The 139009-nt window shown below is 40.1% G+C and overlaps 16 protein-coding genes across 23 annotated transcripts in view; 13 read left to right on the plus strand and 3 right to left on the minus strand.

Moving 5' to 3' along the window:
- The window catches only part of hcfc1a (host cell factor C1a), a 13310-nt gene extending 12558 nt beyond the window's left edge, over positions 1 to 752 (minus strand). The window contains exon 1 of one of the 2 annotated variants that reach the window (XM_068315901.1): positions 623 to 752. The gene's annotated coding sequence lies outside the window, so the exon portion shown is untranslated. Of the gene's footprint in view, positions 1 to 403; positions 522 to 622 lie in introns of those variants that run through there. The other variant, XM_068315902.1, reaches the window with a different exon arrangement.
- Positions 753 to 5205: 4453 nt separating this feature from the next.
- LOC137595946 (blue-sensitive opsin-like) lies at positions 5206 to 7237 on the plus strand. Its single transcript, XM_068316325.1, has 6 exons — positions 5206 to 5224; positions 5310 to 5704; positions 5812 to 5980; positions 6058 to 6223; positions 6386 to 6625; positions 7023 to 7237. Exons 2-6 carry the CDS (start codon positions 5326 to 5328, stop codon positions 7122 to 7124), a joined length of 1056 nt encoding a protein of 351 aa, XP_068172426.1. The 5' UTR covers positions 5206 to 5224; positions 5310 to 5325; the 3' UTR covers positions 7125 to 7237.
- Positions 7238 to 8243: 1006 nt separating this feature from the next.
- On the plus strand, positions 8244 to 10698 carry LOC137596035 (blue-sensitive opsin). The gene is made up of 5 exons (XM_068316455.1): positions 8244 to 8735; positions 8937 to 9105; positions 9311 to 9476; positions 9563 to 9802; positions 10137 to 10698. The coding sequence occupies exons 1-5, from the start codon at positions 8357 to 8359 to the stop codon at positions 10239 to 10241; spliced, it is 1059 nt and encodes a 352-aa protein (XP_068172556.1). The 5' UTR covers positions 8244 to 8356; the 3' UTR covers positions 10242 to 10698.
- A 2516-nt stretch (positions 10699 to 13214) lies between these two features.
- Positions 13215 to 15385, plus strand: LOC137595792 (red-sensitive opsin). The gene is made up of 6 exons (XM_068316103.1): positions 13215 to 13342; positions 13987 to 14283; positions 14370 to 14538; positions 14609 to 14774; positions 14858 to 15097; positions 15172 to 15385. Exons 1-6 carry the CDS (start codon positions 13240 to 13242, stop codon positions 15268 to 15270), a joined length of 1074 nt encoding a protein of 357 aa, XP_068172204.1. The 5' UTR covers positions 13215 to 13239; the 3' UTR covers positions 15271 to 15385.
- A 475-nt stretch (positions 15386 to 15860) lies between these two features.
- gnl3l (G protein nucleolar 3 like) lies at positions 15861 to 20860 on the plus strand. 2 transcript variants are annotated; one of them, XM_068315506.1, is made up of 15 exons: positions 15861 to 15932; positions 16014 to 16057; positions 17180 to 17290; positions 17389 to 17505; positions 17602 to 17685; positions 18039 to 18174; positions 18284 to 18387; positions 18501 to 18645; positions 18741 to 18828; positions 18906 to 19083; positions 19174 to 19316; positions 19393 to 19529; positions 20158 to 20297; positions 20388 to 20562; positions 20762 to 20860. In XM_068315506.1, the coding sequence occupies exons 1-15, from the start codon at positions 15920 to 15922 to the stop codon at positions 20812 to 20814; spliced, it is 1668 nt and encodes a 555-aa protein (XP_068171607.1). In that variant the 5' UTR covers positions 15861 to 15919; the 3' UTR covers positions 20815 to 20860. The 2 variants fall into 2 exon arrangements, with proteins under 2 accessions (XP_068171607.1, XP_068171608.1); XM_068315507.1 differs by lacking the exons at positions 15861 to 15932; positions 16014 to 16057 and adding an exon at positions 16519 to 17078.
- A 1158-nt stretch (positions 20861 to 22018) lies between these two features.
- LOC137595754 (zinc finger BED domain-containing protein 4-like) lies at positions 22019 to 24521 on the minus strand. Its single transcript, XM_068316020.1, has 2 exons — positions 24406 to 24521; positions 22019 to 24266 (listed from the first exon to the last, which is right to left on the minus strand). The coding sequence occupies exon 2, from the start codon at positions 24264 to 24266 to the stop codon at positions 22419 to 22421; it is 1848 nt and encodes a 615-aa protein (XP_068172121.1). The 5' UTR covers positions 24406 to 24521; the 3' UTR covers positions 22019 to 22418.
- A 456-nt stretch (positions 24522 to 24977) lies between these two features.
- tfe3b (transcription factor binding to IGHM enhancer 3b) lies at positions 24978 to 33414 on the plus strand. Its single transcript, XM_068315562.1, has 9 exons — positions 24978 to 25328; positions 28354 to 28579; positions 28683 to 28907; positions 29419 to 29514; positions 30182 to 30293; positions 30393 to 30449; positions 30659 to 30734; positions 30864 to 31011; positions 31331 to 33414. The coding sequence occupies exons 2-9, from the start codon at positions 28388 to 28390 to the stop codon at positions 31793 to 31795; spliced, it is 1371 nt and encodes a 456-aa protein (XP_068171663.1). The 5' UTR covers positions 24978 to 25328; positions 28354 to 28387; the 3' UTR covers positions 31796 to 33414.
- A 2236-nt stretch (positions 33415 to 35650) lies between these two features.
- cxxc1b (CXXC finger protein 1b) lies at positions 35651 to 41096 on the plus strand. The gene is made up of 14 exons (XM_068315520.1): positions 35651 to 35783; positions 37172 to 37287; positions 37551 to 37651; positions 37762 to 37898; positions 38059 to 38214; positions 38384 to 38530; positions 38662 to 38772; positions 38858 to 39036; positions 39210 to 39417; positions 39796 to 39906; positions 40007 to 40056; positions 40142 to 40238; positions 40380 to 40532; positions 40689 to 41096. The coding sequence occupies exons 1-14, from the start codon at positions 35781 to 35783 to the stop codon at positions 40833 to 40835; spliced, it is 1716 nt and encodes a 571-aa protein (XP_068171621.1). The 5' UTR covers positions 35651 to 35780; the 3' UTR covers positions 40836 to 41096.
- A 1584-nt stretch (positions 41097 to 42680) lies between these two features.
- mbd1b (methyl-CpG binding domain protein 1b) lies at positions 42681 to 51158 on the plus strand. Of its 2 annotated transcripts, XM_068315110.1 has the most exons (17): positions 42681 to 42816; positions 43443 to 43526; positions 43926 to 44310; positions 44854 to 44991; positions 45211 to 45349; positions 46135 to 46424; positions 46535 to 46617; positions 46750 to 46793; positions 46906 to 47046; positions 47575 to 47649; positions 47839 to 47859; positions 47959 to 48051; positions 48367 to 48528; positions 48602 to 48778; positions 48991 to 49059; positions 49135 to 49227; positions 49314 to 51158. In XM_068315110.1, exons 2-17 carry the CDS (start codon positions 43520 to 43522, stop codon positions 49785 to 49787), a joined length of 2391 nt encoding a protein of 796 aa, XP_068171211.1. In that variant the 5' UTR covers positions 42681 to 42816; positions 43443 to 43519; the 3' UTR covers positions 49788 to 51158. The 2 variants fall into 2 exon arrangements, with proteins under 2 accessions (XP_068171211.1, XP_068171210.1); XM_068315109.1 differs by having other exon boundaries at positions 48991 to 49227.
- A 1403-nt stretch (positions 51159 to 52561) lies between these two features.
- Positions 52562 to 64950, plus strand: ccdc120b (coiled-coil domain containing 120b). The gene is made up of 10 exons (XM_068315696.1): positions 52562 to 52773; positions 59217 to 59316; positions 60309 to 60439; positions 60638 to 60739; positions 60834 to 60954; positions 61050 to 61109; positions 61999 to 62152; positions 62461 to 62562; positions 62808 to 63845; positions 64469 to 64950. Exons 2-10 carry the CDS (start codon positions 59268 to 59270, stop codon positions 64563 to 64565), a joined length of 1854 nt encoding a protein of 617 aa, XP_068171797.1. The 5' UTR covers positions 52562 to 52773; positions 59217 to 59267; the 3' UTR covers positions 64566 to 64950.
- A 2816-nt stretch (positions 64951 to 67766) lies between these two features.
- LOC137595162 (SRSF protein kinase 3-like) lies at positions 67767 to 74250 on the plus strand. The gene is made up of 15 exons (XM_068315050.1): positions 67767 to 67902; positions 68667 to 68951; positions 69024 to 69132; positions 69205 to 69292; positions 69778 to 69865; positions 69949 to 70055; positions 70191 to 70356; positions 70497 to 70522; positions 70640 to 70696; positions 71350 to 71695; positions 71797 to 71894; positions 73015 to 73122; positions 73209 to 73278; positions 73363 to 73455; positions 73549 to 74250. The coding sequence occupies exons 2-15, from the start codon at positions 68723 to 68725 to the stop codon at positions 73731 to 73733; spliced, it is 1770 nt and encodes a 589-aa protein (XP_068171151.1). The 5' UTR covers positions 67767 to 67902; positions 68667 to 68722; the 3' UTR covers positions 73734 to 74250.
- Positions 74251 to 74409: 159 nt separating this feature from the next.
- comtb (catechol-O-methyltransferase b) lies at positions 74410 to 77599 on the plus strand. The gene is made up of 7 exons (XM_068316072.1): positions 74410 to 74696; positions 74793 to 74832; positions 75812 to 75980; positions 76615 to 76732; positions 76834 to 77027; positions 77107 to 77238; positions 77326 to 77599. Exons 1-7 carry the CDS (start codon positions 74585 to 74587, stop codon positions 77503 to 77505), a joined length of 945 nt encoding a protein of 314 aa, XP_068172173.1. The 5' UTR covers positions 74410 to 74584; the 3' UTR covers positions 77506 to 77599.
- Positions 77600 to 78570: 971 nt separating this feature from the next.
- Positions 78571 to 91280, plus strand: grm6b (glutamate receptor, metabotropic 6b). Its single transcript, XM_068314981.1, has 11 exons — positions 78571 to 78761; positions 79826 to 80403; positions 83182 to 83398; positions 84785 to 84920; positions 85043 to 85197; positions 85393 to 85533; positions 85614 to 85814; positions 86654 to 86793; positions 88072 to 88695; positions 88771 to 89082; positions 90997 to 91280. Exons 2-11 carry the CDS (start codon positions 79882 to 79884, stop codon positions 91234 to 91236), a joined length of 2688 nt encoding a protein of 895 aa, XP_068171082.1. The 5' UTR covers positions 78571 to 78761; positions 79826 to 79881; the 3' UTR covers positions 91237 to 91280.
- A 31-nt stretch (positions 91281 to 91311) lies between these two features.
- Positions 91312 to 97757, minus strand: traip (TRAF-interacting protein). 3 transcript variants are annotated; one of them, XM_068314984.1, is made up of 15 exons: positions 96038 to 96440; positions 95873 to 95930; positions 95697 to 95780; positions 95446 to 95485; positions 95227 to 95378; positions 95012 to 95106; positions 94681 to 94794; positions 94471 to 94558; positions 94291 to 94380; positions 94116 to 94204; positions 93872 to 94027; positions 93713 to 93758; positions 93531 to 93635; positions 93398 to 93448; positions 91312 to 93035 (listed from the first exon to the last, which is right to left on the minus strand). In XM_068314984.1, the coding sequence occupies exons 1-15, from the start codon at positions 96133 to 96135 to the stop codon at positions 92928 to 92930; spliced, it is 1374 nt and encodes a 457-aa protein (XP_068171085.1). In that variant the 5' UTR covers positions 96136 to 96440; the 3' UTR covers positions 91312 to 92927. The 3 variants fall into 3 exon arrangements, with proteins under 3 accessions (XP_068171085.1, XP_068171087.1, XP_068171086.1); XM_068314986.1 differs by lacking the exon at positions 96038 to 96440 and adding an exon at positions 97625 to 97757 and having other exon boundaries at positions 91315 to 93035; XM_068314985.1 differs by having other exon boundaries at positions 91316 to 93035; positions 95227 to 95354.
- On the plus strand, positions 97140 to 102333 carry mon1a (MON1 secretory trafficking family member A). Of its 2 annotated transcripts, XM_068314982.1 has the most exons (6): positions 97140 to 97264; positions 97664 to 97815; positions 99266 to 99619; positions 99736 to 100501; positions 100642 to 100789; positions 101400 to 102330. In XM_068314982.1, the coding sequence occupies exons 2-6, from the start codon at positions 97692 to 97694 to the stop codon at positions 101538 to 101540; spliced, it is 1533 nt and encodes a 510-aa protein (XP_068171083.1). In that variant the 5' UTR covers positions 97140 to 97264; positions 97664 to 97691; the 3' UTR covers positions 101541 to 102330. The 2 variants fall into 2 exon arrangements, with proteins under 2 accessions (XP_068171083.1, XP_068171084.1); XM_068314983.1 differs by lacking the exon at positions 97140 to 97264 and having other exon boundaries at positions 97704 to 97840; positions 101400 to 102333.
- A 516-nt stretch (positions 102334 to 102849) lies between these two features.
- mst1rb (macrophage stimulating 1 receptor b) lies at positions 102850 to 117489 on the plus strand. Of its 2 annotated transcripts, XM_068316457.1 has the most exons (21): positions 102850 to 103174; positions 105370 to 106663; positions 109149 to 109325; positions 109416 to 109538; positions 110384 to 110554; positions 110649 to 110809; positions 111027 to 111162; positions 111292 to 111428; positions 111995 to 112174; positions 112315 to 112414; positions 112500 to 112718; positions 112857 to 113003; positions 113317 to 113470; positions 113655 to 113744; positions 113820 to 114035; positions 114128 to 114208; positions 114376 to 114557; positions 114687 to 114796; positions 114898 to 115063; positions 115269 to 115405; positions 116226 to 117489. In XM_068316457.1, the coding sequence occupies exons 2-21, from the start codon at positions 105458 to 105460 to the stop codon at positions 116455 to 116457; spliced, it is 4125 nt and encodes a 1374-aa protein (XP_068172558.1). In that variant the 5' UTR covers positions 102850 to 103174; positions 105370 to 105457; the 3' UTR covers positions 116458 to 117489. The 2 variants fall into 2 exon arrangements, with proteins under 2 accessions (XP_068172558.1, XP_068172559.1); XM_068316458.1 differs by lacking the exons at positions 114898 to 115063; positions 115269 to 115405; positions 116226 to 117489 and having other exon boundaries at positions 114376 to 114578.
- Positions 117490 to 139009: the final 21520 nt, after the last annotated feature.

Raw genomic sequence — 139009 nt, forward strand, 5'->3', positions numbered from 1 at the left:
AACGGAGACTTAACCCACATCTCAATCCGTTATCAAGAGTCGGCTATTTTCATGCTTCTCTGGGAGTCGCCATATTGTAGCTAACAAGCGTAGCATTTTCGGCAACCCTATAACGCAATTATTTACATGAGAAGTACTCAAACCTTCAAGTTATAACAGTGTATACAGCACTTATCCCCGTTCACGTCGAATATTTTACACCGATATAGGAGAAATCAAACAGTTGCAGTGTTCAAGTCGATTCTGACGTTAGCTACAGTCTGCTAGCACTAGCGGCTAGTTGCTCAACCTAATTTGCAAAGGCTAATAGCGTTAGCTGAATGGCTGGCATCTGTCAAACCGCCTCCAAATTTTACAATTAAATGCAATGTCATTCAGACTGACGTTCACGTGCACGTCTTACCTGATACCCGTGTAATTACAACAACACTCTAAAAATGCTAGTAAAATGAGCTAAACTGCATAAAGAGAGAGTTATAATGTTTCATGCCGTCTCTGGAAGCAGCCATCTTTTCGACAATCGGCCTGGGTATACAGATCCCACAAGAAAAATGGCCGGACGCTTTGCCACAACAAAACACAACAAAGCGAAAAAAACGCGATTTTTTCCAATTTTACTTACTTATTTCGATGCAGTAATTGCAAAAACACTGGTACGTGGTCTGATCTTGCGGCAGTAATCCAAATTCATTCGATTTGTGAAGAAGTATTTCCTCTCATGCCTGCCTGGAAGCTGCCATCTTCTTGACAACCAGAGGCGGAGGAAAATGGAAGAGAGTTGGCGTCACCCAAAGTAAACATGGCGACAGAGACCAGCTCGCTAGCCATTTCAGACAAAAACACACACGTAATTTTCATTTTTTGACTTTCCGAGGAAGCGAATGATGCTCGCTATAGTGATGTGCTTCAAGGAAGAATCGAAACCAATAAAAAGTTTATATTTCCAAGTTGATGGAAGGAGTTTTAGCAAATTAAAACAAGTTGTATTGTAGCACTAGGCTTATTGTCCCTTACTAAAGATGGCGACATCTGTGCTGGAGCAACATTTATTTTAACATCGCAGGAGATGCTGATGTTATTGCGCCATGAACTTACTTATATAATTCATTCACGTACAAAAAATTGTGCACGAGCATTAATTTAGACATTTACAATAAGACATTAAAGTTGCCACGCCCACACATTCACCATTAGTGCGCCCCCCACTGGCAGAGCTATTGCATTACAATAAAACATCAACCCGTGGTTTTCACTACAGTCTACAGTATGTCTAAGCACATCCCTTTGTTGGGTTCATACAGATTAATATTCATTATTGCTTTGGAAGATTGCTGTACTTTACTTTATTATATAAAGTTCTACTCAGAATATTTTAACACACAGCTTTTTTGGGGGCCTAATTCAAAGGAAAACAATTTACTGTAATTCCTGTAATTATACATTGCTGAGTGTCTATCCTAAAGATGAAGATCACATATTTGTTGCGGTTTGCCTGATTTTTTTGCAACTATTTTTTAGTCTGAAAACACAATTTTTATACAAGTATATTCATATAATTTTAAATATATATAATTTCACAGGTAAATGGACGATTCTACAAAGGTGTGTCTACACCAGTGTTATTTGGCTAGTACAACAACAGGAAAAAATCAACTGATTGTAATGAGCAGTATTGTAATGACCTTAGAACAAGATTCTAAGGGGAGAATTCTGGATTTAAAAAAAAACATTTCTAATCTTAATTATGCTGAAACTATTTGATGGATTCCCATGAAAATGAAGGAGAGTCTGCATGATTCTTGTGCCCTGCAACAAAGGGATCTATTTTGACGTTGTGGCAACAGACTGGAGACAAATTTGGCATCTAATTGAGATAGGAATTGGAGAAATGGAAGAAACTTACAAGACACAACAAAACTAATGTTAAATCTTTTTATAGAAGGGAAATTAGAATTAGAATTTTCCTTAAAAGCATAATGCTTTAAATAAAATGAGCAGATCAGACAGATAAATCCTTCTGATGAGAAATCATGTCTATGGTCATCATCATCATCATCATCATCATCATCATCATCATCATCATCATCATCATCATCATCATTACTGACTAGATATATCAATACATTTTCACTCCCAGCCCTTCTCATTTTGCTTGCTTAACTATTGTTGACTAGAGTCTGTTTGATCCTGAAGAACAACAGATAAATTTGTCTCAGTAAAGTAGGTCAATCCCTGTGTTGAATGAAGTCAACTGAACTTGTAGGAAAAGCTTGAAAACTTTTGCCTTTCATCCGGAATCCAGAAAGAGATTGAAGACCATCTGAGCCGAAACCTCTTCAAGTCGGTGAACTTTGTCCAACACAGAGACCTACCATGACCTGGATGACAATAATGCAGATAATTTGCTTCGTAAAGAGGCCATAATTAAAGTGACTGACGGATGCTTGTTGTCATCAGAGCGAGCAAGTGCAGCAGGTCGATAGAGCTCAGACAAACACCTTGACCTTCTTTACTTCTCTGAGCCGCCTGTAATGGTTTAAACGCTGTAAGAATCTTAGGCAACGGCTGGAGAACTGAACTTTGACAGCCTAAAGAGATCATGATGTAAAGCCTGACAAATGGAGAACATCAAGCATTATGGCAGCAGGAAGTTGAGGTTTTTGTATTTTCACCCAAGTTAAGCAACACAACGGATCATTTATCGTCTTTATTGTTATAGCATGTTCTGAAATACTGCATAAAGCTGTTGTCTTTCTGTTATTCAATATATAATACTGGAAACAAACTTAACACAGTTTTTGTCTTGTCTGCTGTTTGCTTGTCATCAAGTGAATTCATAGTTCTCTCAAAGGAATGAAGATATGTGTTATTCTCTGCATAATGATGTGCCTTTCAATATACAATATCTATATGACAAGACTATATGCTACAAAGCTATAAAGACCACAGCCTACTATAATCAGGAGACTATTGATCTTCAGTCCGTCAATATGCTGCTTTACATCTTTCCTGACACTTTTAATCATCACTTTATTCGATAAAGTTGTCAGTGCCTGTTCGTGTCTCCACTAAAGTTAGTAGTTTTCCTCCATGAAAAGAAAATCCTGCGATGTCCAATTCTGATATGGAGGAACTGTTCTGCTTTGTGTTGTGATCCACACTCAGCAAAGCATAATCCTTCCTTGATCCTAATACGATAACAAAGGTAAAGATCATCCATTCTAATGCTAACAGCAAGCAAGTTAGCCAAGAACAAGCTGAGTGTTTAGCTGACGTATTAGCTCTGATGACTGGATTATCTGGATCAAAGACGATATCCCTCCTTCCAGAATGGATCCAACTGAACCAGCTGAGACCAAACAAAAGTCATTTGTTTAGCTATGGTTGCGTGTATATTTATACCAGCATTCAGTATTTCTCTGTCCAAATGTGCTGTTTTGAGATTGATATAAGACCACACCAGATAATATTCTGAAATCTTGTATTGGCTTGGGTTTAGTCCACTGTGGAAATCTGTGTAAAAATGTTTGATATATATCTTGTAATAGAGCATTTGTTTATTCAATTATTATTGCTTTTTTTTTTTAAATGGTGCAAAATGAATCGAGCTTTATGATTCTGGTGTCCAACTCTTCTGATATGGACAGCATAACGTTTTTCAACTGCTTACTGGTATCTGGACCATCCAGCCTGCTCAGTCACATACTAATCAATGACTTTGTTCATGTTTGTATTTCATTCAGACACTGGTATCAGTGCACTCACCATCAAATACGAGAAGCTCCAGTCCCTGAACTCTATCCTTGTTAACGTGGCTGTGTCGAACCTTTTGGTGTCCTGGGTCAACACCTCTCCACTCTGCTGCCCTTTAGAAGCTAGATAATTTATTTTTGGATCACTAGCATGCAAGACATATGCACATGAACAACAAATACTAATGTGTTTAGTTATTTAAAACATATACATGCAATACTACAACTCAGTGAAAAGAAATAGATAATCTGCAAAGCGAAGACTTAAAAAATTAATGTGCATATGACATGGATATTGTAATGGAAGGTTTTGTCAATCGGGGGAACATGAAAGACTAGCCTTTTTAGTCCAATTTGGTGTTTGTATAGTGTTTATATAGTTTTTTCAAAATTCTGCTGCACAGGTGACTGACTGTCGTAATACATGCTTCAAAATTAAATTAAAACTCTTCTTCACTTGGAAAAATCAACATAGCAAAGATTTCTTACACGGTGAACACCTTCTGCAGTTTATGTCGCGTTTTCAATGTCTTATGCGTTCCGTAATCTCTTGGAAGGAGGCAAAATGCCAAAAGTTAACGCAAAGCCTGAGTTAAACCAGTAGAGTGGATTACAAGGAGCTTCAATCTATGAGATTAAAGGACTTAATATTATTAGGAACCAGATTAGCAGGCAAAGACATGCTGCATTCTTCTTTAGAAAACAGGGATTAAGATGATGTTGAGAACAATTGCTTATGCATATGGTGGTGGGATGTCTGTCTCGCAGTGCTTTATTATGTGACTCAGACTTGGGCACAAATATATGAGCATTTTAGGACCCCTAGCATCCCTGCAAACAATATTTCTATTCTGTATATTCCCACAGGTACATTGTATGAGCATTGATTCACATACATTCATGTATTTAACATGTCTTTTGGATTCAAATGCCTGCAGGTCATGTTTCCGCAAACAACTACATTTTGAGATTCTTATCACAAGACCAATGCGGTGAGGTTTTCAACAACAGGAAGTATGTAACTTCATAATTCAAAGTACTCATGTTCATTATTCAAAGAATCATGCTCAAGCTAAACATCAACCTATCGCAAATGTCAAGTATATCCCTTAAGCAAAAGTTAGACATGCATAAGCACATATTTCCTAACCAGTAGCTTGTGTACTTGTGTAAGTCTGGGTTTTCTTGTGACAATAGCATCTAACATTAAATTTGAATGTGGGGTTTTCCTGTGAACATGGGGCAGACGTTCTTATCCCATTACCTTAAATTGTAAGACCAATCCTTTCTGGCAGCAGCACTAAGGAAAAACCACTAAATGACTTATGCTAATTAATCAAACCCCAATAAATCTGTCTGTTACGTTTTTAATGGGGAATGAGCCACAACCTGGAGAGCTTTATAAAAGTCAGACCTGTGCTAAAACTCTCAATAGAGATAGTACAGACACAGACGAAACCGCTGTCACGTTTGTATGTCAAATATTCATTTTTATTTTTTTAACAACATTTATGTGATATAGGAAAGCAAGCATTCAGAACACTCCTGCTGTAACAGGTTTGATCAACAAACAATGAGGGCAAATCGTGGAATGGAGCTGCCAGAGGACTTCTGGATACCGATCGCTCTAGACACCAACAACATCACGTTGCTCAGTCCTTTCCTGGTTCCTCAGGACCATTTGGGTACCCTGGGTGTATTCTACTCAATGGCAGGTTTCATGTTCTTTTTATTTATAACTGGGACTGGAATTAACGGTCTCACCGTCGCATGCACCATTCAATACAAGAAGCTCCGTTCGCACCTTAACTACATCCTGGTGAACTTGGCCGTTGCCAATCTCCTTGTATCCTGCGTGGGCTCCTTCACTGCATGCTACTGCTTCTCATCCAGGTATTTCATCATGGGACCACTAGCATGCAAGATTGAAGGTTTCACGGCTACGCTTGGAGGTACAATTTTTCAATTTTGAGAAATTTGATTCTTTTTGAGTGTCTCTTTCTTTTACTGACATAATGATTTGAACACGGTTGTAGATTGAATGTTTCTGTCATTGCAGGGATGGTAAGCCTGTGGTCTTTAGCTGTGATAGCTTTTGAAAGATGGTTGGTCATCTGCAAGCCACTCGGTAACTTTGTTTTCAAGCCAGACCATGCTATAGCTTGCTGTGCAGTGACCTGGGTATTTGCACTGATTGCTTCAGTACCTCCACTTTTTGGGTGGAGCAGGTGAGCAACAGACACCAATTTTGAACTGGATATAATCCCCATGAGATATCCACTCACTCTTGCTTTTAAATCTCCAGGTATATCCCAGAAGGCCTGCAGTGCTCCTGTGGTCCAGACTGGTACACCACAAACAACAAATACAAAAACGAATCTTACGTGATATTCCTTTTCTGCTTTTGCTTTGCCGTTCCCTTTGCCACCATTGTGTTCTGCTACACTCAGCTGCTCATTACGCTGAAAATGGTGAGGCAAAAAAAACAAAAACTCCGAAATATCTGAACAACCTGAACAATTAAAATTTTGTGTAGTTTGTTTGCTTTACTGAAGTCTTTCTCGTTGTACTGTCATTGTCCATGTGATATAATGAGTTCAGGACGACATCAATTCACCTCTCTTGGTCAACAGGCAGCAAAGGCCCAGGCAGAGTCCGTGTCCACCCAGAAGGCAGAAAGGGAGGTGACCAGGATGGTGGTTGTCATGGTGTTCGGCTTCCTGGTGTGCTGGTTGCCATACACCTCCTTTGCCCTTTGGGTTGTGAATAACCGTGGTAAAGCATTCGACCTGAGGCTGGCCACCATACCCTCCTGCTTCTCCAAGGCCTCAACGGTCTACAACCCAATTATCTACGTCCTCTTCAATAAACAGGTTGTCAAATGTGAACTAATCCAAAAACCGGTGTATATATTGATTTGTTGCAGGGAAATGTGAGGGACAAATTGAGTAGGTCAGTCCACAAGGACTTGGGGTTCAAGTCCACCACGGACCAAAATATGGGGAGTGAACTGGTAGCTGGAGAGGTGTCAGTTAATTTGATCAAGATGGAGCAAGAAGTAAATTCAGCTGCTACATGAAGAAATATCCAAGTTTGCTTTTAAAAGACAATCCTACAAACAGATGCTGTTTGCAGATAAAGTCAAAGCCTGCACCAACTGAAGTCAGTGATATTACATTTTTCTTTCAGTTTTTTAAAGGACAGATTTTTTTACTTCATGTTGTTTGTGATTATTGTAGATGATTCAGCAACCTGTTTGTTTCCTTGTAGTTCCGCTCCTGTATGATGGCGATGCTGGGGATGGGCGGAGGTGAGGAGGAAACCTCAACGTCACAGTCAGTGACTGAAGTCTCAAAGGTTGGACCTGCTTAGACCAACCATCAACACAGACAGCTCCTGCCAGCTATGATTGTGAATGATTGTGTAAATAAATATAAATCTATGTGTGTATGCAAATTTAAGTTTAAGTAAGAAATCATGTATAAGCTGCAAATTAAAAAATAAGAAATACAAATATCTTGACAGAGTCTGTACTTTCTTGAAAATGACAAATTCACTGATTTACACAATGTTTGGTTACAAAGCTTTTGCTAATGAGAAATAATTGATAAATTAATGATGACTATAATCTCTTACTCTGAAGTTGATAGCAAAATTCCGGGAAAACTCGATATTAAAAAATTTCGTTTCATAACGGTTTACGCACAGCCAGCACTTTTTTCGTCATTTAATTTATAATTTATATTAACATCTATCAATAATGTATTGCTATTAATCAATTCATTAAAGGAACTGGATTGCTGGGGCTGATTATGATAGCATTAAATGTCAGTATATTAAATGACAGTATATAAATATATAGTATTTATATATACAGTATTGATTACTATTATCAATATATAGTAATTATTGTTTAAAAGATATTCATTAGTACATTCAGTCAATTTTGCTCATAATTTATATATACTGTATATATATATATATACATATATATATACACATATATACACACACACACACACACACACACACACACACACACACATATATATATGTATGTATATATATATATATATATGTGTGTGTGTGTGTGTGTGTGTGTGTGTGTGTGTGTGTGTGTGTATATATATATATATATATATATAAAAATATATATATATATATAAACATACACATACTTTCACTTATGCCGAGGAGGTTGTGTGACTGGTTCAGTTTGTTTGTTATGCATATAGATAATTCATAACAAATGAACAATAAATATAATAAATATAAATAATATATGTATTCAGTATGTATATTGTGTATATATTGTGTATTAAGGAGTGTGTGTGTGTGCGTGTGCGTGTGCGTGTGTGGGTGTGTGATTTGTGAACCAAAGCTTTACTATAAATCCTTCCCCTTGAGCCAATTAAGTTGAGCGTTAGTAAAATTCCAAGTTCCTATAAATGCAGCTTTAGCAGTCGATCAGAGAGAGACAGAGAGAGAAGAGAGAGAATTGCGTCCTTAATTAAGATTAGATGAAACCATTTTTTGTAGTCTTTGTGCATTAATACCACTTCCATATCTTTGTGTGAAGTACTTGAATTTTTATTCAATACAAAATGCGGGGCGTTCGTTTGACGGAGCTACCAGAAGACTTCTGGATCCCCATCCCTCTTGAAACCAACAACATCACATCCCTCAGTCCGTACCTGGTTCCCCAGGACCACTTAGGGAACACAGGGCTCTTTTATTCCCTGTCAGCGTTCATGTTCTTCCTCTTTGTGTTCGGCACAGGCATAAATATCCTCACTATCGCATGCACCATTCAATACAAAAAGCTGCGGTCTCATCTCAACTACATCCTGGTGAACTTAGCGGCTGCGAACCTGCTGGTCTCGTCGGTGGGCTCCTTCACCTGCTTCTACTGCTTTGCCTTCAGATACATGGTTCTCGGTCCGCTGGGGTGCAAGATTGAGGGATTTACAGCAACTGTTGGTGGTAAGGAGTTGAATGATCAGCATAAATTGTCTATAGTGCAAAATTCTACAATATTTTTCCATTGCCATGGCAAAAAAAGTTGAAGTCTGGTATGTAGGATAAAAATTTGATCATTAAAATAATTTTTTTATCCTCTACTACAAATACTCCGATTACCAGCTCTGTAGTATACATCTTTAATACCTTTCTGTCTTTTTGCAGGTATGGTAAGTCTGTGGTCTCTGGCTGTGATTGCGTTTGAGAGATGGCTGGTCGTCTGCAAGCCGCTCGGGAACTTCATCTTCAAGCCTAATCATGCTATTGCCTGTTGTGCTTTGACCTGGGTCTTTGCTCTGTTTGCTGCAGTTCCTCCTCTGGTCGGGTGGAGTAGGTCAGTAAACATCCAACACACAATGGTTCTATTTGTTTTAATAGTTGTTAATTCCTGATATTCTTCTAACTTTTGAGTCCTTCAGTGACCAACCTTTTTCATAGTATGATCTTCTAATGCATATTACAGGTTTTGTAGGATTTGAATAGAGAGAATTTAACATAAAATCGCCATACAAATACTGATTTAGCATCTGTCTCTATAGATACATCCCGGAGGGCTTGCAGTGCTCCTGTGGACCAGACTGGTACACAACCAACAACAAGTTTAACAACGAATCATATGTGATGTTCCTCTTCTGCTTCTGCTTTGCTGTCCCTTTCTCCACCATTGTTTTCTGCTACTCACAGCTGCTTTTCATGCTGAAATCGGTATGCATTATGATTAAAGTAGTCTGCTGGGTTTTAATAATATATCCAAGGCCAGTTGCTTAGCTACATCAACTTACCTCCAACAGGCTGCCAAGGCCCAAGCTGAGTCCGTGTCCACCCAGAAGGCAGAAAAAGAGGTGACCAGGATGGTGGTTGTCATGGTGCTGGGATTCCTAGTGTGCTATGTACCTTATGCCTCCTTTGCTCTTTGGGTCGTCAATCATCGTGGGGAAACTTTCGACCTGAGACTGGCTACCATACCCTCCTGCGTGTCCAAAGCCTCCACAGTCTACAACCCCGTTATTTACATCTTCCTCAATAAACAGGTTGATTCATTCACTCTTTGAAATCTTTGAAATGATATCTGAAAATTATTTCCGCTGAAGTTGTGCGCTGATCGCTGAGAAGGCCAGTAGAGCCCCCTAGTGGTCAAACTTACACAACTTTTAGCCATCCTCAGGGAACCTGTATTTTAATACTTCTAATTTTAAAGTTCATTAAAAATATATCAATGTATAATAAATAAAATAGCTAAAAAAATGAATATTTCACATATAATATAAGTATAATATAAGTAATTCCACTCACTCAAATGCAGTTGTACCTACAATACTGTAACCCAACGGATGTGTTCACTACTGTGTTGCTTTCCTCTCTCAGTTCCGATCGTGTATAAAGAAGATGCTGGGGATGACTGGAGATGATGAAGATGAGTCATCGTCAAGTCAATCAGTCACCGAAGTCTCCAAAGTTGGACCTTCTTAAGTTGTTCGATGTTAATTTTGATGACTTAGTGTAAATAGGAACTGAATGGACAAATGATAAGAGCAATATTATTTATTCTTACAGATGAAACGTTATATGCACAGAAAATGTAAAAAAAGGAGAAATAAATATATGATGTCAGTGATTGTGTGTCATCAACGAGCTCTTCATTTTACATATATGCAACTAAAGTACCGTCCCACAAGTAAAATGTCAGACTGTATCCTGCAAAAGAATGAACTGTTGCCGGATGAATGGGTTTATTTACAGGAGTGACATTTTGACATTCAAGCACATGAAGAAAAATCAATAAGCTCGCACAATAAAAGTTTATAAAAATGATGAGCCAAAACACCTCAGTATCAGCATCCGTCCTCTCGACAACATGCAACACAGCTACAGTCTCTTTGTGAGATAGTAAAGACAATTATATAAGACACATCTGTGTTGATAGAAATGAAATGTGTCCTTTATCACAAATAACACTTAAAATGGTGAAAAGCATTTTTTTTCTCCAAATACATTAACACAATACACTAAGAGGTTTAACTGAATAGGATTGCTGTCTTCTGTGCATACAGGTTCTGTGTTGGCAAAGATAGGAAGCATATGTGAATCATCTATACACCTAAAGGGGGGTCAGATCTTATCTGAATACAATGGATCTGTAATCCATTTATAATCTATTTCTAATCCATTTATATGTTTATGAGTAAAATATGTTTACGGGTAAAACAGCTATTTCAAACAAGAAAAAAGAAAAAAGTTTTCAGAACTGCAGTATTTATTTTTTTTAAAAATATCCACATGCAAATCTAACACTAGGAGGCCAGCAAACAAAAGTAGACGACGATCCCTCCACAACAGCTTGATCATTTACCGTCAGTAACCTTTCCTTCACATGGAGACCAGTCTCTACGGCAACTGCCATAACCAACAGCATCTGGTCTCGCTGCACGTGGAGATTCCCATTTGTAGTTGGGGGCAAATTGGAGACCTGCAATTCTTTCCAAACGTGAATTGTTCTGAACTAGCGGAATTCCAGACTTTCTCCAAATACTTTTCCAGGCTCACACTGAGTCAGGAAGCATAACAGATCAGTTTTGTAAAATCAATTTGCGTTGTTTTTGATCAGTAAGTACATACTACTTACAAATAAAAGGATGTAAATAAAGGTTTATGGTCTTCCTTCTGATGCATCCTCTTGTTGATGTGAAGCCGTCGCTTCATACGGAGTCTGCATCAAGTAGTAAAGTCAGCACACTGCGTCTAAGACATGGAGCCAGAATAAGTGGATTAAATAAATCACCATCTCACCATCTCTTTTGTTAACCCTTGCCTGATACTGAAATGAACTGCTGTTCTGAAGAGATTAAAGCGTTACTGAGTGAGTGTGTCAGTAGTAATTACTCTGAGTTAATCTGTTTTGTGGAAAAACCTCAGTTGTCCATATAATCTACTTTGGTGTTTTGGACGTGTCCAACCTTTAACAGCATTTCAAGGAATGTGTTCAGCACTAAGAAGGGTAAAACAACAGCCGTTATACATTAGTGCCTGAGAGTGGATGCAGACACATTACTGTGGTTATAGTTACAACTAAAATGATCTGACAATCCCATTTAATTCAATAAAGCTGCAACCAAAATCAAACTCATTGCCTTGTAGCCACAATTTGGAATTTCCTGGCTTTGCAGGCGCAAACAAAACAGATGAGATTATAATTTCTATTGTGCACTAGACAGAACATCAAAATTCTCTGGATTAGCAACAAATATACCATATTCTCTAGGATACTTGAAATCCATGTCAGTCCTTATGTCAGCTACACACTGGTGGTGTAAAGATCTATGGTCCTATTGCCATACAGAAGGTGGGGAGAAAAAACATGCTATGAAATTTAAGTGGTGTGTGTGGATTTTAATTTGAGTAAACACAAAGATGCACACACTCACAGAAATGAACAAAAAATTGTCTAGTTCAGTAAATTTGAAGATGCCTCAGACTGAAGCCCACCTGTTTCACCATGGTTTCACCCAGAGGTTACTCAGGGTCAGAGTCTGTTTGTGGCTGGTTTGGGTTTCTGGTGCAGCTACAGCAGCTGCAGATCATCCGTCTGTGAACTGCAGGCTTCAAAACATTCAAATTTTCCACTGGTTCTGACACCGCTACCCTACAAAACAGATTCTTTCTGTTTCTCATGGTGGTATTTAATTGTGCCACCCATCAGAAATCACTGTCCAACCTCCATCTTCTCCATTCCCAATGAGGATTAGATTAAATTAGATTAGATTAGATTAGATTAGATTCAATGTTATTGTCATTGCATATGTCGCAGGTACAAAGCAACAAAATGCAGAACATGGAACATGACGTGAAATAGGATCAAGAAAAAAAATCCAATGTTCTGACTTGAACTCTTTTTCGAAAGGATTAAAGGATTCTGACTTCCGCACAACAGTGACTGTTATTATTACAGATCTGCAGGTCACCATTTGTCCAATCTACTTTAAGACTTATGTCTTCCCCATGCCACACAGGGTTCACATGCATGCTTTTCCAGACCATAACATCATTCAAGATGTAAAACTGACTTCACCTGCAAAATTGTAGTATGTGAAAAAATAAAATAAGATAGAAAAAATGACTCCAGATTATTCAGAAATGGAATTCCTGGTATAAATCATGCAATTAGACAAAATCATTACAACTAAAAATATAAATAGCCCTTTAGTTCTATGTAATAATTTGATGTGCACTTATACTTGAGTGTGTGTTTACTTTAATCCGATTTTGCAGCACAGAATTCAGGGAAATCAAATGAGCTACAATCATTTTCATGTCAGACCAGGTTCTCACAGCTGATCTCTGATCATTTAGGCATTTTGAGTCTTATCCTAATACGCCTCAGCTTTAATCACAGTTGAATGTGTGAGTATAAAAGCTAAAGTCAGGTGAGGTGGCTGCAAACAACGGCTGGTGATCTCCTGCTGAGATCAGAATGGCAGAGCAATGGGGAAAACAGGTTTTTGCTGCCAGGCTGTACCACGAAGCCACGACGAGGGGATCCGCTTTCACGTACACAAACAGCAATCATACCAGAGGTACACTTTCATTTTATAATATTATTCTAGTGATTTACAGAAGTTTACGGCTATTATAATAATAAGTTTGGAAATCCATCTGTATTCTGTCAGATATTGATGTCTCACTTGTTAATGTGTTTATTCCACTTCTGATTTTTGTTTTATTGATTTTATCCACATTTTATTTTAGTATATCATACTTTAATAGATCAGGGAAGTTGACACTTCTGTCTGCAGTCGCAAACTAAAATTGGATTTCCATCCAATAAACGAGTCAAAATTATTTCAGACATGAAAAGTTCTATTATAATTTTTCCTGATGTTTTTAATAGTAGTTCTAGTAGTAGTAACTTTATTGATCCCTTAAAGTAGGTTCCGTCAGGGAAATTGACACAAAAAAAATTACCTCCTTGGTAATTTTTTATAAATGTGTGTGACAATCCTTTTTACAGTAAGGCTAGTTGAAAAAATACAGTATACACAGTATTTAAAACTAACTGCTAATAGACATTTGTCTAATTAAAAGGCAGATTACTCACTTTCAGTATAATTTTAAATGGTAGACATTTAACATTATATAAATAACCCTATGCTGTCTGCATTGGGAAAGTGCTCTTTTAATATCGATCAAAATGTGAAATTGTTTTGTTTTTTATTCACAGATCCCTTTGAGGGTCCTAATTACCACATTGCTCCTCGGTGGGCATATAACCTTGCAACAGTGTGGATGTTCATTGTGGTTGTCTTATCCATCTTCACCAATGGTATTGTACTGGTGGCTACAGCAAAGTTCAAGAAACTCCGTCACCCTCTAAACTGGATCTTGGTCAACCTTGCCATTGCTGATCTTGGTGAGACAGTCTTTGCCAGCACCATAAGTGTATGCAACCAGATTTTTGGTTACTTCATTCTGGGACACCCGATGTGCGTCTTTGAGGGCTATGTTGTCTCAGTTTGTGGTGAGCAGGCATTTTTTATTCTCCTTGATTGATTGCTCTCTTAACTCGGCTGTGAATTAAATTCAGTCTCCTGCTTCCTCGCGCAGGCATCACCGCTCTCTGGTCCTTGTCCATCATCTCCTGGGAGAGATGGGTAGTGGTGTGCAAACCTTTCGGAAACATCAAGTTTGATGACAAATGGGCCACAGCTGGAATAGTGTTCTCCTGGGTCTGGGCGGCTGTGTGGTGTTCTCCCCCTCTCTTTGGATGGAGCAGGTATATATTGATGATTGTCTTACAATAGAACTGTCGTTTGAAACATAAATTAACCGTCTCTTTGCATCAGGTACTGGCCTCATGGACTGAAGACTTCTTGTGGACCTGATGTGTTCAGTGGAAGTGAGGACCCTGGGGTTCAGTCCTACATGATTGTTCTCATGATAACATGTTGTTTTATCCCTCTGTCCATCATCATCCTCTGCTACTTTGCAGTGTGGTGGGCGATCCGTGCTGTAAGTTTTCTCAGTTGTAGATTTATATCAGGTGGATCAGAGCTTTTGCAGAGTCTCTCCCTTCACTGATTTATCAACCTCAGGTTGCCCTGCAGCAGAAGGAATCAGAATCAACCCAGAAAGCTGAGAAGGATGTCTGCAGAATGGTTGTAGTTATGATCCTGGCATACTGTCTCTGTTGGGGACCTTATACCATATTTGCCTGCTTTGCTGCGGCTAACCCTGGCTATGCCTTTCATCCTCTTGCTGCTGCCATGCCCGCATATTTTGCCAAGAGCGCCACAATCTACAACCCAGTTATTTATGTCTTCATGAACCGACAGGTAGGCACAACTGACCCTTTGAACCCATAGCCAACATCCGATGTACATTTTCAAATTTTTTTCCCCTCCATCAGTTCCGCATATGCATCATGAAACTCTTTGGCAAAGAAGAGGAGGATCCATCTGAAGTATCTGCATCAAAGACAGAGGTCTCCTCTGTGGCTCCTGCTTAAATGTCTATCTTCTTGCTTTTAAAAGGAAAAGTTGTGATTTGTACAGTGTCTTTGGTAAATATAGCCATCTGGCAAAAGAAAATGTAAAAAAACAACAACCCATAAATAAAGTAAATTATGCAACAACAACCCTGGTTGTTTTCATGGAACAGCACATGACCATAGAGCACCCAGAGATCACAAACACCCAGGCCGGCAATGACATTTGGAAGGATTTGAGGAGATTTATCTCAATTGTTGATAATGCGCTTTGAATATTGCTGAAGTTACAAGCCAGAATAATGAAAATTCCTTACCTTACATCGTAAAAAATCTTTTAAAACAATTTCAAACATCAGACACCGGTCCATATCATCATCTAAATGCATTCACCTTGGGAAATGCTATCGTCCATTGTCAAAATTCCATGCAAATGTTGCGTATTTCTTTTAAAAACAAACTAAAATCAGGCAAACTAAACCAATCGCATGCATACCCTCCTTGGAGAATGTGTGTAAAATTAAAAAGACTCCCATTCGGCAGGGGGCGCTTATTAGCTTTTCACCAACTGCTAGTAAACACCGAAGAAAAAGGTGTTGCGGCGCTCTTTGTGCGCATGCGCAACCTTCCGTTCCACACGTGAAGTTACAGACACAACCTGGGAGAAGTCATGTCGAAAGCTAGTACGTATTTCACTGGCGTTGGCTAAATAAATACAGTCAGTAACTAACTTTGGATGATTTGAAATGGATTCTCTCTTACAGAGCAAAAACGATCCAAACGGCTCGGCTTCCTGGGAAAATCAAAGGTATGCGTGAAGCTATTAGCTATGTTAATATGTATGTATGTACAGTTTTATGTATGTATGACCCCCCCCCCCATCTGCTTCCTCAATCAGGTCTATGTAATCTACTGTAATCTAAAGTGACCTGAAGCTAACTCTTAGTGCTGATGCTACGATTCAAACCTCGCTTGACAGCCTGGACTGAGCCCAAATTAACAACCGTTTAAGTGTTGTTCAGCCATTGCTATCAATAAAATATTGATAGTCTGGTATCTGGACTAACCATGATTGTTTTTAGTGGAATACAAATATACGCACTTTCATTTTAACTTCTTGTTATACCAATTCTAATGTTTGGACAGCTAATTCTTATGTTGGACGGTTGTAATATACAATATTTTACAGAGATGAGTAAAGCATTTAAAATGAGCATTAATTACATCGGTTAACATCGTCATGATGGACTTGTTGTGCTTTTATTGCCAAACATTCCTTTCATAGGTCTGGGTTTGTTATTTTGTGATTTGGATGACTGGAATTGGGCTTGTATCTGATTCCTGATATTGTGGTGACTGTGAACAGCCACATCAGAATTCAGGTGGTTTTTCTCTCTCTAGAATACTCACTTACTGTAAGATTCTCAAAATAATAATAATCCACACTTTATTAATCCCTCGTGGGGAAATTCATACATACTGTATATGTGTTAATTACAACATGTGGTTACAGGTTACAGGCCCCTGAAACATGCACAGCAAACTAGGGGCCTGTAGGCATGCAATTAGTAATACAGTATAGAAACATGTAGAGGTACAAGGGAGGCGGAGTGACGAGTCACGTGAGGAAATCGCGCCCCAATGAGCATCTTGTAGGGGGGACGGCGCCTTGCTCAAGGGCACCTGGGCAGTGACTGGGAGGTGAGCCGACACCTCCCACCGTCAGCTCACACTCCGATGGATGTCGTGGCGGGAGCGGGACTCGAACCACCGTTGGCTGGGCGATCCGTCTTCAAGACGAGTGTGGGCGGCAGTGGCTCATGAGCAAAGTATCAAAGATTTGTTGATGAACTGAATTGTTGCTTTTGTAGACTACATAATAAATTGATGTATTTTAATGCAGAATATTGGGCATGTTTTGTGTGTGCAGACTACAGATGGACGAAAGGGTGATACTTCAGGGAGGACAAAGCATTCAGAGCAATCACCTTTGCAGAATGCCAAAGCCCACAGAAATCCAGACGAAATCAGGAAGCAAAGGGTGAACATTGGAAAACAAATACATATACTTACATATGAGGTTACATTGATAAGTTTTCAAGGTTAACCAGTCGCTCAATTTGCCCCTGTCCTAATTAGCTTCAGCTCCTCCAGGAGAAGCAGAAAGTCTCTCGAGAACTACAGCTGATGAAGAGGAGGAATTTGCAAAACTTTCAGAACGACATCCTACAGCGACAAAAAGAATTTGAACAGAAGGTAATCATCAATTACATATTAACTAAAAGTGTAAAAAACTACATATTATACAAAGTTCCATGAATTAAATGAGGTTTTTTTCTTGTCTGTTCACAGGAGATGGAGATGCAAAGTTTAGACAAGCATGTTAATTTTGAAAATGAGAATTCGAGAAAAGCGTATTACAGAGAATTTAAAAAGGTCTGTACCTCCTACACACGCACACACACAAAACACCCACATTCAAACACACACACACATCACTTTTGATACTAAATAGCTAAATGTCACAATTTTAGAGGCATATTCACAAAATGATCACTCTGAAAGTTCAGTGGTTTTATTCATTAGCTGATGAAAGACATCTGCTGTTGAACATTTGATTAAATTAAATCTAGCAGTTACCAGTGCATTCTCCATCAAAGACATCCAGCCATATACAGTACATATACAGTATACATCAATAGCTGTAGCTATTCAGCGTTTTGAATCATGCTGTATGGTAGAAATGTTATACAACAGGGTGAGGTGGTTTTACAAACACTCTCTTGTAGGTAATTGAATCATCAGATGTGATTTTGGAGGTTTTGGATGCACGCGACCCTCTTGGCTGCAGATGTCCTCAGGTGGAGCAGGCAGTCATTCAAAGCGGAACAAGCAAGAAGATAGTATTAGTACTTAATAAAATTGGTAAGTTACTGAAATATAAATACATAATTTTAGGAGCTGTTTGCATTTCAAAGTGTTTATTTTGTAAAATATTCTAAGCTTAACTGAGATAGTTTATCTTTCATAACAGATTTGGTCTCAAAGGAAATTGTGGAAAAGTGGATTAAGTATCTTCGTAATGAGTTCCCTACTGTAGCTTTCAAAGCATCTACCCAGCAACAGAACAAGAACTTGGTATGTAGTTAAATAATGTATATGTACATATGAAATGCAAATCAAGATTTGATTGTTACTGTAGAACTAATTCACATAAATTAACATTTTCTTCCATCTCTTGTCGTTGACAGAAGCGCAGTAATGTCCCAGTGACACAAGCCACCACAGAGCTCCTCACTAGCAGTGCTTGCGTTGGTGCAGATTGCTTGATGAAGCTACTCGGCAATTATTGCCGCAACTTAGACATAAAGACAGCCATCACTGTAGGTGTTGTAGGTGAGCTCCACATCAAGATACTTGTTTTTTTCTGTGTTGAACTTGATTTTATCAAAACTAAATATTTGGTCAATCTTTTTTTTTTTTTTGGATAGGATTTCCTAATGTTGGGAAGAGCAGTTTGATCAACAGTTTGAAACGTGCTCGTGCGTGTAGCGTTGGAGCCACTCCTGGTGTCACCAAGTAAGTACAACTGACGTCAATCTTTCACGGTTGTGAATTCTTATCTGTGTTATACTGATGAGACGGATGGATTTCAGGTGCCTTCAGGAGGTACATTTGGACAAACACATTAAGCTTCTGGATTGCCCTGGTATTGTCATGGCAACTTCAACAACTGATGCTACAATGATTCTTCGTAACTGTGTGAAAATCGAGCAGCTTGTAGATCCGCTTCCACCTGTTGAAGCCATCCTTCGACGTTGCAACAAAACACAGGTAAGTGATGTCACCTTTATAACCACCGGTGGATTTAAAAAATAAAACTAATAGCCAATTAATGAGATAATGATTTATCTTGATCTACAGATCATGGATCACTACAAAGTTTCAGACTTTCACACAGCTGCGGAGTTCTTGTCACTACTTGCGAAGCGTCAAGGCAAGCTAAGAAAAGGTGGCCTGCCTGACACTGACAAAGCAGCAAAGGGTGTGTTGCTGGATTGGACAGGGTGAGTAAAAATATAATTTTCCTGGTTTGACAAATAACAGTCAACCACTTTTATTAGAACATGTTCTTTTATTTAGAGGAAAAATCAGCTACTTCACGCACCCCCCTGAGACACACAGTCTGCCGACACACATAAGCGCTGAGATTGTGACGGAGATGGGGAAAGCTTTCGACTGGGATGAGCTGGAAAAAGGCAATCAGGAGGTTCTTGCAGGTAAAAAACAAAAGATTTCACTAGCTCAACCTTTTCATTTAGCTTCAGTGGTAGTAAGAAGCAGTGTTCCAAATACTTGACACAGTCAAATGTCTGGAACTTGATTATTTTATTTGATGAATTTCTTTGGCACAAAGGAATTTATCAAATAAAAACTTCTTACTTCAACTTCTTTTCAACTTCATTCTCATGCCACTGATCCACAGACCAATAACCACAGCAGCATTCCAAAACTAGTGAAGCTTGTGGAGATAGTTTTGAGAATGCTGGAGCTGGCTTTTTTTGTTAGCAATGTCTTTGAGTTGAGGTATGGAGCTCTTAAGTAAATTTAAGATTTCATATAAAAAACAAATTTTTTTGTTTGATTTATTTTTTGCAACAAGCTGAAAAAAATGGATGTTTTGTCAATAAACACATGTGCAATAGGGGATGAATAATTTAAATAACAAATTATTAAACCTCAGGACATCATCACAAGAAGAATCGGAACAAAAACCACCAGATTTAATTGAAAAAAATTTTTTTGGTTGTCCTAAGATTACCTTAGTTCAGTCATGTTATCTGGCTTCCGTAATTAAATAATCAGAGGAAGCAGAGGCTGACAGGAGGCATGTTCTTTGTGTTACAGAATCGTCTTGTCCCGATATCCAAATGGGATTCTGTATGGAAACCGCCGGATTGACGCATGGTGCCCAAGATGAACCATCTTTAGAAGAGTCAAAATTTAAAGATGAAACTGAGTCTATGGAGGATGAGCAGGACCCAGAGGTGTTACTGATAGCAGTTCTCACATCTAAAGGGAAATATCTTGTGCTTTTAAAGTATGGTTAATCTAACTTTCTTTTTCACTCTGAACAGTTTGGACCAATGACGGTAGAGATAAAATCTCAAAAGTCAAAGACAGACTCAAATGGAAGTGATGCTGCATCCAAGGCTCCAGGTTTAATGGACATCATGAACATAGACCCTCTACAGCAGGGCCAGGCGCTGCTGGCTGCCAGCAAGAAGAGGAAAAAGCAACAGAAAAGAGCTGGTTTGTTTGAATTATTCTCAGTCCAAATGTGTTTTTATTCCTGCAGGGATTCCTTTTTGATTAAACCATGAATCCAACTTTGGTGATGGTGAAAATGTTCGTCAGTATGTCACACGCTTTATAAGTTATGTGTTTTCTGTATATCTCATATAGGTTGATAATAATCATGCAAATAAAATTGACGTCTTTTTTTTTGCAGACAAAATTGCCACCAAACTCTCAGACACGTTGACAGCTGCAATGGATTTCTAATTTTCGTCCAGCAGATGAAATAATTTCAATAAAAATTTAATACTTATTTCCCAGATGTCATTTTGTGTATATTTGCAGTATTCTAACTGATGTGAAAGTATGTTGAAAACAACCAGCTGTATCTTTGATTCTTTATTTTTAAATATGATTCAGTGTGTCACTGTCTTTTTCAAGCACTGCTCTTCAAAAGTGTTGTACTAATAGCAGTACTTTTCCAAGTACAATTTTGGTGTGCATACTGTACACCAAGAAATAAATGCTTCCATTAATATGAGCTATCTGTATACAGTATGAAACTTAATAGAAAAGAATTAGTAGATTGACCATAATCAGTTGAATCGAGACTCATTCTGTGTGGTATTTTTCTCAGGTGAGGGTGTTTGGTGCATAGCTCAAAAACCATTGTTCCAGGTATGTTATATCCTCATAATGTGTTTTACCCAAAATATGGAAATTTCAAGCTCTTTGGAAAAAATATTTTTCCTGATGTAGTTAAAAATTAAATTAAAAGGGACGGTTAAATCATGTTTTTTCTGTAATTAACAATGTGTAGTAGGATCCATACTATATCACGCTTGTGTTCATACCAGGGCATTGAACAAGAATTTTTTTGCCAATCGGTTCGTTCGAACAGAAACTACTGTATTTAAATGTTTCCAGTTTGACATTCCACCCAAGAATTGTTGGAGAAAAAGCAAGTGACGAGTGCCTTCTTGAATAAAAATAATCAAAAGTTAATGAAGAAAGACAGATGTTACTGACATATTACTGAAATTTGTGTGGAGAAGGTTCTGCCAGCTTGGTGCTGTGTCCACAGTAGAATACAATATAAGAATTAAAGGCAAAGAAAACTTGAGTGAAAAGCAAAAGTTTAAAAAAATAAATAAAAAAAATCTTTATTTCTAAAACTTTTTTGAAAGTGACTACCAGGCTTTAAGATTTTGATAAAAGTTAAAAAAAAAAAAGTAAAATTATATATTAAGACAATTGTTATTATTAAAAACATTAAAGATAAGTTTTACTTTTTATATTGTACTATTGGCAAAACTGAATTCTTGTACACACTTCTACCCCACCCTACAATTAACAGTACCACAGCATTACACCTCTGCTTTATGCAAGTTGTACCACTGTAGTTGAAGGCTTATGCTTCCTACTTAGACACTACATGAAATAAGACACAAATAATTTCCACCATGTCATTTATTGCTAAACAAAATATATGCCGTTTCCACAGCTCAATATGAGAAAATAGCACACACTAACAGATCTACAGCTATATTGAACACACAGCCTAACAAATGGCTAGATACATTAACAAACAATTTCACATTGCACAGGCTGCAGCACCATCAACAACAAGAAAAATAAATTGTATCTTGTCAGTTTAACAAAAATTCAGGCTAAATCTGACATTATGAAAATAAATGTCCAAATTTGTCAAGTCCCATTCAGTCCATTGTAATAATCTACCTGTGCAGTTACAAAAAGTCAATTTTCACAATTTTTCTTGAAGCCTATGTAATTTGGCAATATGAAACAAAATGAAAGAAAAGGTTTAACAGGCTTCCTGGTGATCCCTCAAAGGCCTACTGTACTTTACATTACAATCCAAACCGATTATTCAAACGAATGAAAAGAATATCTTCCAGGATACGGTCATTCAATGACGACCTCAGCGGAGAAAAAATAAACTTCAGACACGAAACAGCGTGTTTCAAGCTGACCTGGGTGACAGGGAGTGCTATGACACTCATTGCAAGTTTCTGCATGTCTGGATTTGTTGCAGCCATGGATGCCCAGTAACGCAGGATGTTCTCATTACGCTTTAAACGTGGTTCTCTTGCATAAGCATCCAACACTGAGACAATGGGAATTTTGTCCCTTTGTACGACAGTGGTTTCTCTTTCTTTGGCCATCAGTAGCTGATCGATTTCATCATCATCTTCAGACGAGGATGATGGCGTGCGCTCAGCTCCGACTTCTACAGTTAAGTTTTGGATGACTTCCCAAGTCCGGCACAGGTGTATTTTAGCCATTTCACTTTGGTTCTCTGTCAGAAATAGCCTATACCTTGGATCAACAAATAAAGCAGCCACGAATGCATCATTTTCGAACAATGAATTCTGACGCCCTTTCATGCATTGGACCACTCGTTTGGCAAAAGGGCTTTCAATCTTTTGAGTATCCAACATGCACTTCAGCCACAAGCCATAAAAGTCACCTGCAGTAAGCTGTTCAGACTGAATGCACTGAGTGGTGATTTTTGCAGGTTTCAAAACATTGACTATATCTGAAATGGCCAGCCACTCTGATTCATTCAAATGCAGCTCATTGATTGTTGGTGACATGTAATCACAAAATGTTTTTAGCTCACAAAGTCTGTCAAGCATGTCATATGTGGAATGCCATCTCATTGGACAATCGATTACAGGCCTCTTATGGCCCATTCTTTTGAGAATGGCCAGAACATTTGCAGTGCACAACTTTTTGGCAACGCACCTCGCTGCAGATATAACGTCAGAGGCCAGTTTGTCTTTCAGTGCATCTTCCACTGCCAATTGTAAAGTATGTGCTGAACAGCGCACACTTCGCAACACACGTCCCTGGACCACAGAGTCAATTTCAACCAAAGGATCTACTTGATATTCATCAGAAGGTTCTGCGTCCACATCGCTCTCATCATCTTCATCAATACTCTCATTTGCTTGCGTGTCAGACAACGTCCTCACTGCTTTTTGCATGTTGGCACCGTTGTCCGCTGTAATTGAGTATATCTGTTTCAAGCTGACCTTATATTCGGTCAGTACCTCCTGTACAACTGAAGATATGTAGGAGCCCGTATGTCTTTCATTTAATTCTCTAACAGCCAGAGTTCTTAAAACAATGCACTCGCCACAAGCATATTGCACGTTTATGCCGAGAACAGAGCGATCTCTGCAGGTAGCAATGTCAATTTTGAGCATGAGAAGCCTACCATTGAGTTCATCTATTAGCTTTTTCCTTTCAATTTGGGCAAGATTTGCCACCTTTTCACGAATATTGGCTGAATTAATTGTGAAACCATTTCCAATGGCTTGCTGCAATGGGTCAATAATCTTTCTAAAGCCAGAGTCTTCCATTAAAGAAAATGGTCTGCCATTAACAGTTACCAGCTCCAAGCACGCATCTACTAGAACTTCAGGATTAATAGGAACACGGGCTACTTTCGGTTTCTTCACAACTTCTTCATCCAGAGTCTTTTGGCCTGTAGAAGCTGTTCTCTTTAGGCCGACCCCAGTGGACGAATTCTTGAAGATGTCTGGATGCCTTCGTTGAATGTGTCGCTGTAAATTGCCGCCATGATTTCCCTTAATTTCAGCTCCACAACCCTCGATGTTACAAATGGATTTGTTGGTAGCCGGGTCATACGAAAAATGCTGTCGCATGGGATTCTCACAATGTCTTCCCATCTAAATACAATGAGAAAATGTCCAAAATTAGAACAAAGCGCTGGCAGTACGGGGAACTCTGCTGTAAAAACGAATGCAGCAAATGAGTTAATGTCTTCATCAAACATTTTTTTTAAGATTGACATACTGGAGTGTTTACCTTGTTATGAATAAATGGTGAATGGGAGATTGCCTTTTTCTTTACTGCTGCTGATTGCCGCAACTTCTCTCCGCTCACATCACGCTTAAAGTGAATGACAGGAAGTAAAACACGAGGTCAGATTTTTTTTTTCAAGAACGAAAAAAAAAAAAACCCTGGTAAAAACCGGTTACAATTATTTTCTGTTCCGATTCTGTTCCGGAACGTCAAAAAATATAAAAAAAATTCGGTATCTTTTTCGTTCCTGCCAAAATATTGTGATATCCCCTGGGTTTTGTTGAGTCCGTTCGTGATTCTGTGGTTCATTGTTAAAGCTGGACGTTCATTAAAAGCTCTCAAAAGAAGTCTGGAGTTGTCATCCTTGTCCACATTTACAACACTGAGGGGTCGCTACAAGTACCAAACGTTTCCGCTTTTCGTTCCATTAACCGGTTCAAAACCTTGGTTTGTACATCCTCAAAACTCGTGTCACATTTAAATTGCTGCTGCAGTTTTATTTTACATCTGGACTACAGGCCGTCTATAACCCGGAAGCACCTCAGGGGTCAATAACTTCCGGGTAAGATGCGTGAGATGACCTCAGTCAGTCGGCCCGAGATAAACAACATTAAACAAGACAGCTGGCGACTGTGAAACGAGCTGCATTAACCGACTCAAAAATGGAAAAGAAACTCATCGGGGATTTATGGCTGTGATAACGTCAAATAACTATCGTATCGCAGCATGTTACTATCTTTTCTCAAAAGTAAATTATTTAGCTGGCGTAAGCTAGTGTTTCATCACTAGCGTTTTGGCAACTACAGACCACTAGCTAGCTAGCTAGCTAGCTAAGTTTCCACTTCCTACTTTTTATTTAACTTCATCATCATATACCACAGTTTTCAACAAACAAAGTCAGCCTGGTTCCAGTTGGAGAATTGTAGGTAAGTTAGCCAAATGGTAACTGTTTAGTTGCGTAAACATATCGACATTCATCGTGTTGATGCTCGGGCCCGTTAGCACCTCTTAGCTGTCAAGTGGACCCCGCCAACCGCAGCTGGTTAGGGATCGAAGACACTAGTCAACTACAGCTATAGTTACGATAGCGAACTGGTTGGTACACGTGTTTCAGTGGTTCATCTAAGATGATTCTACTCAGTTATTCAGTAAATCAGTAAATATTAAAGGTATGCTGTCACAACGCACAAGACATCGACCACTGTAAACACAGTCACACCTAAAGGTGCTGTCAACTCACTGTCGGTATGTAAACTAAATGAAGAAACTTTCTCACTGACACATTGATGTTTTCTAATCTTTTTTTTTTGGAGGGGGGGGTGAATATGGTATATTTAGACCTCCAACGAGGAGTGTGTCAGGACACTCGAAGACATGCAGAGTTGTGTCAGAACTATTGTGTAATACTGGGGTTTGGTTCGAAGTAGAGATCCAAGTCCATCCACTGTCGAAGATGTATTATTTGAGATACTGAATGTGGAGATAACAGCTTTAGGTGTGCTCTTCAGGTTTAAACTAGCCAAAAACCTTTGGAACATAATGATATCTTGGTAGTTTTTTTTATTCCAAAACGATGTCATGCAGTTTTTATAAGTTGTTCTCTCTCTCTTTGTGTGTGTGTTTGTGTGTGTGTGTGTATGTGTGTGTGTGTGTGTGTGTGTGTAGGCGTGGATCTTAGTTCATGATGTCATTAATTGTATTGGAAAAATACAATTAGTAGTTTATTTATGGAGCTTCATCCTGCTACTGATAAAGAATGAATCTAGATACAAGAATAATAGTTACAAAAGTGGGCTGTTGATCATCACCCGCCTGCTTTGAATGTCCTTTTTTGGGACAGACATAAAGACAAAAGGCTATGATTTGCAAAACCTTTTTAACCCAAATTTTATTGAATACAGTGGAAAGACAAAAAATGTTTCTGTGAATATTGATATACTTCAAGTTTTACAGACATATGAACAGTCTCTAGCAACACATTTGAAAAATGATTGAACAGAGGCATATATCCTTTTTCCCAACATAAAGCAGATGCACTTCCTTAATGTTCTCAATGGTAAATGTTTTCCAATTCTTGATATATGACTTGATAGGTTAAACAGTTTTGGGTCTTCACTGTTAGTTTGTGCATTTATGTTGGTAGAATGGTTACGCCATGCTAATCTACTCTGTAGCAACATGTAGAATATGACTTGGCTAAACCTGCATTTTACGAACCCACTAATCCCACCCCTGACAAAACACACCCTTTCAAAACCTACATTTTGTGCACAAGGAAGTATGGTAGGGCTGTTGGAGTCCAAAACACACCTGGGAACAAGGCAGTGGGGCGGCAGTGGCTCAGTGGTAGAGCGAACGTCTCCCAACAAGACATCAGCGGTTTGATTCCCGCTCCCGCCAGACATCTGACATCGGAGTGTGAGCTGACTGGAGGAGCTTTACATGATTTTTGTGTTACATGGAGGTGTGAGCTCACCTCCCGGCCACTGCCGAGGCTCCCTTGAGCAAGGCGCCGTCCCCTTACAAGTTGCTCAGTTGGGGTGCTACCTGAAGTGGCTGCCCTTCACTCTCTGCCTCCCCATGTTCTGTTGTGCTGTGATTACTAACTGCATGCTCGCTTGCCCCTTGTGTGTTGTGTGTTTCAGGGGCCTGCACAAATATACTGTATATCCTGCATGTAACACAAAAATCATGTAAAGAGTGAAAATAGTAATTTCCCCGTTAAGGGGATTAATAAAGTTCATCTTCTTCCTCTTAAAATGTAAATATTTTATCAACTATTACACATAAATAATAATAAAAGAATGAAGGATATCACCCTAATAGATGCATGAATACCAGATTCTACAGAGCAGATGTGCATTACAGATATGCCAGTTTTTGAGCTTTGCATTGGTAACAGTTTGAATGGGCCTTTTCTTTGGCAGCCCAGATGATACAACAGCCAAGATTTCTAAAACCGCAAGAAATGGGGACTTATCAGATTGCAGCACACATTTCCGTTGAGGGTTGGGTCAGAGAAGATGGTGTTTCTGGATTTTTGTTTTGGCCTGACTTTTATCGCACATAGTAGAGTCTTGAAAGGGGAACTATGTCCTTGTAATGTTTCTGGTTTTTAAAAGCTAAATTCCCCGTAACTGTTACCTAAAAGCAACGAGGATGTCTTTCCCACACTCATCCATACATACAAAATCTTATCTACATTGTAAACGTACTTAGCATTAAATTAATTTAGGATTTGAGAATGAAATTGTAAAATGATTTTATTATTTTAACACTATTCAAAGATATTTCCAAGCTGAATAAGGCAGACAGAAAGAGTTCGGTAGCAGAAGTGGTCAAAGGAATGGAAAGAGGAAGAGGAATCAGCACGAACAAATCGGGGAAATAAAACACTTTTTTTTCTTCAAGTGCGTATGTTTTTTAAACTCAAAAAATTCCTGCACAGTGCTTCACATTACCATATTGTGTGAAGGCTGCTAAAGTACACTTTATCCTGACTCCTGGGGGTTTATATGAAGTAACCTCACCAATGGAAACCTGTCAGTTCACATGAGAAACGGTTTGGAGAAGAGCTTGGTAAATCAATATTTAAAATTAATCATCTGAACCTGAAATGAACACAGTTGGGAGTCAATAGAATGATAGATGTTTCACAACCTGTTAATAATAGTAGCTTGGAAAGCATTTCCGTATTATTAGTCAAAGGTCACAGGCCTTCATTGTGGATGTGATATTGTGGAATTTACTAAGTTTTATTGATAGGATTTGTAAATCATTTAAATAATTTTAAGAATTTCTGTTGGAACCAAGGAAAAAACATCCGGACACGCCACCTAATCTTCATTAGGAGAGTACAGTAGTGGATTATTTGAAGGATTGAATTAGGTAATAACACGAAACAACACATGACTTAAGAACCTGCGCTCAGTAGCTCTCCTCTTTGTCCAGCTTCCTCCCCAGGTCTGGACACCTCTCTCCAGCGATGTCGTCACGTGTGTTGCTGCGACAGCAGCTTATGCGAGAGCAAGCCCAGGAGCAGGAGAGACGTGAAGCTCAGCAGCAGGCCTCTGCCTCTCAGCTCCGGGCCTCTGACTCCACTCCAGCCATCTCTGTCTCACTGCCCCCTAACGCTGCCCGGCCCCCTCCAGCACAAGTTCCTGTGGAGGTGCTGAAAGTAAGAGCACCTTGTTTGCCAGCTCACCCTTGTGTTCCATGAAGGCTGAGTTGGTCTGGATGTTCGTACCTAACAACTGTTGAACACATTTTTTAATGATCAGGTGCAGACCCATCTGGAGAATCCCACAAAGTACCACATACAGCAAGCACAGAGGCAGCAGGTGAAGCAGTACCTCTCCACCACCCTGGGCAACATGGCAGTCACTCAGACCATGGGCGTATCCCCGGTGCCACAGTCCACTTCTGCCCCTGAAGCTGCTCCTAATGTCAGCAGTGCTCCCAACAGCCCCATGGCTCTGCTTAACATCGGATCCAACAAAGAGGAAGTATGGGAAACGTCCCACTTTGATCTTAGTGGTTTAACGTGTTTCTGCAGGGTTCATTTTCTGTTAAACCAGATCAGATAACCGTGTCAACATTTTCCTCAAATTTAGAGAGTATTTTTAGGAGGTAATTTTCAAACCCTCTACTCACTTCTGGCTTAATTACTTTTTTGTTTGTTCTGTAATAGTGCAGCTAAAGGTCCCACTCTAATGATGCATGCCTTTTGTCATCAGAGCCTTCTTGTCCTGTTGTCACAATAACATGATAAATACTACACCCAGTGTTTAACCATGCAGGCACATCTCTTATTTGCACCTCTCTTTGAAATCAGACCTCTTTCACACTTTTACCATTTTTGGCTCACATGTTTTGTGTTGCCATTCAGTTTTCAAGGTATCATTAAGATGGTTTAGATTACAAAATCCTCTGTTTACAACTCCCATTAATGGCTTTCTCACATTTAGCCCATGAAGACTTTTCTCACCCATCTCCACTCTTATCTGCTTTGTTTAGATTGACGACGTGATCGATGACATCATAAGCCTTGAGTCCAGTTTTAATGACGACATCATTACATTGATTGACTCAGGTCTTCAGTTGCCTAGTACGGTATGAAAAACACTTTATTTATCCAATCATGAAGAGGTTCTGGTTCTGGTTTATGTTGAAGTTCACACATTGTAGTTTTACGTGCACAGCAGATATCAGGCAGGTTTTACTCCCTGACTTTAAACAAACGGCCTCTCGTGTGGAATTCTGAAGTCGTATCAGTAAATACACACTTTTGGCACTCACTTACTATTCATCACAAAAGTGCTGCCTGGGCGGGGCGTAACTATCGGAGCATAGAAGAAGTGAAACTCATTGCAGCTGCCAGGGTTGTGACTTGACAGACAGACACAAAGACCTTAACCAAATGTTCGGTTGCAAGGAAAAAAATGGGAATTATGGTGATGCTGCTGGAGGAAAAAAAAAAGAATCCTATTGAGGTAATTTGCTATACTTTGAAATGACGATGGGTTTTATATTTCACATTTATTATGCAACAATTTCATGAAATGGTTGGATTTTGTGCTTTAGCATTAATAGTGTAGATAAAAAGATGTACTGGTAGACAGTGTGTGTATCTTGTCGCGTGTCTCCTCTGCAATCTATAAGCGGCTTTCTTTCTGTTTTGGAGTTGAGGAACTGGTTTAATTTTTAAGCAGGAATGGGGAAGATTCATAACAATAGGGGAAAGTGTTTGAAGTTCCATAATAAGGTTTTATTCCTATAGCTCCCAGGAAACCTGTTGGATGTCTACCACAGTCCAGGAATGACAGCCCCCACTCTCACTGTCAGCAACTCTTGCCCTGCTGACCTTCCAAATATTAAAAGGGAAATAAATGGTAATGTAACTTAGCAACATTTTTTCTTGACTGCTTTATACTTAAGAGAACGTGTATTATTGTTAAAATGTTTGAAACCATATTTAATTTGTCCTTCAGAGTCAGATGCCAAAGCATTAATGAAAGAAAGGCAGAAGAAAGATAACCATAACCTCAGTAAGTGGAGCTTTTCTTGTGTAGACTCAGTCACAACATCCCAGCTGTACACCATGCTTTTTCTGTCCTTTGTGAAATTTTAAGAAATTCCACTCTGGACCTGTTCATGTCTGTGTGGATCCAGTAATTCTTCTTCCATGATATTGAATATTAAAGGTAAACTTAGTTTTGCTTTCCCTCTTTGCCTTGTCGCTCTTCCTTGTCTGCAGTTGAGAGGAGGCGGAGATTCAACATCAATGACCGTATAAAGGAACTGGGTACTCTGATACCCAAGGCAATCGACCCGTAAGTCTGATACTCCAGAATACTTATTATCCATTGATGAATTATTAAAATTATTGTCTTCTAATTCAGTACTGTGTCCTTTGTTTCACTTCTTCATTATATCTACAATATATTTCACAATGGTGACAGTGAGATGCGTTGGAATAAAGGCACCATTCTGAAGGCGTCTGTGGACTACATCAGGAAGTTACAGAAGGAGCAGCACAGAGCCAAGGATATCGAGTTGCGCCAAAAAAAGCTGGAGCAGGCAAATCACAGTCTGATGCTGCGCATCCAGGTCAGCATAAATATGTGGTTGTCATTACTCTTCTGTAAAGATTTTTTTTACTGCATTCTACCTGAAATTGGTATGCAACTAAGCCCACATTCATGCAAAGCTTGGTTGAAATTGACCTCAATTTTTGCCCGTCTCATGAGTGCAACATAAAGCCAGAGTGTGCCAGTAAAAGATGAATGAAACAGTTCTCTAATTCGAACAACTAATACATTCATAAAAAGAAACCCTAAAATATACTTCTTACTAAATAGAAATTACTTTTTATGTGCAAAAATGAAGCATAGTCATAGTCTTTGAATTATTATCCTAATATTCTCAGGAGCTGGAAATGCAGGCGCGTGTCCACGGCCTCTCCTCTCCCAGCGGCATCTCATCTGGTCTTAACACCGATCCCTCCCTGCTTCAGCAGCAAGCGGTCCCACAGAGCAGCCAGTCTTTGGCCCCCACTGCAGAAGGGGCAGCCTCCCAAAACCACCACAATCTGGCTGCGGCAGCTATCCGAGAGTCAATATCGGCCTCCTTCCTGTCCCCGCCCGCCTCAAATTCCCCTGCAGGTGTCACCATCAGCAGCCCCCTGGACCTTGGCAGTCTGAGCTTTACTGAGCTCGACAACACCTCTGCTTCAGCGCTCTACCCCGACATGGCTTTGGGAGACATTCTCATGGACGACGGGTGCGACCTGTCTTCAGACAGGGTGGCTGAGCCACTCTTCTCTCCTTTGTCACCAGGTGCCTCTAAAACCAGCAGTCGCAGCAGCAGCCTTGAAATGGATGAAGAATTGTGATGAGCACCAAGAGGTGGTCAAAGACTGCAGGAACAACAATGTCAGAGTCTATCCTTAAATAACACAAATCTATTTACAGTGCAGGGCTGAAGAGTTGAGAGAAAAATAATAAACAGGGTGATGAAGATGAGTAGAAATGTTCTTTCGTAACATTGTTTGCCAAACAGATTTAATTGTTATTGTTCCTGTTTGGAGATGAAGATTATGCCCATGTTTATAAATGCAATCTTATAATTGATTATTATATAAAGCCATGGACTTAGCATTAGGAAATACATTCTTAAATAGGTTTCTTCAGAGATTTAAGAGGGACATAATTTTTTAGAATGATGTACTCAAACAGGGATAAAGTTGTGGCTTTTATGCCAACAACCTTGGCATAAATTACTTTTTTTATTAAGAGATGTCAACACACATTTTGTTATCCAACTGACTGGAATCAGGGTTTGTTAATTGCAGCGATCATCCATGTTGAGCTTCTTCACCAGCAGCTAGAGAAGGGATCCTTGTAAAGTGAATTGGCACATTGTGAAATATTTACAGCATATTGTATATAAGAATATTTTATTTTGAGCAATTTTAATTGCACCTTATTTTATGACAGTCTATGCATTTTATGAGTTTTTGTCTGGTTTTATTACACACATTACACACATAATGCCCAGGTTGCATGTATTTGTAATAAACCTTAAAAGCAGTGGAAAATCACTTACTGCTGCAGCTAGTCAGCCAAAGCAGGACTTCTTCCAGATTAGCTAGAAATTACAAAGCAGCATTTTATTTTTTAAAAACTTATATTCACTCAGTGGAAATTAAAGACCATGTGAGAACTGCAGAACAATTTTATCCTGTTGCGATAGTACTGTCGATCAATACCTATTTTTTTGATACCTGAATAATGGTTTGATAAGCAGTTTCTCCTGGATAATATGTGTTGTTAGTTATTGTTTTTGTTTGTTAACCTTGGTAGTCACTGAGTGATTTTTACCAGTTAGCATGATCTTTTTTTAAATGATAAAAACAAATATAATAATATATTGTTGCTCATATGTAGTATGAATTCAAAAGGGTTTGACCTAGTTGTAGACCAACCGCTACCTTCACAGTTTGTTGTGTGGAACATGCAATGCAGTTATGAACAATAGCCACGGATGTTTGAAAGGTATTTAGTATGTCTGGTGCTTAACTCTTATGTACAGTTAATGAAGGCGGATGAAAGCACGTGTATACGTGTATTTTTTTTTTCTTCGACATTGACGCACTATTTTTTTTCCTTCAACACAATCTCCAAGTTACTGCCATACTTAAATGTTTTACTATTGTGTGGACTGTGATAACATACAAACAAAATGAGTGTCATAGAGAACTTACCTACTTAAAGCAAAAAGCAGTTCCACTCCACTGCTCCGCTGCTGACTGCATTGTTCTAGTCCCATAAGATTAAATAGAAATGATTACATTTTTCTTCTCAAACAAATTATTATCCACGTCTTACCCTCAGCTATAACTTATGGTAAAATGACTGTTAACTCTAAACTGGTAGCATTTGTGTCTTCTGTCCCTGCAAGTTGTTTTGAACAAGATTTGAACAAATAAAAGTTTCCCATTGTTAAAAATCAGATGTGGTCGTTTGCTGTCTGTATTAATGGAATAGCATTTGAGAAATTTCCATGGCAAGGTCCAGGCACTCTGTAGCATGAAGGCAGAGTTCACAGATGGAACAGTCGCACAAGCAGCAGTGAAGGTCCACACATCCACAGAAGTCACAGTGGTGGGTGATGTCCAGGAGGGGCTGCATGGTGCCAGGCCCACAGCTGCATAAGGATGAGCACAGTGACCAGATGCATTCACTACACCCCCTCGCTGACGCCAGCAAACAGTCCAGTGGGTGACAGAAGAGACAGGCCAGCAGAACGGCAGCACAAAGATCTACGAGGAAAAAACAAGAGAGGAGAGCTTTAATTCAAGCACAAAGTATATGAGGACACAGAGTAGTCCTATACTTACCATCACCACTTGGCCCGGTGTCAATAGAAGTGGTTTTGAGTTGGCTCTTGCTAATTGATGTGAATGCCTGACTCATATCATAAACCTCCATAGGGGAAGGCAGCAGGGCACAGAGAGGCTTTGGTTGATCTTTCTCCACCTGGCATGGGCTGCAGAACAATACTGCACTGGTCACTTCACCATTCGAGGTCCCAAGCAAGTTGGTTTCAGCAGAAGCTTCTGCATCAGACGTAAAAATGAAAACCACGACAACTGATTAAAGGGCAAGCAGCTGATGGTTTAAATATCTACACTTTCAGTTACCTATTTCACAAGGTAAAGCGCTCACAGAGATGTCAGCTGAAAACAGGTCAGTGTTCTCAGTGGGGTTCTGCTCTGTACGACTGGTAACTTCTTCCAAAGATCCTGCAAGATGAGAAAACGATGATTTTCTCCAAACATCTGCAGTTCATTAGTTTATTATCTTAAAACAAACCTATTTGACCTGCGATGAAATTGTTGGAAATAATGGGTGAACTGGAATCAGTGGACAGTAAGTGGAGAAACGTTGCTTTGCTGTTATTTCCATCCTCCATCTTTTTTAGTTATATCTCTTGAAAACCTGAAGAAGGGGACATAAGAAACAGACTAAAAACATGAGAGAAGCTGTTCAACTTTCCTATTTAAAACTAAGATAATTTGTGGTGGTTTGAAATAAATTCATCTTTTCAATATTTAAATTAAATAAAAATATTATCATCAAGTTAAACACTTGCATTTCTCTATACACAACACAGACAGATCAGTCGGATTTGTGGTTGAGGTTTTCATAGCTGTTAATGATGAGTGGACATCTTGGAAATGGCTGAGAAGTTAATCTATTATTTATCACTGTTTTGGAAACTTTTATCCTGTAACTGAATGTCAGATATCCTGACTGCTGTAAAAGATTTATACGATCTTGATTTTCCTCTTAATTAATAATTCATGTGCTCAGGTCACACTTAACTTATGTATGTTTGCAGGTGGAGTAGAGGAAACACATTTACCTCTTAAATGATTCATTAAAATTAAAAGTATCATTTTTAAACTGATTTTGAGCTAAGTCCATGCAATAATGAGTTACATCCAAGAATGACAGCAAAGGCTTTTTAAGACATTAGAAGAGTGACATAGTATACTGTAATGTATACTTGGATGTATGAATGAATCAAATAATTTATTTACATTCAATGAACTTAAATTAAGTCAATCTGATAAATGCCTTAAACACAGTAGCATTTATTGTATACAGAAGATTCTAGTAGGTCTAGCTTCAAGATAGTTTAGTAGGAAACATAATGTACTCACACTGCATGAATACTATACTGTATTCACACTTTTGAAGAAGGTGATCCAACATGCAGCCCTATCATGAAAAGCACATTCTTCAGTGAGCTGTCTTCATCAGAGGTGTACCTGCCTGCATCTGACATCTCTCTCTCTCTCTCTCTCTCTCTCTCTCTCTCTCTCTCTCTCTCTCTCTCCCCCTCCCTCCCTTGTGTGTGTGTATGTGTATTTGTGTGGGTTTTAAAGCTAGTGTTTTGGGTCGAGTCACAGTCAAATCGTCCAATCCAACCAGTAAATACTGTGCTGAAATAAGTGAGTGTGGCAACGTTAAATTTACATAACTTATAACTTTGCAGTAATTTGAGACATTTATTCAATTAAAATAATAATGAGAATACACATTTAAGTGGTAAGCAGCAAACCCACCCCTTTTATAAAGTGCAGTTCACAACAATTTCAAGGGGCGGCGATATTGCATCTCTTAGATGTTGATTTGTCACCAGCGAAGAAGAAGAACGACCAATGACAGACGTTCTTTTCCCGAGTGGTAACATATCGACGATTGAGACCGATGTAGAATTGTCAATGTTACCCTCTCACGACGCTTACAAGCTTAATGGTGATCGCTGTGTATTTTCAGAACGACTGAAGTCTTTATCTCCGTCTTATAATGGCAAGTACAAACAAATCATGACTTTGACATTTGAGGTTTAACAGTTTGACCGACTATCGCACATAGGTTGTAATTTCCGTAACTCTACAGCCGACATGACAGAAGCATGTTGAGACCCAAATTATGTTAGCTGAAAGTATACTTTACCTTAGTTTGGTCCTTGATATGCACAGAATAATTCTAACGATTCATTTTAATTCATAAATCTCCGTTTTTGTGAAAAAGCTACGTGAGCTAGATGACATAGCTTTATGCTAGTCAGTGGATACGGGAGCTAGGAGTTAGCTAGGTTTTCGTGTAAATACATTAGCTGGTCCAATTTCTTAGTGTTGGCCTGCTGGTTTGACTTCTGGTGAGCGAAAAGTCTTCAAATATTTTCTTTTTGTTTCTTCTTTCCGTTTCTTCAAGTTTTAACAGCGAAAGGTCACTCAAAATTGCACGTCATGAAATATCAAGTTAACTGCGCCATTTATAAACCGCGCTGTCATATTAATTTGTCAAGATTCCGAGTTTTGGGTTTTTTTTGGATAGTTCATGTTTGTTTGTTTTCTTAACCATGTAGGAACATGACAGTTAAGAGTAGAATTTGTTGTGATAGTAATTCTGTATTTACATCAACACCAGCCGCAATATTGGACAGGTGCAATTGAACACAATCTTTATAGTAAAAAATAGAATTTCTGTGAGCTCCAACGATGAAAATAAACATGGATTTGCGTTATGCTTTATTAATCATCTGGTTAGGGATCCGTATCCAACTCCCAATGTGATGTGATTGCATGTGATCCTGCGAGCCTGGTGATGTGGAAGAGTTGAGGTTATCATATATAGCATCACTGACAAAATAGAACAAAATTGACAAATTCAAATTGAAATAATAACAGTCTGCTGTTCAGTTCAGAGTGAAAAGTGTTGGAAAATAATCGACAACTCCAATTGTTTTCTCCACAGTAACAGCACTAAATCCATTTTATTTTGAACTGACTTCATTCAGATTTTTCAGTGCTCTGTCTGTTCTTAAAGTAATTTAACTAATATTTCATCAAATTCTGATGTTTACAACAATGTCAACTTCTTCATTCTCTGCAGGACAGGAGAATGAAGAAGTTGAAAATTAGTGTATATAGGAAGAAATCCTACCAGGCAGCTTTTAAGGAGTCAGAATATTTTGCCACAGTTAATGAACCTGGCTTTGTGGTAGGGAAATGCCCATCTCAGGTTACTGGGTGCATTTTCAATACCCAGCAGACTGCTAATGCTGAACTAAAATGTGTAACTGTTGTCTCGAAGTCATTTAGAAAGACATATGAAGCTGTTTCAGAAAAATGTCCTGCGGAATTAAAATCAGTTATAATTAACACCATTTGCTGTCCTTGTCCACGTTCTAGGACAGTGAAATGTCTGACATTGACCATCCCCCCTTACCCGAGACCAGCAGTGTGGAAGGGGAGAATGCACCACTGTACTGTATCTGCCGTAAACCAGACATAAACTGCTTCATGATGTAAGTTCAAAACAGCATGTTTTAATCAAATCAAATGTTCTTTATTTATCCTGTAGGAAACAGGGGTATCTAGCAGTGCGTTTTGTACAGTACAGTGAAATTAAAATAGAGTTAGAGTAAAGAGAAGAAAAAGAAGAAGAGTTAGAGTAAAGTGAACAGCTTTTGCATACTAAATAATATTGAAATCTGGCAATGGCAGTTCAGTCGTTTCAAAGATTCAATTTCTGTGAATGTGAACTTTATTTTGTTTTTCTCATTCACAGTGGCTGTGATAATTGTAATGAGTGGTTCCATGGCCACTGCATCAACATCACAGAGAAGACTGCAAAGGCAATCCGTGAATGGTACTGCATGAAATGCAGAGGTGATGGAAACAGTTTTCTACTGCCGCATTTTGTACTGCTATGCCAAAGATTAAGCATTTCACAAATCCTGAACACATAAGACATTTTGTGCTATTGTCGCTGCCAACAGACAGAAACCCTTCACTGGAAATAAAATATAGATCGAAGAAAACCCGAGAGAAGGAACCTGACTCTGACAGAACTGAAAAAAATTACAGCACTCCCAGCACTCCTGACTACAGGAGTGAAAGGCGGCGTGGATCTAAAGTAAGAAATTCTGATATCAAAATGTTTTAGGAGAATATCAATAAGATACTGGCTTGTGCCCTCTTGCGGCTTCTTGGATGCAGAAGCTGCTTACATTGAGCCATGTAAAAACTTGGTATACAATAGCTCTTCTTTTTGTTTTTTGTTTATTTTTGCTTAGGTAAAGCGTTCGGTCCGGATGTGTGGGGAATGTGAGCCCTGCAGAAGGACAGAGGACTGTGCTCAGTGTGACTTCTGCAAGGACATGAAGAAGTTTGGAGGCCCTAACAAAATCAGACAGAAATGCAGGTTTCGGCAATGTGAGGTTCGGGCCAGGGTAAGTTGGATATTTTTTTTTTATACATTAGTGTTCTAGTTTAGTAATGCAATGTGAGGTTCGGGCCAGGGTAAGTTGGATAATTTATTTTTTTTATACATTAGTGTTCTAGTTTAGTATAGAAAAATTAATATACCATGTCTGTCCTCTGCTTTTTTATTTTTGATAGAAAATGCTGCGTGTGAAGGATGAGGAATTTTCTTTGCACGAAAGGAGGGACAATTCCTATCACAGACGGAGACGATACTCTGAAGACTATGACAGCGAGGCGGAGCTCTACCAACAGTACAAGGCTGCAGGACTTGGCAGCAACATGGTAGTACAACATGTGACACCATAGTTTTGCACATAAAAAGGAAAACATGCTCATTTTAAATGCTTTTATTCTCAACTAAAAGGTTTGATCAGAACAAGTGTGAACCATTTGTTTATTCTGTTGTCACACAGGCATGGGGTAGTGATGATGATGATGATGAACCACTTTTCAGTCCCGTCATGCGTAAGAAAGCCGTGAAGGTGAAACATGTGAAGAGGCGAGAAAAGAAGTTTGATAAAAAGGTAACATTTGATTCCACATAATAATAATCGTTATTGGTTGAAGTGCAACTGGGTTTTAACATGCTTTCTTTTTGTAACTTTCCAGAAAGAGTCACGACGCCATAAACAGAAGCAGAAGCACAAAGACAGAAACAGATACAGTGAGAAGGGTGAGCTCCGAGATAACACAGGGCAGCGTCAGTGTCTGGGGCCGAACTGTGTGCAAGCAGCGAGAGCCAACTCCAAATACTGCTCTGAAGACTGTGGGATGAATTTAGCTGCCAAGTAAGACATTTTACACTACTCGTGTGTTAGTGTAGTTCATTTAGCATCAATTCTGTATTCCTGATGCCTGCTTAGAACAAAGACAACAAGTCAAGAGAATATAAATAGACTGGGGCTGCAGTCATCCATTATTTGTGTAAGCAATCAATTAATCCATTGATTATGATACACAGCCGGATCTATGAGATTCTCCCTCAGCGCATCCAGCAGTGGCAGCAGAGTCCCTGCATCGCCGAGGAGCATGGTAAGAAGCACCTAGAGCGAATCCGTCGGGAACAGCAGAATGCTCGGCTGCGCCTCACGGAGATGGAGCGACGCTTCCATGAACTGGAAACCATCATCGCCAAAGCTAAACAGCAGGCAGTGCAGCAAGACGAGGAGGTGAGGAGACCTCCATTGTAGAGCTGTGCTAAGTAACGTCATTAAGAATCTGAGAAACAATGCTCAATAGCAGTGATTACATTCCTGAAACTTTTGGTAATTTTTTTTTGTTACACTTGTATAATTAACTATCACTGGTTAGTCTAACAGGGGAATTTATCAGTGTCTCAGCACCTTGTTTACTGGATTGCATGTTACGTACTTCTAGGTTTTTTAGTCTATGGGGTTTTAAGATAAAAAAAAAATGTATTCAAATGTTTTTGCTGTAGCAAAAGTTTAGTTTTCATTACTTTTAAAAGAAAACAATGAGGCTAACTTTTTATTTGGCCCTATTGAAGAACAAAATTCTTTTCTGAAATGCTCTGGTTCTATTTGCAGGTGAATGAAGGTGATAGTGAGGACACCGACCTGCAGATTTTCTGTGTGTCTTGCAGTCATCCCATCAATCCCAAAGTTGCATTGAGACACATGGAGCGATGTTATGCAAAGGTGATTATTATGTACAATTCTGCTCCTAATCATTACTAACAATTAATTTCTAACACAAGCAAAACAAATTTTGTTCATACTTAATTTCTTTATCTCACAGTATGAGAGCCAGACTTCCTTCGGTTCCATGTATCCTACAAGAATAGAGGGGTGAGGGGGAAAAAAATGCACTCCAGGTTTATTGTCATTTTCCTAGGGTCAGTTAACAACTATTAAGTGGTTATTTTTTTCACAGAGCGACCCGACTTTTCTGCGATGTGTACAATCCCCAAAGCAAAACGTATTGCAAGAGGCTTCAAGTTTTGTGTCCAGAGCATTCCAGAGATCCTAAGGTCAGTCATTTAATCATCGTCCAATAAGACTTCTATAATTCGTAGTAAAAGGTTTTCAGGTTTTCTTTTTTTTCATGCTTGATAGCCACATACGTCTATGGGGTTTCATCCCATTTCTGTTTCCTTTTGTTTGGTCACTAGATCCCAGTGGACGAGGTGTGTGGGTGTCCTCTGGTGAAAAATGTATTTGAGCTGACAGGAGAATACTGCAGAGTCTCCAAAAGGAAATGCAACAAACATTACAACTGGGAAAAGCTCCGGAGAGCGGAGGTGGACTTGGAACGAGTCAGAGTGGTGAGTCAGACCTCATGGTGGTTGGTTTTAAAGGACATTGGAAATGGTCTGTTGATTGCCCTTCAAATCTTTTAATAGAAACTTTACTTTAAATCCATGTGTTTAGTTGTAACTATCCTGTATCTTAGATATTTCTCTTTTCCTTTTTAAATGCAGTGGTACAAACTGGACGAGCTGTTTGAACAGGAGCGGAATGTTCGAACCGCTATGACGAACAGGGCTGGCCTGCTCGCTCTGATGTTACATCAAACTATTCAGCATGACCCGTTGACGACAGATCTTCGTAGCAACAAGGATAGGTAGTTGGCCTAGTCTGCACCTGCTCTCCGATCTGTAGGTCACTGCTCACGACGTGAGATTTTAGTATGGTTTTGAACTTACTGAACAATATTAACCATGGTCATGGGATATAATGTTCTAAGAATAGATAATTATTTTAAAATCTTTGTATGATCATTAACTTTAATATGCAAAGGGATGTATTTTCCTGACTGATAGTTGAAATACAGGCCATTGAAATTTGTTGTATGATTTGCCTGAATAAACCTGACTTTTGCTCCATGGTAGATGTGTATGTCTGTAATGTATCTTATTTGTTGTCTCATATTGTTTTTATAAGGCATAAAATATTGTTTACTAATAACAACAAACTACGTGATTTAGGATAAAGGGTGGATAACGACCACAGTAATCTGCTCGAGTCATTCAGCTGACGAGAGAAGCGCAGCATTTGCTTTCTGGCCTGGCGCGCTCACCGTAGTTGTCGACGCGCGATGACGACACAGTTTATCGACGGAAATGACTCGCATTATCAAAGAGGATGAAGATGACATGAGAGAACTCACGCCCCGTCCGCTCACACTTCGTTTCACACAATCTGCAATCGGAAACGGTCCGTTTCTATGTTATGCCGTCACACATGTCTCTCCTTTCAGGGGTATTTTATAGTCATTCGTCTGTGCTTGAAAAACACTGGATAGTGGGGACCCATTGTCTTGGAGGAAGAAATGTGGCCGGAAAAAAATCCTGAATGATCGTGATCGGCGATCACTTAAACGTGTGGTGAGATCAAATCAGTAGTAGAACTCAGGGCTATGTTTAATAGTGAAAGTAAGAGCATTTCCACACGCACAATGCGAAGGGAACTCAAGGGGTTGGGACTGCACAGCTGTGTAGCCTTAAGAATACCACTGATCAGTGAAGCTAACCTGAAAAAAAAAAAGGCTTCAATTTGCTAGGGAGGATAAAGAGTGGACTCTGGAGCAATGGAAGAAGATCATGTGGTCTGATGAGTCCAGATTTACCCTGTTCCAGAGTGATGGGCGCATCAGGGTAAGAAGAGAGGCAGATGAAGTGATGCACCCATCATGCCTAGTGCCTACTGTACAAGCCTGTGGGGGCAGTGTTATGATCTGGGGTTGCTGCAGTTGGTCAGGTCTAGGTTCAGCAACATTATGTGCTCAAAGAATGAGGTCAGCTGACTACCTGAATATACTGAATGACCAGGTTATTCCATCAATGGATTTTCTTTTCCCTGATGGCACGAGCATATTCCAAGATGACAATGCCAGGATTGATCATCAAGACTTTTATAGATTGAAAAAACTAAGGAAAAAAGTAAAAGACATGATTGTAGAAGAGATGATTGTGGAGAACGGATAATTGGTTTTTTTCTGAATTTTGTCTGTTTTTTTAGTTTGATAAATATTAAAAGGTTAGATGCTTGTTCATATTGGATATCTTCTTTCAGTGAATCTCGTTTGGATTTTTTGTCAGCGTGACTATTCTGTAATTTGACTTTTATGAATAAACGTGATGTTAAAAATCAAATTAAACCTCTTTTATTTATATATAAATGTATAATATATAGATGAGTTTATTGGATATTTATAACATAAGTGGATATAAATGTGTTTAAAATCGACTGTAATACAGGTCTCATTTTTATGATATTTTTATCAGTTACACTATAGTGGCTTTATTATTTTTTGACTATCACCGATAAGTCTGAAATGACATAAATACGTTATAAAAGCAATTTTATTACGGTAATTACAAAGTTTATTATGGCGTCCGCTGTGGTGTCTGTGTGGGCGGGGCCAGAGCGTCCATGCATGGACGAGACGGATTTCATTCTTTCGTTCGCCCTCCTTTGTTTCAATGCCCCATGATCCTCCTCATGCTAACGACATGGGAGCTAATTACGCGGATTTTACATCGAGGTGTCAATGCGTGGCTGTTGAATTCAGACTGTCAAGCATTTAGAATAACGGGACATAAAAAGGTGTGTATGTTTTGTTGGATTTATAAGTGAGTAGCGCTACACAACTGTGGAGAGGATCAGCCAACATCGGGGATCCAAAGCTATCGGTGACAGGGTTCACAGCGTCTTTAGTTTGAACATTTATCCTTCAACAGACCTAACGTTAATTAACACGTTAGTTATATTCACAGCGCACTTGTAGTATTTGTGCTATAAAGCCAAAATATGCATTAAATGGAGACAGCATCTGCAAATCGGAACACTTGCAGCAATTGTAGTTAGCTAGTGTGGCTGACGTGGTGACGGAGCTAGCATTTGATTCACATCAGTGCTAGCTAACCGATCAGCTAGCTATATGTTAACTAATCAATAACCGAAGCGAGACGATCTACGTTGAGCAAATGGCGAGAGACCACCTCTCTGGCTGTATGGTCTGTTAAATCCTTTTATATGGCATGTTGTATCTGCTTGAATGCTCGCTAAATTGCCACCGCTAAGATAAACACGTTTAAACGGTGCGTCTCAATCACCTAACATTTCCGTCCAGTGACGTGGGGTTGTGTTAGCTGTACCTTTTGTGATTTTTAAAAAAAATATTTATTTCTTCGTGTTTCATCCCCTGTTTTAAACAACGTTCTGTTTCGCAGGGTACCAGTATCGTGGTGTCATGAAGGACTGATCTGCGTCAGCCAGCCATCAAGACTGTTGCCTGCCTAAGAGTTTGATGACAGGTGGCCATTTTTAAGGACAATATTAACGTATTTTCGGACTATAAATCGCACTTTTTTATGATTTGGCTGGTCTTGCTACTTATATTCAGATTCGATTCGTATATTAAAAAAATATCATTTCACTTATCATTTATTCTACAACAATCCTAACGTCTGAAGTCACATTATTTCGTTATTTTTCACACTGCCAGCCACGAGAGGGCGCTCTAGTCTTGTGTGCCAGTGTGTGCTCTTCCTGTTACTCCTGTTTTTCTGAAAAAAATTTAAAATATCAATTTACAAACACAACTAAAAAAGACGAAACACAAATAGTCACAAGTAGTCTGGAAAATACGGTAAAATACACAGGTTTAAATGGGACGCAAAATCGACTGTAGAGTATATCTTATTTATCTCCAGGAGAACACTTTGGAGAATTTCTGGACCAAACTGGTGCATCAATGAACGAAGAACCTCTTCAGAGCACGTTTCTGGGCAAGGAGCCTGTGGGAGAAGATGTGAATAAGAGCACAGGAGCTGAAAACATCTCTGGGAAACATCCAGACATACTTGATTCAAAGGAAAGCCCCTGCTCGGATCCAGTAGAGGTAAAATTAGAAGATGCCACGGAAGAGGGAAAAGCCCCTGGTGGTGATCCTCCAATTGACTGGTTTGAGCCTCTTGAGGACGACTACGATGATTATAGTCCTGGTAGAAATGATATAGATGAAGACAGTGTGGCAGGAGAAAGTGAAAGGAGTGAGAGCATTGTCGGCAGCGAGAAGGCGTCAAAAAAGTCCTTTCGGTAGGTTGAGTAACATTTTCATTTGATCTGTCATCGTCATAATGGTTCAGTATGTTCTCCTTCGCAATATAATCTGTTGGCAAGCATTATCATCTTTTCTGAAACTCAAACTTTATATAACCATGTATAAGTGAAGAGGCACATTATTTTTGTCAATGTGGAACTTTGATTGATTACATATTAGGAAATGCTGGACTGTTCAGAATGTCAGAGAATCTAGTTAAAAGGGACATTTAAAAGATGATGTCCACTAGCAAGGGAGATGCCTTTTTTTGCTATTTGCTCGGCTACAACATTGTGTGTTAATATGTTGTTGTTACATTTGTTATAACATTTGAACATGAATTCTGAAAAGCTGCTAATGAATGAAGCTTTGTTTTCAAGTGATGAATGAATCAACCAATTATCCAGCTTTGTCTTTTGTGTGCTAAAGAAAATGAAGCTGTAACAACACAGTTTTAGTTCCATTCGCATTTTCTTGGATGGAAACAGATATGGTTAATATATGTCTAACAAATAAACATCATCTTCTCTTAAAATTAGGGTCTCTTTTCCCCGCCGAAGGCGAAGACGCGATGAAGGATGGCTTGATTGTCCAGCACTCGGAGAGGGCTGGAAACGCAAAGAAGTTGTCCGACGTTCAGGATCTAGCATCGGACAGAAAGATATATACTACATGAGGTAAAAAAACCCCCAAATACGTTACATTTAATTACGGTAATTTCCAGTAGTTTTGATTATAGATAGAGGTAAATAATACAGATAAATAATTATAGTAATTGTTACCCATAACACTTGAATAAAAGATTTTGTTTTACTGACTAAAGAGGCAGAAGTCTGTATTTTCATGGTAGTCTTCCAACTCTTCATGTTGTTGTTTTTTTTCATGCTTCTTTGCAGTCCCAGAGGTGATCGAGTGAGAAGCAGGGTAGAACTGGTTGCACTCCTGGAAGGATTTCGTGACTTGTCAGCCTTTGACTTTAAGACTGGGAGGTTCTACGATGGTGACGCACCTGCAAGGGTTCGAAATAGAATAAAGGTATCACCTACTTTTACCACTCAAAACACTTGAAGAAGGAAGTAATAGAAAATGCTGTTCACTTCCTTTGTTGTGGACCATCAGCTCCCTGTTACCGTTTCATTTCATCATTTGCAAATCACTTTGTAATGTCTGTTTCAATATGAGCTCAGATTTTTGACACGGATGAACAATATTAAAGAGGAATTTGATTAATTCCTGGAATGTATGCTGCCTAATCTGTCTAGATTAGAGTGTAAATAGAGTAAATCTGTGATAGTTGATTTAGTTTTGTGGATTGTAACTGATTGGGAGGGAAATAAGTATTCCTGGTAATCAAAAGTCCCACACGTAACTTTATGGTTGATTACTTTGGTTGATTTTCATTAAGTTTCCGAGTTAACTTGAGCAATTGTTAACATCAAATACCAAAACATTCAGCATTAACATCAGTAAATACTTCCAGGCAGAAACCTAACCTGAAAACATTGGTTCCACATCATTTGGCTCCTGCAGGGGGACAACCTAACAAGATAAAAACAACACATAATAAAATAAAAAACAGGTACAGTTCATTTTGAGTTAAGTCTCAATTATACATTGGTTTTAAAAAAAACTGGGGAAAAAAATCAAGTTTACGTCATTTCACTTGACTTAATGTCTGTCCACCACAACTGCAGCACAATAGTCGGATATGGCAGCTCGCGTTTCTTTGTATCTTCAAATTTTTGTAATCGTAAGTCAAATATCAGTAAGTTGAGGACTACCTGTTTAACCTTATGATTGTTCCTTTTCTAATCCATTAGAGAAGAATAAAAGAGCGATCTTCCTCAGAGTCCAGCTGGGTAGACAGAGGCGAGGGGGCCGACACGCCGGATTCTATCCACGGGCTCACGCCGATTCAGGGGCCCAAATATCCCCCCTACAACCCTACAGGTGTCTCCTCACAGATTCCAGCGGGAACATCACCCCGAGGTTTTCGTAACGTAGGTCATCCAGTGGAAGATACGATTAGACTTCCTTTTCCCTCATCGTCTTCCAGGCTGCTCCCACTCCCCTCCATAAATGGAGAAATTGGGTCAGAAGACAGCTGTTTGTGAGTTGTTCTCACTTAAGTCAAAAAAGTTTTTTTTTAACCTTTATTATTAAAACGTCTGGTGTAATTAACAGAACAAACACATGAACGATTTTTACTTTTCCTTGCAGGATCTGTGCCAAATGCGGTGTTACCTTCACAGGAACGTGGTACGACAAACAAAGGAAGAGGCCCTGCTGTCCCACCTGTTGGGGTAGGTAATGACTGCAGGGTCATGAATGACTTAATGTCAGCAGCATAACGTTAGACACAGCAGACAACTGTGAAAATGTCAAATAAAGTGAACGTGATCATTTATTTACTGGACAATGTTTGTATCTTTCAGCGGCCTCAAAGACAAAAGAACATCCGATGATTCGTTTCAGAAAGGTAAAGGTCGACTTCTGTATTCACCACCACGAAGATTCACAAGTGAAAATGCGTGAGCATGCACAAAATTGCAGCGACTAACCTTGTTTTCTGTTGTCCTTGTAACCTCCAGTGGATTCCCTGTGGACAGTGTGTGGGATGCCACAACACGGTGAATTGTGGGCAGTGTGCGAACTGCAAGCATGGACTGCAGAGCCCAGAATCCCGCAAACGAATTTGCCGGAAGCGGAGATGTATATGTCCCATTCGCAAGGTGAAGCTGATCCGTACACAGCAGTTATTTTATTTGGAACTTGGTATGTAGAAATGGATATACGGTACAGTAATCCTTCGCTTGTTTGCGCTTCAAGGCGTACGGCTTCACTATATCGCTGATTTTTAGCTGTTAGTCATTTGATGCCGTATGCAAATGCTATTGGCTGACAGCATCCGAGACTCACGGAATGCAACGCACTTCCGTGAAACACAAAAGTGCTTTAAACAGTCGATAAGAGTGTGGGAAAAGGTAATACAGATATAAGGTGGTTTAATATTAGTATGGAGAGGGTTCAGAAACGCTTATATTACCGGAAATCGTTTCTCACGGGTGATCCTGGAACGCATCAACCGCGAGCAACAAGGGATTACTGTAATCAGATAAAAGCAGCTCGCTCATTCTTCCCCATCCACACTCCCAACTCTTAGCAGTTATACACGAACGATTAAATGCACTTTGATGGCCTGTGTTTTTTTTATTATGTCACTTTGCATCAATTCTTCTGTCCCCTATTTGTTCCATCAGGGAAGTGAAAGCTTCATGCAGCAGAATCTTTATGATGACATCAGTGAAATGTTTGATGACAGCCAGGGATTCAAGGTAATACAACAGAATGCACATATTTGCTTAGATGTCCCGGTGCTGTGCCTTGAAAACATTTGTATAGATTCATGCTTTCCTTTCAGACACCGCGATGTGTGTCATGATTCCACAACGGTTTCATTACAGACAAACCTGACACCGATTGAGTCACAGATTTTAATCTTTGACATCTGTTTTATTTTACAGAGTGAGGTTGCAGACTCACAGGTAAAAGTATAAAGCCAGATTTTATTTATAGACTTAATTCTCATCGTTCCTGTCGCCGTTTTCTTCTCCACTCTGAGCGATCTTATTTTATTCACACAGAACTTGGGTCTCAAAAACAGCGACACGGAGAACTTCTCAGTCAACGTGGATGTTGATGATGATGATGACGTGTCCACTGACGACGATGATGATGTGAGTTTTTCTAACCTCGTTACGAGATAGAAATGAAGGCATGACCACTTCATAACTACAGATTTGGGTAAATTAATTTCTTAGCATTGGCTCAACCCCTGCAGACACCTAGTTTGGTGCTGATTTTGCACAATTTCTGAGTTGAATTATGTTCAATGAAATTAAATGCTCTGTATGTAGCAAGGAAGTAAATTAAAACATTAACAATAATTTCCAATTTCCTCCTTGTATGAGAAAATAGGACATTATTAGGACAAGTAGGACAAACGCATATTTTTACATTTTAATTTTTTAATCTAATTTTCTTGTTTTCAGTGGCATAAGAAGCGAAAGCGACGGGCCTGTGGGGAATGTAAAGCCTGTCTCTGCAGGAAAGACTGCGGCACGTGTGACTTTTGTGTCGACAAACCTAAATTCGGAGGCAGCAACAAGAAGAGGCAGAAATGTCGACTACGCCAGTGTCAGAGACAGGCGATGGTGAGTCTTGATCAACGTAAAGCGCTCACTTGATGCTGTTAGATTGAAAATCTTCTGTGCTTACATTTTACAGAGACACTTGCTGCCCTTCCAGATGGGACAAGTTGAGTTCGGTCCTGAAGGCCCACTGCTGCCAGGACGGCCCAGACCTCACTACACGTACAGCCGGAAGCCACATTTCAAGAGACATAAAGGACAGCCTGGCTTGGACCTCACCGACAACGAAGACGATGACGTTCACTTAAAGGCCGTGAGTTCTCCAGCTTTTTTTTTTTTTTTTTGCAGCGTGTGTGTTTTTGAAACTTGGACACTGTTTTCAAAAGCTCATGTTAGCTGATTGAGAACTGACTAGTGGTTGGTTTCTGAAATGAATATTTTACTCCGATGTGCTTTTACCAGGAATAACTTGAATAATGTCTGTCCAAGACAAAAATTGTCAATTTCACTTTTTTTCTGCAACAGTTCAATCATTTGGATTTCGTACAGCGAAATGGAGTGCATGACGGCGACCCTCACAACAGTTCTGACATGGTAGGTTTACTTTGTTCCTATATAAATGAGAAGCAGGGCAGATCTGTGTTCATGTATTCACTCTTTTCAATCCAGGAACCGCTCAGATGGGATGCAGAGAAATCACAAACGGGCAGCGAGAGTCTGAAGCAAGCAGATGACGACGAAGAGGAAGAGGAGTTGCCCATGGTAAGTTTTAATTCCCAAATTGTTCATGTTATTAGTCTTAATATGCATACTTAATGAAACTAATTCCACTCCTCGTCTCTGTCCAGATCACGCAGATTTTCAGTTTGGCAGACGACTCACCCGTGAGCGGTCGGGACGTAGAAAACCAGCTCATGAAGCTGCTGCAGTCTTTACGCTCTTCAGTACTGCCGATCTTATGGTACGCGATAATGTTGGAGGGACCGCAGCTGCAGCTCATCCAGTGTTGTAAGAAGTCTCACATGACGGACACCATGGTGCTGATCGACCCGGGCTTCTGCTATCAGATCACGGTCCAGAAGCAGCCGCTGCTGCCCACCCACCTGCTGTACGACAAGTACCCAGGACCCTTAGCCACTGTGAACGAAGTGGTCAGTCTGCTTTTAGGCCTGGAGAAGTATGTGGTGTGTCAAGGACTACCGCCCAAGGGGCGCTTCATTGATCGAGAGCCGCTCATATTGGAGCGGGCGTCAACATGTGATTTTTTGGTCAAGAAGAAAGTGAGCATCTGCAGTAACTGCAGAGCGCTGCGACGACTTTAAGGCAGGGGGGAGAGTGAATAAGAGTTCTGTTTTACGGTGAAACTTTGCACCACTGTTCTTGTTTTTTGTTTTTTCTAAATTTACCTCCAGACTGTAGATGTTCGGTTTTAAAGAATCAAGGCGTTCCAGGACCTGTGAAATTACAATCCATCTTATATTCCTTTTCTGATGTTTTCTATTGTTTTGTTATTGCCAGGAATTAGTTTCTTTTATATTATCTTTAAGATGAAAATATTTAAATGTCGATATTATGTACTCGACACTGACTGAAAAATAAGCTAGTTTCCAATTTTGAATGAATGAGACCTTTTGTCTTGTTTATCTTGTTTAATTTGGTTTTAGCAGTTTTAAAAAAAAGTACTTACAAGTACTTTTTTAAACAGAAATTTGTTTAACTGTTAACTGGATTTTAATTCGAATGTTACGAATCCATACTATTACCTTAGTTACCTGCAAATTTGAAAGTGCTTTGGAGGAATTTATTATTCATTTGTTATTGTTGAAAAATAACTGTTACTCTGAAATAAAATATATTCAGAGAATAGAGGCATGTTTTTTTATACATATAGTTTTTCTGAAGGCAAGGTCTCATCTCATTGGTCTGTACTAGACCAATAAAAAAGCTCCACTGTCAATGATGGTACCCCAACACCTCAAAATTTATTTCCAACAGCCCTAATGAGGTCCAATGGGCATGTGAAAGGGTTAGGGTCAGACATTCCCGAGAAGTAGGCTCTTATATAACACAGTTACATGTAAAAACATATTTTTGATATGTTTCTCCCTTTAGTTCCACAGTTATAAAGCTTCAGTGGGAACAAAGCCTTTAAATTTAACCAAACCTGTGTTTTAAATTTCTGATGATGCTTCTACCTGTGGTCCACCAAGGTGTGAATGTTGGAAGTTACATCTAAAATTTATTTTGCTAAAAATATAGCTGTTTTTTTTGGCACCCAGTTCTTTAAACTTTTTTTTTAAATCAAGTTTTAAAATTGGTTGTACACCTGTAAGTTGGAGCAAACCCTGGGTTTTATGCGTTCATGCGTCAGCATGAAAATCCTCCACAGACTCGGGTGTAAATTCCGGCCGGCTGTGAAGGATGGGCCGCCATGCCACAGTATCACAGCTGGAGGCTGCGCCCGTCCACGTGGAAGAGGATTCCACCTTTAATCATAGAAAAATGATGGTTCATCATTTATTTTACTGATTAAGGTCATTGTTTAAGTAAATAAGGAGCAAAATACTGTTAATGGGTTGTCATTTTTATTTTGCACAAAAAGCAAATTTCTAGACAGAAGATCAGCATGTTTTTATTCTCCATGAGTGTGTTCTCTGCTGTTTTGACCATACAACAGTTTAACAAGGTTAGCGTACCGGAGAATGTTTTTTAAGCTATGCCTTCATAAAAATGTTGTAAAAATTATGTCTGATTTATTAAATTGAATTTTTTAAATATTATTAAAAAATAGTCCATTACATTAATAAATCCTTATTGTGGCATAGTGATACTCAAATACCAGGTTTTTTTCTGATGTATGGAAAGTGCTGTACAGCTCGACTAAAAGAATTACCTGTGCTTATGTGCATTACCACCTTTGTCCACGAGGTGGAGGTAGAGACAATTATATGGCTATTATGAAAAGTAAGTCTAAGAATGTCAGGAGACATTTTTTACATTTGTTAGCAGGTAGCGCTACCACCTTGACTGAATTCTGATGAATAAATGTGTGAGTGGGACTTTTGCCCAACATGCCAAGTTTGATTTGCATCGGATCATGGACTGTGGACATATTACAACTTATCGTTCCAGGATGAAACATGGAATTATTTAATTAAAACATGGATTATTAATGAAATTAGGTAGGCTGCCAGTGATGATCACTTGTTTTGATGATATTACCAAAGATAATGTCAATTCATCTAATCAAAACTGAAAAAAAAAAGTTTGGAAATGTATTTTCAAAGGAGCGTTTGGTTGACCTCACAGGTCTAACACATGTTTTTTATATTAAGACTTACAATACATCAATCCATCCTTTTTGTAGATGAAATGATTGCAATCTCAGCTGGGCTACATCCTGGATGAGGCGCCAGCTCATGACAGAACCAGATGAAGGACAAATAATGGAGAGAACCCACGCAGACGTGTGGTCCGTGACGTCACAACTACATATAGAAAGTTATTTTACAACCATTTAAACAATTGATTATCGAATGGACTCATGGATTGTGTATCAATTTTTATTAGAAACAGCAAAAGTTAGCAAAAAAACCCAAAAACAACATTATTGCTCTACAGCGCCACCTATGCAATCCAGAAGCTGTCACCATGATTTATCTCTACACTACAGGACAAATACAAATTAACATAACATATTGTACTTTGCTCATCCGGCCTATGGATAAAACTGGTTTTGACATATGAATGAGGAAAAACACCACCCCCCCTCTTTTTATACCCCAAATGTGAGGCGTCACTACTCCACATGGGGGGCAGGTGCCCCCCGATCACAGTGCGTCTAGCGACGCCCTTGATCACGCAGCCATTTATCCAAGTGGATCTGTGGCGTTACTATTATGCGTCATTCTACACGTGCCTATGCAACAACTGGATAACAATCCTGGCTGACTGGCGCACATTGACGGCACGTAAAACCTCCGGGAGGGGGGGCGTTACTGTGTGACAGCTGGATGTGGGTTCTCATCCGGCGCAGGAGGCGAACCTTTTCTTCCTTTCTCTCCAGCTGAGATGCGCAGGGCTGAGACACAGCGGAGGTCGAGAGGCTGCTGCTGAATCACAATTGGGGATGCGAAGCCACGATGAACGAGACGCTTTCCACGGACCTTTCCTTCATTTAAGCGTCGATTTTCTTATTTTTTTGTTTGGGGGTGGGGGAGGATTTAGTCCTGCAGGAATGATTTTTCTGGCTTTTTTTTTTTTTGTGAGGACCATGGAGACCTCCGAACGCATCGGTCATGCTCTCTGGTAAGCAGGGATTCCTTGTCCAAGATGTCCTTCTGCTCTTGCCTGAGTATTACCAAATAACTTCTGTTTTCTTAAAAAAAAAAAAAAACCCTATGGTTTCATAGTAGATTTGAAATGTGCATTATTATTTTGATGTGCGTTCACTGTCACATGAAAAATCGTGACACACCTGCAATATGTTGTTTTTAAAAAAAAAAAAAAATCTTTTATCTCCATTCATTTGCACCTCACCAGCCGGTTCTGCCGTCCAATCCTCTGCGGATGGATGGATGGATGGATGGATGGATGGATGGCTGTTGTTTCAGCCTCAGAAACCGGGACTTCATGTTGGAACACACGCTTAATGCGCCGCTGCGCGCACATCCACATCACACACACTGCCCCCCCCCCCACCTCCTCCTCCAGTCTGTAGACGTGTCGCGTCCCAACAAACAATAATTAAAAAAATTTTTTGTGTCCATCAAAAGGCAGGAAATGTCAGTATCGCAACATTTTCGGTAATTCAACCATCTAAATTTTTTTTTTTTCTTAAGGGATATAAATGTGCATCATGTTTTAGGGAATACACAACTTCCCCCCTCATGATGCGTCGTTACGCTCAGCTGTCCCTGCTGTCTGCTGTGGCACATTGATTTCACCGTTCACATGTAAATACCGTTGTTCTCATGCACCAGTGTGAAGCCTGATTATGAGCAGATTCCAGAACAAGGACCTCTGTCTGGATCAGTCAGCACCTTGGGGGTGGGGGAGTAGGGGTGTGTGTGATTCAGCCCAGTTTTGATGTACGTATCTGGGAAAGACCTCTCTGTTTTCACAAGAGGATTTTCCACTTTGCTGCCAACAAGCGTTTTTTGAAAGTGCTGATTGTTGATATTCTTTGGTCTTTCTGTTTGCTTTGAATTCTTGGACCACTAGCCCAGGAGGGTTGATTTAGCTTTATTCCCCCCAGATGGGTACCATGAATCTCATGCTATTTTGAGTTTTACGTGGTCATGAATCTACACAGATTTAGACCTCCATACACTTTTGGGCAAATCCTACATGAAATAATACCCTTTTTTTAAAAAGTTATTTCCTTACATTGAATTTTACACAGTTGGCTTTAGACCTGGGCTGACGTCAATGGAATCATCTGTCAGACTGACGCCATCCTCAACCCTGTGATCTGAATCCAGGATCTGTCATCAAGCCTTTTTAGACATAAATTTGCATGCATTTAAAATGTAAATATGCTTCAGGCTTCACCCAGCACATGAGATGTGTCTAAGCTCAAGGGAGTCAAATCTATGACCTCACTGTTAAAAATACACCAGTCGTTGATGAGATAGAGAATTCACCTACATCTCTTCGGTTGTCATGATCCCAGAGCGATCGGATCAGGCCGATATGCATGTGTTACTGCGAATGTAAGTGTAGGGCAACCCTAAACACCCATCATATCTAAAAGAAGAGTTTAAAACCACACCCGATCATAAAAAAAAAAAAAAGATCTTGGAACATGTACGGTGCAAATTCCCTTCAGGTGTTACAGAGCAAAAGGAGAAAAGTATAGGAATAATCCCCTTGGATGTTAGAGCCACATTCCTTTCTTTATTACTCCCCCCCATCTCAGCTTAGCAGAATCCAGGTGGATAGCAATCGCCGAGATTGCTTTGTTTCACCCACGGTACGGGTGTCAAAAGTGAACGGGCGAGTGTCAAGGCCGGGAGGAGGCGAGGTGGCGATCCACGCTGTTGGACAGTTCGCACTAAGCTGCCCTGCCGTTGGGCTGATAAGCATGTGATAAATCAGTATTTCACGGACGTGGCGGGAGCAAGGAGAGATCATATTGGTTGTGGGGGGTTGGTGGGGAGTAGAGGGGGTCACCAGACCCTCCATAAGCCCCTTTGGTCTGGGATGGTCAGGTGGAGGTAGTTCAGCAAATCCTCTGGACTGGAGCTGCTTCATGTTTGACCCTGGCTGATCTCTATTTCATACCAAAATCACAATTGTATTTCTCTGTTTATCCCCTTGGCCTGATATGCTGGATATCTTTTTTCTTGGGGCGTAACTCAAAAACTCTTCAATATGTTTGTATGAAAATGGAGTAAACATATGTATGAGCGGCGCCTTTTGGTATTTTGACATTTTAATGTTTCTTCTTAATTTTAATGCCTGATGGCACCGATCGGCCCCACAGTTTGATGCTGAACAGCTCGCGTTCTCTTACAAATGCTTTCTCAAAGAGGTGTTGTCATGACGAAACACCGAATGCATCCTGAAAACCAACCTGGCATCACTTCACATGAATATTTCAAAGCTACACTTCAGGTCTGGTTGTGACTCCTCAGAAACACTCTTTCCGGTCCGTTGCTCTTCCCTTGGAGGGGCTGTGCGGTTGTAACTTTCCTCTGGTCACCATGTGTAAGTTCACAACAGCAGCAGCTGTGTCAACACACACAGTCAACACCAGACTGTCAGCCTCACCTGTCTTTAAAGAGCCGGAGGTTATATTTCAGCTGTCCCCTTTACATCTCAGCTGCTCTAAACTGGCCTGTTAAAAAAAAGAAAAAAAAGAAGAGAGACAGGCTAACAAACCTTTTGCGCATCCGCAGTCGCAGATAGGAAGTTGTTGCAGAAGATCGTCGCGTATTGAGAAAGGCTTTACTGCACGTGGTGCAAATATCTCTTATATAAACGCCTTTGACAACAGCAGCCTGTTTTCTGGGACTCCTGGGCCAAATAAAAGCTGCCGGCAGAGAGCGTGAATCTCTATCTCAAGAGCTGGGAGGCATCACGATTATCAAGGGGGATGAAAAGAGTGAATGTAAAATTGTCGCCTGTAGTAATTTATCTTCGCTGAGGATGTTGCGATCTGATATGTGTGACTTCTACATCTGAGAGAGAGAGAAGGAGAGCTGCACGCTTCCTGGCGTGGATGCGATGTGGAGCTGGATGTACCTTTTTTTTGGTCTTCATCCCATCAGACTTGAATATTAAAGTCTTCTCTGATTTGCATTCGGGAGACGCGGGCTGCATAGGGGGGGCAGCTCTCTCTCATCGCACAGCTCATGTTTTAATCAACATGGCTCCCTCAGTGCCATCTATACCACCACCACCACCCAGAACCCATCCCTCATCCCACCCCCCACCCCACCCTACACACACATGCTATGTCAGCATATGTTTGATGATCGCCTCGCATTCGTATCTCTCAAACTCCCCCCCCCCCACTCCACGTTTATCTGATTCTCCATTGTCCCGCCATCCATCCCGCAGGCCTCTCTCTGGAATGCGATGCTCTTTCATGTTCTGGTACCTGTATCTCCGCGCACACACAGACACACACACACACACACACACACACACACATCTGCACACCACATGTTAAAGCAGTTAGCACTTTATTTGAACCAGTGACACCAGCAATCCCCTCAGGTGTTATTTATTACATCCAGTAGCGGCTAGAAAGTGACCTGTTGCGGTTGATGGATTTGCCCCTTGTCTTAGTTGAGTAACTTACTTAGTCACCCCTTCGGGCAGTGTTGGTGTGTGTGTGTATGTGTGTGTGTGTGTGTGTGTGTGTGAGAGAGAGAACCGTCTTTGGAACTGAACACTGTACTGTGGTGTTTTTGTTCTGCACTGTTAGTGATGTAAACTCAGTATTTGTTCCCATTATGAGTTTTTTTTTTTTTTTTTTTAACAGAATCCATTGAATCCATTAGTTTTTGAAGCAGATCCAGGTAAAGGGATATATCCATGATATGACCCTATCTTTTTTTAATCATTTATACACAAACTATTTGACAGATCTTCGTGAAACTATATTAGTTTATGTATTTCATTCTTAACAGTTGGGTCTTCTAGTTCCCAGGGCAGTTATGTTGTCACCCCTTTCTATTTGATTGTTTGCCAGGAAACAACTACCAAATAGATTTTTATGAAACTTTGTGTGAGGATGGATTTTGGATCGGAGAACACCTTATGAAACTCTGGTGCAGATTTTTTCTTGCTTTTTAGCTATCCTGTAACCTTGAATTCAGGTTTTGCATAAGACTTAATGAATCCAAGCAAGACTGTCGGGCGTTGCCTGAGGTATATTTTTACCTTTCTCTGTACCTGTAAATTTAATTCCTATTTGAACTACAGCTCCTATCTTCCACAATTTAGTTTCCTCGTATTGCTGCAAGGTTGGTAAACTGGAATCACTGCAAGCTGCAATAACGTCAGACTTAAATGTAACCTAGTGTGCAGCCATGACCCAACAACAAGCAATTACAGGATAATGATAAATGCTAAAACACAGTGTCAGGCACATCGCACCCAGACGTCATGCTATTTCACAAACGTCAGTGGATGTCATTAAGTCAGTAAACTGACTGTAATGTCGGTTGCGCTGCAGTGTTTGTCTGCTAATGTTGACTGACCCCTGCTAACACAGCCAGGGATCATATTACAAGAACAAATGAAGCTGTCGCAACAAAATCCCTGAGTGTGTCTTAGAGAAGAGAGCATGTTTTTTTAGAAACTTGTCATTTGTAACGGACAGATTGTATATTTAAACATGACATTAAAGTTACGGATACCTTGATGTTTGATGGGGGTGTGGTTTATCCACCTCTCAGAAACAACTGGGTGGAGTTTTGGTGACATTTCACATTGATTTTGTAGAAAACTTTGTAGCAAGGAATTGGATTGCTCAATTTAATGTTTTAGACAATTTTTATGTCATTCTGATCTCATTCTGTGATGACAGAAGTTGTAGTCTATTTATGTTGGGACATATCGAGTGACATCTGCTGCCTTGGAAGCCAATGTTCCAGTTAACTAAATGCATTACACAGGAGCATTAAGGAGAGATTTGTAAACCTGCAGTCTTGAAGTCAGATGATTGTCTTTTAAAGCTATAAAGACTCATGTTAGCGAGTGAAAGGAACAACTAGTTACTAAGTAAATGTTTTGGTTTCAGGACAAAGCCGTTCTTAACGGCCATGGCAGCCTTTTGGCTCCTGATCTCAGCTGCCCAGCGACAATCCAGCTGAATACCAAATGTCTCTGTCTGTTTTCTCTGGAGTGCCTCTCTCAGTTGTTTTACTGCTCAGCCTTACAACAGAGAACAGACAGAACAGACCTTTAGATTCCCAGTCAAAAGCTCCCCTCAATGTGTTTGATGAACTAAAACCTGATTATCATGCAGCTGATTCTGCGTTTAAAAGGTTGATGTGATGAACTTTTGACTGGTAGATCTTCCACTTCACTTCTGTGTGTCGTGTCGGTGCGAGGTCAAACACGCCGAGAGGTTTTTTTTTTTCACGTGTACAGGAGCAAACAGCAGCTACTGGTTCGCTTCCAGCACAGGAGAGAAGCTCGGCGCAACTATTTCAAGTATGTCCTCACACACAAAAGCGAGCCTCATGCTTTATGATGTTTGAGTGGGGAAAACAGAACATTACGCCTTACTGACCCCTAAAGAGCAAAAGTCTCGTCGGATGTATGCCGAGCTTTTGTGAGAGTTGCTCGGTAACTGATGGATAAATGCTTCCGTCTGAAGGATGTGATGCCGGTGGAAACCTTTTAATGTTGATTTACCCCTTGAGGTCTTCCTTCTAGATTTGCCGGTTGATGGAGTCGTTCTATGATTTAGTGTCAAGATGCTTCTTTATGGCGACGATGCGTGAGCAGCATTGACTGAGAGGCTTTTGGCAGGATTCCCATTTTGGGATATCGACTCTCTAGAGAGAGAATGGGGGGTGGGGGGGGTGGGGGCTTTGTTTGAAATGAGCCTCCATTAATGTTGGGAGATGCGTACATGAAATTGACATGTTAAAAAATGTGAGTCAAGCAGCGTTTGTCTGTTTTTTCGAGCAAAATGAATTCAATCCAAAAGTTGATTTCATCTATTTATGACTGGAGCCAAGAAGAAAGTTTACTGAACACTGACTTTATTCCTCACCTGTTATTCATTCTGCTATCCTTGCCTCCCTCACTTAGAGACTTAGATCTCTCTTCTGTTTCTGTTCATACATTATTAATGTTACCTTTTTGGTCTCACTCTTCTAATTCTCTCCAAATGAATTGGTTGCTAATTGTATCTGACAGTTAATTAAAATACATCACTCACTCTCAGACGAGGCGAGTAAAGTCCGGGTCTTTTATTATAGAACTTTTCATATTTTTTGGCAGACATTTTTTATCAAACTGAATTTAATTTTTTTTGCAGTTTTAACTTTTAGAATTGGGACATTTTCTAGCCTTCTACGTAGCAGGGGTTGTAAAGTCTTTTTGCTGTCCTGAAAGCAGGATGAAGACCTTTGAAGGATCGACCTAAAGAAAGAAAGTCTCCCATTTTTACCTCAATGTTTACAACATAGCCTCAGGCTCAACCCAAGCAGAATGTCCTTATAATATTGTAGTGAATGTCCTGTCTGTTTTAGCTGTAGTTAATTCGGAGTCCTTTCCACCAGGTGAGGGCGTGGCTGGGAACGTGTGTCGTACCGTCCCCAGAATTACAGCACATGGAGGTCAAAGGACAGCTGATCACATCCATGGGTTTGGGGGCTCCTGGTGAGTAATAAAAACAACTCACCGTGCAAACGGAGACACTTTCACGTCTGGACAAGCCTGAAACGGCCTGGCAAACCAATCAGCTTTGGGGTTTTTTTTTTTAAACAGTTCAACAGAGGGAAAACAAAAGTGTTTTTCTCGAGGGACGAGGCCAACTGAAGAAACAGCCGGACGTGTGAAGCCTTTTGCTCCCAAACTGTCGCCGCAGCTGTCAGATTATCTTATCAGAGCGTTGAGAGACTGCGAGCGGACGTCAGACTCTTAGAAACAAACACTTTAAAAAGCTGCCATTGTAAAGTGTTGCTTTTAAAAAGAAACATTTCTTATTTTGAAGCTGTCAGATTTTGTAGTGTGATGATTTGGTATAAAAATGACACCTAATAACTCATCTCTGTTGATGAAAATTACATATTTATTGGAATTATTTTGCATGGAAGAACCTTTCTCCATGATTTAGATGAATACATTTAAATAATTCTTCTGTCCCCACGCATCTTTTCAATGCTTTCATCCTATTCAAGTAGACCTTTAGAGCAAATGTTTTTTCCCCCTAATTCAAATCCATTTGTTTTGTAAGTTAATGAACAGGAGTTCCTTGAGACCTACCCCCCATCCTGCACACCTGGTAAAAAAAATCAATGTGGGAAGTATAGAATCAGATTTTAAAAAAACTTTGGGTCCAGATGTTGATGTGGAGCTCCAGCAAATCTTATGGTTTGTTCATCAGGCAATAATGTACCTCATTCAAACCTGTTCAGAATGTTTTGAACAATTATAAAGACAGAAAAAGAAAAATCAATGCTAGAAAAAAAATAAAAACCAGTGCGGTTCATGGAGCTGTTTTTAGCTCTCTACCACGAAGGAATGAGACGTATCACACACAACACAGACGCTACTTGTCAGCATCATCAATTGGTTTGCTTGGTTTGAATCCTGGGCTTTAAAGTCTTGTGAAGTCTGTCTGTCTGAAGATGAGTTATTGTTCTGTGTAGATGTTCAAGACTGCCAGGACAGTAAGCTGCAGGCGGAGAGGATAGCAGCTCTTCAAGAGAGGAAGCAGGCCCTGGAGGCTCTCCTCAGCACCAGGGTGGGAGAGCTCAAACAAGTCTGCTTACAGGAAGCGGTGAGTAGCTCTCCTTTCACCCTTAGAATGAATGTCCTTCTCATTCCATGTCCAAATCAAGACAAGATGCTGTTTTTGACGTGTTTTCGCTCAATGCTGTTTTATTGAGAGAATCATTCTTGAAGGGATATTTTATGTAACACTCGGAGCTCACAGGCCAGTGAGATGAGTTTGTGGACTAATAAATGTCCTCTGCAGGAGCTGACTGGTAAGTTGCCACGTGCTTTTCCCTTGGAAACGGGAGAGAAACCCCCACTGGTGCAGCGCAGAGCTGGCCTGGCGCCCAACACTAAGGCAGAGGTAAGTCAACACCTTGCATATCAATCGCGTCGATGCGGTCACCTGACATCTGAGTGCACTCGTGAACTAAACTGCTTGCGTTCCGTGGTTGCAGGATGAGGCGGCCCAAAGAAAGCAGATGAAAGCCATCTTCACTGGTGCGCTTTACAGGCACTCAGAATCAGACCGAAGCGTCCCGAATAGCAAGAGGACGGTTCATCGGGGGTGTCACACCGGTACCTCATCTACGAACCCCTTTAATAACAAACTTTTTACGTCTTTATCAACGTTGCATCATCTTTGAACTGTCAGTGGGTTTCTTGTCTTACAGAAGACACCGTCACATCAGAGAGTACAAGCTCCATGTCAGATTCGACATCCCATGAGAATGGTGAGTCAACACCCAACAACCAATCACGCTCACTGTCACGCCTCAGATCACAAGCTTTTCAGCCTATTTATCCCAGATGCTTGTTTCCTGTCTCTGGTCTCCTGTAGCAGATTTTACACTCTAAAGCAGGCTGTCTCTGCCCGGGCCTGTTGAAACCTCGTGTGCATTCAGCAGCACTCAGCCTGCCTATGCATGGCCACCAGCTCCATTAGCATGTGTGTCACTGCAGTAGTGTCTCTATCAGGCCTCGACCAGGAACTCCCCTGGTCCAGCAGTATATAGGAGAGAGAAAGAGAGAGAAATCATTAAAACACAAAGCACCTGTTAAAACGAACTCTCTCTCCTTGAACTGCTCCATTCCTATCTCTCTCTCTCTCTTTCCACTGAGCTCTAACCAAACCCTACTGCCGTAACACTGAATTTGATTATTCTGGCTCATCTTAGTTAAGATTTTGAGGTTCTCTGTAGGAGTGACCAGGTTTGGACAGGATCAGAAATCAGTTCATCAGAGGTACAGCCAAGGTGAGATGTTTTGTCGAAAAAGTTAGAGAGAGCAGACTTTGATGTTTTGGACACGTCCAGAGGAGAGATTATGAGTATATTGGTAAAAGAGTGTTGAGGATGGAGCTACCAGGTAAGAAGGCAAGACCAAAGAGGAGGTGGGTGAAGGTAGTGAGGGACAAGGAAAAGGATGACACTCTGTGTTGACCCCTAACGGGACAGGCCGACAGGAGACAAAGAGGTTTTTAGTTATAAATCTGAAATATGACATTTGTTTTTTGCTTTTAACATATAAGACTACATTATTTTTATCATATGTGCTTGAACCTCATAATAAATATGTTAAAACAAATAATAATTTAATCATTATCCTCCAAAAAAAAAAAAGAGTCTTCTCCCAGCGTCGCCGCTGATCAGCGGTCCCTGTCTCAGCCCCGGCTCACCGTCGGCAGCCCGGACCACAGGATCAGCAGGAAGCTTTCTCCAGTCGAGATCTATTACGAGATGAGGACACGCCGCAACTCCGTCACGAGCTCCGTCAGGTACGGCCTAGACTACAAGTCTGCTTATTAATGTTAGCTAAACTACTTAAAACTAAACTACAATTTTCAATCTAAATTTTTATTTATTTATCTATTTATTTATTTAAATTGAAATTTTTCAATCTTAACAATAATACAACAATACATAAAATAACACAAAGAACCCCATTCTGGGAACTAAACTGAATTTAAAGCAAACATTAAAATTTTAATAAAAGTAAAAAAAGAATCAGAAATTTGAATGTAAAATAATGATCGTGTATGCCGGATATTTTTACATCCGTCTTTTCTTGTCTTGCATATCACAGCCCGACTCACTCTTTACCCAGAAGTGCATCTAACGCTGAGGGCAGAAGTGTTCCAGCTACTCCTCTTTTGACCCGCACTGCTCCGATCAGCGTTCACGTCAGGTAATAACTGATGCAGCTCAGCTACGGTTACCTTCATCTGCGAAAACCGTGTGGTCGGAAACGGCTTAATGATTTAGCTGAAATCAGATAGACCCAGGATTTAATAACGATTAGTGTCATATTTAGCTTCAAGCAAGGAGCTCATAATGAGGTCTTATAATAGGTTCAGAGAGTCTTTGTGGTTTTGATTAAAATTGTAAAACAGTGTTAACTCCCTGTCCTCATCTAATCTTTCCTTGCCTCAGGTCGGATGCGCCTGGTGGTAATGGTTTGAAGCAGTGGTCTGGTAGTCTGGATGTGCCCTATATGATTCCGCTGGCCCAGGACGGGTCTGCTTCTGACCGGCGTAGCTGTCCGTACAGCTCCAGAGCCAGGCGCAGCAACAGCTCAGAGGCCCTGCTGGACAGATCGAGTCTACCTGACGATCCTGCTCCCAGAAATGGAATGCCCCCTAGAGGAGGGCCTTACAAGAGCTCAGAGACACTGACCGATGGCAAGTTACGACACATTCGGCTGGGAAGCCCAGAGAAACACGCTGATGGCTCTGTGGAACAGGCCAACATGCGTCTTTCCATGGGTGGCAGAGCGGCTGGCGGTACCTACAACGATCTATTAATGGACTATATCTGGGGAAAACAGCACAGGATGCAAGTGGAGCAACACCTGTACCAGTCCACCGGCAGGATTTGGCAGGACATGTCCTCTCCAAGATCCTCCACTGCTGGTGTACCCCCCCATGCCAATGGCTTTTCCCATTCCCAGGTCCACCTTCCCAGCGCAGCACCTCCTTACAGTCCCATGGTCCTCCGTGGGTCCCAGTCTGAGCTGCGTAGAGTCAAAGTCACCAGAACCAAATCTTGCGGACCCTTTATTCCTTTGCAGCAACATCCTCAGGATGCGATCCTGCTGTCAGCATACGAGTCTCCCTTTCCTGCCTCGGGCACCACCACATCCTCCATCCCCAATCTGCACCCCTACCAGACTGATCTATCTGGTCTTTCCTTCAGCCGCAGACCCCCACAGTTCTCTCTACCGACCACCGAAGACTCAACGCGAAGCTTGCATAAAGCCCTGGCTCTAGAAGGACTGAGGGACTGGTACCTGAGGAACGCCCTTGGCTATCCTGCTACTGGTTCAAAGGGGCATGAGGCAGGAGTCTCTCGCCTCTCACACCCCCATCCACTGATGCATCAGGGCCAGTCTGTTCAAGGAGAACCGGCCAACGGACAGAGGTCTCAGTTACCACAGTCAGCCAGTTTCCATGGTCACCCGCTGCATGGAAGGTCAGTAGTTTTATTATCTTATGTCTTTGTGTCTTTTACACCCATGTATCTGCTGTGGAGAGTCATCGTCCTAAAAGCAAAAAACAAAGACCTTTTTCTGTCTTTGCATTAACATTTACGCTCGACTTCAAGTGCAATAAACGTATACTATCACTGTAGATGTGATGTTGGTCTGCATGTTCTCACATACAGTATATTCTATGTGAGAGTATATTTCACTGAACTGCAAAGTGAAGGTGGCAGTAAGTATTGCTGTAGAGGATGGTGGTATTACTCTCACGCTGTTCTCAAACAATCCATCTATCATCCTGCCTGTTTGTTTTATGTTTGCTTGCTCTTGTCTTTCACGAGGTCAGCATTATCTGCTGCTGTCTGCGTTGTGCTAACAGCCAGGCATGCAGATGTTCCCATATGAAAAATAATGAAGCGCTCTCATTAAAATCTTACTTGAATTTTAAGTGAATACAGTCACATTTTATATTGGAAGTTTCAGAGATGGCCTTCCCAACTTTTTATTTTTATTTTTACTCTGACCACGATCCATATACTCATGTGGTTTCACCCTCCTCTTCGTGCCTGTTGTGTGTGAATTGCTGTATTGATTTGTCTTGTCTCCCCAACAGGTCGATGGAGTTCTCCCTCTATCAGGAGACTCCTCATCCACAGATGCAGGAAGTGGCCCCAAAGGAACCCAGCGCAGACCCAGGCACTCTCGTCTGAAGCAGCAAAACACAAACACACTAAAGCATATGAGCAGATGCGATGTAGCCTCACACACTTATCCCCTCAGACTCACATATACACTACTAAGTTGATACCACGTGACCTCAACAGCAAAATAAAACACGGCAACCTCAGCAGAAGTAGACTGGAATAAGAGACAAACTGTAGCTGTACTGTGTGAAAAGTCTTGGCAAGTTTCCTGTATTATATCTCACCAGTATACAAACTTCTACCCAGTGTTCTCATGTGGACGTGCACCGGAGTTGACTTAACAATATGGTTCTACTGTATTTCAATATTTCTGGTCCAACACTTGCAGTAAAACTCTTCCAAAAAAAAACAAAACCCTGTGAAAACTCTACAGACGTATAATTTTTTACAGAATATATACAACTCTAAATCACTATTTTGTATCTTCTCAGATATAAAGAACAGTTCTATAAAAGAGGTAATTTATTGCTCATAAATTGTGTGATATACAAAAGATATGTTACATGAGCTCGCGCCCTTTGAAAAGAATTAATACATGCTGGTGAATGTGTGTTTGTGAAATGCAAAAAACATGCTTCAGTCTTTATCTGCCGTTATTTTCACAGACACTCGTACTTTGGTTTGAGTAATAAAATAGGCCATGAACTGTAGCATACCAGTGTAGCAGACAGGAGTGCCTAAAAGTTTTAATATTACTCCTAAATCTTGGTTGGAAGACATTTAAGTGTTTTCCAATAATCTGAAATGCTAGCATTAATCAAAGACTGTCAGCAGTTAATGATGTCACTGAATTAGGGTATTTGGAATGATATTAGGGTATTTGGAATGATGTCATGTATATTTAGGGATTTATTAGTGTGTTTTCTAGATTCAGCTTGGTGCTGGCCCATAAATGTAACTTTGTCTGTGCTGAACTCGATTAAATGGTTAGACCAGTTTTAGGAACAACCTGAGGGCTGTTGTGAGACCTAATGTAGGGCTGTAGCACAGGACTGTATGACAGTTTACTCCAATGAGTAAACGAGGATTTGAGCGTCATATGGAGCACTTTATCAACATCTTAAGCCTTAATTCCCTATGAAATTATCTCAGAGCGATGACGGGCAGTAGGAGCTTTGGAGCGTATAACAGGGAAAAGTTAAGGAAAGTGAATTTTGTCAACGTCTACAGATGGTCTACCTGATTGTTAGTCTGTACATAGCGTGGATTGTATTGATGAGTTTCAAGCTGGCATTTTATTCCAATACTAACAGTGTAACTTTTAAACTAACAACACAAGTATTTAATCAGAATACCCCCCCCCCCCTACACACACCCTCATTCCTCCCCCGAGTAAGCACTATTTAATTGGTTGTAAAAAGTGAGGTTGATGATGTGAACAGAATAGGGCTGCTGCAGTTGTGAATGATGGTGTGAGCAGGTCTCATACCAATAGATTTGGGGTTTTTTTAGAATTCATGCAAGCTGATTTTTGTATTTATAACAATTTCAGCTCATTTCATGCATTTGTTACGAGTTAAAAATGATGTTTTATTTTGATTAGAATAGATCTGTGTCACAGTGAATCGGTTCAAGAAATGAATCATCAGAGACGCTGAAAGTATTTGTCTTGTAAACAGAAGCTCAGTTTGTTTTCACGACTTAATGTTAGACATCTTGAGTGTCATTTGAATGTAATTCTTTACTTTTCTCAAGTGATGTTTTCTACTCAGTCACACTGTGGTACACCAAATGTTTCTTGGTTTCGTCTGTGTTCACTTCCTCTCAGTACGCAGCTTCTTCCAACTGGTAAAAATAAACTGAACTCAAAGACCAAACTGCTGTGCACTGGAGGTAGTAAATGTCTTTTTCATATAATGTTCTCTGTCAGTTGAAAGTCATTGATATAAATTTAGATCTGAAGCAAATTTATTCAAACTATATTGTATTTATGAAGTTATAAAATTTTGTAGCTATCTAATGTAGCTCTTTCTCATCGGTGCAGGAAGTGATAATGTGTGTTAATGCCATTTCTCCAGCAGTGTGATGTGTTAACATTTGGTTTTAATTTGTTGATTTAAGTGCAGCTGTTTTCTCTATTCGTCCTCTCTTTATAACCAAGCCTATGAAATAAGACTTAGGCGTGCCCTATACTGTATGTATGAGATTGTGCATTTATTCTACTAAATAAAGTGTCATGTTGGAATCAACACAGTATAGCTGATGTGTTCGGTTATTATAAGTCACTGTGTTTCTGTAAAGTATAAAAGTTGTTTTCTTTTTCTTACACTAATATCCATATTCTATAACTAATTAAAAAATAAAGGGACTTATACTGCATTGAAATATAAATGGTACTGAAGAGATGTTGTATTTGTTGAGTCAGTTTTAGTAGTCGTTTTCTCTTGAATACATTCAGCATGCTTTGTCTGCTGATATAATTTCTATAATAACTATTTAGACATTCTTTACCAGTGAACCTCCAATGTCAGAAGTAAAAGACAAACGCTTCTGTCCACCTTAACCCACCTTCTAAAGAGACCAGTGAAAATTAGGAAGGCTCCATAATTAGGAAGGCCACCATAATTATCACCACTATCCAGCGGCTCAGTGACACACTTTCAGTGTTAGCATGTGTCTTCATACTCGTCCATTTCAATGCAATGCACCTCACATATTTCACACTCACAGACCCACAAACCAATATGAGGTTCCATAGGCCCATGTTGTCCAAGGACACTTGACGTGCTGACTGGATGAGCTGTGGATCGAACCAGCGACCTTCTGTTATCCCATTCCGTCTCCACACAAATGGTTGTCTGTGTGTCTTAGAATAGCAATGGAATTAAAAAAATAAAAAAATAAAATCAATAACCCTCAAGGAATATCAAGTTAACCTTTTCTGTACTAAAAGTTTAGAAATACACAAATAAAAATGTAAGGTCTTTATCTACCAGTAAAATCCCCCCACAAATATCTAAGTTACTATAATCAAAACATATTTTTTAAGTAAAACTTCAATACTGTATACAATTCAATTATTATTATTATTATTATTATTATTATTATTATTATTTATTACCATAACGCTATCATTGTGATCATAAAAATTTTATATCCTGTAAATAAATTATAGGAAAGTCAGAAAACATTAAAAATACTCTGTCGGCCTCCTTCGGAAATAGCGCTGGTGTCTGGATCGTGATAGATGTCAGAATCTCGGGCAGCAGCGGCAGCTCGCTATTCTTGGACCGGAGTGTTCTACACGGACTAGACGGAGGAGCGGAGCTCGCAGGAGGTTCTCCCCCGGAAGGTGTTTATTAACCACGTTAAAATATTAAAACCGCACACGTCACACACAGGGGTAAGTAGGCTTCACTTGTATTATTGATGGGTATTTATTACGAACACATAGGACTCACTGGCTTATTGTTTTGTAGTCTTATTAAGACGCAACGTGTAGTTCAGTAAAGAGACCGGGATTTCAAATACAACTTCCGGAAAGACCTTCAGAATAAGACTTTTGAAGATTTATTTTCGAAGGGAAACAAGCTAATTAGTAAACGTAAAATAACGTTAAAATAAATTAATGAGAAGCTTTAATCATCGGGCAGTGAAAACTAATATAAAAGTTAAACTGGGCGGAAGCAGACTCTAAACAGAAGTCAAATGTCTTGGTTTATTATTACATGACAGGATATTACTTTTATTTTGAAGGAATCCGATTTTTTTTTTCCATTTGTGAAATTTATTATCGAGTGACTTTTTGGACGTCATGACGACACGTGTACAGCCAGACACATTTTTTTTTCTTTCTTCAAACGACTGTAGTCTCATTGAAATAATTACTCCGGGTAGATTTCCTTTTTGGAAGAACATTAATTAAACACAATTTGCCAGCCGTCCATGTTTACAACCGAGACGGCCACGCTGAAGCCCTGCGTGCGAAATCGGGCCGAGTTCAGTTACAGCTGGTGTCAGGAGCTATTTACGTTGACATGCCATTCATCCAGCTAAAAATAAACATGCATGCTACCTTCTGACATGATAAACTAAATACCAACTGATATTCGGAGTAGAAAACTTCTATAATTGAATATGTGCACTTTTCTTATTTTTTTCTTGCAGCTGTCCCCCTGGGTGCTGCTGTCACCTGGGCCCACCTTCACCCATCTCCAGTAAACATGTCTTCCTCATATGCCAGTGCCATATCAGCCCTCCTGTCAGTCAGCTCCTCACAAACACCCATCCAGCCCATCTGTCACTCCTTCCCAGATGAGGAGAATCCTAAACATTCACCTCCATCCAACAAAACTGTCCAGTCCCCTCCTGCTGCACGGGTACTACCTCGGCCCCCTGACCCTGTAGGGTCTTATGATGAGCAGCAGGAGAACCCTGCAGACTACGGCATCGGTAGGCCACACACTGACGCCAAACTCCAACTCTCTGGTAGGGATCCTCCCTCTGATGATGGTTCTGTTGCAGGCGGCTACTACCATGTGGAAATTGGAGACATCTTCATTGACCGTTACCAGGTGGTGAGAAAATTAGGATGGGGTCACTTCTCGACTGTGTGGCTCAGCTGGGATATGGTGTAAGTAGTATTAATATAATGTTCTCATAACATTTGATAAGAGATGTTATAAACAAAATGACTGACATGCAGGAAGAGGCGTTTTGTGGCTCTGAAGGTGGTGAAGAGCGCGGAAACGTTCACAGAGACAGCGCTGGATGAGATCCGACTCCTGAAATGTGTAAGTGTGACCACAGTAATTTTGTTTAACACGCATACTCAGTAGGTTTCCGTCATTTTAAACTACTCTTACATGATTAGTAGACATTATTAGACATTAGACTTGCAAGACTAGTCTATAAATATGTCCTCTGTCAACACAAAGACAGTGGTGTCTTTGCTGTGACAGTTGTGGAGCAGCAGGAGTCACTCTGAGCCGGACTGATTAATAACGGTGGCATAAAATGCATTCACTCATGCCGATCGCAAAGAGACAGGGTCAGCTTTTATGTGGTGTTGAATGTGCATCATTAGCAGGAGTGAATCTTTCTGATTGCATCTTGATCATCTTGTTTGCTGAGATAAGCAGAGGGTGATGGTAGCCATGTGTTGATGCTGCATCAGTCACGGTTGCCATGCGACTGCGTTTTACAGATGTTTAGATATTAGTGTGACTGTTTCATCATTCGATTTTTGTTCTAATTATAATACTCTCCTGTCCGTCAGGTACGAGACAGTGACCCCAAAGATGCGAAACGAGAGAAAATCGTGCAGTTGATCGATGACTTTATGATTAGTGGGGTAAATGGAGAACGTATCCTTAACAGAAACACTTGAACCAGTGGAGCAGAACTGGCTATTTTTGTTTTGTTTTTACAATCCTCAATGGCTCATCAGATGTGTGCATGGTTCTGGAGGTGCTGGGCCACCAGCTGCTGAGATGGATCATCAAATCCAACTACTCTGGCCTCCCCCTGCCCTGCGTCAAAAGCATCCTCAGACAGGTGCGGCGCAATCCTTTATGAAAGCTTCTTCCCTGCCTTTCACCAAATGACGAACTCATTTTGGAAAAGATTATCTCTATTTCTGCTCCTCGTTGACATGGAGTGCAGTGACAGTGTTTCCATTCCTTATCGCAGGTTCTGCAGGGTTTAGATTACCTGCACACTAAATGCAAGATTATCCACACAGACATCAAGCCAGAAAACATTCTCCTAAGAGTGGACGAGGTGTACATTCAAAAGCTGGCAGCCGGCACCAAACTGTGGCAACTGCCAGCGTCCTCTGAGTTCACCGGATCCCCAGGTTGGTGATCCTGCAGCAGTACTGTAATCATATTTATTATTATGAAGGAGCGGAAGTTTGTCGGAGATGTTTTTGTTTAAATCCTTTTTTTTTAAATGCCTTTTTCATTCTTTTCTGTTGATGCTTTCACTCCCGGCCAGTGAACAGAAGCTCCAGGGAAAAGCAGGTGTGCAACCTCCAATGTATTCCTCTGTTTAAAATGGTTTCATAATTTAATATCGTACAAATTTTATTTTGAGATAATCACTGTATAACCTTTGTGTTTCTGCTGTAAATCCATAAGAGTTTGTCCAGCTTGTTGGGGAAGCTGACTGGGGTGTTCAGCTCTTTTGGGGAATGGGTAAGATGGATGTTTTGTTTTATTGTTTGCACTTGAAATCTCTATACTGATGTCATCAACAGAACGCGACTCACTTAGGGCACAGACATGGCTCGAGACGTATGTTGAATCAAGATTCCCACAGATGTAATGACTATGAAAATTGTAAAGTAACACAAAAACAGTAAAAATACAAATTTTATGCTTTTAGATTAAACATAATGATTTATTAGCCAAAAAAATAAAGCCAAAAACATGCGTACTTTCTTAAAAGGCTCTAATAGCTGTACCACAACTGCAGTTTATACTTTGTATATAGTAGAGTATATTTGTACTGGTCAGCTCTTGGAACATAGAAGTAGAAAAATAAAAATAATATTCTAATTTTAATAATATTGCCGCTGATACTGAGGCGCTAATTAGTGGATTTCAGATAACTTCTTATTAGGTCCTACAGCCTAACAGAGTTGATAACCATAACCATGTGGTTCCCTGAACCACCAGGGGGCAGTACAGTCCAGTTTACGTTTTACATGCTGGCTTCAATTTGATGGAATTATTCAATTAAAATATTTCAGATAAAACAAACTGTATCGATGTAGCACTTCTCAGATAAATTATTTCACTTGATGCTCACTTATTATTATTTCCCACAACTTCCTGTACCACTGCAGTCCAGGAAGGTCACAAGGAGCCCCGTGAAGCGACGACTGAGGAAAGACAGGAGTTCTCGCAGACAGGACCGCGGTCAGAATGACACACATCTGTCGTCCCTCCATGAGGCCACCGCTCCCTCTGGCACCAGTTGTCACTCTGAAACCACAGGTCCTGACCTCATGCTCAGCAGGCGCACCTTGCTGCTGGAGGATGGACCGGACTCTGATCCACACTTCCACAACGACCCCATCTGCTTGTGGCCCGGCTTCAACACAGACGCTCCTGTCATCGACTCGAGATCAGCGGTTTCGCATCAACCTGCAGGAAAAGAGCCCCCTCTGACATTTGCGACCTCTACAGGCGGTCAGTGTCACCATAGGTGTGATCAGTTCCCTGTAGGTTACCTGGAGACGTCACTGCCATCTGTCCTGATTTGGTTTTCTAACTGTTTTTTTTAATTTTAGGCATCAGTGACTCTGATGGACTTTTGGATTTACTCAAACCCCAGAATGCTGAAGAAATCCTCATTAAGATTGCCGACCTGGGCAATGCCTGCTGGGTGGTGAGTTTACAGTCAACAAAAACATCCCATTAAAAAACTGAACGATGCACCAGTGTTCTTGTTGTTTTCCAAAAATTGCTTTTATAATTTGTCAGAAAATAACTGCATTCTGCTCCTTGTTAACTTTTAATATGTTAACTTTAATAAATAAAAACCGAGAGACAATAAAAACAAAACCAAAAAAAATTAATTTTATACATTTATAAAGTATAACTAATTAAAAAAAAGGAATGTCGAGCTCCAGTCCATCATACTTAATTGAATTCTTACCCTTATTCAGTTCGTTTTAATTTGAATATCAACCACAAAGATAGACATTCACAGTTAAACTGTGTGTGTTCAATACCCTGGAGCCATATGCATCGTCTTAATGCTGAATGCATAGCTATCACGTGTTTGTAGTGCTGCAGGTGGAGAGAACCACTAGAATCCTGTGTGTTTCAGCTCCACCCAGTGGTTGATGGTTGATCTCGTTTTCTGTGACAAAATCAGAGCGAGATTCCTGATTTTAAATTTGTTTTTATCCTTCTTTAACTTAAGGAACGCTCAGCTCCATTAGTCTAGACAGAACTATCTGAAAACCTTTGGATGGATTGACCTTCAACATTCACGGTTCACAGAAGACAAATCCTATTAATTTTGCTGATCCCCTGACATAACGTTTAACATGCTAGTGGAAAATCTATACAACCATAAAAGGAATTTCAATCATATTTATCATAAACATTTGTTTCTCCCTCCAGTTATCTTTTAAAAACATTTCTATCTCCTGATTTTCTATCATATAATAATGTGAACTTTGTGTCTAACTCGTTGGATTGTAAGAACAAACCATCCAAACCAACGACATTCCAGTGAGTCTTATCTGTGGTGCTAACATGCTACTCTAAAATCCAGAAAGCTGATTCACACTGGAATGGAACCCAACAATGTCCCCTCAACGAAAAGAAAAGGAGCTCACATTTATGAACAAAGCTCTGAATACTCAATGAGGCCCCCATGAGGCTTTCACTCCAGGACACTGACAACTTTTGACATATCTTGCAGCCAAGCAAATGAGCAACAACGTCAAAAACAATTATTTAGCGTAATAATAAATCCTCATCTCCCTTGTTTCCAGCATAAGCACTTCTCCGATGACATCCAGACGTGTCAGTACCGCTCTGTGGAGGTTCTGATCGGCGTCGACTACGGCACGCCGGCTGACATCTGGAGCACTGCCTGCATGGTGAGCCAAATACATGCATTCATGTCTCATTACCAGTATTAGAACTGAAACAAGCAATCTTTTTTATCTCTTTTTGTGCACCGTAGGCTTTCGAGCTGGCCACGGGGGACTACCTGTTTGATCCCCAACCAGGAGCGACGTTCTCCCGCGAAGAAGGTTTGTGTTGTTCCCTTGCATCACTTTTTGCTCTTCTTTTAAATAAATATGCACATCATATAGCGTCTGGATTTTGTCTCTCAGATCACATCGCTCACATCATTGAGCTGCTGGGACCCCTTCCCTCCCAGTTTGCCCTCTCAGGGAGAAATTCCAAAAAATATTTCAACCATAAAGGTAAAAATCACCTAAATGATGACGGACATCTTTTGTACAAACATTTTATTATTACAAGTTGTTCAAAGTGGTTTAACCTTTGACCCTCTGTAGGACAACTGCGACACATCTCCAAACTGAAGCCTTGGAGTTTGTCGGAGATTCTCCTGGACAAATACGAGTGGCCGCGAGAGGAGGCTGTCCAGTTCACCTCCTTCCTCCAGACCATGCTGGAGCTGCACCCGGAGAAACGAGCCACCGCCGCCCAGTGCTTGAAACACCCCTGGATCGCCTCCTAGACATCCCAGTTCTGTCCGGTCCTGTGGGGCCCAGTGGAATGGCTGTCCGGTCCGGTGCAGCAGTCATCTGGGACTGACGTCACAAACATGTGTTATGAAGTATTAATGGTTCTGACCTCATCTCAGTCGAGCTGTTTGGTCATTTAGGATTTTAATGACAGATTAATTCACTGAGAAACCACACCTTTTGTTCTAATAATTCAACATAAAACTGGTTTTATTTTTTAGTTGATTTTTGGGGGGTGGCTGGTGAACGTCGCTCCAGTCTACTGGAGGAGCCCGGTGCTGAGCGCTCTGGCTTCCTCGTGACCTTTGACTCTGATATCTCCTCTCATTGATTGCATGTAAACATACCTTTGTCCAGACCTGTGTGTGTGTGTGTTTATGTTTTTGTGTGTATGTGTGTGTGCATGCAATGAATCATGGACGTGCTAATAAAATAAAATACGATAAATAAGATCGCAATGACTCAAAAAACGAACAAACGAACAACAAACACAAATAAAATAAATAAATGATCAGCCTGCGTGTCTTTTTGTGATTGATTATTCTCACGCATCTTTTAATAGAAATGAAGCATTTTAATTGAATTTTAAAAACAATTTCTTTTGCTTTAATATATTGTTGTCACGTCGGAATAATTTGCTGTTTGTGTTATTGATCAGATCATTGTTCTGATAGGTTAAAATTTAAAATCACTGCCGGAGGTAAATTATGCGCTCCTTTGTTGCAGCTCCCCTTTCCTCCTGGCGTGAGGCGCATTCCTCGCGTTGTCACACACACGCACACACACACACACACACACACACACACACACACACACACACACACACACACACACACACACACACATGCACAGGATGGGGGATGGAAGAGAGAGTAACCAGCAGTCAGTGTCGAGTAAAACCCAGCATATGTTTGGTGTTGACCATCAGCGAAGACAGAAAGCGCCGCTCGACGCACGTAAGTCTGATTTCCTACAGTATTTCCAGACAATCCTCTGCTTTGAATGATGTTGTGTGTGTGTGTGTTTTTTTTTTCACCCATGTTGCTCAAAAGGAGATCATGACTCAGGCTGGTCTGAATTCTGCTTAAGAGTGTGAGTACTTTTAAATGGGAGGGGGAAACAAATGTTTAATTGACCCTTACGGTTGTTGCGTCTTCTCCTCATCCAAACTCCTTCGCGTCAAATATCGCATTTAGTCTGTATGATAACCAAAGTGATCGTTTGATTTGCTTTTTAATCTTTAATTTTTGGAACTTTCACTAGTATTTGCTCAGGATTTGAACCCTATCAGATGAGGGCTTCGACGTGCAAATTGAGCAAAATTGTGCGTGCGTTAAGCTGCATCCAGAGTAAAGGTTCAAGTCCCACTGGGTCTGCCTTTCCTGACATTAAGCACAATCCAGTTGCCACGCAACTCAAACTGTACATCAGAAGGAATTACCTCAACTACCACTGTTCTCTGGTTGTCTTGTTTCAATGCAAGACGATCACGATCGTGATTCTGACTGTGGGATTCTCCTCCGTCTTGCTGTGTTCATCTCTGGTCACCTGTTCTACAAATGTCTTAAAAGATTAATTGCTTCAGAGAATTACAAATCTGCACAGAAAGCGTGTATTGTTTCCCTTTTTACGCAGTAAATCTGTTAAGAAATGAAGTGTAAGAATTGTGTATCCGTGTGAGAATCCACATCCACAAGTGTGTTACATAATCTTCCACTACACACTGAAATCTGCAAATACGTGTTTAGACTGTAATCGTGTTTCCAAAATGCGCTTTTTGGTGGTGCACTATCAGACAGTTACACTTAAAAATGCATGGATATAATAGTTGGTCCAAATCAGCAGTGGCTGATGATATTAGCAGCAACAGTCATGATATTATTCACAGCATAATAAACACCCATCTCATTAACCCTGCAGCGAGGTGGGGGCAAAGCGAAGGGGAGGCGTGGGGCCTTTTATCTCATGCAGATGCGCTCGTTATTGCGCCGCGTCTGGGGTGCATTTATCACACTATTCTCGGAACACAACCAGTGTGGATTCATTCTGCGTGTACGTGTTGTGTTTGCAGGATGAGCCTGACCCTGGTTTACAGCACCGGTGCGGCAGCGCTTCTTTACGCGCTCTTCAGATGGGTCATGCCCGCTGTTGTCCAGTACCACGGGGGACTGGCTGTCTTTTGGCATGAGGCCATTATGGGGAGGGTGCTGGACACACTGACCCAGTCCACGCAGCCACAGGTGGGTGTTAAACACACAGCAAGTTATACCTAAATATGACTCATTTTTTCCAGTTGTAGAAGAAATATGTCAAATTTAGGTTTAACAATAGTTACATAAGTGTGAGTTACGTCATAAACAGGACTAGGTTCACGCTGCCTGTGTGTACACAAATGGATCCGTCTATCCATTAAAGGTCAACCTTTAGACCCATGAAGACATTCTCCTTGACGACATCCATACGGTCTCAAGGAGGCAGTGGTCATTCATAAACCCATATTTCCTTGGAATGAATGTTAAGATGACTCTATACATTCTACCTTTTTATACATAAATTATTCCAAAGTGGTTTGCCTTGTTATTTTATGAATTTGAAAATGATCAGATGATCAGTTTAATCATGATTTACAGCAGTTCCAAAACAGCATTCATTACTCTTGGATGACTGACACTTAAATGTCAGTAGGTTCATATAAGAAGACAACATCCTGGTGGGTAAATAAATAACTGACTAATAGACGATTCATATTTTGCATAAAATATTCATCTAAGCACCTTTTGCCTCATAGTTGAAAGCAGATATCTTATATAAAATATAAAATCAAGCAACGCTTTAATTATTAACACCAAATAAAATGTCATATTTTTGCTCCAGCGCCTCCTTGGTGCAGTACAGAAGAACTCCACTAGAGGGAACCCGAGAAGCGTGGTCCAATCCATCGATGACTACTGCAGACACCAGGAGTGGGCCATGAACGTAGGGGATGAGAAAGGTGCTGCTTTCTCATTATTACATATGCAATGCACTTACAGGATTATAGCGGTTTCCTCACCTGACCCTGCGGTATGTTTTGGTATTTATTCTACGCCACAGGCTGCATTCTTGACTCAACAGTATCGGAGGTCAACCCGACCTACGTGCTGGAGCTGGGAACTTATTGTGGCTACTCCGCCGTGCGGATCGCCAGCTTGCTCGGCCCTCACGCCAAGCTCTACACGCTTGAATTTAACAAAGACCACGCTGCAGTCGCTCGTCAAGTCATCGCCTGGGCGGGATTGGAGGATCGGGTACAGACAGGTGTTCACACATAAAATGAAAAAAAGTTACAGATCAGAATGCAAGATGTTTATTTCCCCTCCTTTGTAGGTCCAGTTAGTCGAAGGATCATCATCTGAGTGGATCCCCAAAATAAAGGAGGAGTTTGGGGTGAAAACATTTGATCTGGTTTTCCTGGACCACTGGAAGGAGGCGTACCTTCCCGACACAAAACTGATGGAGGCAAGTCTTCTGCGTTCATTTCCCACTCCCCGATCTCTCGATTTCTCCGTCATGACATCCTCTTTGTTTTGCTTTCTTATTATTCAGGAGTCAGGCCTCCTCAGGAAAGGTACAGTTCTGCTTGCGGACAATGTCATCTACCCCGGAGCTCCCCAGTACCTGGAATACATCCGCAGCAGCCCGCGATACAAGAGCCAGTTCTACCAGTCTCACCTGGAGTACACCAAAGCAGCAGATGGCATGGAGAAGTCCGTCTTCTTAGGATAGTCCCAACAAGTTGTGCTTCTCAGATGTTGTGTGTGGTCACACTTAAAATCAGTTTAAATGGAATGTGGACTTGGAAATAAATGGATTTGGTTATGAAGGGAAATCTGCGATGTTGCTTTATTGTTTCAGACCAAACGAGGACACTGTCAGGCCTTGATGCGTAAACTGATATGAAAGTCGGCAGTGAAGAATTTTCAAGCACCTAACTGACAGATGAAGGTCTGCAAACTGATCCGGGGGCGTCTGGTCCCAGAGCAAGGCCTCAAATCAATAATAAATCTAATCCAAGTGAATTCTGCGGTGCATAAACCTACTCTGTACTTGATATTCTCCACCATTGTGCAGCACTGACAGGTGTGTGAAGATGTGTGTGTGTGTGTGTGTGTGTGTGTGTGTGTGTGTGTGTGTGTGTGTGTGTGTGTGTGTGTGTGTGCCATGTGAGTGTAACACAGAGAGACAGAGAGAGAGTGAGAGAGCAAGGGAGAGTATGAATCAAATCGCTGCTCATCTAATCTCTCAAAGTGACAGAGTTCCATCATACTGGTGATGGTGGTGGTGGGGGTGTGTGTTTGTGTGTGTGTGTGTTGTGTGTGGGGGGGTCATTTGGACCAGTTGAATGAAAAAAAAAAGGAAATGCACCTAGTGCTTTCTTCACAGACGCCTGAATGATAATCCCAATCTGTGGCCATTAGTGCACTAAGAGAACAAGCAAGGAGAGGGTTTGAGAGAGAGAGAGAGAGAGAGAGAGAGAGAGAGAGAGAGAGAGGGGAGGGAGAAAAAGAGAGGGAGGGTTCACCAGGGAGTGAGAGAGGTGGGTGAGGAGGCAGAGACAGATAGAGAGAGAGAGATAGCGAGATAGAGAAAAATAGAGAGAGAGAGGGAGAGAGAGAGAGAGAGAGAGAGAGGGAGAGAGAGGGAGAGCTTTTAAGGGATTTGGCAGTGATTTGTGGAATCTCGCCGCTCTAATGTCTCGCCTTTCCTTCACTTTTCCCCGATTCTGCTGTGATTTTTATGCCCTGAAGCCTGAAAGTCATTGTTTTCATTTGGTTCCAGATTTGCAGCTATTTCTTTTTCCTACTGTTGTTTCCAGTGGTTATTTTTGAGAGCGATGATCGAGGATTTACTTTTGGTGAGGAGAGGAGAGCCGTACCTCTAGATACACCAGCAGATTTTTGGACGGTGGATGGAGGGGGGGGGCTTGTAGGAAGAGCTCAGGTGATGATTAAATTAAAGCCTGGTCAATGAAGAATGTGCAGGTAAGACGTTCATTTGCATGAAGATGTTTTTTTTTTTTTTTATTTGCAGTGATTTTAAAAGGGAAAATTATTTGCAACAGTTGTCTGAGTTTATATTTCTGCAGACTTTTAATTTACGACCAACTAAATTTCTCATAATAACTAAAGGTTTAAATATGAATGCAAGCATTTACATTCCATAAGTTTTTTTTTTAAAAAATCCCATGATAAATATTTTATATTTTCCAAATTCTGCCCGGTAACATTAAATATGCCCACACTTAAATATTTTACTTTAGATTTTGTCAATCTTTGCCACACTGAATTAAAAAAACCCAAAAAAAACCATCACCTGTCCCAACTTTTGGAGCATGAAATGCTGAGAAGCTCCAGATGATGTTTTCAGTTTTGCAAAATTTATGGTGTTTTCCATCATCGGCTCTCAGCCCTCCATCATAAAAGCTTCCAGTCTTCACTCTGTGTCATCATGCATACTGACTAAGGTCTTCTCAGCTGGAGCGCTCTCCTTGCTCTTGTCCTGTACTTTATTTTTTTCTCAGTTTGGATGCATCAAAACAAACCGCAGCTTCACACCAAAATATTTTACTTCTTATGATTTTAAAAATAAAAAATGTTAAAAAATCTGGTGATCTCTGCAGGTAAAAATCATGCGTGCATTTTTTTCCACGGATATTTGTATTGTATTCCTGCTCCAGCAACATGCACTCATTATGAGGTCTGCATTTACAATGGCATGTTGTGAATGCATTATTCAGAAGAGCCACTGAACTGAGACGCTGTGAAATCCTATTCAGAATCTCCAAGGACACCGAAAGCTGCCGATGAAATCAAAAGGAATATATCTGTCAGAAATGCATTGAGAATTTTTAATTTTCTTTTTAGCTATTTGAAAGATTTTCTTTTTAAACGATTTCCAGTGGGGGAAAAAAATGAAGAAAATACAGAATATAACATAAGCAGGTAACATTGTGGATATATATGGTTTTTAAAACTGAATGTAAACTCATCCAAATAATAATTTTTTTTACGGAATAATGACCAGACCTTGATCTGACTGCCCTCAGGTGTCACAGGTAGAGGGAGTGGCCTGGCGCTGTCAGTACCTCTGCAGGTCATCATCATGACAACAGAGGTCCACTCATTCCATCAGTGCTGGCTCCGTTCACCTTCCAGATACCAAACATGTCTTCAGCTGATGTGGGTGCTGCTGGTGGGCATCAGGGCCCAGCAGGGCACCCAGCCCCAGTCCATCAAAATCGAGGGCGACATCACCTTAGGCGGGCTGTTCCCGGTCCACTCCCGGGGACCCGCCGGGGTACCTTGTGGTGAGGTCAAGAAGGAAAAGGGCATCCACCGATTGGAGGCCATGCTGTACGCCTTGGACCAGATCAACAGTGACCCAGACCTGCTGCCTAACATCACTCTAGGGGCCCGGATCCTGGACACGTGTTCCAGAGACACCTACGCCCTGGAGCAATCGCTCACTTTTGTCCAAGCCCTCATCCAGAAGGACAACTCGGACGTGCGCTGCTCAAATGGAGAGCCTCCCATCATCCCCAAACCGGAGAGGGTGGTCGGAGTGATCGGGGCATCCGGCAGCTCCGTGTCCATCATGGTGGCCAATGTGCTCCGACTGTTTGCAGTGAGTTTTCTCTTTATTCTTACATTCATGAAACTCTGAAAGGGAAGCTTGTTTGTGACATCTCCTCTCTTCAGGGTCAGCTGAGATGTTCCCACAGGGAATAATCATTTATCCTCTGTTCCATTTTATCTTTCTAAAAATAAATCCGATGCATGTGTCTGAACATAGAGGTAACGTTGAGGCGACGCTGCACACATCTGACCTGATACGATTGTGAAACGCCTCATCTCAATAATGTGAATGAGCTGCTGTATTGATGGTTGGTACGCGTCACATGACTGTAAATCCATTGTCGTGGGCGGCCTCTGCAGGCTAATCCATCTGATTTATTCACTGTACAGGTTTTTTTAGCACACGATTGACCTTTGATAATTTATCACACTGCTTATCGAGATGATGGGACACTGAGTCCGTGTAAATCCCACATGATGCCATGTAGTCATGGACTTACTGGTGGTCAGCTCGAAATCTAGAAATCTCTAAAAATAAATTCTATCCTGGGTCTTATTGACTGAATTGATTTCAGATTTAATTAATATGAAATTTCTGCTTGTCTGGTTGACTGTCTTTAAAGCGAGGATGCTGAGGTGGGAACCAAGAAAGGCCAGCTTGCATACCGGGCAGATGTTAACTACAGAATTATAGATTCCAACCTCTGCTAAGCCCCTCTCAGCAGCTCAGGACCCTGGGCTGAAAATAGAGCATCAGGGCAGCGGGATGACATTGGTTCTAGGATAACAGCAACTTGTAGCCTGGACGATGTGGAGCAGATTTAGCTAAATGGTGTCTTATGTCCATATGTGCCGCTATCCGGACCGGGGATGCTTCTAGACCGATGGTCAATATACATCAAACATCTGCTGTCAGCCTGAGAAGAAGATGCTTCATCATCTGCTGATCACCTCCCCGTCAAGTTCATGTAGTTCTACCTAAATTTTAAATACAGTATTTTTCTGCACTATAAGGCACACCTAAAAGCCTTTAATTTTCTCAAAAACCGACAGTGCGTCTTACAATCCAGTGCAACTTTTATATGAAAAAAGCTTTAAAACAGGCCAAGTGTGCCTTAGAGTGTGGAAAATAGTGTAATAGCATAGTTTAAAAAAATTAAGAAAACTAGATACCCTGTACTGTATTTTAATTAGTTCATATGGGGATCATATTTCATGGTTCTGTTTTTTATTGTTTCAAAAAGATTTAGTAGAGTTATAATGCAACAGCATAAACATGAATAACTATCAGTTCAAAAATCCTAAACAAATCTTAACCCAAATTAACCAATTCATTATTAATAAACTGAAGATTTCCATGCTCAGCTTAAAGAAAATCTACTGCTGGATCTTCATATCTCCTGTTATGTAACCTAATAATCTAATAAAACCACTTTGTGATTTGAAACAGACCCAAATGAATGTTTGACACAATTTGTTTTTAATGCACAACCTCGCATCCGAACAACGGCGGCTTCAGGCTGTCATAAAAATTAATTAAAAGTAATTTCCTCAGATATCAGAACCGAAACAAAGCACTAAAACGGTTTATTAAATGTCCTTTTATGGTATACTTTGCGCATTGCATAAATATTTGATCATAATAATATCCCACTCTTAGCTGTCATGGAGGATAAACACATCATGAAACACACACTTATGTTTAGCATTTACTTTAATCAAACCATTAAGGCAGGGCCGAACCACAAATCGTACTTCCACGGCTCGGATGTTCGCAGATTCTCAATCATTCAGCTGTAATGAGAAGATAATGAGCAGCTCCGGGTTGTAAGTCAATACTTGTGTTACTGATACGGCTCATTGATTTTACAAAGTGAATCGGCCCAGATGCTTTCTATGGGATTCATTTGGAGGGGATTATGTGTTGCCTTGCCTTAGAAATTTCTCTGAATATAAATAAATCTAATTTCTGACACTGAAAGTGAGATTCCAGCGACATCATTGCGTCATCACCCAAGTCGATAGAGGCGATAGTAAAGAGGAGTGATGGATAAAATCGGCTCCTGGTTGGAGAAGTGGTCTCCAGCATCAAAACCGAAGCAGCCATCAGAATTAAATATATTGTATGGCTTACAGCTGAGATATGCTAGTCTTTTCCTAGTCTCTTGATCTCTGTTTCTCCCTCTGTGCTTAACGTAATTTGACTAAAACCCCTATAATCCTTCTAGATAATCTGTGAAATGGTTCTCTCGTTCCTCTCTCCTTCTCCCTTCTCTACCCCTTGTGTCTACCTTTCTCTCCTCGTCGACTCCAGAGGGCCTCGAACGCTAAGCCAGACTGGGAGACCGGCATTAGCAGGGTCAGGGTTGAGACTGTCGACGTAAAACTGTGTCATTAAAAAAGTAGCACACCAGTAAATTAATCTTCTCGTCCATTTTTTTTTTCTCTCCAAACAAATGCTTTTACAGCTGTGTTTCCTACCATCTGTATTTGACTGACATTATACCAGATAGAACTGACGGAGCACGGCGTGTTCTGAGAATTACTGAGCACACAGGCTGTTTGAGAGACGCTATCTTCTACCAGAGTCCAGTTTTGGAATTTTAATGCACTGCATGTCAGAATTAATGTGGAAAGCCTTCATTTGGGTCTTATTAAGGTTTTGTTTGTGACTAAGTGATGCATCATCCTCTGACATGGCTCACTGCCTCTTTTAGTCACTCATTTTACCTTTGGTATAACATATTAGCCTAAAATAATCAGCGCTGCCCATGTTTTCTACTTGACCCCATCCTTTGGTAACCACTGACCCGTCCCTGTGTCTCAGATCCCGCAGATCAGCTACGCCTCCACCGCCCCGGAGCTGAGCGACAACAGCCGCTACGAGTTCTTCTCCCGGGTGGTGCCTCCTGACTCCTACCAAGCACAGGCCATGGTGGATATAGTGAAAGCCATGGGCTGGAACTACGTCTCCACGCTGGCGTCCGAGGGAAACTACGGAGAGAGTGGCGTCGATGCCTTCCTCCAGATATCGAGAGAAGCAGGTTGTGTTGTCTGTGTGTGTGACTCATTGCATTGACTAACATAGGAGGCCTCCACTTGAAGAGCTCAGATGGTGTTAAATGGTTCAAATTAATCACCGTCAAAATTCCAACATTACTAATTGAAATGTAAAATCCAACAGCACAAATCTCAGCAATCCTCAGATGGATGAAGTTTTGAACAGATACCTTAAGGAGTCCCTCCGACTTTCCTTCACGACCACTAAGAGCGTGACATTTTGACTGAGATACCCCATAAACGCTGGATGAGTTACAGTGCAATTTAATTTCATCTTAAATTTTAATTGTTTTGAATCATTAAATTCCTGCAATATTTAAACTCCCACATGTTCTGGCTCTGGTTTTGCATGATAAGTGTTAGGAAGCACTATGCGGAGTGTCAGTATGGGTTGGCATGGCATGCTAGGAAGAAGACTCACAGCTACCAGTGTGGCTATAAAACCTTTATATTATCATCATTTTGACAAGTTTTCTAGAGATCTTCACCAAGGAGGTCATGTTTTCTACCAGGTTGTGTATTTGATTGCTGGTTTATTTGTCTGCTAGAAGTATTTAAAAAAAACCTAAAAAACTGGATGGATTTGAATGAAGATGGAAGGGTTGGCGGAAAAGACATCTTCAAATTTGGAGTGTGCCACAATTAAGCGATGGATTCAGGAAGCTTTTCTTCTTTTTGAAAATTATAAGATGGAAATTTTATTGCATTTGTCAATTATGTATGAACTGTTCAACAGATTTTCATGAAACTTGTGGTGGATTGAGGAACGTACCGAAGAAAAATCAATTCCATTTGGACATGGATTTGAGGATTGTTTTAAAGGGCAGTTACTATATTATTCACTTGGAGATTTTTCTTTTTGGCCTCCAGAAGGAACCACTGACTTTTGGAGTAGAACCATGAAAAGGATTGGACATATTTTCTATGCTTAATAGCAAAAATAATAATAACTTGAATTGAGAATGAAGAATTAAGTCCATTTAAACAGACTGTTGTTCACACACATTTTATCGTAGCTTCAACATTAAAGTAGAATTTCAAAATAAAGGCCAGCATGACTTGATCAGCCAATGTCCCAAAGGAAATCATATTCATTTAGCTTGATTTCAATCTATACTCATTAACTGCTTGGATTTGCTGCATGTCTCCCCGTGGACGCTTGAGTTGAAGAGACACTGATCAGCACTTTGAAGAACATTGTCATCCGTCATAAACTCATCTGTGAAAATCCAGGTCAAGACAAAAGCCCAACACTGGTGAAAACTTCACCTCCTTGGTGGAGGTTATAACTTTACTGTGCAGCGAGGGGACAAAACGAGGATGCACACAAATGATAACGTATTGCTCATCTCTTTGTCTCTCTGACACAGGTGGGCTGTGTATCGCACAGTCAATAAAGATTCCTCGAGAACCCAGACCAGGGGAGTTTGATAAGATCATCAAGAGACTGATGGAGACCTCTAATGCTCGCGGGGTCATCATCTTTGCAAACGAGGACGACATCAAGTGAGTCGAGCTTCAAGAAATAAAAACAACAAAACGATCAAACATCTTGAATGATGATCTAACTCCGCCTCGAGCAGAGGAGTGAAGCAGTGTCAGTTAAAGTCTAATCTGTCTCCTTCCAGACGAGTGTTACAGTCTGCCAAAAAGTCCAACCTGACAGGGCACTTCCTGTTTGTCGGCTCTGACAGCTGGGGGGCCAAAAACTCTGCTATTCAAGATCAGGAAGATGTGGCGGAGGGTGCTGTCACCATCCTGCCCAAAAGAGCTTCTATTGATGGTGGGAAACAACTACTGAATAAAAAAAAACAGTCTCTGATCGACTAGATGCTGTAGGAATATCCACATTAGATTTGAGGGATTTATAGTCAATCAGTCAATGAATTTGTTAATTTTCAGACAATCTGATCATTGATATGACTGCTTGATATTACTGGTTTTCTTGAAACGTGGTCTTGTTTGTTAAACGACGCAGGCTTTGACCAGTACTTCGCGTCAAGATCTCTAGAAAACAACAGGAGGAACATCTGGTTTGCAGAATTCTGGGAGGACGACTTTAAATGCAAACTAACTCGCCCCGGAATCAAGTATGACCTCGGCAGAAGGAAATGTACAGGTGAGCGATGAGTTCATGGGTAAAAAGTCAAGAAATCTAGGGCGGTCTTAAAAGTATTGCTGGTTTGGTCGTCTGTCAAGGTGACGAGAGAATCAGTCGAGACTCTCAGTACGAACAGGAGGGCAAGGTGCAGTTTGTGATCGACGCTGTGTACGCCATGGCCCACGCCTTACACAGCATGCACATCGACCTGTGTCCCGGCTTCATGGGCGTCTGCGAGAAGATGGACCCTGTGGAAGGACGGATGCTCCTCCAGTACATTCGCTCTGTAAACTTCAACGGTAAGTTTTTGACATTCAGTCTGTTTTTCTTTTCTTTTTTTCTCTCTCTTTCATGCTATACGTCACGATTTAGATTGAAAAAGAAAGAAAGTTTCATTGACGTGATCAAACTGGTCTTCAATAACTAAACAATGGGAGATTCATGTCGGTTTAAAAAAAAGAATGCTTTCCTATTGCTTCTCCTCACCGCTTTTGAAATTTTGAAAATAAGGACATCTTAAAAAGAAAATACTAGAATAAAGGTCAACTTAAAGTCGTAAGCCTTCAGATCTTCTTTTCTCTGCTAATGTGTCTATCTCCACAACACAGTACAGTACATTCCTTCAAAAGATACCCCCTCCCAAGGGCTAACTCCTCGCTCTTCCCTCGACACAATGCTCCAGCTTTTCATCTTTATCTTTCATTAAAAAAGTCACAGTTTAGAAAAAGAAGAAAAAAGTGTTCTGTGAAAGCATCCTATTTACCACTCTGCTCTTGCTGGACGACCTTGGCTCGTATGAAAAAACATTCTGAATGAGTGCCTGCAGGGACCTGAGAGCAACATTCAGTTGCATTCAGGCTATAGAGCAGAGTGCAAAGAAAGAACGTCTGCATGGAGGAGAGACTTCACCAAAGAGCATCCTGCACTCAGCTTTCACTTGATTGCACAAGACTGCAGAAAGCAAACACGAGCGGTATTCAACGGCGCGTGGGCGTTTTCTCTGCTGCTGAGGATGGAGGCGCATGTTTTATATACCTTGAGTTGTTTGTCTCCCCTGACTCCTTTGCATTATTTTTTTGTTTTTGTTTTGTTTTTGATATATTACCAGTTACCAAAAGCTCTGTCTTCTTCAAAACAGGCAGCGCAGGAACTGGAGTGATGTTCAATGAGAACGGAGACGCTCCTGGTCGTTACGACATCTTCCAGTATCAACTGTCTAATGTCAGCAACCCCGGTTACAGGGTCATCGGCCAGTGGACCAACCACCTTCGACTTAATGTAAAATTTGTGTCTTTATTGTGACTTTTGCTATTTCTATTTGGTACTTGACATTTCGAAAACAGCTCACATATCTACAGGCCAGTAACCACTTGGTATTGCTTATTCTGGCATAGACACTGGAAATTGAGTCATACCCTGGCCTGCTTTCGTCCAAACACAAACTCTTACAGTTCCAATGTAAAATTGTTCCTATTTAATGCAGTGTGACACAAATTTATATTTTCAAAATACTGGGAAAACTGCAAGATTTAATTGTTTTTTACTCTCATTTAATCCAACACCTAAGCTACATGCTAACATGCATGGGCTCAGCAACATAAATGCTATAGGAGAAGATCTGAGAGGTTTTTTTTTACACAGGAGGTTAATCAGTTTTGATGTAAATGCATTCACTGCCGCAATGTGACGGGTAGTTTTGACATTCTTTCAGGCAGAAGCCTTTAGGAAGGGAGGTGATGAAATACAAAGAGAACTTTCATGGTGAATACTTTGATCCAATCCCATCCACTTCATTTATAAAGCACAATTTAAAAAACACAAGGTTTCCAGAGTGCTCCACTGTCACTAGATAAAAACACAACAGACGCGCCATAAAACCATGAAAATAATGCAGTTAAATAAAGTATCAATTAAAAATCCGATAGAATAACTTAAAATAAAATTGATGCTGATGAGGAGGGTGGGACAAAGTGAAATTATCTTGAGAGGAAGAACTACTTTACCACCACTACCAACTACCGCTGACTACTTTACTTGTTAATGGATCCTGATGTCTTCAGATTATCTGCATCTTTGGAATTAGCCTGAGCCAGGCTAGCGGTTTCCTCCTTTATGTTACCTAAATTAACTACAAATTTAGCCCACAGACGTGACAGTTGTAGTGAAATTTAGTTTTATATCACAGGAGTTGTAAGACTACAATTTTGCCGCAACAGGTAAAAATGGTACAGCTAAACACGCTCAATACAATTAATATTTAACAATAATCTTTGGATATCAATAATGAATCCATTAAATTATGTGGTACTCTACTCTTAAACTAACTCTGAGGCAGTCAAACTAAATGTCTGACATGCCAGAAATGTAATGAGTTGTTAGACCATTCAGTTAATGGATCAGAACTGAAACATGACGTATATTCTGCCAGAGAATAGGCGGGATTTCAAACCCTTTTGTGGCTACAACCTACCTGACTCATCTACCTTAACCTCAAGATTTTAAGCTTTCACAAATCCATCATGATGTCACGTTTGTCTGTTTTTGCATCCACCCAAGTCGGAGGAGATGCAGTGGTCGGGCGGCGACCGTAAGATCCCCGAGTCGGTGTGCAGTTTCCCCTGTGAACCCGGGGAGAGGAAGAAGATGGTGAAGGGCGTTCCCTGCTGCTGGCATTGTGAACTCTGCGACGGCTACCAGTACCTGCTGGACGAGTTCTCCTGCGACATGTGCCCCTTTGACATGAGACCCCTGAAGAACCGCACGGGATGCCGGCCTACACCCATCATCAAGCTGGAGTGGAGCTCTCCCTGGGCCATCATCCCCGTCTTTCTGGCCATTCTGGGCATCCTGGCCACCACCGGAGTCATCGTCACCTTCATCCGCTTCAACGACACGCCCATCGTTCGGGCCTCTGGACGTGAGCTGAGCTACGTGTTGCTGACCGGCATCTTCCTCATCTACCTCATCACCTTTCTAATGATCGCCGAGCCCAGCGTGGCTGTGTGCGCCTTCCGCAGGCTGCTGCTGGGTCTCGGCATGTGCATCAGCTACTCCGCCATGCTCACCAAGACCAACCGGATCTACCGAATCTTTGAACAGGGCAAGAAGTCGGTCACACCCCCAAAATTTATCAGCCCCACCTCTCAGCTCATCATCACTTTCATACTCATCTCAGTGCAGGTATGCATGCAGATAGTTTCCCTCACATCACGTAGACTTTTTCTAGCGCCCTAACTCATCATTCTTTGTCTGCAGTTGCTGGCGGTGTTCATCTGGTTTGGCGTCATGCCCCCTCATACCATCATCGACTATGAGGAGCAAAAGCCCCCAAACCCAGAGTTTGCCCGTGGAGTCCTGAAGTGCGACATGTCCGACCTGTCCCTCATCCTGTGTCTGAGCTACAGTATCGTGCTGATGATCACCTGCACCGTGTACGCCATCAAGAGCAGAGGAGTTCCTGAGACCTTCAACGAGGCCAAGCCCATCGGCTTCACCATGTACACCACCTGCATCATCTGGCTGGCCTTCGTACCCATCTTCTTTGGCACAGCGCAGTCTACGGAGAAGGTGGGAAGCTTCACATTTTCATAGGGTTTACTGGTTGCTGCCCCTGTCATTGGATTTTAACTATTTACTTCAGTTTATGAGGCTTTATACTTCAACTATTACCTGATATTTTAAAGAGCAATACTTGCATATAAAGCATGAATAAACTCCGCAACAGCTTTGTCTAATAAAGGCATAAGTAGAAACACATTGATGTTTATCCTAAAGGCCACTAAAATAAACCCCTTCAAATTTTTAAAACACTTCTGGATTTTTAGACCTTTTTTGCCCAGTTAAACCATTTAAAGGCCATTTACATCAGTAATAATTATCCATAAGTGTAACATAAGTTTATTTTCAATTATTGCAATTGTGAATATTGTAATTTATACATGAAAGTTGAGTCATAAAGAATCAATTGGCAGATTATCCCAATTTTTCTAGACGATGTACCAGAAAATAGTGAAAAGGTGATATTTTTATAGTTACTGTTATCACGTTGACCAACATGCAAAAATCTATTTTAAAGGGAAGCAGGCCAACAGAGTGGAAGGGGGGTGGGCGCGTTAAAACGATACTTCCTCTGTCGTACGATGTAACCTATTGATCGATACATTGATGCATTCATGTTTAGAGCCTTGCGCTGTTATAACATTAAATATTAAATTGATTATGTTTGCTACTCGTCAGGTTTTAAGTACTCTAGTGCAACAAAAGGCGACACACAATAACAGAGTAACAGTAAAAGAATCCCTCACATGTTGTAAGTGAAATCTGAGTTTGCTGTCTGTCATGTTACATTTCCTTCCTGCTGTACTCGCAGACATCCGGCCTCCACTGTACTAAGAGTGTAATTTAGCTTGTGGGCTATTTCTGCCGTCACAAAGTATGAGAGTGTTGGGGGACTAATAGAAGCCCATATTATGAATCAGTCAGCCCGAAACAATTAAGGCCCGAGGTGCTTTCAAATTCTTTTCACCTCTTTCAAATGAAAATGAAGTGAATTACGAAAAAAAAAAAAAAAAAAAGAGGGAAGGAGGGCAGGAAAAGGAGGTCAGAGTTGCTCAGGGACAGTACGGACCGTCATCGACCAAATCCGCCCTCCCGTTCATTTAGTCATCATTAATGAGCTAAATATAGAGCCTAACTTTTGTGTTCCTAATTGAAATAATGGCTTTTATCCTCCTGTCATGTGCAAGACCACGTGGAGGAGGGGCTGCTTAACCTGCGTGATGTCTGTGTTTACCTACAGAAGATGTGGGGTCTTCTTTATCCAGACTTCACTCGCCTCGGGCCGAGTGTATGAATATAATCCACTTTGTGCTCATAAATAAGTCCCTTTTTAAATTAAGAGGTCACTGAGGGAAACTGATAAAAAGCATTGACAGAGATGAATAGGGAAACTATATTGTATGGACAGCCTGTGAGAGGCAGGGATGTGCTGCTGCTGAGGATAGTGTACAATTTATGACTTATTTATGCCCTAAATATCTCTTATTTATGACACATATGGTTTGATTTATTTATGACCTGTAAGGTTTTTCTCGAATAATGAGTTCATAATTCATCGGAGGCAGATCTCGGGAGGAGTCGCTTCTCATTATTATTGTTGGATTTGCAATAAGAACAGTGAGGAGTAGATGTGGTCAAAGACCGTAAATAGATCTTTCTATCCTGACTTCATAAATCATTCATCTGGTGGAAAACACTGCCTTCTGGAGTTTTGAGATGAAAATGGTAAAGAATGCATTTTGACAACCTATGGGATGACGTATATTTTCTTAAACGTGTGCAAGATGATATAATCAATTATTAACTGGACACTAATGGATACTTCCAGAATTCTGAGAAATAAATCAATGTCTTGCTCAGAAATAGCAATGTGTGTGTGTGTGTGTGTGTATACCACTCTGACCTGCTGCGTCTCTGGGGCAGATGTTCATCCAGACCACCACCCTGACTGTGTCCATGAGCCTGAGCGCCACCGTGTCCCTGGGTATGCTCTACATACCCAAAGTCTACGTCATCATCTTCCATCCAGAGCAGAACGTTCAGAAGAGGAAGCGGAGCTTCAAGGCCGTGGTGCAGGCGGCCACCGTGTCCACGCACCTGTCCCAGAAGTCCAACGACAAACAGAACGGAGAGTCTAAGATCGAACCGGACAGATCGCAGTGAAATAAATGAAACCAGATGCGTACATTTATCCCACCTGACACCACAGAGACGACAGGCATTCAGTTTAAGATCAGCATTTGCTTTAATTTGGGCTGGATTGTTATTTTTTTCTCCCGTTTCTGGATTGAAACACCAGCAAAGAAATTCCTGGATGTTGTATATTTTTTCACACTTATGAATAACTAAGACTCATTAAACCTGGAATGAAGCACAAAAGGAAAAGGAAGCGATGGATGATCGAAGCGCACAGATGTTAAACTATCCCGAAAGAACTTTTTAAAAGATTTTCTTTCTCAGAATAACAAGGTGTTGTTAGTTTTAACTTTCCCTGGGGAATGCTGTGTAGGAAAACGGTGACCTTTTGCCCTACAGGAAGATGTACATATATGTGGAAATCCCTTGAGGTCAGTTAGGCTTTTCTGTTTACTGGCACCAAAAGCACTGCATGGATTGTTTTATGTGTACATGAATGTTTGTATGGGCTGTTGTGACTTTCATTTGCACTGGTAAGAGCCATCTTTTAAAAAAAAACAAACCACACCGCCATGTTCTATAAATAATTCTGACATATCTCCCTGGACCAGTTTAACTGATCACTCAACTCATTCATTCAGTGTTTGATCACTGATGCTACAAGAGCATCTTAAATGTTTTTATGATACAAGCTGGTTTCCACTGGTGGAAATTTGTGAGCGCAGATAGGATGCGATTGAGAAAAGGACTCCTGTTCTACCTGGTGCTTAAACTCAATTGTGACAAACATAGTTTGGCATTTCTCCCACATTATCAAAGATATCAAAGTTTCTAAGGCATGGACAAGCTGCTGTTGCGTTCAAGCATGGGAACCTTTGTCAGAAAGCATCACATCAGGTGTATTTAAATTCTTTTGCGGAATGAAAACGGTCCTCCATCACTGCAAGCTCTTATTTCTGCAAAACCAGCATTTGATTTGTGGTAACCGCTAGAATTAACTTCTTTTATTTGCCAAGAGTCGATTTGCAGTATAGTTTTCTATTACTTGATGTTAACGTGCAACTCAGGTTTTACTGAAGGTGTATTTTTCTTAAGGACTTCCTTCTTTACTGGTGAAGCCTTTTCAATACAAATGGATTCAGAAATTTACGACATCTGTCTGGTTCACGTGGGCTGCAAGATTCATGTTCTCATCCGGGGAAAACGGTGTCTATACTGCCCTCTGCAGGAGAGCACATGTCAAAGCACAAGTGGGAAAGAAAAAAGTTAAGTTACTGTTTTATTATTTGAACTGGTTTACATCTGACAGGAAAATAAAAATGAAAACTGCCTACAGAAAATCCATATGTAGGCAATTAAAGGTTTTTAAATTCAATTATGAAAAATAACTCATCATCTCAGAGTGTAGAGAATAGAAGCAGCAGTGTTTATCATTGGTCTATCAGAGAATCAACATTGTCCGGTTTGTGGATTTTCCTCACACACATACAGACAACCAAATAAAAATAACAGGAAAAAGGCTCTGTTCAATAAAAAAAATTCTGTCAGCATCTGTTGTCAACAGGAAGATCAGTTTTCACTTTTAAATAAAGTTTTATCATCACTTCCTGTTTGTTGCTAAGTGGCAGAACAGCTACCAGGCTGGTTCTCAGTGCCAAAAACCTCAACACAGCATCCAGAGCTGGACGTCCACAGCCGGGCAGAGGTCGGGCGGATGGTCACTCCAGAAAGCCGTCCAGAGTCAGGCAAGGTGAAATCTTGGGTGGAGGCCTGACCACGTTTTTCCTTTTAGCTTTCATTAGCGGGCGAATCTCTGCTAAAGGAGACTGGAATGGGATGCATGGATAAGGAATGATAGTCATTTTTCCTTTTTTTCAATTGCACTAATCAGGTTTTTTTCATGGCCATATCTGTTAAGAATTTAAATCTCTTTTATGACCATATTCAATTTATAAAAGAAATATTGCTCAAATATGTTTTTCCTTAAATTATGCCTTCATGGGACCAACTTCAACTCATTGTCACTGCATCAAGTTATCAGGACAAGCTTTTTTTGAGTGAAAATCTTCATGGATGATGAAAAAGATGAATAAATGTACATAGAAAAATGGACAATTTATCACAAAATTAAGTTAAATTGACAGAAGTTATGATAATGCAATAAATTCCACTTGACAAAAAAGGATACAGGCTGGATGAATTTGGTCCGTCCTCCTAAACCATCATAACCAGTTCGCACCTGAAACAAGGAACACTAAAAATATTAAAAGGACAAATGACACATTCAAGTGTAAGACCTGAATCAAGGAGATTACACGTACAGCACCAGCCTTCCTCTGAGGGTCCAACATGCTGCCAAAAGTCTTCTTTCTGAAGAGGAGAGAGTTCCTCAGGAAAGGATCCATGGATCCATCTTCCTCTCGAGACTGAGGTGAGACAGAATCTTGAGAAACACATCCATCTAGTTTAAAAATGGGCTGTGTTGTGACATTTATATACTTACCTTGCTTGGACAAGAACTTTTGTCATTGTGTCTGGACAAAGTTGACCTGGAAAATAAAACATGTTTGAAAGGCTTTCATTTCTGTAGAGTGAAGCTCCAGATTTGAAGAGAAAATTTCTGATAGACGCTCGATCACATAATAAGTCACTTTTAACTTACCCTGGAGGATCAAGTCGCATTTTCTTGAATGGGACCTGTGTGGGTTTCTTGGCTACGTCTTCTGGTGTGGTGATGTCATAGGTCATGTTGAGGTCAATATCCTCACTGCCGATGGGATGACGGAGGCGAGGATGCTTCAGTTCCTCTGGGGCCGGACTGAACGACAGGCAGAGGAGCCTCATCAATCATATAGAATTTGTGATGTCACAACAGACGAGTCCAGCACAGCGACCGGGTGACGCACCTTTCAAAGACAAGCCGACTGAGGGCTTCGTTAGTCCGTGTTGGGGTACTGAGGGTCTTCTGAAGAAACTCCACTTTCTTCTTTAGACTCTGCAAATAGAAATAGACGCAGGACTTTAAACTATTCTCTGAGAATGAAAGCAAAATAATATTTGGTATCTTGGTTTTGGCCCTACAGAGATCTCTCTATCTGCATTCATCAGGTCATTCTGGAGGGCCTTCATGTTGTCACTGGTCTGAGTCAGCTCCATCGAGGCTTTGTGTAACTAAAAGGAAACCGGTAATCTTGGATTTAGAAATCCTTCACGCAATAATCCATTCATCTGGGAGTCGTGACTTGCTGGCATTCAAATCACCTTGTTGTTCGTGGTGAGCACTTCTCTCTTCAGCTTCTCACATGTGTCATTTGAAGACTTCAGGTTTCCCTTGAGATTATCATACTCTCTAAAGAACGAGGAGATAAGTGCAAGGTGAATGGAGATTGGAAAGTGGTATTCATCGAGACTGAAGCCGTAAAAGATGTGGTGTGAAAAGAATAAGTGATCAGCAGCTCTTAGGCGACTTACTTTTTGAGGGAGATGCAGTAGATGGAGAGCTGCTCCACTGCTGCCTGGCTGATTCCCATATCAGTGATCATAGACTCAACCTCTGCTCTGTGGCCCTGCAACAACACATCCAGGCTGGGACCAGACCAGCAGCATTAGAGAACAGCATGAATGGGACTTTTTAAATTTTTTTTTATAGTTGAACACTTCAGAAAACACTGTTAATACTTAAAAAAATAACATGGCCAATGAAAGTTATATAAATGAAATGACATAACAACATCAAATGTTGGTTATATACACAGTCCTATTAGATGCTTCAATATGACAGTACTTTAATGACTGCAGGTACCTCTCAAAGGTTTTCAGTCTCGTCCTGAGTCTCCGGACCTCCTCCTTGGCAGCCTGAGTGTCATTTTGTTGTGTCTCCAGGTATGTCATCTGTTTCTGAGAGAAATTGAAGAGAGAAGAAAAAAAAAAAGCTATTCCATAAAAGTACATCCTAAGGACAACATGACATATGAGTCATCTTAGAAAATGGGTTCAAATAAGCAGCTGATGGCTTACTTTGAGGGCAGAGCAGAGCATCTCCTTCTCTCTGATCTCTTTCCTCATAGCGTCCAGATCTCTTTTCTGCTTGTCCGCAGTGTCTTTTAAACCATCCACCGCCTTCTGCTTGTCCCGCCAGTCGCGCTCTGAAAATTGATAAGGAAGAACAACTTTCAATGCCAAAATATTAGAAATCTGAGCAAAAACATCCTTCAACACAGCAGCTGGGTTTCCTACCTTTAGAGCTTAAAAGTGCCTTCACTCGATTAAGTTCATTCTAAGGAAGAAAAAAAAAAATCACTTAATTATAAAAAAAAATTGTTGTGTAAAACAAATGCTAAAAGCGTGTAGTGTTTTCCTTACATCAGGCTAAAAACTTAGTGGTACCTGTTCACATGCATTGAAACATAAGAATGAAAAACTTGGAGACTGATTTCACTTTTAGTCAAATAGCCTCAAAAGCAGAATGTTGATATTAATTCTGATACCTGCAAGCTTTCAGGATCCATCGAACTCTCCTCTTCTTCACCGATGTCAAAGTACAGCTTGCTGATGATGTGTTTGGTGCTGACCTGCAGAAAGACAACAACAACAACAACAACACTTAAATAAACACTTCTATTTAGGTAGAGACACTTCTGATGACCTCAGGAATTAACTTTACCTGTTTTCTGCATTGCGGACAGGATTTTGCAGGGCCTGTTTGAAACCACCGGATAAGACTGAAGATATAGGACAAAGGAAATGAAAACAATTTGCTGTTTAAAACATCTGAAACGAGTGTATTCTGGAAAATGTTTGTTGTTGTTTTTTTCCCCCATCAGACTACCATTCATGGTGGAAAGTGTGCCCGCAGTGGATGGCAGCGACATCCCTCGAGTGGTCGAAGAAATCGGAGCAAATTGTACAGTAAGCTCGGATAGGCATCTCAAGTAATTACCCCAAGGATCGTTCTGCTATGAATAAGAGAAATAACTCTCTATAGGTGACGTGAATCTAGTGTATCCCCCTCAACCCAATTTAACGTAGCCACCTGGCTAACGATGTAGCTTCCTGGGACAACACTGACTTCCACCACCGGCTATACCAGATAGCTTTTGTTATCGGTCGTATAAAAAGACGCCATGATACCACTTGAGTGGAGATCTTAATTTACGTTACAAATCTGTGTATTTAAATCAAACATTCCTAAACTTTGCAAAATTTCTGACATTAAGATTTAAAATAAACTGGACCCCATATAGCAGAAGTGGTTACTAGATAACAAAAACACGTCAGTTGTTCCGTTTCCGCGGGTTACGTTCAAACGCAAGTCCCGCCCCCGTTGCTGCATTCAAATACACTACGTACGTATAGAAACTAGGGGATATTTATCCGTGTATTTTAATGATACGACGTTATATTTAGAAACGATTACGTTGAAAACAGCTTTCCTTTGTAGCATATGATACCATATGCTTGAATATTGAACGAAATATGTTTTAGAATCAATCCCATTTTGTATGAATATTACATGTGTCCCCTTTCTAATATAAGTGAAGGAATATTTTACGTTCAGAAGGGAGCATTATTTTTCCGCTGTTTCTCAGAGAGAGTTATGGTTTGGTAAGACATTTCTTAATGACTTAAAATATATTATCATACTCGGGTTAACAGAAAGTCCTACCTGTACTCCAACTCGCAAGCCGAGTCTTTTAATATCCGACGTTCCATAAAGTACCACCAAAATCAAATTATAAAATCTAAACAACAGAATTAAAATAACGTTATTATGCGACATTTATCCACCACCAACTGATTTGCATTTATATCTAAATCAACTTTTCTATTGATTTGTGTTTTATTAAACTTGATTCGGCTCGTTTGCTGCCTCGGTGCCATTCTCTGGTGAAAAACTTCAAGTCCCATACATCCCACTTCCGCAATCTTGCAGGGCATGTTGACCAGCCAGGACAAGCACTTCTGTCACGTCTCTGTTTGTTAGCTAGTTTACGTAAATGTGACCAGAAAACTACGAAGTACGACGATCAAATGCAGACAAGTCGAGAAATGACAGGTAATTATATTTTTTTTATTTATTCAAACTATTTGAGACGTCTGTCAGAACGAAGCCGGACCTAGTTTCCTTCAGATCCGCTGAAGTTAGTCACCGAAGGGAAGTTTGAAGTTTTATAATTATCATATTAAATATCTCTGAAGCGTGAAACAAGAAAATATGACCCGATCAGGAGAGTGTAAAATGTTATAACACTGCTCTGACGATGGATTATTAATTTGTCGTCAGTTTTGTGTCACAACATCCAGCGTTTGTAGCAACAAGAAAAGTCAAATGGAACATTTTTAACGACTCCTGCGCACCTGATGTCATAATAAGCAGCTTTACTTCAGCCGTCGATCCAGTCGTGACGTCACTGACCTTTGGACCCTTTGGTTCCGTGTCTGTGTGACCCATCAGGTGTGTGTCGCTGCCAAAAGTAGCAGCGATGGATGGAGGTGTCCAAAGAGCGACCGCGTCATGGGAGAACGGGAGTCTGGCTCCCGTGAACCGCCTTCTCACCGAGAGGTCGGACAGCCCAACCCCGGGGCTGGTCGAGGGAACCGAACCAGGTGAGGCTGCCCCGCAAATCTGGAGGTAATCTGGATCATCATTTGGATCTAAATTTTTCTAAATTATTATTATTTTTAACCATTATGGGATAGGGGGAATCAGAAGGTTTGTTTTTTTCTTCTAGCTTCTTAGATAATGTACACATCAAGGTACGACCTGTACCAAGAAATGTGGATCTGCAGATCTTGAATGGTAACATTTAAAATGATAATATAAAATCTGAGTCTGTTAGATGGCAAATATTGATGCAAACTTGCAAGTAAAATTAAGTTTTAGCTGTAACTGCGCCAATCCATAACTTTATAAGTCATCAAAAGTTACTGAGCTAGATGTTGCAGCACATTGGTAATGATATCGTTTTGATTCCAAATTGTTTGGGTAGGGCTTCAGGGTCAAGGGGTCATGAGTTGTGAGGGCGAAATGATAATTATACTAGACTTTAAACTGATGATATAATTGGGCAAGTGAATTACCTGGACAGAGGTTTCCAAGGCTGCATGTCTTAGACGTCTTCTGCCTTTGATTGCTCGGTAGACTAATTTAATGAAGACAATTTATTGCTTAGAATTGTCATCTCATCCCCCTCATGGAATTATATTACAAAACATAAAACCTGTTTACTGTACACTGATGTATTGTTTGCTGTACACCAGTGTCTCATATTTAAAGAAACAACTTGAGTTGGGCTGGTCATGCATTTGTGCGTGGATAAGAAAAGGACAAATGGCTTCAATCCTATTTGTGATGCACAATTGAACCTTGTTTTTTTTAAAAATTGGCATGATGCTTCCTGCTTTAATTCATAATTGCTTTTTCAAAACAAGCATAAACAGATTGTTGCAATAAGGTGTGTTTGATAATTGTTATTTGAATGGACACATAATTGTACCAGTACAAAGAGCAAGTTAAAAGTATTTGTGATTGTAAATTCCTCCTCAAGAAGACAGAATGATAGTCAGATGTGACTATACTGTGGAGATTTCCATATTCACCGAGAACCATAATTTTATTTTTTCTAAAGGGCTAATGGAAACAGCAATTTTAGTCTACTATTAAGCACATGCACTGCAACCAGTTGCTAAGACACAGGATGCAGTTAGTGGAGTGTAGATTCATTCAGATATACTATTGATATATGCATTGAAACTTCTGATCACAAACATTTCCAAAGATGTCAGACAACCAAAACATGAGAAACTAAAAGCTCAAAATATCACTGATCCACTCCGTGAGCTAGACTTTTGGCTCATACTTGATCTGTGACACAAATTCTTGGATCCATCCGTTTATTCGGATCCACTCCCAACATTTTATGGCATCTCCCTCACTACATGCCCAACCACTCTGCCAATCTGCTGTAAATTCCACCAACAGATGGACAAACAAAGGACTTCCATTGGTGACGAACACTTACATGACAAACATTTATCCCTTAAATTTTAATTTCAGGTGCTGGTCAGAAGAGTGCCATGTTCGTCCAGACTCATTCTTTCGAGGATCTGACCGCTGAGGTTGAGAATAATGGCAGAGAGGAGACAGAACTAGATCAGGAGGAGTGTTCAGAGGAGCTCAAGGTGCGGCACAATGGCAACATTTCACCGGACAGCAGAACCAAGGAGGAGGATGTTTTCGGTGAAGCATGGAGGAGCCACAAAAAACACGTGTTTGTGCTGAGCGAGGCTGGAAAGCCGATCTACACCCGCTACGGCACGGAGGAGGGTCTGTCCAGCACCATGGGGGTCATGATGGCTCTGGTATCCTTCGTTGAGGCTGATAAGAACGTCATTCGCTCCATCCATGCAGGTCAGATTATATGTTGGATGTAGAAATTTGTTCATGAATCAAAATAAAAGTGTCAGAAGTGCATTCTATTTAACAAATACGATCCCTATCAACTCCCTAAACCTTCTCTGTGTCAGATGGCTGCAAAGTGGTCTTCCTCACCAAGAGCCCTCTGGTCCTGGTGGGCGTGTCTCAAACCCATCAGTCAGAAAAGGAAATGCTGCGGGAGTTGCAGTACATCTACTACCAGATAATCAGCCTGCTCACCCTCACCCAGCTCAACCACATTTTCCAGCACAAGCAGAACTACGACCTGCGCCGCCTCCTCGCCGGCTCCGAGTATCTGACGGACAACCTGTTGCATCGGCTGGAACGAGACCCTGGCCTTCTGCTGAGTGCCGTCACCTGTCTACCTCTGGCTAGCTCTTCCAGGGACGTGGTCTCCTCAAGCCTGCAGGCAGCCAAATCCAAAAACCTGGTGTTCTCCATTCTGCTAGCAGGAGACCGCCTGGTTACTCTGGTTAGGAAAAAGGACCAGTTCCTGCACCACATTGACTTGCATCTGGTCTTCAACCTCGTCGGCTCCTCTTCGTCCTTTCGGGATGGTGAAGGTTGGACGCCAATCTGCCTGCCAAAGTTCAACACTGCAGGCTTTTTCCACGCTCACATTTCATACCTGGAGCCTGCATCTGAGCTCTGCCTTATCCTAGTGTCCACTGACCGTGAGGACTTTTTTAACATGTCTGAATGCAAGAAAAGGTTCCTGGAGAGGATGAACAAGCGCAATGGTTACCAGCCCCTGAAGGAGGCCCTTAAATGTCCCAGCTATTTGGTGGAGCAGGTCGGCATTCCAGAACTCAGGCACTTCCTATACAAATCGAAGAGCTCGGGGTTGTACACAAGGTGGGCGAGACGTGATGAAACATTTATGCTCCGTTAAAGCTCTGTTGATTCCATTTGTTTTTCTTCCTCTCGCAAAACTTGTTTCATGCAAGTCTTCACTTGTTAAGGTTGACACAATTTTCTTAATTCTTTCCCTCCAGTCCAGAGTTTCCTTTTGTTTACCAGTCTGATGAAGAGCAGGAGAGGCTCATGGGATTATATCAGGACCTTCACAGCCACGTACATCATCCAACCAGACCTCTCCGCTCCTTCTACCGCTGTGGTGAATCTGAAAACCTCATGGCGTGGGTCAGTACGGTATTGTGACATTTAATTATGCCATTACAGCATGTTGCAATTGCTCCAGATCAGTTTTCAGCTCTTAAGTTTCACACGACACGACACGGAAATCAGGAAGTAAGTCATGTATAAAGTTTAACGAAACATGTCAGAGTGACAAGTTTGTCACTGAATTTTGATTATTATATTTACGAAAGAGGTTATTATGAAATGTTTTCTTTTTCCTAAAACTAAACAATATTTGTACAGTACACGGAAGAGAAGACTGAAATTAGCAAATAAACACATAGATAACACAAACACAAGAGAAAATACACAAATATAATTTTTGTGTCTAATCTGTCGTCATACATCTGAGGTTATCGTCGGTCTTCATTGGGACTGCTAATGGGCTAAATGTGGTTCGGTCATTCAAAATGTTGTTGCGGTGATTCTGATCAGTACTAAACATGGAAACTTTTTGTGTTAACAATTAATAAGAGAGACTGGCTCTGTGCATTATGAGTCGGATGCATCAAAACCCTGCTGTGAAAATCTACCTGAAACAGCTGTAAAGTGCTTTAATGCTGAGTCAAACGGCCTTGTCTCGCTTCATCGTGTTCCATTTACTGTCCTGCAGGTGACGAGTGGCTTTGAGCTCTACCTGTGCTTCAGTCCGCTGGGGACCAAAGCTTTGGCCGTGTCAGCCGTCACTAAGCTGCTGAAGTGGATTAGAAAGGAGGAGGATCGCCTCTTTATCCTGAGTCCTCTCACTTACTAAGTTCTCGCTGGCAGCTGATCTCCTGACACAAGGACAGCTGTGAATGATAAGTTGGTTCAGTTTTAAAAATGACTGTCAAAACTCAGATTTTTTCTTTGCTTCCTTGTTTCTCAGATTTGATTTATCGATCATTGATGATATAAAACAAAGATGAATTCTGTATTTTATCTGTCTAGATTTTTATAACTTAAATATTGATTTACTGATGGAAGTAGCATCATCATCATGAATGGCAAAGCGACTACATAAAAGTCTTAAACTAATTTGCCATTGAAGATGTTGTCATGCATTTCTTATAGTAATGGACCAAGTGTTGTCAGATTAAAAGTGTTTTTAAATATCATCTGGTTTAAAAAAAAAAATCAGCACTAAAATGTGAAATTGAATTCTTTTAAGTGCAGGTGGTACAGTGCTTTCTCTTGTGGTTAGATATGCTTTCATACAAGAGAAATGTGTTTGTGCGTCTGCAACAGATTTACTGCTGTCAGGTGGTCCTGCATTGCAAATATTGTCAAAAAATTCAAATGCTATTACATTATATTATTATGCTTATCTTAATATGCAAAATAATCAAGGAAAGTGATTCTTTTTGTCTGCTTCTAGTTATAAAAGTATTGAATGGGACCTCTGCTAATTGTGCCTTAACCAAATGTCATTGTGCAACGTCCAAATGAGTTTGCAACAGTGCAGGTTTATGATTGTTGAATGTTTCAAAAATAAATAAATAAAATAAATAAATGGTTTAAAAGAAAACTGACCCATTATCAAGTTTTTTTTGTTTACATTTCTGTGTGTATGTAATGAATGCTTACATAGTCTTTGTTATAATTTATAAAGTTCTAAAAACAATGTTGATGCTCTTTTTTTTTCAATTTTGCAAACTTGCACAAAATTAAGAGTAGTCTTGTCATAGTATGTAGGATTATATTTATAACAACATCTCACCTTTTTCTAAGACTTAGCCGTAGTTTGACTTAATTTTCATAACAGATATTTTTAATTCTCATTAAAACGCCCATGTGAATATTGTCTATGATATACAATATGTAGAAATAATTTTTCCAAAGATAAAATTCTAATATTTCACTTCTGGTTTCAACAGCTCAGTAATGGAACAAACGCTTTTTACAAATACAGCAGGCATGGAGCAAAGACTAGTGTCTTAATTATGGGGTTTGGCACCTGCCCCGGTAGAATTGCATGTGTGGTGACGCCTCCGAAGGGAACAGTAAATAAGTAATCTCGAATCGGATATAAGAATGAAACAGAAACACGTTGTAAACCCATTATAAACTCAAAAACATCCAGCGTTACGCACGGTGCGTCACTCGGGAAGGTGTGTGGAGCGCCCGGTGCTGCTGACCGGGGTCCGCCGGCCTGAAGCCGGGAGGGCGGAGCCAGCTGGAGCGGTGCTGAGGCAAAGAGCAGCCGGCATTGGGTTCTTCAGTTAAATCCGAAGACGTTCTTACGTCCCGTCGCTCTGTGAAACTTTAACTTAAAAACGGAATCAATCTAATGGTGTAATCCTGAATCCGCCAGAGGAAACTCCCACCATCCCCGCTCTTCTGCCGCCAGACAAGGACCTGAAGGCGCAGCGGGTTGCGGTTCAAGGGGACAGGAACTAACCTGGACAGGTAAGAGAATGGTCTGTACATGATGCACTGGACCAGAACCAGCTTTCCGCTCAGGTGTTCAGGTCCCATATTTATTATCCAACCAGTAAAAAAAGTCAAAAGGTGATAAACTAGAAATAAACATTTTAAAAATCATCTTTCACATCAAACCGAAGAGCTGCAATATAAGCAACTTTGCCGATGAATGAAAAAAAGATGTGTTTATATCCATAATATTAGATTATTAGATATTTCTTGTGAAATATTACGGTTTAACTTGACAATAATCTTCTCAGTTCATGCAGAGTATGTGTTATAATAACATTAAGAAGGTGTTAGGCTCAGGTGTTTCAGGTTAGGATAAGAAATGAGAAAAATAACGTGAATGAAAACGGAACAAAAATATGCCTCAAATGAAAAGGACAAAACCGGAGGCAGTCACGGAACGTGGGGGAATGTTTCCGCGTTTGATTTAAAAAAAAAAGTACTGCTGATTTATTGTTGTTGAGGAATAAATAAATAAATAACCCCTTAAACTAATAATTTATTTTCATAACTAAGTAAAGAGCTGCTTTGTGTTGCGACACTGTTGTGTGCCTGTGGTTTTGTAATTGTTTTGGATACAGTTCCTACCATGTCATCAATGCATGTGTCCTTGGGGTGCAGTATGTTTTGAACATTGATTGTTTGAACAGCAGATTGCTTCCTCAAATCCAGGCGGATAGCTGTGCAATAATTCATAAAGGAGAGATGCTCTTTTTTTTACTTCACTAACCCATGCAGTTAAATGGTGTCGTATACAATTTGCAACTGATGGTAAAGTAAAACTGACACCAAGATAAAGATAACATGTTTATGATTGGAACCTGGTTAGATGCCATCACAACAGACCCAGGGGTTTTGTCTCTCTCCTTGATTCGACTGCATCCTTAATTCACCTCTGAAGAACTACTCTAATGCAGACTGTAAATAGAACAATAGCACAAAGAACGGAAACTTAGCTCCAACTGTTTGCTTTATTAACCATGAACATGAAGAAAGTCAATCAGTGCCATTACTATGTATACCCATGTCCGCTGACATTAACCTCAGTTTCACATGGACCTGCAAATGTTAAACTGTAACATGACATTAGACTCCTATGAATTATTGATTGTTATAAAGACACAACACTCTTGAGTTTTAATGTTTCAGTATGGCTGCTTATGGAAGAGACAGCATCTGTTTTATTGATTGTGTTTGTTTTCTGAATGAAATAGGAGTTGATAAAATTCTTGGGCACGAGTGGACTTGCGGTTCCTCTTCAACGGGGACATTAAGAAGACACGTGTTGTCTTATGACCATCAGTCCGTGCACAGCTTTCCCTTTGAGAGGCACGTAACGGTTGTGACAGGAATGCAAAGCAGAGAGGCCGCGGTTCTTGAATACGGCCTTACCGTGGTGTGTTTGGTTAATGATCCACCCTACAGCGTATGTTCAGAATGAAGACAAGGCTCCGGAGTTTGCAGTGCGGTTCCATTTGGCTGGTTGTTCTTAAGAAACTGATAGACCTGACTCACTGAAATTATACTTTATATGATACGTTTGGTGCCTTAAAATCGATTTTGTTTGGGTGAGGTTATTTCCATAAGATGACACAAACATGAGTCACAAAGGATATATAAAATATTTTTCTCTGCTGTCTACTGAGCTCTTAATGCGATAATTCAAACATGAGGGAGAGGAAGCTTTAATTTTCATGGCCACATGTAATTGAATCATCATCTAGTTGAGTGAAGATGATGATATTTCTCTCCTCAGATCCATTATGAATCATTACTGAACAGAATTTAGCAAAAATAATTAATTGAAACATAATTAACTGATTTGATCTTACCCCAGTTACAAATAATACATGCTCCTACATCATCTCATTTCCAACCAAAGAATGCATTCCACTTTGGTTCAGGTGTGGGTATGGAATTAGGGGAAAACATCCATCCTGCCTTTTGAAATATGTTATTATGACTTTCTTAACAGCTGTAGAAGATGCTATTTGGTAGATTTTCTTACCTTTGGACAGATTCAGGGTAGCAGTACTCAAGATGAGATAAATTATTGCAACTAAGATATTTGTGTCCCAGTATCAGCCTCATATGTACAAACGTGTCTTTGTCCAAAGGACAACAACTGGTCTTTGTCATGTGATGATAATATAAATGTTATGATTTGGCAGGTCCTAAAGATGCTGTTGTCTAGACAACAGACCTGGAGGTAACCCATCGTTGTCTGTGCTGTCGCCAGCCATTTGCTCTGGAGTGGAGATGGTCCACTGGGCCATACAGTCGGGGACCTGCGTCTGGCTCCAGACTCTGCTGGCCCTTGCTTTGGCCAACTGCCCCTCTCTTGCTCCTAGTCCTGTCAACTTCTCTGTGGTTTACACCATGCCCTTCTTCCAAGCCCGGGGCCCCATACAGAACATAGTCAACAACTCCTTCTACCAGGAAGTCTACGTTGCCTCTCAGAACGTAATCGAGGCGGTCAACAGAAGCTTGGAGAAAGTGTGGGAGCTCCGCACTGGGCCGGTGGGAAGCCCAGACTGTCAGATATGTAATCTGTGCAACATCGAGAAGGACCCCAACTTCCTGGAGGACACAAACAATCAGGTGCTGCTGCTGGATACGATGTTTATGTCTTTATACTCGTGTGGAAGTTCTCAATACGGTGTTTGTTATTTCCATCAACTTAACTCAAATGGAGAGTCACCGTCTGTCTCTCAGTGTTTGTTTAGAAAGGATTCAAACTCTGCCGCCTACTGTCCCGATTGTGTGGCCAGCTCGCTTGGTACCAAAGTCACGATGGTGGAAGAAGGTCAGACTGTCTACTTCTTTGTTGCCACCACTGTCAACGATAGTGTGACACAGCGTTATGGAAGGAAGTCCATATCAGTACGTCGACCACTGGCCACAGAAGATGGTTTCTACCCCGATGTGCGCGGCCTGACCGTCCTTCCAGGCTTGCGGAAGACGTACCAAATCGAATATGTCTACAGCTTTTTCACCCAGGAGTTTGTCTACTTCCTGTCAGTCCAAAGAGAGAGCCCCGATCAGGACTCCTCTCCGTTCCAGACTCGTTTGGGTCGTCTCCCTCGGAATGAATGGGAAATGAAGCGGTACCGCGAGGTGATTCTGGAGTGCCGGTTTGAACCAAAGCGGCGGAGGAGGAACGTCGCCAGTGAACCCTATAAGGATGTGGTCTACAACGTGGTCCAGGCAGCCCATTTTGGCAAGGCAGGTAAAGAGCTGGCAGAGGAGTTAGGGGCAGAGGAGGAGGATGACATTCTCTACGGGGTTTTTGCTGTCACTGATGACAACGGGGTCACGCACCAAGATTCAGCCCTTTGCGCCTTTCCCATGGACAACGTCAATAAAGCGATCGTAGACGGAGTGGATGACTGCTGCGAGTCTGGACCTGAACAGCTCTCCAGAGGGCTCTGCCATTTCCAGCCCTGTGAGAGCTGTCCACATGAGGTGAGCCCACCAGCTCAATATGAGCAGTTACAAATGATAGTAGGTATAATAAAAAATCCTGGTTTGAGTTTATTTAAAATACTGTGTGAAGGTGGCAGGTAGTTCAAGAACAAACTTAAATTAAGTCTGCTGTGCTTCGTGTCTGACTGATTCATGAGGAGATGACAGGAGGAAACAAGCGGCGTGTCTGGAGTCTACCAGTTAGGATGATTCATTTGTTTCCAGCAATACATTACTCACTTTCATATCTACAGCTTGGAAAAAAAGAAAACCTTTTAGGCATTTCCTTGAAGGATATTTTGATAATTATTTTTGCCGGATTCCAGGTATTTTTGTACTCCTCTAAAAAACAACAACAACTTACTATGTGACTCTTAAATAATTTTAACATTTTGCTTGTTTGTACATGACAAGGAAAAGATAATATCCCAAAAGCGATTTACAGGAATTTTTTTGCATTGTGTAATTTTGTGTGACAGCAACAGGTAAGACGAACAAGACAAACGTTTAAAAGGTTTCAGTTGGCTCCAGCTGCATTGTGTCACTCAATGTTTTCCAAAGTAAGCCTGTCTTCCAATTATTGTGTAAGTGGAAACTGAAAGCGTGTGAATGTAAATGAATTTAGCCTTTCAGAGTTTGCAACTATTTACCCAACAACAGGCGAGCTGTTTCCCCGGTGCTTCCAGTCTATTTCCAATTTAACTTCTTTAACCATTGGAAAAGAACTAAATAAAAGTCTTATAAACATTATAAAATTCATCAGATAGCAAGATAATATGAGAAAACCGTCTGTCCATCTGTTTGGGGTTTGTTATGCCTTCATTCCTTCATTTAGAGACAAGCTATTCAGTTTGAGATGTCTTTGCATATTTCTCATGATATTATTGTTTTTGTTAAGTTGTTGCCTGTGGGGGGTGAAAGAGGTGTGGGGGGTGGAGGGAGGTTGTCTTGTGGTGAGTTTGAGAATTTTTGGGAAAGAAAACAGATGTTGTGAATTAGAAAGAGGAGGAAACAGAAAAAATAGATTGGATTCCAGCAGATAGATACTGAGCTGATGCACATTTAGAAGTGGTTTTTTTGACTTTTGAATGTTCTCTTTATTCTGTTTGTATTCAGAGGAAGATTTTCTGGTTGGACTTGTCTAACTTTCTCCTCAAGCTCCTCCTGTTTTTTTTTTTTTTTTTTTTTGCTGTCATCCAGTGAGATTTTCCAACTTTCTGAATTTCAGGTTCTTCCATGTCTCAGAAGAACAACAGATACAAACACTGACATCTGTGCCTGACAATTACTCATAAAATTGTGTGAGCATAGTACAATCATTAGATTGAATAACGGTGTACTTTTTCCAAGCATGTAATTATGTAGATCACAGGCAGTTTGTTTTTAATGGTAATTTCGATGGTCCTTTGAGGGATCTTGACCTTTTAAACTATTGAATACCTCTGGCTTGATTGATGTAACTATGTCTAAGCCTCATAAATGAAGTTGTTATTTTAATTTGGCTGGTAAAATATAAGAAAAGCTTTCAGGAAACTGTACCATAACCAGAGTTACATGAAGTAGACAATGACTTCAGGTTATTTTTTTCCCCTTTTATGTCAAGAAAACAATTTCAAGGAGTCATTTCTTAAATATATTGTCCTTGGAGGTACTGGTGAGTGTTTACCTCTTTAATCAGTGATCTGTGCTGCATCAGCAGCTTCCAGGCAATCCTTCTGTCATTAGAGCAGCACATCATCATTTATCATGGCCTCTTTAATTACCAAAGGATCATGTAATCATGACACACTTACCTTGTGATTCTGGTACAAAAAGGATTTTGTCAAGGTTATCCTCGTGATCAGTATGTCTAATTTCTAAAGTTATGAGATATTAAAAAAAAAATTATGCTAATAATGTGAAACTTCAGATATGAGGTGTCAAGATATTTCATTCGACTTTGAAATTCAGAGTAGATGAAGAATAGAAGGACCTTGGCTGTAAAGCAGTGTAATTGTGTTGTTGCTGTTGTTGTGAGAAAATCCTTTGTAATCATATGTTGGTTTATTACTTTGGGAATTACATTCCTGCATCATCCAATGGTGAATGCACGTGTGAGCAATCCCAATTAGAGAATTTTTTTGTTATCATTTTCTGGAACTTGAATTCAGTCTGTCTTCATCAGCAGAGAGATGTTTGTCAGTGATCACCATGTGGATGTGGTTACGTCTGTACCAGCAGCTGTTATAGCAATGTAGTTTTTAGAATTTCACATCTTCACTGTGTTATTGTAAGACATATTTTTTACTTCAGGACCAATTTACAGCCTTATCTTCAGCTTCTATTTCAACCTACAGATTGCTTTCTTACTTTTCCAAGAAGTATTTCCTACACCTGTGTAAATGCTGTCAACTCAACCTAGTCTTTAAATAATTTTCAGCGTATCTTTTTTCTCACTGATTTCCTTATTCTTCATGTCCTCTGATGTCTGTTGCATTGGTACTAGAGCATGGAGAACAACGCCACATGCAGAGACCACCCTACTATGGTGTCCAAACCCTACTACAGGGTGGACCTCTTCAACAGGCAGATGAGAGACGTCTTGCTCACATCTTTGTTGGTCACAACCATAGACAACAAGACTGTAGCCCATATTGGTACCTCTACGGGACGCCTGCTGCAGGTATACAGTGTGACCTAAAAAATGACCAGTTTTTGTATTTGTCTTTTATTTATCTGACCACTGATGACTGTAATTTGATATTGTTTGCAGCTCGTACTGAGGAGATCAAGCCCTATTATCTTTGCCAATTACTCTTTGGTGGAGAATGAGAGGGTGTCGTCCATCGCTGCGGTTTATTCAACAGAGTATCTTCTTTTTGTGGTTGGAGACAAGGTACAGTAGCAATTTTGTGTTAAATTATGAGTAAAACCATCTCCAGATGTAATAAACATCTGATAGTTTATCAGGTATTAATGCCCTTGTGAAGGGATAAAGCCCTTAGGGTCATTTTTCTTCACACAGACACAAAGACATGCAGATCAGATTACATTATAATTACAAATCAGTTGAGAGTGTGACTGATCCACCCACGAGCCTAAAATTCTCTGGAGAGCTTCCCAGGACATTTCCATTGCCCTATGCCCTTTGCACGCTGTGAGCCACCTGACTGGGAGAATGAATAAGTGGAGAAAGAAAATCTATAAACTTGATATGGCTCAACCAGAATCCGACACGGGATCAGTAATCACACGCATCATGTGTGAACGGCAGCAGGTGTGTAAACATCCTGAAAAGCATGCAAATGAAATGTGGCTTGTGAAAAGAAAGGTTTGATGAGGTCTTACTGTGGAGTTTGACAGATGACTAAGTGGTGCTGTTATGATTATTTAATTGGATTATGATGTTTTATGCGGGAAAAATATTTCACAGTAATTATCAGATGCAGTGCATTGCAAAATTAGCTGGTTTTATATCTGTCAACAGAAAATAACAAAAAAAAGAGAAATAATTCTATATAAAAACAGTTTTATGTTATTTGATGTTGTTTGGAGCCAGTGTGCATGAGATCTGTTAAACACCATGGTGGTAAATTAGAGCCGGGATCAATTTCTCTTCTTGAATGGATGGAATGAATTATTAAAGGTATACTCAGGCTGCAGACACATTCATAATGACGCCTTCCAGCACATGTTTCCCCTGAGTATGTCCTCTGTAAAATTCCAATCTCTCTGTTTCAGATGGTCCAGGTGCCCCAGAGAGGCCCAGGCTGCCAGCACTTCCTGACCTGCGCCATGTGTCTGACGGCTCCTAAGTTCATGGGCTGTGGCTGGTGCTCCGGAGTGTGCTCCTGGGAAAGCGAGTGTCAAACTCCCTGGAGGAATGAGTCCTGCCCCCCAGGGATCATCGGGGTGAGATTTGTCACTGACTCCAGGATGCAAACATAATTTTTTTTACAACTTCTCTTTTCAAGGTGGTGCTATACATTCTGCTTTATTGACGCAGTTCTTTCCGCGGACTGCACCCCCTGATGGTCAAACAGAGCTAACAGTGTGTGGGTGGGAGTTTCAGTCCCCAATGAGACCTGCCATCACTACCAGGACCCACCATGTCCGACTGGGACAGACTGTCTGCATAGTGAGTCCAGCCAAAAGCAACAACACACAGTGAGTAACCATGAAGGTCTTGTTGTAATTTGTTCATGCTATTGTCAAAAAAAAATAGAAAATCCTAAGCATGCATTACAAATAAAAAGCTTGTAATTTCTTAGTCAGATGCCTACTGGGAGTGTAATGGAGAAATGTTTGTGATCTTGTCGTCACACGTTTACGTTGCCTTTCCACTGTCATGATTGTGCTAGCAATTTGTTGTGTTGTTCTTCAGCCTGGTTTGTAAGATTCGCTCTGGAGCCACTGAACTATCCAAACCAGTCAACATTACAGTGGAGGTCCATGAGGGCAAGGTGGAGGGGCGTTACTCCATCGACGGGAAGGCAGAAGCGCCTGGATTTACATTTGTGGTAACTTGTGCTGTTATTGTGTACTTTTATCTTTGTTACATACAAGCTACAAAAGGTATGAAACATGCTATAAGTGTGTTACATGCTACTGAATCTGTTGAAAGACATTCCAAACAAACTGTCCACCAGATTCCCAACATCACAGAAATCCAGCCCAACTATGGGCCTTGTGCTGGAGGTACGCTCATCACAGTGACAGGACCTCACTTGGATGCTGGGAAAACCAGGAAAGTGACTCTCAATGATGTCCTCTGTCCCATAAAAAGGTGTGAAATGTCTCCTCTAAATGTTTTCATCTGATCTAACTCATGTTTAGTCATTATCTATGTCAGGTCATCCATAATGATGATAACATAGCTTCACCAATCTTTATACATATAATGATAGTCCATTATTTTAGGTGATTCTGAAGTTTGGTCATCTTCTCCATCACGTATTTCCAAAACAACTTACACCCCTCTAGGCTAACCACAGGACTGGAGGATACGTCACACACTGATTCAATATCTTACGAGTGTCTGGGCGATGCGTCCTTTTTCGGATGACTGTTAATTTAATAAAAGGTTTCCTTACAGCTTTGCGTTGGTGTCCTATTTCTTAAAGATGATTTTGCCGCCCACGAAATGTTATTGCAATGACGCATTTTGCGAACATGTTCCAACCGTTCCTTGAAACCTTTTTGGTATTCAAGGACTGACTCATAACTGAAAAGAGTCTCATGCAGATGTTTTTTGATTGAACGTTTAAAGCACATTTCAAAGGTTGGAGCTTTTTAAATGACAACAGTTTATCCGTTATTTTTTATAATGACTGCACCCCTGTCCCTCTCCAGTGTCACAGAGCCAAAAGGTAACGTGTCCTCCATCATCTGCCTGTCCGAACTCATTTCAGAGGTGAGGGACGTCCCTCTGAGTGTTTTTATCGACAAGTCTCCCATCCTCACCACTAAGGTGTTCTACTACAAGGAAAACCCCCAAATTACAGCTGTCCTGCCAAGCTGTAGCTTTGACAGGTACATCAAGCAGCTGCTTTACATTTGAATTTAGTAGATCAAGAACAACTTTTGTATTTTTCTCATGTGAAAAATTCACTCTTAGGAGAAATTAGCATCATTCTTTCCGAAACAATATCTCACATTTGTCTGAATTACAGGGGGTCAAAAATTGTGATTGAGGGAAAGAACCTGGATTCTGTTTATCGTACCATCATCCGTTTTAAACCCAATGAGAGTCACTTGAAACCTGTGACAAGGGTACAGTTGTCATCATCATGTACTGTAGATAGATTCAATCACAGTGCACTTTTATAGTAATTTGATTACTAATATTTCTTGTCAGGAGTGTATCGGGAAGTCCTTGTCAAGCAGGATGGAGTGCATGGCTCCGGTGTTCCCCAGGGATGAGACGGAGGAAGGCGAGCTTTCCTTTGACATGGATGGAGCAGTGGGATTATGGGATAGGGAGTTCTCTTACCACCCCTACGGCGAGCCCATACCTTTTGAAACGGAGGGGCAAGTGCTCAATTTGTACCCTGGCTTTGATGAAGTGTCATTACATGTAAGAGATTGTCTTGAATTCATTTCATTTTTGGTAAATATTACCAAAAACACATTTGCTTGAATAAATGTGTTTTTGGTAATATTTACATTTGAAAAATAATTAATTTAATCTGATGTTTTTTATTTAATATCACAGCATCAAAAGTTGAATTTGGTGAGCTCCTGCATGACCATCATCATGACGGTAGCAGGAGTTAACTGTGATGCTAAAGTCCTGGATAATGAGATCACTTGCAGGATCCCCAAAAACATGACCATCCCGAGTGAAGGTTTGCCAGTGAAGGTTTGTGAGGCTGAAATTTTAATGATAATGAACTGATTTACCTTAATCCAGCATGCAACATAACCCACATAAAACACTTCTTTTATATTGTGCATACGCAGGTACGAGCTGGTAAATAACGCAAGCGAGAAAAGATCAATGTACATGTAATCTATTTTACATGCAAAATAGATTACATGTATATTCAGTTAAGATTCCTAATACAAATCAATCTTTGTGTATAACCTAAAAATTACTCATGTTTCCCAGTGGAACATTTTCATCACAAAGAACTAAATGGTATTCACTTTGTATAATGGATTGTGCTTCTCAGATCTCCATCAATGGGCAGGTCCACAACGTTGGAACAGTGGTCCGTGTCAGTAACCACTACATGGTGGGCATTGTTCTGGGAATCCTGGCGGCTCTGGTAGCCGGGGCGGTGTTGGCCTTTGTTGTCATGAAACACTTGAGGAAGAAGAAGAAAGGTAGGCTCGTGTCTGTCACGTGGACTTTGATCAGGTTGGTATAAACAACCACTCTTTGCTGTGGGTGGGAAGTCGGATTTTATACAAAAGTCTCTCAACTAGAACACCCCTGGCATTGCATATGCTGTACAAATACTCTTCTTGTCTGGTTGATGATTAAAAAGTCTTGTGAAATGTTTTCAAGCCTCCATGGTAGAGACCCGGTTGGCTCATAGTGTTAATCGCTCCGGTTCAAACAATGTGGAGCTGTCACCTGTTGGCGACTACAGGAGAGGTACCTATCACTCAATATATTACTTCATTTGCTTCTGACATGCATTAAAAGCTCCTCTTTCTGGACATTCACCAGTAGCATCCCTGAATCCTCCCACCCCGCTGGGGGGGCCGGTGGTGTTCCCCAGCTTGGCTTACGCCACAGGCAGCATAGATCTTACCCTCACTCCCCTCATGCCTCCAGAGAAGATCTCCATCTCCAGTTTTCGGCCAGAGCTGCTAGAGGAGGTGAAGGACGTTCTTATTCCTGCGGAGATGCTTCTGGTGCAGCACCACCGCATCATAGGGAAGGGTATGGAACCTCACCGCCTCAGTCTGAGACAAACACATGTAACGCATCACATCTGAAGGAAGCTGCATGCTTTTGTCATTTCATGTTTGCAGGTCATTTTGGCACTGTTTATCATGGATATTTCACAGACCACAACAACAGAGAGATTCACTGCGCTGTCAAGTCTTTGAACAGTGAGTAATATCTGCTTCTGGAGTATCTGTGTTGGTATTTGCAGATTTTAGAAATGCACCAGGAAGTCTACAGTTCCTTTGAAAGAGCAACCTTTTCAAAAATGTGATTACTTTGTCCTTTTTTTCCCCATTAACTTTTAAATATGAATGGTTTTGTGCGTCATCAGGAATAACAGATGTGGAGGAGGTGGAGCAGTTTCTGAAGGAGGGCATCATAATGAAAGGTTTCCACCACAGCAATGTGCTGTCTCTCCTTGGCATCCTCCTGCCACAGGAGGGGCTCCCTCTAGTGGTGCTGCCCTACATGAAACACGGTGACCTGCGGCACTTCATCCGCTGCGAGAAGAGGGTGTGACAGCTAATTAAAACAGTGGGAATGAACAGTCTGATTTATGTTCAGCCATCTGTTCACATTATAATTCCACCTGTTTTAAATTGAGTGTTTTTTTTTCTTCATGTGTGTATGGAATGCATTTAGAACCCCACTGTGAAGGATTTGATTGGGTTCGGGCTGCAGGTTGCCAAAGGGATGGAGTATTTGGCTCAAAAGAAATTTGTGCACAGAGATCTTGCAGCGCGTAACTGCATGTGAGTCGGCAAGATGCACAGATAAATCTGCAATTAATTCACTCTCTCTCTTTTTTTAAATTTAGTATAATGTGATGTAAATGTCACTTTTTGGTCTTAAGGCTAGACGAGTCGTATACAGTCAAGGTGGCAGATTTTGGCATGGCCAGAGATGTGTTCGATAAGGAGTATTACAGTGTTCAGGATCACAGGAAGGCTAAGCTACCTGTCAAATGGATGGCCATTGAGAGTCTACGGACACAGAAGTTCACATCCAAGTCAGATGTGGTGAGGAAATTATTATCGTTACCCTGTCTGAGAAGTACTACTGTGTTTTGGTAAAGATGTTATCTAATGCAAATTTATTCCAATTCGACCGTTCCAACTGCAAACCTTCAACTCACAAAGGAATTTTAATCGGATGCTCTTAAACTCTTTTATTTTATTTTTTTCACACGAGTACTTACGCTAACCTTTTCCTGCCCTGATGCAGTGGTCCTTTGGTGTTCTGATGTGGGAGATGTTGACCCGAGGAGCGAGCCCCTACCCGGAAGTGGACCCTTATGACATAACGCATTATTTACTGAATGGCAGGAGGCTTCATCAGCCTCAATACTGTCCTGACCCTCTGTAAGTACAGTACCAGAAAAAAAACCATCCTAGAATTTGACTTAATTTTTTTTTCCCTGCTACGTACATTTAATTTAACACATGAGTCAAGGGCTGTTTTAGGATGAATGCTAAAGCACTAACAGAAGTAACACAGGTTTACAGATGGATGAGAAGCCTTCTATAACAGTAGCAATATGTTTAAAAGGTCACTCAGTTAAACCCACAAACTGTTCGCTACTTTGCACTCCAACGGAGTTGAGCAATGTAGTTTGAAAGTTAATGAACACTGCTTCTTTCACTCATACACAAATGCAAAACCACCTGTACACACACTTTACAAGGAATAACCAACACAGTTTGCTGTTTTAATGATAAATCATCCCACTGTAAGCTCTTTGCTCACCAACTTACAGATTGATGGAAAATAAATCAACCATTGACTTCCCTTGTCCCCTGAGGAAAAGTGTCACCCTGGGACACAATGATGGATATAAAAGGGATGTGAATTGCCTGTATGTTAATTACCAACAAATTGACTTTAGTATTATTTATAATTATATTTTTTGCTGCTAATGGTTTGTTGGATAAGAGGATCACTCAGAAAGGTATTGATGTATTTTAATGAAATCATGTATTGGTTGGCTCTTGAAGGAAGAGTTTATTGGAATTGTAGGGATTTGGATTTGGGTCGACTATGAGAGTTAAAAGAACAAAAACACGTCACTAGCATTACTTAGTCCTGACACGTATTAAATTATTTAATGGTAGCCGGTGACACAGTGAGCCCTTTCCACCATCCCTTCCTTGCTCAGACAGATACTGTCAATATTCCCTCTAGGTACAGGATTATGCTGCAGTGCTGGGACCCCGAGTCAGAGTTAAGGCCCAATTTTGCCACCTTGGTGTCGGCCGTCTCTACCATCCTGTCTGGTTTGGAGGGAGAACACTACATCAGTCTGAACGTCACATACGTCAATCTGGACCAGCCTCGGCCTTACCCGGCACTCACAGAGTCCGCCGACGAATACGACTCCACGGATGCTGAAGACTCAGGCTCTGTCTCTTCGTGACCCAATTTTCTCTCTCAACTTTAAACTGATAGCAAGAGCACAGAAACATCTGCCGTTCAGATCAGTGTCTTTTACTTCACCTGAAATTGATGTGCTTACTGCTGTTTGTGTGCATGAACAAGGAAGTGAGTGGCTTTCAGCTAATATACTGTAGCAGATCTTTGGGCATCCATATTGGATGTCTTTTGCTTTTGCAGTAATAGTTGATTTAAACAAACAAACAAACAGAAAGACTAGTCCTCCCATATCTTGTGCTGACAATATTGAGGGAAGGAGACAGGAAAAGCAGAATTCTAATGAAACCCACAGGATGGTAAAGTCTGCTGTTACAGCAGCAGAGCTCATGTGTAAATACAGTTTGTCTATGTCATTCCCACATTTGCATTTAATGTGTTTTCAGTGTAGTGATTGTTCTGCGTACTTTGGATCAAATGTCTGTAAGGCACAATGTTGACCTCAGTGTTCTCAATGCAATCTGGCATCACCCTGTTGCTTGTATTTTTGACACAATGTCTTTGAGATAGTTTAATAAATTAAAATATTTATTTGTTTATATTTTATTCTCATGCTGTTAATTCTTGCTAAATGTTACAACTTATCCGGTCATAGAATGACTTTCACGGCTTTTCTAGTGTGCAAATGGACTGAGCTCACAGTGCTTTATTGCAGATCTCCACTAGAGGTCAGTATTATATTAGAAACTATTGGAATTATCAGCTCCCAGCTGTATGGATGCAGCATTCTTTACGTGTACATCATTTCTGCAGCAGCATAGCAACATGAAGGACCATCCAATTGGCCCTCCAGATTCCACATAAGCTATTAAAAGCAGGTCAGAGCAGCACAGCAGATGCCTATCTCGTTTCCATTTTCATTGGTTCCACAGGAGCAAATGCGTTTCCTATGTTTCTGGTGTCTGCTGTCAATATATGCAAACAACATGTCAATCTCACAAGGAGCTACTCCTTGCGGTGTAAACAGATGTCACACAGAACAAGCACACTTTTCCCACAATGAAACCAGCCAAATAAAACCAGAGGGAAATAAACATAAAGTTTTCTGTTTTTTTTTTCATGCTTCCAGGAACAGAAGTCAATCCCTCTGTGGTGGGGCCTTTGATATATTCAAAGTGAGCCCTGCTTACGTTGTCAAAGCGTGCTTGTGTGTGTGTGTGTGTGTGTGTGTGTGTGTGTGTGTGTGTGTGTGTGTTTGTCTTGCTACATTTTGGAGGGCAGGGCCCATAGGATCCACAGCAGACAAGATTTAAGACAGTCATGATCCTCCTTTTCTCTGTGTGCCTCTCGTTCCCTGTTGTATTATCTGGGCTATAAAAAGTGCAGAACTTGTGAAGAGTGCTGCTGTCAGCTGTGTGACCATCTCAAGCTTCATCGCTTTCCTCCAGAGCTGAGTCCACTATTTCTTTCTCATACTGCAGGCCTCTTAAACATAACATTCAGCTTTCCCTCTTCTCTTTTGAGTGTTTATGTGGACTTAAAACCAGATTCTTTGAACCGGCTGATGCTGGTTGTTAATAATGCAGAGGGTGCGAGCATTTAATGTCTGTGTGTTGTATGTTATATGGCAGCATCATCAGAGGGCACATGATTAAAAAGTGTGCTTTTAAGTGCTGTGTCAAATTCTGGAGAGATCTGTGGGAATGGCCGTCGAAACTAAACTTTCAGAAAATGATAGGCTTTTTATTTCTGTTTGATGTGTGATGATGGAAAGCCTTCAAAAAATAGGTGCAGCAGTCAGACTGGGAGCTCTTGAACAGAACCTTATTCCAAATCCAGTTCACACCCCTGTGATCATATTTAACCATAGATTACTGTATCTGCAACAGCCAACAAATTAAATCTGGAGAGTCTGGGGTTTTATTTGGATTCATACCAAAAAAATAAAAAAAATAAAAAAATCAACATCCTTAAATGAATTAGGACTGCTTAGTGTTGTTTGTGCAAGATACACTGATTACTCCAGAGCTTGTTAAATTTGATATGATCCAAAAATTTCAAATTTATTCACACAATGTTTCTCTGGAGGATGGCAAACTCTCCATTGTTGTTATCTGTTGTGCCACGCTGCCAGCGCTGGTGGATGACAACAGTGCACAGAGCATGCTTACAAGAGAACAAATTCCAATCAATACAAATCTAATGTAAGAGTGTGTCACGGTAAGGCAAAAATTAAGAATGAATTGCCTATAATGTTGCTCAACATGCTTTAGATCACATGAAAAACACCCAGTCAAACAAAATCAAATGTGATTTTTGAATACAGAGGGTGTGAGCATTATATGTCTGAGTGTTGTATGTTTTATCGCAGCATCATCAGAGGGTACATGATTAAAAAGTGTGCTTGTGAACAGTCCAGCTTTGCTGAATGGAGCCATGCCAGCTATGGTAGATGGAAACTGTTGCTAGGCCAGTGGTGGTTCTTCATTGAGAGAAAAATCTTCACTCCCCTGAGAGCCCTCGCATACATCTCTAACAGAAGGCTTTAATAATTTACACATCATCTTTTCTTTTTTTTTTTTTTAGACATGAGAAAAATCAAACTGCTTTCTTTATGTTGACAGCTGAAATGGGCAAAATGTCACGAGTTTGACATATGGTGATGTCAAGAGCTATTGATTTTCCAGCATCATGACTGACTTATATTACTCAGGAGGTGAAGTATGAGGGCAAAACATACTTGTGATGTTTCTAACCCAAGGGATTTTGCATGGATTTGAAGAAAATGAAGGGGGAAAATGATGTGAAATATGCCACACAAACTTTGTCCGCCTCTCTCCAAAACATGGCACAGTGGAACTAAATACCAGTAAATCCTGCCTTCCTTGTGGCCATCAATTTATTTTACAAGTGCCTGTAAGTGTGCATCACACTCCATGAAAAATGTGCCAGGCTCCTTCAGCAGTTTTCAATTCATCTATTCTCCACAATACAAATCAAAATAATTAAAATAAGATTGAATCGCTCTTTGCTCCTCAACACTTGTTGTGGGACATACAGCTATGACCAGACTGAAAATGGAGCAGGGGATTAATGATTTCCTGCTTCCATTAATCTTTATCAAGCTGTGGCAGACTTCTCACCCATCCCTAGAGAGTAGTAAATTGTAAACAGGAGAGCAGAGACGACAGTATTTCAGGTCCATTCACACGTCTGTTCATGGGAGCAGGGTGCATCAAATCACTGAAGTGTGAACTGTGTATTACAGCAGTCAGGGGTCTTCCTGGAACACAGGAATGATAAATAGATACCGGACAGGTTATTTGACTCGTTTGTTTGCACCAGCAATAGAATATAATTCCTTTTAATTTATATTGTTTGTGCATCATGACAATATAACACACACAGACACACACATGTAGAGAGGGGAAATGTTAACTTGAAATTAAGTGATGACATGATGAAAATCTTACCTTCAGTAATAGATATTTGATACTTGATATACCCCCCTGCCAAAGGAAATCCGCTGTATTAAAGTAGAAACATGAATTTGTATTTTGCATTTAAAAAAATGCCAGATGTAGCAAAACGCAAAAAAAAAAAAAATTCATACAAACAAACTGATATTTAGTTTTGTTTGCTTTACTTTGATAGAAGTTTTATGAATAATACAGTTTAAAAAAAATTCCGGCGATTATTTAATAGTTCATTCTTCACAAGGCTAAACCTAATATGACTCATAAACAGGAAGGAAATGAAACAAAAAGAAATCAAAAAAGAAAGAGTTTTAGATGTAGTGTTAGTTTAGTTCTGACGGCTTCTGACCATCCTGGAGTTTTGATTACTTCATTCCAAAACTAAGTGTTTATATTAAAAGAGCATGTCTTACTAAATGTAAAAAGATGAGAAACATGTGTCAACCCTCAAATTGAAAAGATATTCACTGCAAGAACTAAAAGCACAGCCTGATCATTTTTCTTATTTTAATGTAAGCATTAATTAACCAGGAAGTCCCTTGAGTTTAAATCTCTTTTTCAAGGGAGACATGAGCAAAATAGTTCACACGAGGATTAGCAAAATTGCACACAACTTGAATAATTAATTTCCCCCCCAAAACAAACAACATTTATTAAATGAGATCCTGATTAAAGTCTTTTTCTTTCCATTAGGGGCTTCGATTAGAACACAAAAATGCAGCACAGCTGCTGAGACAATTACTGAAAAGAATATTTAAAAGGGAACTCATCTTCTGCAAAATCGCAACCCTGACATCCATTTGGAAGGAAGTGAGACAATCACATTCGAATGAAGTAAAACTCCTGTGGTGTCTTTGTAGTGCCTTGTTGAAACCAAGTTTTAAATAAGGAAGGAAAGTGAAGGAAAGTGGTTACTTTTATTTAGTGCAAGGTGAACTGACTAAGGTGGAATTCACTGCAGCTCATTGACAATAACCTGTAGTCAAAGGTGGATTCCTTTCTGGATAAGCACTAGCATAGGTTTTAGTCCTACATTGGAATAAGTAGTGTTTCAGAGGGTTTCATCAGTGAACGTCCTGCAGGTTGCTCAGTGGATCATCCTTCCAGAATCACAGCTGACCTGAGCAGCGCCAGCTCCTTTGAGCGTATTAAAAACTGGAGGTATTTTGAAAAAAATGTGTAGAGTACCTCGTCTCCCAGCAAATAAATACAAAAAAAACAAAGTTATAGCATAAGATATACCTTCTACATATACGGAATTAATGTTACGTTGCTGGCAGCATGTGTTCTATCAACAGCACTTTGACCACTTTGACTTTTTCATGCCTTTCTTTTCAGGTCCTTTGTCTGTCATTATATCATATTACATTTATCCAGTTATGCAAAAGTAATTGTTAACAGACTAAGTGCATTCAGCTATGGACACGATACATGTTTTATCTCATGCTTGTCACTTCATGGAGGCATCACATAAAAAGAAGACTCCTCATTATTATAAAAAAAAAATGTAATGAAAAATGTAGCTCGAGTTATCAATGATGGACTTTGAATAGCACCTCCGCTTAATGGGAACTAAATCAAAACATGAATATGCACTATCTGTAGTGGCTAGCACCAAAAATAGGATCTATATGAGTGAATATAGATCCTATTTGCCTGCTGTGATGGTTTTTGTGCTGAATGTGGGCAGCAGAGGATGAAACAAAGTTGCTGCTTGTCAGTTTGCGTGAGAGCGGTTGTGAAGTTCAATCCCCGTCTCCTGACTCACTGCCAGCCAGGCTTCTGATGCAGTTTGAAGTCTTTATAGGAATTTCTTCACACACTCACGCTATAACTTAATTTTCAACAAGGTCACAGTCTTAATTTGCTGTTTGGGGCTGATGACTGCCATATCAGCTGGTTTACGTTTATCCAATAGCATCATGACACACCTTTGTGTTCTGCCTGACACCTTACCGCTGTCTTTTTAATTACGTGTCTCTCACTTTCAGTTCATTCCTGCTGCTGTTATGCATGGTCCCTACCTCTAAACTACCACCTAGTCACAGCAGATTTACCATTGGCGTCATTTTATTAACCTCTTTAGTCTCAGCAAAGTCATCAGCCACCAGTGCTTTTATTCCCATGGAGCTTAATTTACCCACAATCGCAAAAACTCTCCGAAGCGGACCAAAGATCTTTTGACAGACTAATTATTACATATATTCAGATGTAACTTTCTTTCCTGATTCTTCTTTAAGTTTTACTATTTCAAAAATAGACAATTGAATATAATGGAATATAATGTAATACCTTCTTCAAGATTTGCAACCCTCACTAGTCCCGTCAAGATACCATTGCTTGCATTTATTTATAAAAAAAAAGTAGAGCATCGGTCTGAAAAGGATTAGTTCCCCCATTTTACCATTCACTTGCTCATCTTTTTTTTTTTAACCTAGAATGTAAGAGGTGTTTTGTTCTGCCCTCAGTATGGGTGTGAGTCACCAAGAATTGTCTCCAGTGCAAAAAATAGTCTGGTACCATCAGCCAAAGGCAAAGCTCAATTATGAATTACTTTGTATGAGTCCTTTTCTGGCAGTTGTGCATTGTATTTCTTCACGATAAGACAATCTTTTTTGACACCGATCTCACCATTTTGTGCCTAGGAGTGATAACAATTGAACACAATGGGAGGCAAGAGACCACATTTTGGCTCATCCGTGCAATTTTCACACTTAGTAATGGAAGTTCTTTAGCGATTGTGGCTATTATTTCTGTCATTCTTTTTTATCCTACATCGTGTTTCTTAAAGGAAGCTAATGATGTGATAAGAGCCCAATTTTCTCCATTAATCGTGTTATCATAGGATTTAATCTTCAGCAGCAAGGGACATGTGTTCAGCTATTAGGCTGGTTAGGTGTACTGAATACAGTCCTTGCTTTTTTTAACTGATTGAGCTTAGAAATCTGAACATATATTTATACTAATTCGCCCAAACTGAAAAAATTTGAAAAGAATGTATATTTATGTCTGTGTGCACACGTATGTATTTATGCACATGTGCATATATAATGTTACACCACTACCTCTTCTTATATCAGATCGTGAAACAGTCACCTGTCCTGCATCCTTAGGCTTACAATAAACTGAACTGCAGTTTATTCTAATCCTCAGTAATTCTTCAGTATTTAGAAACACTGCATCTTCATTCAGTCTCTGTCAGCAGAGTTGAGGGATAATAATTTGGGGATACATCCCTATGAGCACATCCTGTCTAATTACAAATATTGTTGTCATTTTATCAAATTTTACTTTACAAACAACAATTTAAGCTTCTTTAAATACATTTTCTCATACTGCCTTTACACAATGTTGAAGGTCGTTAGGCGTGTTAAAGCTGTCTTATCTTTAAGCTTCCCCACTTTACTCCCTGGGTACTGTAGTTGCAGCCTGTGCATCTAAGGCATGGCTGAAAATAATAGCAAGTTTGCAGAATATTAAAAAAAAATCTATAAAATTTATTTATATATATATATATATATATATATATATATATATATATATATATATATATTAGTGCTGTCAGGCGATTAAAAAAAATTAATCTTATCAACTACAGGGTTTGTAATTAATCTAATTAATCACATCTTAATCTCATACCTGCTAAAGGCATCCAAATAAAGAATTTGAATTCTAGGACATTACAAAATTGTAGTACATGACTAATCAATAGAATGCACCAAGAAGAGAAGATTTGAAATTCACATTTTTATTGGTTAAGTGTGCTTTATAAGTGAAATTCAAAAGAATAAAGGTCAAGCACATCAGCAAACCAATTAGGCCAGGTGCATTTCTCAAAAATGCAATAGAAATACAGTTAAATAAAATAAAATTCAGAAATAAAATAAGGCTCAGTCTCAAATAGGCACATAAACAGACTGTCAATCAAACTGAATACTAAAGCTGACTCAATACAGCAATTCAAAATGAATAGTATAACATGCCTCTGAGTAAAGAAACGAAATAACAAGATGCCAACAGGCTTTTCCTTTAGAAGGGTAAGCTAACGTTCTAGTCTGACCTTCACATGTTTTGCATTTAAATGATACGTTAGGCTGCTTCGGTGATATGAAAAATCTTTTACAAAACGTAAAATACTAATACTAATAATAATGGATTACATTTATATAGCGCTTTTCTGGACACTCAAAGACGCTTTATATCGGATCCATTATTCATTCACTCCTCATTCATACTTGGTGATGGTTAGCTACGTGTGTAGCCACAGCTGCCCTGGGGCAGACTGACGGAGGCGTCTACAGCGCAGATTGGAAGCGTAGAATCACTGCGTTTTTGTTGATAGTCCCGTCTTTGTTCTTTTCATAAATACACTTTCCTCTCAAAGGTCGGAGTGGGCTTGCCTCGGTCTTCTATATCGCGTCCATCTCTGTTGTCAGTCACCCTGCTTTTGGCTAGTAGCGCAGGTAGGAAGTGACGTCACTACAGCCTACGGGTGCCTCAATGAGCCAAATTTTGAAATCCTTACGCATTGACTTGCCACTCACGATTAATTGCGTTAATTTTTATAGCGTGTTAATTTGTAATTAATGAATCTACTTAACGCGTTAAAGTGACAGCTCACACACACACACACACACACACACACACACACACACACACACACACACACACACACACACACACACACACACACACACACACACACACACACATATATCTCCTATATATACAGTATATATGTCATGATGCACATGGGTACATACTGTACATACTGTATTAAGTGTTATATCTCTCTTATCCCAATCAGATTAGGAGTTCAAGCTGTTATAACTACGTGCTATGCTTTTGATGCTGGCTTACTATAGCTTAAGCAACAAACTTGCTTTGACCTGTGGAAGACTCCAGTCATTTGCAGTGACTGTAGGGCAGTGTGACTTTGAGTGGCTACACCGGCCACTAGGCCAACTGGCAGGTAGCCCGTGCAATCATTTCATGTGTACTGAATTAAAAGATTGAGTAGGCTTAGGAAAAGTCCTGACCGAGACAGATACTGGACTTCATTCCATTTTTACATCTTGAGATAGAATTTAATTAGACATTTTTCAAAGACATTTTTTCCCCAGTATATTTTTCCTACCCTAGCTTAAATTTTTGAACATGGCTTTTACATACAAGGAATTTAGACTTGGATGGTTTATCCATCTTTGTTTGTGCCACATGTGGACTAGAAATACTTATTATGTTTGCCTAATTCCTCATTACGCCACATTGTATGATTGTTTTCCTCTCCTCTAGGAACCTCATATGAGAGTGAGGTCTGCATGTAGAGATAACCAGCTCCAGTTACATATTTCATGCATGGAAACTAAAGCTTTACTGTCTTCAGATCTCGCATGTGGAAATATTTGATAAGGAAGAACTGTTTCCTATTCATACTGCTGTATACTATATATAAATATACATATTCAATATTTTAAGCACTGCATCTCAACAAGTTTCCATTTATCATCCAGTCCACTGTATTTTTTATTCTGCTGAGCTGACTAGTCGACAAGCACAGGACACGGGCCTTAAAAGAAACCATCCATCATGCAAATCCTCTCTTGGGGCCAGCATGTCTCTGAGCACACTCTGCTTACTCAACATAATCAATAACCCACCAATGAGTGCCACATCCAGAGATGGCCATCTGACGGCTTTTTTATGAGTGTGTTATGGCAGCATCATGCTGACATTCCCTCGCTCTCTAGCATCAACATTCATTTTTAATCACGGTATCTGGCCTCACTGCTGCTCGTCAAGTGCCCCAGCCTGCTGTCAGAGTTTGGACGTGCAGGCAAGGATAAGAGCTCTTACTGCTGCTGTGTTGAAAATAGATGCACAAGTACAACTGCCCACCTCTTGTGGACCATCTGTGGAGTGCTAGTATTTTGTGACCATTACATAAGGCATTCACAACAGGCCCACTGCTCCATATGTTTTACTAACAACTCATTCAAGTAATTGAAATTCTGTCTCCAATTAACCGTATCCAGTGAAATATTACCCACTAATGTAATTATAAAAAGTTAAACAGCACATCGCACCATCAACATTTTGAGTTTTGGATTTGTGGGAAAGGAAAGACCTCATCTTATGAGCAGATGACCTTTGTTTTTATAATCCTAACAATAAAAGTGTGAATAACTTACAAATGGTTGAAAAATGATTGTTATTCAGTGGTTTCAAAACAGAAATCTACTTTTAATTTGATACATCTGCTATAATAATAATAACAACAATAATAATAATAATAATAAAAAAAATTATTATTATTATTATTGAAACAAAAGGAAGTTCTCTAATTGGACAAGTTAAAAACATGATAAATGTATATTATCGTGAAAAAATCTGTGTATCGTATTACTGATTACTGTTTTTATTTTCTTCTCATCACCGGTGATGAACAGGACTGATAAGGAAAATCAATCATAGCTGGAACTTTACAGCTCATACAGAATTAGTGGTAAATTGAGTCATTGTCAGTTATCAGTGAACCCTATCATTTCAAAACTACGTCCAACAATGTGAGTCACTGCTGAAGAGTCATTGTTTGAATACTAACTAGGTGTGTTCGTGTGTGTGTTGAAAAAATTATTTAGATTTGTACTTCACATAATCTCTCAAACCTACAACATCTGTTGCCAACAGTTATGCATATTTTTGAATCCATTAAGATTAGGGGAGCATTCTAGTGGGTCATTATGTCTGGTAATTATGCTGCAGACTTGTATATCAGCCTAAAAGTATGAATATACTTTATGAAACCTGCAGCCCCTCGATGGTCTCAATTTTCAGATGATAACAGTTCAGCCTTTAGAACTTTGTTACTCCAGACAGATGTCTCACATATCTGGTCTTCAGTAGGCAGACTTTCCTTTTGCCACCACATTACTGTGATATATGGGGGAGAGGAATCAGTATAACACCAAATACCAGTTTCTCTTACTGGCACTGCTCTCAGAACCACTCCCACTCTCTCTCACCTGCCACTGAGTTCTAATCGAACCCCACTGCCACACTTCCCACCTCCCCTCTTACCCTGGGAGACATACGGCTTCGCGTAGGAACTGATGAACCTCCTTTTAGGGCTTTGCCAACAGACAAACTGAAGCTGAAGCTCCAAGTGGAGCCTCCAGTACATCATCCAACTGTGTTCTCCCGTTAACCACACTGGCATCTCATTGGATTTGCACTCAAAAACATGTTACAGATGGTAATGTTATGTGGATTAATACATTTACTGCCAAGAAAAAAAACTGTGCTGCTCACTTGGTTCTAAACAAGCCGAGGCATGGGATAAGGTTCTAAACATAATGAACTGTTCACTTTTCCAAGCTAGTGTTGATGTTCCTGATCCTGGAGCTAATTCTCTGGTAATAATCGTCTAAGTGCGTGGAGATCTGCTCTTGGGTCCAGGATATATTATGTATTATTTTTACTGAGGCTTTCCTCAATTCAGAACCCATCAAAAGCTCAGAGCGGGAAATCTCCATGGAGGACTAGGGAACCTCCTGAGCTGCAAACAACAGAGGGTTACATTTATGGATGATGGACGTTTAAGTCTTAGTCAGTAAATCATCAGCTGTCATAACTTGGTTTTAGGTAATGCTTAAAACATTATCATGTATTAATAATTATTCCATATTCTATTATATACAGTACTTTCCAGCATATTCCAGCGGTGAAGTCTTTAGCGTCTCATTTGAGGAACCAAGTTCTGTTCAAACTACTAAATATGAACAAAAACCAAAAGCATATCTTTAATTTTGTCCCAAATTAGGCTTTTTCTTTCAATTTTCCCCCAAAAAGTAAAACATTTCACAAAAGAGTTTGACCGAATGAAAGAGTAAAAGAGGCCAACTAAATATAACTAAACTCCAACAGAACTCAGAACTGTAGCAAATGAATGGACACCACAGAACAAAACTGACTTCCCAGCAATCAAACAGATGAACTTAATTACTAGTTAAGCCAAACTAAAATTAACACAGAGGGGAAATATAATGGCCACTAACTGGCCAAAACTCAATGTAAATCCCCAGATCCCCCCATGACACAGTATGCTGAGGTTCAGTCCAATAAGGCTAGCAGCAGCCTCTGAGCACTCGGCCACGCCTTTACTGCACCAGGAAATAAAACTCCAGGTAACTCAAAAGAAAAAGGAAAGAAACAAATGTTAATACAAACATAATTCGAACTGTCAGTGGCCAGATGCAATACTGAAAAATATGAAAACTGAAATAGTGTATAAAATTATATATATATATATATATATATATATATATATATATATATATATATATATATATATATATATATATATATGTGTGTGTGTGTGTGTGTATATATATAGCATCTAATTTTGCGATCTATACACAAAATTAGATGTACAAAGCTCCCACCCCTTAAAAAATTAGTACTCATCTCCAAGCTAATGAAAACCTGAACCTCCACAATCTCTGCTCTGGCTATTTGCATAATAATTACAACATAGCAAAGACAGTGGGGGAGGACAGCAAAACAAACCCCTGCCAGCTGAATATGTGTTCAACGTACACTAAAATTATCTGTGGCATCTCCCAAACAGAGCCAGGATTACCCTTTTTTTTTTGTCCTGCTACTCATGCTAATGCTACGTACAAATTTCTGGAGGGATGGCCATGACTCTGCAGAGTTGAGTCCACTGCATATAGAAGTATTGCATAAAAATACATCAGCTTAACAGTAGCCAATGCTAAATGCTATGCCTATTCAACAATAATTTCTATGCTGATTGAAGATCAATACCATGAGTAGGCTAAATCATTTGCTACCAACTTCTGTACAAGTATGAAGGTACACAGAATGCATCCCCAAGAAAGAGAATGGTAAGCATTAAAACAATTTTGTGCTGAATGCAAATGAAAAATATATACATCAAATGTATGTACTTGTGCTTGGTTTCATTGTTGTGTACATTTTTAATGCCGTAGAGCAAAATAAATGTCGATGATGTGCTGTCAGGGCCATGTCTTTTTGATGAGATCGGTCTGACAAGAGAAATAAAAGCCATCTAAACATCTAAAGTATATGTCAGATGTTGAAAGAGTCAGGGATGGAAAATCAGATGAAGATGGATTTCCTCTAGGCTTACTGTTGCTGCTACTTACAGATCAATGTTGTGAAATCAGAGGTCACTCTTCATTCTACAGAGTCTCAGAAGATCAGGGTTCAATTTAGTCTTTCCACAGACAATATTCACTTTAAAAATCATGTGACATTTGCCTGTTCGGTGGTATAGATAATATGAACAGAAGACAGGATGGGAGAAGTGGATTGTCCAAAAACATACTGTATGTCACAGTAGAAAATTCACAATAAGGGTCAGTATCCAAACATAATTTACATCATGTCTGCAGCATCCAGTTTGTGATTCTTCATGCCCACCATTACTGACACAAACCTTTCTTAGATCAACTGACTTCATCCTTTTGCCACGGACTACGCCAGGTGGTGACGAACCCCACCTTGAACTGCAAAGGCGGAAACACTCCGGCTGAATCTTCCTTCGGATGCTGTGTTTATCGTGTTGTCTCCGTCGTCTCTGTTGGACTTAATGTTCCAGCTCCACTGACACCTCTTATCACGCAGTCTCACCTCTTATCTCCCACTGAAAACCCTTCTGTCAATCATCACAAAAACCAGTAGGAGGGTGCTCATCAACCACAATCACAGAAAAATCCCATCATTTCTCTAAATCTACGTTTTTCTCTCTTCTCCCAGATCGAAGCAAAGAAGACAAGTAGGTTTTCCAGTGGTTATTCTTACCGTAATTATAGGGGATTTGTCAATTTGGTTTGGTGACTCATCTAGTTTTATGGTTGGGGGAACATGCATAATGTTCCAACTTCATAAAATCCAGGATTCTCAAGATTTTATTTTCCCAACAACATAACAGATCCATGACGCGTTTGATGATGTTGATATCTCACGTAATTAAAAGCACTCATTCATAGTAATATACAGTATGTTCATGGAAGCAGTAACAGGACGACCAGATTTAGTCTATAGGGAAAGGATTAGCAGCCTTAATAAATTGCTTTCATTTAATTTAATGACAAACATTAGTTAAATCTGTGTAAAGATTTTTTTTATTAATGTTATTAAATTGATTTGCATTATTTATTTATTATTAATGGCTTTAGTATCCATACATTCTAATGTCCCCAGTTGTCTATAAATAAATGAATACAAAATGAGCTAGCAGAGCGCTCAATAGAATGCATAGGCTCAACAGTACCTTTTAATTACAATCTAATCTAAGCTCCAATAAGATATGTGAGTCATCACATAGTTCTTGCAAAGTTAAATTGATTGAAAAAGATATGAAAATATCAATGGAGTCCTTTTTCCTGTTTGGCACACGTCCCACTCGTCAGTGTGATGAAAATCTTTCAAGTATTTATGTTCAATCTCTAGATTGTACTATTGAAGACACAAACAAAAAATTTAGAATGTGCCGCAGAGCAATGAAATTTAAACTGACCAACACCAGTGGAGCAATTACCTTCCTGGTGGAGAAAATAGCAAGACAGAAAAAAGTGGCGGTTGTACCTCCGGGTTGTTACAGCTTAGAAAGATAAGATTACTGGCAAAAACCAGACTTCACCATGTTGACTGTCGCCGCCAACTTGATTCATTTTTCTATCTTGGAGTTGTCAGAAAAGTGTGTGTTGCATCCTTCAAATTACAAGGTGTGTAATATAACTCCATTGTCAGAGACTTATCAGGGTCTGGGTGTATCAGGGGTGGACAACAAGTCTGCAATTAGCTGCACAAACATAATTCACGGCATTAACCAGAGATTATATCAGAACAAAAGACACTTTGTGTTTTCTGTGCTGCTAATTAAAGTCTAGATGGAGACTGCTAGACATGTGTTTGAAATACATCATTGTCATTCCGAGGGAGTAGATGACTACCAGTTCTTCTTCCAGAGACTAGAAATTCTGTTTTACTGGGGCCTCAAGGACTCCGCTTTCAGCAAACAGAGAATCAAAGACCTGGAAAACATACATTTTTCAAGGGAGAAAAATCTTCAGAGAAGGATTGCCTTCAAAAAGGTGCCACACTGTAGATGATGAATTTGAACATCGTCTAATTCACTGTATTTTTCTCAGTGTCCATGGCCTTTCGTTATTGACAGATAGATTGGTCTCCCTGGGAGTTCTAGCTGCGCTGGTCAATAGAGTATTTTTACTGAAAGAATAAGTCCGACCACTCACCTGTCTCTGCTCACACAATTACTGTACTCAATTTTATGGTCCACAGCTCTTTTAATTGAACCTCACTGATCAAATCCATCTGATTTGCAGGATTTCCATTGGTGAACTTGTGAAAGCTGAGGTTTAGACGTTCCAGCAATGCATTGTAAAATAATCTGAGCTATGAATCATGTTTAAGCTACGTCTGGAACAATGTGGCAACAGCTCATCTAGCATGTCACTGCACAAAATTGAAGCACTCCCTATATCCAGTGATTATTACAGTAAATGTGGATGCTTAATGCAGATTAAACATATAAGATCTATGGAATGAAGTCTCTGAGCGGATGTGGACATCTAGGAATCTCAACACCCACAGATATTTCAACACATTCTTTAGAACTTCTCTGATTCCTGACATTGTCTGTTTACCCCCATCACTGGTTGAAAATCTGACATGGAATGTTAAGATTAATTTCACTTTACTATGATGTTCTCTGCATTGGAAATGTCAATCAGATGATAGGGTGAAAAATCCTCATAACCCTTTATTTAAAAGCTTTATTTAATTTTTTTCTTTTAGGATTTTGAGATTTCTGCATCTTAAGTTTGATATTTTTCCCTCAAAAAACCTGATGCAAACAACATGCATTCATCTGCATTTTGCATGAGAAAAAAACTGGATTTTGCAAAATTATATAAATGAAAGCTCCCCTATACAAATTTATGTTAATTGTCATTTTTTTGGACAAATTTATCAGAAAGTTCCATTAAAACCTTATTTTTCAAAAATGTGATTTTTCTGCTAATTCAGTTCACGGTTCAGGCTTGTAAGGGGTGAATTATCATTCTTAACTAATGGCTGCGAGAGCATTGTTTTACTTGACAACTCTATCTTTCCATCTATTTTTTTGTGTATAGCTGCTTATGTGCTTTGTGAGTCGTGGATCTGCTGGAGCCTGTGCCAGGTGGCTACAGGCGAGAGGCTGGGTACACTCTGGATGAGACGCCAGGTCATCGTCATTGTGCTTGAGAACTCCTGAATTTATAATTAAGTAACCTCAGAGTGGGCTCCAGGGTGCCACAGTGTATTTAGTGAGGTGAATAGGGAAACAGCATGAGCCGTGCAATCTGTGCCTGAGAATAGTCACAACACAAAACCACTTTAGCTTCTGATAACTTTTATTTATTTATGTAATTATTTATTTTAATTTTATATATTGATTATAATTCCCAAAGGGAAACTAGTAGCATACTCTAGTAATCAATCACATTCATATACAGTATATTAGTGTGTACAGGCCCTGAACACACACGCACGCACGCACGCACACACACACACACACACACACACACACACACACACACACACACACACACACACACACACACACACACACACACACACACACACACACACACACACACACACACACACACACACACACACACACACAAACACACAACTGAAGAACCAAATGATGAATCGCCACCCTCACTATTAATGAGCTTCACAAAAGCTTTCAGTGTAATTTACTTGCTGCTACCAAAAGTGACGTGTTGAGTGACGGGCACATTTACTCAGTGCATTCATGAAAAAACTGCATTAAAGAAATTTGTATTATTAATCACAAAACAAAACTGCCTCACTTCTTCTTTAAACCCTTGGTAATGTATTCAACTCAGCCTCAACTTCAATTAAAACAGATCATCCTTTTTGGTTATAGAGGGTGTTTTAAGGTTTCCTCTAAAAACATTACCTAAAATTGTATTTTCAAAGCCTCTCTGTTATTTCTAGGGCAATCTGGGATCTGTCAAAACAGCTTCTTTTTTTTTTTGTCTGGAGGAATTGTAGATTGTTTTCTAAATATACATATATTTTTGTAATAAAAGCTTCATGTGGTCCCTGATGCTGGTTGGGTAAGACGTATGTACAACAATAGAATCCTTCATTTAGTGCAAACATTCCTCTTTCTTTTTCTGTTTAGGGAATTGGTGTTAGATCATTGCTTTCAGCATGAAAGGAAAATAGGAAACACACATTAAAAAGTCTGTAGTGGGACATATAATTGTATTACCGAGCCCTCTGTATTGAGCAGCTGGCACATTGTTGATAAAGAAAACAGAGGGGAAATTTGTCACTGGAAGAACAAATCATATTAAAGCTGCATGCAGCGTTGACGGGCCGTCAACTCCGGCGGTTATTGTTGGTGTGAGTGTGCTGGGGCGTCAGCCTGTCAGGGCAGACACCCATCGGGTCGTGTGCCAGTATCTCTTTGTCCTGGTGATAAAATCACTTTGAATATGCATATATTATGGACACTGGTGGAAAGATTGTCATCTAATTTTTATGTCCTCTACTGAATTTGGCAGTACAGGGCATTCTATCTTCTTTGCTGTGTCCTATGAAAGGTCACACAAGTCATTCTTACATTAATCCAGCTGGTGGCGTTAACACTGTAATCGAATATTGTTTTATAGATGTTCAAAGGCAGAGCTTTAAACACATGAAGTTTGGACTAGGATGGCAGTACTGTAGTTAGTTTGTTTTATCAACTTCCTGTTTCATGGAAAAGTATTGTCAGCTGTTCACCATTCATAGTAAATCATCAAAAACATCTTCAAGTGCTATTTGGAGTACATAAAAGTATAAAATATGTTGTTTCCTCTTGCCATAGGGTGGCGCTGTGATCAGCGAATTTATGACATGTGACGTTAGCCTCTAATATCCTCGTATGATAATCAGGTGAATGCTCTCTGAGGAATATGGATGAGTCAAGTATGTTAAACCCTCCCCAAAAACCTTTCAACCCCTGTGCCATCATTAGCATTCGTTTCATATATGTTTCTCCCCTTTTCTTTCCGTTTTTTTCTACTGATTCTTTGATAGAACATAAGGTTCCATAATGTAGGTCACAAATATATCAAATAACTCGAATAACTTTTGATTTTTACAGAGATGCTACAAATTTCAACTGACTGACCGACCACACACAACTACGTGACTGTATCTGACTGATTCCACATATTGTATTGTCATTAGACCGATATAGTTATGTCAACGGGGCAGAGGTTCAGGATGTAAATCATTTGACTTCCTCTTACAGGAAGCTTGGGATTACTGAGATATAACTGGGTATTGTCGAGAGCATTCAAGTGTGGCGACCTGTATGTGTCAAAGGAATCCATTATACCACTTCTGTTGCGTCACTTCCATGATTTATTTCCTTGATTTATTGACTTATTGACATATTTGAGGGACCAAAAACATCAACAGGTTTCTAGCATATCATATAGAACGGATACGGTCAAAGTCCGACTGTTCATTTTTTAAACACTCCTGTGCTTTAATAGATAGGTTTAATTTAATTGGCACAACACAGTTAAATAGATGATGCATAAAAGTTGTATTTAATAAAAAGAGCAAATATCTGAAGCTGAGAAATTCTTGTTTTATCCATTGATCAACAAATTGACTGCAATTCTAAAAATTAAACTCCATGGCGACTACCTTCTTGAATGAAATGACTACTGAGGTAAAAAAAATCTCCTTCAATTTGTGATGTCATGTTCTTCAATATTTATTTCCTTATAAGAATATGAAATGAGCAAAAAAAAGAAAGAAAGATGACATAATCAACAAAAATCATCCATGATAAATTCTATATTGTTGTGCAAAACTGGCTGTCTCTACTTTTGTAAATGCACATTTTTGCAATTCATACTCCAGTAAAGTCAAATTACAAATCGCCTCAGGCGGACTGTTTATCCCTCTTAGAAAACACGAAACCTCAACATAAAAATAACAGAAGTAACTCAACGAGAAAATGAAAAAATCATCCTTTGGCAGGAATTTGATTAGGGGGCAAAGATGAACTTTTTCAGTGGCCAGAGACCAAATCTTGTTTGCTGTACAGAGGAGCAAGGCTGGTGGTAATTAGATTTTGGATCAGTACTGTTCCTTCAGGCATACAGAATATAGGTCGTCAACATTTTTTAGAAGCTGTTCCACAGTGTGAGGCTACTGTCATGACTCCCTTGTTAACTGTGACACACACATCCATAAAGTCCACTCTAATAAAGTCCATTCTACGGTACAGGAGCTGTCCTTGCAGTACTTAGTTGGAGTTTGATAATGCTGAAACCAGAATAGCTTCATGGCTTTATTATTCTGACGGATCCAAATGTGGAGAGACAATCCAGCTACTCATATGTAACACAGAAAATAACCCGTCGGTACCGGCTGCGACGGGCACACGGTTCCTGAAACCATCAGAGTAAAGCAAGATTGCAGCATCCAGATGTTCATGAAAATCTTCAGCTACCAAATAAAACCAGCAGCTGTGACTGCAGGGGGACATACAGAACGTTGGCTTAATCTCACCCAATTACCCTCACCAGGAAATCCATGAGGAAAATGCTGATGTGCAGTTAGATTGTTGTGGAAACTTTGTCACTACACGTGTGAAACTACGTCAGTGGGCCCAGACAGTTTAAGTGAACACCCTGTTGCTTTAGATATGTTCAAGTTCAGGGTGAGAGTATCTGTACAGTAGATGCCCTTGATTATGTAAATCCATCACACACCCCAGCCTCCACAGCACCGCACGATTTGTTGTCTCCCATGATGCCCTCATTGTGGTATGCTTGTTGCCAAGGTAACTGCTGTTTTCACAATGTGAATGTGTAGGATGCCAGGAGCGATGCCAGAATTTGGTTCAATATAGATAACCCAGGCTTTACATGCACATTGCAACAGACTTGTTAAAAAAAAAAAAGAAGAAGATATGAACTGCGAGAGGCTTTGGTTATTATAGGACCGTGTTTCCACGTCAGTTGCTCACTGAAGGAATTTCTTTCCCAAACTGATAGAATAGTGTGTTCTGATGGAGGGAGAGATGTGGTAAATAATGGATAAGGATCAGTGTGAAACTGTGGATTGTGTGTCCTTGGACAGCCCCAGGTGAAATTGCACCTCTTCTGAAATGCTGATGTTGCACAAGCACCATTGGGTCATAATATAATAAAAACGTTTCCTGACACATGTAAACTGAACCAGAAAAAGAGTGAAAGCATTTTTTTTTTTTGCATCCTAAGACTTTTAGAAATGATAAAGACTGGTGATTGGAGCATCATCGGCCAATCAGGGCTGAAGGAACACACCTGAACTCTGAAGGTTCACACATTACATCCCATCATAGTTTAACTGCTAAAAACTGATCATAAATTCATTTTTTATTGCTTTATTAAAGGACAGTTTGGCATTTCCGGGAATGCTTTTTTCACCTGTCGCCTGTAAGTCCGGTGGGAAAATCAATACCACTCTAAATCTGATTACAGATCTACATCCAGGAAATTATTATCTTTGCTTAGCATAATGTAAGACTCACGCAGGATGGTAGGAAGCACTAGGCTTTATTACACAACACAAAAAATATATATGAAATCCATACAACGCTCACAAAGCAAGGTCTTTTCTTCTCCTTTTGTCTTCACTTTTAATGTTTTAACAGTTTCTCCCTCCACAGCATCCATCCAAAACTGCAGTTCCTCTGTGACGGCACCGACCACTGACTGAAACACATTTACTGCAGTTCTGAGCACCGAATCAACAACGAAGCACACATCACACAGAAGGACGAATGATTCACTGAATAATTCAGCTCAATCAGGCCAGTTTAAACATTAATAGGTGAGTAGGAGTTCCTCTTTACACCTCCCCGGGGACACAGGGATGTTGAAGAGACACTCTAATTGCTAACTCTTGTCCAGTAGAAGTCTTTAATTAAAGGGAGTGGAGAGTGCTGGGGTATCGTTGGAGTTCAGCTCATCGAATTTTGGGCGACATGCTCTCTAAACCTGCTGAGGGTATATGAAGAGATGCTGCCTTTAGTCCAAGACATATAAACCAACTCAATACTGACCTTTGAATGTACTTTAAGTGTTATGTGACAGTTCACAAGGACTGTTATATGCTGGGAAAGGCCAGCCCAAATGTCACAGCTGCCTTAATGTTTGCAAATCTTCATTCCGTCATTGAGAGTATATCCTTCTAAGGGTTGCTCTGCTGTAGAGACACAGATCAAATTTCATGTATCAAAACTCAAAATCTTAGGGAAATAATGTATAATATTTTAGTTTGATTTTGAAATCACGATATACAGGTTATAGGACATTAGGTGGGTTTTATATGATTGGCGCTATTAGCCACATATCACATTCTTTTTGCACTCAACTGCAAGACTTGATTGTGAAAGTCCTTTTCTGTAGGAAAGAAATCTAAAAGTTGGATTTAAAATAACCCCAAAACATTTTATTATGTGAGAAGCAGTGTAGATACTTTTTAATTTTTTATTCACATCAGCGCCAGAACAAAGACTCTTCTTCGTGGCGCTTTTGATTGTCTACGCCCATCAAAACAATGGTGGCATAACGCCTCTCCAGTGTGTGATCATCTCTCAGCTCATTCAGTTTCTGTAAATTTCAATTGTGGCCTGTTGTTACCTCGTCTGCCAGCTCACAGGGAGAGCAACAATGGGCCGGAAAAATTATCACGCAGTACCGCCTTAAAAGAGCCCACTGGAGTCAGGCAGTGTGCATTCATGTGTTATTAGCTACAGCTAAAACGTCCTGATTGATAATCTGATTATTAGCGAATAATACATTTATGAAGATTTAACATTTACAAATCTCATGATATTTTCAACAGCAGTACTTTTTGCTGCGATGAAACATGACATTTGCTCACATCTATCATATGTAATCCATTACCATGACAAAGCTGAAATGGTATTTCATTGTAAGACAACCAAAAAGGGGTAAGAACTGCAGAAATGGGCTTCATCAAACATCATTACCAGAACAACACACCAGAATGTGTTGGTTTTTTTTTAATTAATGAAAGCTGTTTCTGAGGTGTTTAATAAAATATAACAGAACCACAGAAGTATCACAGCAGAAAATAATTACTGGGAAATGGGGACAAAATTTAATTCCCTGGTTTCTTGTACTGGTAGTAGTTTGAATTTATGTATATGATTCTGAAAAGATAAATTTTTTATGCGACTTTTATATGTTACATTACCATAGTCCCACTAGCAAATCAATCTGCATCTAGATTACAGATAGAATAACATCAGCAGCATGAAAATTAATAAGAAAATAAACCCAAAAGGCACTACAGAATAAGAGGTTGAACAGTTAAGCTTTTTAGTGAAATGTTGTTTTCCAAACTATTAACGTTATCGATGAGGTTTTAAATTCTAAGAGTAGCTTTTCATAATCAGTTTATGAATATTCTAAGGGTTCATAATGGGTCTATTGCTTTTAAGGTGTAAGGAGATATTTTAAACAAAGCATGCAATCTCGATTTATTTGAAGGAAGAATTTATTTGCTGCTTTATTACTGTTTATTATATTTAGATTCAAAACTTAAAAATGTGCAGATGCTTAAATGCTAAACACGTATGACTGAGTACAATTAAAGAATGTGCTGCTGCATTTCAATTTTGCACATTGTGTACAAGGTTGGTCTGCAGCCTAGTGCAAACATGAGTGGGGTGGTTTTATGTAACTGCGTGGACTTACCTGAGTAATCACGCTGTGGAGTCATTAAACCGACAGAAGTGCGATGAAGAGCCATCACACCAGCCCTTCCCTCTCCTGAAAACCATTAACACCACCATCGCCACCTCCACTTCACAGGCCTGCCTACCATCAGATCCTCTGCCCACCCACACGCAAACCCACCCCACACCTCCTAGCAATTTTGACCCTGTTGATGTCACCTGTCTCCATGGCAACATAGGATCAATTTTATGCAGCCTGGAACTGTTGC

Source organism: Antennarius striatus, chromosome 5, assembly GCF_040054535.1.
Source record: "Antennarius striatus isolate MH-2024 chromosome 5, ASM4005453v1, whole genome shotgun sequence".
NCBI classification, from domain to species: Eukaryota; Metazoa; Chordata; class Actinopteri; order Lophiiformes; family Antennariidae; genus Antennarius; species Antennarius striatus.

Excerpts from the sequence above, each read along its gene's own strand:
- gnl3l (XM_068315506.1), top strand. Across the intron at positions 19,530-20,157 it reads CAATCAGGAGGTTCTTGCAG|AATCGTCTTGTCCCGATATC; the intron begins GTAAAAAACAAA and ends TTTGTGTTACAG. Across the intron at positions 20,563-20,761 it reads AAAGCAACAGAAAAGAGCTG|ACAAAATTGCCACCAAACTC; the intron begins GTTTGTTTGAAT and ends TTTTTTTTGCAG.
- mon1a (XM_068314982.1), top strand. The coding sequence starts at position 97,692 with ATGGATGGAGGTGTCCAAAGAGCGACCGCGTCATGGGAGAACGGGAGT. Across the intron at positions 100,502-100,641 it reads AGCTCGGGGTTGTACACAAG|TCCAGAGTTTCCTTTTGTTT; the intron begins GTGGGCGAGACG and ends CTTTCCCTCCAG. Across the intron at positions 100,790-101,399 it reads CTGAAAACCTCATGGCGTGG|GTGACGAGTGGCTTTGAGCT; the intron begins GTCAGTACGGTA and ends ACTGTCCTGCAG.
- LOC137595754 (XM_068316020.1), bottom strand. The coding sequence starts at position 24,266 with ATGGGAAGACATTGTGAGAATCCCATGCGACAGCATTTTTCGTATGAC.
- traip (XM_068314984.1), bottom strand. The coding sequence starts at position 96,135 with ATGCCTATCCGAGCTTACTGTACAATTTGCTCCGATTTCTTCGACCAC. Across the intron at positions 95,931-96,037 it reads CACACTTTCCACCATGAATG|TCTTATCCGGTGGTTTCAAA; the intron begins GTAGTCTGATGG and ends CTATATCTTCAG. Across the intron at positions 93,759-93,871 it reads ATGCGACTTGATCCTCCAGG|GTCAACTTTGTCCAGACACA; the intron begins GTAAGTTAAAAG and ends TTTATTTTCCAG.
- LOC137595162 (XM_068315050.1), top strand. The coding sequence starts at position 68,723 with ATGTCTTCCTCATATGCCAGTGCCATATCAGCCCTCCTGTCAGTCAGC. Across the intron at positions 68,952-69,023 it reads CCCTGCAGACTACGGCATCG|GCGGCTACTACCATGTGGAA; the intron begins GTAGGCCACACA and ends GTTCTGTTGCAG. Across the intron at positions 70,056-70,190 it reads TCAAAAGCATCCTCAGACAG|GTTCTGCAGGGTTTAGATTA; the intron begins GTGCGGCGCAAT and ends TCCTTATCGCAG.
- grm6b (XM_068314981.1), top strand. The coding sequence starts at position 79,882 with ATGACAACAGAGGTCCACTCATTCCATCAGTGCTGGCTCCGTTCACCT. Across the intron at positions 83,399-84,784 it reads CCAGATATCGAGAGAAGCAG|GTGGGCTGTGTATCGCACAG; the intron begins GTTGTGTTGTCT and ends TCTCTGACACAG. Across the intron at positions 85,198-85,392 it reads CAAAAGAGCTTCTATTGATG|GCTTTGACCAGTACTTCGCG; the intron begins GTGGGAAACAAC and ends TAAACGACGCAG.
- ccdc120b (XM_068315696.1), top strand. The coding sequence starts at position 59,268 with ATGGAGGTCAAAGGACAGCTGATCACATCCATGGGTTTGGGGGCTCCT. Across the intron at positions 60,440-60,637 it reads AAGTCTGCTTACAGGAAGCG|GAGCTGACTGGTAAGTTGCC; the intron begins GTGAGTAGCTCT and ends TGTCCTCTGCAG. Across the intron at positions 63,846-64,468 it reads GGTCACCCGCTGCATGGAAG|GTCGATGGAGTTCTCCCTCT; the intron begins GTCAGTAGTTTT and ends TCTCCCCAACAG.
- comtb (XM_068316072.1), top strand. The coding sequence starts at position 74,585 with ATGCACAGGATGGGGGATGGAAGAGAGAGTAACCAGCAGTCAGTGTCG. Across the intron at positions 74,697-74,792 it reads GAAAGCGCCGCTCGACGCAC|GAGATCATGACTCAGGCTGG; the intron begins GTAAGTCTGATT and ends GTTGCTCAAAAG. Across the intron at positions 76,733-76,833 it reads GAACGTAGGGGATGAGAAAG|GCTGCATTCTTGACTCAACA; the intron begins GTGCTGCTTTCT and ends TCTACGCCACAG.
- LOC137595792 (XM_068316103.1), top strand. The coding sequence starts at position 13,240 with ATGGCAGAGCAATGGGGAAAACAGGTTTTTGCTGCCAGGCTGTACCAC. Across the intron at positions 14,775-14,857 it reads TGTGGTGGGCGATCCGTGCT|GTTGCCCTGCAGCAGAAGGA; the intron begins GTAAGTTTTCTC and ends TATCAACCTCAG. Across the intron at positions 15,098-15,171 it reads ATGTCTTCATGAACCGACAG|TTCCGCATATGCATCATGAA; the intron begins GTAGGCACAACT and ends CCCCTCCATCAG.
- cxxc1b (XM_068315520.1), top strand. Across the intron at positions 40,239-40,379 it reads AGCATTCCAGAGATCCTAAG|ATCCCAGTGGACGAGGTGTG; the intron begins GTCAGTCATTTA and ends TTTGGTCACTAG. Across the intron at positions 40,533-40,688 it reads ACTTGGAACGAGTCAGAGTG|TGGTACAAACTGGACGAGCT; the intron begins GTGAGTCAGACC and ends TTTTAAATGCAG.
- LOC137595946 (XM_068316325.1), top strand. The coding sequence starts at position 5,326 with ATGAGGGCAAATCGTGGAATGGAGCTGCCAGAGGACTTCTGGATACCG. Across the intron at positions 5,705-5,811 it reads TTTCACGGCTACGCTTGGAG|GGATGGTAAGCCTGTGGTCT; the intron begins GTACAATTTTTC and ends CTGTCATTGCAG. Across the intron at positions 5,981-6,057 it reads CCACTTTTTGGGTGGAGCAG|GTATATCCCAGAAGGCCTGC; the intron begins GTGAGCAACAGA and ends TTAAATCTCCAG.
- tfe3b (XM_068315562.1), top strand. The coding sequence starts at position 28,388 with ATGTCGTCACGTGTGTTGCTGCGACAGCAGCTTATGCGAGAGCAAGCC. Across the intron at positions 28,580-28,682 it reads TTCCTGTGGAGGTGCTGAAA|GTGCAGACCCATCTGGAGAA; the intron begins GTAAGAGCACCT and ends TTTAATGATCAG. Across the intron at positions 30,294-30,392 it reads TATTAAAAGGGAAATAAATG|AGTCAGATGCCAAAGCATTA; the intron begins GTAATGTAACTT and ends TTTGTCCTTCAG.
- LOC137596035 (XM_068316455.1), top strand. The coding sequence starts at position 8,357 with ATGCGGGGCGTTCGTTTGACGGAGCTACCAGAAGACTTCTGGATCCCC. Across the intron at positions 9,106-9,310 it reads CCTCTGGTCGGGTGGAGTAG|ATACATCCCGGAGGGCTTGC; the intron begins GTCAGTAAACAT and ends CTGTCTCTATAG. Across the intron at positions 9,477-9,562 it reads TGCTTTTCATGCTGAAATCG|GCTGCCAAGGCCCAAGCTGA; the intron begins GTATGCATTATG and ends TACCTCCAACAG.
- mst1rb (XM_068316457.1), top strand. The coding sequence starts at position 105,458 with ATGGTCCACTGGGCCATACAGTCGGGGACCTGCGTCTGGCTCCAGACT. Across the intron at positions 115,064-115,268 it reads TCACATCCAAGTCAGATGTG|TGGTCCTTTGGTGTTCTGAT; the intron begins GTGAGGAAATTA and ends GCCCTGATGCAG. Across the intron at positions 115,406-116,225 it reads CAATACTGTCCTGACCCTCT|GTACAGGATTATGCTGCAGT; the intron begins GTAAGTACAGTA and ends TATTCCCTCTAG.
- mbd1b (XM_068315109.1), top strand. Across the intron at positions 47,047-47,574 it reads GTATATGTCCCATTCGCAAG|GGAAGTGAAAGCTTCATGCA; the intron begins GTGAAGCTGATC and ends TTGTTCCATCAG. Across the intron at positions 47,650-47,838 it reads ATGACAGCCAGGGATTCAAG|AGTGAGGTTGCAGACTCACA; the intron begins GTAATACAACAG and ends TTTATTTTACAG.